Source organism: Thunnus albacares, chromosome 11, assembly GCF_914725855.1.
Source record: "Thunnus albacares chromosome 11, fThuAlb1.1, whole genome shotgun sequence".
In the NCBI taxonomy this organism is placed as follows: Eukaryota; Metazoa; Chordata; class Actinopteri; order Scombriformes; family Scombridae; genus Thunnus; species Thunnus albacares.
Window position 1 is genome coordinate 3229413 of NC_058116.1, and position 144179 is coordinate 3373591.

General features: G+C 40.2%; 6 protein-coding genes across 8 annotated transcripts in view; 3 read left to right on the top strand and 3 right to left on the bottom strand.

Moving 5' to 3' along the window:
- Positions 1-6367, bottom strand: part of serpine3 (serpin peptidase inhibitor, clade E (nexin, plasminogen activator inhibitor type 1), member 3) — an 8302-nt gene extending 1935 nt beyond the window's left edge. Inside the window, exons 1-8 of one of the 2 annotated variants that reach the window (XM_044365440.1) lie at positions 5884-6367; positions 4807-5107; positions 2876-3103; positions 2100-2342; positions 828-1026; positions 610-710; positions 309-395; positions 101-184 (exon numbers count right to left, since the gene is read on the bottom strand). In XM_044365440.1, the coding sequence (XP_044221375.1) occupies positions 101-184; positions 309-395; positions 610-710; positions 828-1026; positions 2100-2342; positions 2876-3103; positions 4807-5071 (1207 nt within the window). In that variant the 5' untranslated portion in view covers positions 5072-5107; positions 5884-6367. Of the gene's footprint in view, positions 1-100; positions 185-308; positions 396-609; positions 711-827; positions 1027-2099; positions 2343-2875; positions 3104-4806; positions 5116-5883 lie in introns of both variants that reach the window. The other variant, XM_044365439.1, reaches the window with a different exon arrangement.
- An 11690-nt stretch (positions 6368-18057) lies between these two features.
- LOC122992727 (protein FAM124A) lies at positions 18058-51624 on the bottom strand. Its single transcript, XM_044366619.1, has 4 exons — positions 51360-51624; positions 46519-46550; positions 27414-28180; positions 18058-19176 (listed from the first exon to the last, which is right to left on the bottom strand). The coding sequence occupies exons 1-4, from the start codon at positions 51413-51415 to the stop codon at positions 18349-18351; spliced, it is 1683 nt and encodes a 560-aa protein (XP_044222554.1). The 5' UTR covers positions 51416-51624; the 3' UTR covers positions 18058-18348.
- A 1281-nt stretch (positions 51625-52905) lies between these two features.
- tsn (translin) lies at positions 52906-56187 on the top strand. Of its 2 annotated transcripts, XM_044365601.1 has the most exons (6): positions 52906-53107; positions 53481-53574; positions 53674-53770; positions 54177-54292; positions 54374-54453; positions 54690-55009. In XM_044365601.1, the coding sequence occupies exons 1-6, from the start codon at positions 53042-53044 to the stop codon at positions 54918-54920; spliced, it is 684 nt and encodes a 227-aa protein (XP_044221536.1). In that variant the 5' UTR covers positions 52906-53041; the 3' UTR covers positions 54921-55009. The 2 variants fall into 2 exon arrangements, with proteins under 2 accessions (XP_044221536.1, XP_044221537.1); XM_044365602.1 differs by lacking the exon at positions 54374-54453 and having other exon boundaries at positions 54690-56187.
- si:dkey-91i10.2 (uncharacterized protein LOC555224 homolog) lies at positions 55919-81964 on the bottom strand. Its single transcript, XM_044365600.1, has 7 exons — positions 81853-81964; positions 73435-75170; positions 66434-66635; positions 64799-65009; positions 61665-62254; positions 59709-59854; positions 55919-59383 (listed from the first exon to the last, which is right to left on the bottom strand). Exons 2-7 carry the CDS (start codon positions 75108-75110, stop codon positions 58549-58551), a joined length of 3660 nt encoding a protein of 1219 aa, XP_044221535.1. The 5' UTR covers positions 75111-75170; positions 81853-81964; the 3' UTR covers positions 55919-58548.
- A 44817-nt stretch (positions 81965-126781) lies between these two features.
- eaf2 (ELL associated factor 2) lies at positions 126782-134036 on the top strand. Its single transcript, XM_044366484.1, has 6 exons — positions 126782-126952; positions 127407-127501; positions 128123-128259; positions 128570-128742; positions 129846-130076; positions 132060-134036. The coding sequence occupies exons 1-6, from the start codon at positions 126850-126852 to the stop codon at positions 132101-132103; spliced, it is 783 nt and encodes a 260-aa protein (XP_044222419.1). The 5' UTR covers positions 126782-126849; the 3' UTR covers positions 132104-134036.
- A 2116-nt stretch (positions 134037-136152) lies between these two features.
- The window catches only part of si:dkey-91i10.3 (cytochrome P450), a 17832-nt gene continuing 9805 nt past the window's right edge, over positions 136153-144179 (top strand). The window contains exons 1-5 of the mRNA XM_044366584.1: positions 136153-136794; positions 139292-139482; positions 141524-141723; positions 143122-143319; positions 143582-143589. Of these exons, the coding sequence (XP_044222519.1) occupies positions 136537-136794; positions 139292-139482; positions 141524-141723; positions 143122-143319; positions 143582-143589 (855 nt within the window). The 5' untranslated portion in view covers positions 136153-136536. The remainder of the gene's footprint in view (positions 136795-139291; positions 139483-141523; positions 141724-143121; positions 143320-143581; positions 143590-144179) is intronic.

Sequence of the window (144179 nt, forward strand, 5' to 3'; positions counted from 1 at the left end):
TAAATGAGTTAAAAACTACTGGTATGGTTGTTTAAGCAGCAACTCCCCTTCAGACTGGAGTGTGAAACAGTTTGAGGTATCTGCAGTGTAAAATAAATACCTGTGTTACTCTGTCGCAGAAGAAATAAGAACGGCCGGTCCGCCTTGAAAACAGGAGCACGAGATCGTTTGAGTAGCACCATAGCTGCAAGATTAACAAATTATTATTTTAGCAACTTCATCACATAGTTTTTTTATTCTATTAAAAAAGAAATTGCTGCAGACAAGTAGAATCATGTTAAAATGACATATCTATATACAATCCCCACCTGTAGCAGCAGCTGCTTTTGTCCCGTCTTCTGTGACTTCTATTCTCACTTCATGGAAGGCGTCAGACACATAAAGACCCTCCTCCACTGCAGGAAGAAACAAACTATCAGCTGCCAGCAGAGCTACAGTAATTGTTGTTTGGCCTGCAGCTTATGCTGTTTGTAATCTGGGGAACGTTTAAAGCCAAAATGCACTCTAAAGTGCTTTAACTGGAGCTTCGGTGTACTCTGTGTCTGATTTACAGAACTGTAGTAAAAATCAATACTTTGAATGGAGTTTTAAATGAATTGAAGTACTGACCTGATATTCCCGTGAAGTCAGCTGCTGTTGGGTTAAAGGCGTCACTGATGCCCATAGCAGGGAGAACTGATCTTAGGTTGAATTTATTCTGCATTCTGAACCTGTAAACACCAAACAAAATCTGTTTGAACATCATCTCCATCTTTACAGAACAAAACCTGACAAAGATGTCTGACTCTTGAAATCATCTGTAACCCAGTGCTTGATATGATCTTAACCTGGGCAGGAAAATGTCCATCTTGGTTCTGCGCAGGCCGGTGTCCCAGGAGGCCAGCTGGCGAGCAGTGAGTTGGGACTCGAGGGAGGACAGCGGCGTCTTCCTCTCACTGGGGAGGACCACCTGCAAGCTCAGAGAGCGGCCCAAGTACGGCAGCTCCAGCACTGTGTAACGCTGGTCTGAGGCAGTCCTGAACTGACCTGTCAAGGAGAGCAACAAGTTTGCAAATTACAACTTGTACCATGAAGTTATCTATCATTTTTTATTTGATTAGTTGATGAATCATTGCTTTGCAAAATGTCAAAAATAGTGTTATGAGTGCACAAAGTGAAGCCTTGAAATGACTTATTTTGCCTGACCAAACCTGAACATATTCAATGATGATGTAAAATTGAGGAAAACAGCAAATTCTCACATTTGAGAAGCTGAAACAAGAGAATATTACTTTGGTCCAGACTGAAATAACTCAACAACTAACTATTGGATGGATTGCCATAAGATTTTGTATAGACATTCATGGTCTCCAGAAGATGTGTTGTTTGTCTTTTTTGTGCAGTCATTGTTATTTCATAGGAATGTTCATTGTACAATCTTATTGATCATTACTGGGGTTTTTTGTTTTTTGTGTTGTTACCCCTTCCTTTCTTATTTTGTTGTTTGTAAGTTGTTTTTATCCTTATTGTTGAAAAATGTTAAATACAGGAGAAGCACTTTTGTTTCAATACATACTCTGTCCAATTGTGCTTTGCCCATCAATAAAAATATCAAAAAAGTTAAATTTGTCTTGTTTTATGACAAAAAAAAACAAACGCAAAAAATGACATACATGATAACACACTAAAGCAAAATGGTGGACATGCTAAACATTACATGAGCATGTTAGCATGCTGACATTAGCATTTAGCCTTACAGAGCCGCTAGCAAGATTGTAGCCTCTAAGTCTTTTTACTATAAAAACGACTCAAATAATTGTTTCAGCACATGCAGTTTAAATCACTCAGGGATTCTACGTGTTCATAGGACTGTGGTTTTTCTAAGTCATGGTCATTTTGACTTTTAATTTTTTAACTTTTCTGATGTAAATTTCAGCAAAAACAAAAAGCTACATTGTAGCTGTGACATTAGCGTGTTAAGGTTCAAATTCCCCTTTATTTTCATGTATTTCCACTATGATGGGTTTAACTCGACAGTTGTGTTAATGTTGCATCACTGGCAGAAAATAAAGATGAATTTGTTTTCTGTCTACAGTAGATGGATGGATGGCATCTCTTACCAAAGCTGACCTCTGTGGCCTGATACATCATGGGCACCTTGATGGCAGTCCCATCAGAGAGGAGGAAGGGCAGGTTCTGTGTGTTGGTGAAGAGGAACTGTTTCTGCCAGACACCCCTGAAGGCCACCGTGTTGACCAGGGCCATCTGCAGCCGATGGCCCCACCACAGGGCCTCTCCCTGGGCCTCGCCTGAGCCGGAGAGCTCCCCGCTGCTGCTTCCTGCCTGGAGGGGCCACGTCTCATCTGGGAGGTAATGAGGTAAGGTCAAAGTTTAATGTAAACAGCATATGGTCTGAAATTCATCTCTCACAAAGTCTCCATAATGATTCATGTGGTCTTATGCAATGAAAGCATTTGTAAATACACCAGACTACACTTAGTTTAAAGCATCTGCAGAGACAACTAAACCATCATTACAGTTATACAATAGCATTTTAGTTGTGGGAATAGATTCAAAATATTATTACGCAGAAAAAACATATTTTTAGTGCACAAAATTGCTTATTTTTTCAGACTTTCCTCTACTCTTTGCCTTTTCCTGTGAATATTGACTCTTAAAAATGTCATCTGAGAAGTAAAAAACACTCTTGAATGTGCAGTAAAACCAAAGCAATGAGTTACAAGAGGCTAAACGGCTCAGTAGCTCTGTAGCATTTATAATAATTCTCTGTGGGTTTGTCGCTTTGACTGAAACCTCTCATATTTGATTCATTGTTAATTAAAAAAAAAAAAAGATTAGTGAGGCTTCAAACATTTTATAAAGCCCTCTTGCTTACCGTGGTTGTGTCCAGCTCGCGCCAGCTGGCTGCGAGTGTGGTTGGGTTGACTGAAGTTGGCTCGAACCACGCTGGTGTTGGACCAGGCAGCTGCATGTTGCGTGAACTCAGTCAGGAGTTGGACACCGCTCTGGATGAATAATGTGCAGGTCTGCTGCAGCCACATCCCCTGGCTGGTGTTGCCCATGTCACTCTGTGAGTGCAACAGGAAGTCTTGTACCTGTGCATCTGCAGGACAGGGAGACACAGAGGACAGGTCAGACGTGAATTTTCCTCGCTGTATGGTGAGAAAGGCTGTAAGCAGAGGAAGGGTTTTCACTCTAAACTGCTAGGAAATAAAATCAAATCCCCATGACAAAAGATGCATTCCTCAGATGGATTCAACTCAACAGCTTCTAGCTTGTTTCAGCAGTAACTTAACTGAATTCACACATTTCCCTGCAGGACTGTGCACAAGCAAATGCTCATTTGACTCAATTAGAGCATTGCTTAACACAGTCTGGCAAATGCTAAATACCACAGGGATCTTCTCATCTGATGAAATTCAAGCATTTGTAGATGAAAGGATCCAAATTGGAATCCAACACATTCTCTCATGACTGCAACATTTAATGAGCGCACAGCTGTCATTATGAGTAGGTAGTACTGTGCTAGTCAGCTGTAGGCTGGGCCCCTGTCAGGCTTAAGTTTTCTTTTCTTTTTCTTGTTGCTGATAATGGGTTTTGATTGATTTTGAGTAGGTGGTAGTTGTCTGTTTTCATTATCCTGACTTCCCACTAAATTCTTTTTATCTATAGCTATAACAAAAAAACGTAGGAATGTGCTGTTTTTTTGGGCTTAAATTCACATTTCTCATATTTCTGTTTTGTTTTCTTTCTTTCACTTTTTTGTAAACCGCTTACAACATCCTCTTCAGTTATTTTTTTCTTTGTATGTAAGTACTTGTTCTAATATAGCTAATAAAAGCAGTAATTATGAGCTTTCTACCAAAAGGTGACATCTTTCCTTTGCAGCAGTGTTGAACTCTGTGACATGTCACACAATAAGCTGATCCCTCGGTCTGTTTTGCTAACCTGCAAATACATGACTCTACAGCTGAAACAATTAGTCGATGAATAGATTAGACGATCAAAAAGACATAAATCAGCAACTATTTTGATAACTGATTAATGGTTTTAAGTTATTTATCAAGCAACACTGCCACACATTTGCTGGTTCCAGCTTCTCAAATGTGAGAATGTGTTGCTTTTCTCTGTTTTATATGACTGTAAATCAAATGTCTTTGTGTTTTGGACTGTTGGTCAGACAAAACAAGCGTTTACTAGATGTTAACTTGAGCTCAGAGAAATTGTAATTGGCATTTTTCACTATTCCCCAACATTTTAAAGACTAAATAATTAATCAGGAAAAAAAACATATATGAATCAAAAATAAGATGATTAGTTAGATTAATAGTTATATGCAGTTGCAGCCCTGTATGACTTGTGATGTTCTAGCTTAGGTTAGAGTGAAATTAATGTAACACTTTCTTTTCAAGAGGCTGAAAATGCAAAGTAGAGCCATCTGCCATCAATTTCCATCCCTGCCTGAAATGTGAGATCACATACATGGAAGTGAATGCAAAAACAGCTCCAACTCTCCTTTTGTTTGTAATTAAACACACTGACCTCTCGACCCCGAGGCCAAGCTGCAGGAGTGGTTAATGAGATTAGAGTTGGTGTGGAGGCAGGTATTATGGCTCCAGACACCACTGTGCTCTGCAGGGCCAACAGCAGCAGCAGCACCGCTCCACACCACCTGGTACCAACAGCACTGAAGGCCACCAACAACTCTGCAACCTCACTCTCACAGCGTGAGGGGCAGCTAATGCCACCTGAATACAAGCTTTGCTTTTTCATCCTTACATGTAAAAAAAAAGAGGTGAATCCTACCGTTCACATTGTATCCAAGTGTTCCCTCCAGCTGAGCCAGCGTGTTGCCCCGGGCCCCGAGCTGCAGCAGCCCCAGGGACAAGGACACGCTCACGGGTGACACTATCAGGTTTGAGTTGTTCTCCGTCTCGGTGAGCGTCTGGTAGAGGCTGACGGCGAACCTGGTGTGCAGCTCTCCCATGCTGTCCTGAAGGCTGCCGTTGCAGTGGCTTCTCTCCACCAACCAGAAGCAAACGAAGAGGGAAGCCACTGGCAGGCGACACATGTCCTCAGTGCTGCAGGTGGTCCAAAATTCAATCTCCTGTGAGACCGGAAAAAAAAAACCTACTGAGGTCAGTGAGGTCAACCAACAGGCAACTACAGATTATCAGCTGAATCCATAGTGGTATCGTGATGATATGATCATATTGTGGTATTATTTTACACAGTTTAGAGAAAAAATTCATTAGTGAAGTTCTTGATCTGCACATGTGATTTACAACAGTTTTGTCTGATCTAATGCAAAACATTGAAATAGCTCCTTGCATATATCAATATTAGCAAAAATATTATAATTATGATACTGGTTTCAACTATATCACCCAGGACAGGTGTACAGAGCATCATCATCACTCCCAATATTCACATACAGAGACCTGCCACTTGTGTATGTTCATATTCTGTTATTAAAACTAGCAAGAAACCAGCAGGACAAAATCTGGAAAGACATAGTATCAGACTGAACATACAGTAGATACAGTGCATATGTTTGCAGTAATATGCAAATGTGCATATCTGGCAAGATTAGCACAAAATGAGTGAGACGACAAATTTTAAGTATTATGAGATCACAGGTGAGAGAATATCGTCAACTCAGCCAGTCTTGTTATTACCTAATAAAACAGCATTAAAACAAAGCACTGGCAGTCAGGTTAGCCAATATATGAGATGGGAAAGTAGCTTTATAAAATTACTGAAAGGTCACTGCCACAGACACTTAAAAGTATCTTTAGCAGCACTGTATGATGACCTAATGATACATTAAACTATTATGATCACTTCTGACTGAAATGATGACAGGCCAGCTGCCAGTCCTACCTGCGGACAGGTGAGGTAGTATCCGTTTAAGTGAAGAGCAGCTGCTCTCTCAGACTGGCAGCAACCATTCAGCCTCTGCAGAGGAGCTGTGTCCTGTCTGTCACTGAGTCAGTGCTCTGCTGTCCCGGCTGTCAGTCTCTGTGTCGGTCCGCCGGTCGTCTCTCACTGAAGCAGCCTGCAGTCATAAGACCGTGTTTAAAGGGGAACGCTCCGCTCCGTGTTTGCGGTCTCAGTCGGCGATGTCCGTACCACTCGTCCGGGATTCCTGCCTCCCCGGGGCTATAAGGAGCCAGGCGGAGGGAGGCATGTCACCGACCAGCAAATCCCAAACCGGGCAGAGGAGGAAAAAACACCCCCCACACACGCGCGCCCGCGCGCGCACAGCACGACACGACAAGGCACGCACGCGCGCACGTTCTTTGACTTTTTCCACAAGTTATCTTCCTCTGTGGGACCCAACAGGCTAATGTGGTAACACATTCCCACCAGGAGGAAAAGAATGAGTAATTTTAGAATTAATATGATCATGAATATATAATAATTATATTTATACAGTGGTGGGAGAGGTATTTAGATCTTATACTTAAGTAAAAGTACCAATACAGCAATGTAACAATAGTCCATTACAAGTAAAAGTCCTGCATTAAAAATCCTACTTAAGAAAAAGTACATAAGTATTAGCAGCAAAATGTAGCCAATTTAAAGTATTAAAGTAAAAGTACTCAGTTAGCCGTTAGCTACTTTAGTCCAGTAGTTCCCAACCTAGGGGTCGGGCCCCTCCAGAGGGTCAGCAGATAAATCTGAGGGGTCGTGAGATGATTAATGGGAGAGGAAAGAAGAAAAAACAAAGTTCTGATACACAACTGTTTAACATTTTTAGACTTTTTGTCTAATCTTTGATTTTGGTGAAATATTGGATCATTCGAACATTTATTGAAATTAAACCATGTGAGGAGTTTAGAGAGAAAAATCACTATTTGGTGGAGTTGTTAACAACTCACAGACATGTGAAATGTGACACTGACTACACACTGCTTTTTGTAAGACATCAAAAGCTAAAAAGGTTGGAAACCACTGGTTTCATCTATAACAATGTGTTGTATTTTAAAAGCTTATTATATTATCCATTGTGTCAAATCTTCATCTGAAAAGTAACCAAAGCTGTCAAATAAATGTAGTGGAGTAGAAAGTACAATATTTTCCTCTGAAATGTAGTGGAGTGGAAGTATAAAGTAGCATCAAATGGAAATACTCAAGTATAGCACAAGTATTCTCATATTGTACTTAAGTACAGTACTTGAGTAAATATACTTAGTTACTTTACACCACTGTATTTATATAGACTATTACTCACCTGATGGGCTATCTCATAATTATAGAAAGTACAAGTATAGAAAGTACAAGTAGAAATTGCAACTCATAACTCAAGCATTCACATCTATGTTTTATATACATTAGTTGTCACTCTAGCAGTCAATAGATTAGATTATTATTTTATCTCATGCTTTAAAGCCATATACACTGGATTACCAACTGGGCAAAATGGGCAACTGCCCAGACCTGCAGGGGCCCCAAAGGCTCCATATTGATTGCAGGTTAGTTGGAGTCACTCGCACCGGAAGTGTTTTTTCTTATTCCATATTCCCATTTCAAAAGTTTCTTGAAACAATATCCTCGGTGTTACTCAACACAGAAATGTGGGCCTCAAACTGATTATACTTGCTTTTTATCAATAGTTTTATTTTTTTATTGTCACAGATATAGCTACAGATTTTGTAAACATTAACTTAGCTTTTATAATTTCTTGTACTTATATTGTGCACTGCCTGGGAGTTTGATGCAACAACATCTCACTACATGTACTGGTGCGGTCATGTGACAAGTCTTGAATCTAATAATGAATCTAATCCAATAATCCTAAAGGTTTATGTCATAGACACCTGTTTTAATTATTTCATTTCTGAGAAATCATGTCAGTTTGGCATGGCTGAAGGCTACAAGACTAAATAATAATAAATATTAATAAAAATGATTTTGCCCCAGAGCCCCCTAGTGGGTTAATCCAGCCCTAGACACAGTCCATTTCCTGTCCCGTCTATCTATATGTGTTGTATTGTGTGCTGTGTTGTGTACATTTGCGCTTGGTTACAATATTTTGTGTTCCAATTGCAGTACATTTGTGTTCACTAGCAACACACATCCTGGCTGTTGATCAACATATTGCTTTTTCCTTGGACTTTAACCTGGACTTGTTCACAACATACTAAATGTACAGCAAAGGAACACAAAAGTATATCAGATTGTCTTGTTTCTTATGACATCAATATCATATACTAGAAGGTAATTGTACATTGATTTTTTTTCTTTTTGATGTGATATTTTTTAGGTCTATGGTAGACTTTTAAGATGTAGTAGATAATTGCAATAGTGATTTTTAAAGGTTATACACACACACACACACACACACACACACACACACACACACCAAGACAGCAGGTCTGTTATACAAGTCATTTGGCCTTTTGTTGTGATGATCAAAAGACATTTCTGCTCTGAGCGTCACGCTGCTGCGTCAGCATTTCTAATTGGTATCACTCTGTGGAATGTGGACTCACTCATCATGGACGTGTTGCTGCACCAACGTGTGATGAATGGCAGTACCTCAGCCATCAGTAAGCATTTGATCAATGCTGTGCACAGTCATCGGCTGCAGCAGAATAAGGATGTTTTGACACTGTTTTGTTTTTTATCTTAACCAGGTAGCCACTGAAAACAAAAAAAAAGAAAAAAAAAAGTTAATAGGTTAATTATAATTTATAATTACATTGTATCGTAGATTAATAATAGGTTGATGATGACCCTGTACTAGAGTGTATAATACAATGAGGACATCATCTCTCTCTCTAACCAGAACCATATTATTTTAGCTGTAAAAGAAGTGGCAAACAACCCTGTGATAGCAGCAGCACTGATCCTTGCTGCTTGCCAAAGTGAAGCAGCTGAAGAGGACTGCTTTGTTTGTTGTTTGGTGGGTTAGCCTGTTAGCTAGCATGTAGTTAGCTTTTTTTCAGAGAGCTGTAGGCCCAACTCAATGAAACATCAGATATTGAGAGGGTACCCACGCTGTAAACTTGTCTGCACTCTTACACTCATACACAACTTCATATTAAAACAATTTTCTTTAGTAAGACAGGTTAAGGATATGATTCATGAAAAGTTTTTCACACTGGTGAGACGGCCAATTAAGAGCTGGTGAAACTAGATAAACAGTGATGTCAGTGGGATAACTGAGTGGGCCATGGATTCAGGTGAAAGTGCCTATGAGGCCAATTTGGCCAGCCACAGTATGTTAGCCTAAGCAGATACAGTGTATATAAAGCCTGGTCAAACTGCCAAGTATCTGCTCTTTGCTTGGGTTTCAAGACTCAAAGCTTAAAGGTACATTGGGTAAGGGGTTAGATGGTGTCAACTGTCAACAACACAGCCTTATACTTGCTGCAGGGCCTAATCATAGGTCAAGGCATCATTTAGCAGGAATGGTAATACTTGACCATGTTTATCTGTAACTTATCTGATCATAAGTGTCTACACAGTCAGGCCTGTCTGAAATGTAAAAAAGGTGCCCACATCTTACACAAATCCTAAACTTTCCTTTTTACTATATAAGTAAAAACTGCAAGCCATCTCTTAACCCACTGATTAGAATTGGGTATTTGAATATCATCATATGTTAAGGCAATTACACTAATAGAGCTTTATTGAATTTTATTGAAATCATAATTGGTTGTAATCCTTTCATATTCTTACATGTACTGATCCTGCAACACAGTGTATGTACATGCCTATGCATCATAGGGACCTTTACCATGAGAGTGTTATAGCACAAAATATGCATTCATCTAAATGCACATGAAGACAAAAACCATGAAGAATTGTCTATAGTTAACGATAGTATGCCCTGTAATTCACCTTGGATCAATCTGCTGTGGAGGGATCTCCCCTAAACTGTCCCTCTTAATTGGGGACATGACAGTCAGCAAAATAAATTGTGGGCATTTTTTCCCATGAAGGACAGAACATGATTGGTAGCCATCAGGTATTTGGTTGCTTTGTCTAACAGGGGATTCCGGTCATTACTGGACTTGACTAATTAGTGGAGCCAGCTTGGCTTCATTAAACGGAGTCGCCACATTCTTTAAAACCCAACGCCCCGACTCCGAGCGCTGGAATTTGGAATTTTAAGGACTGGGATGGAGGAGATGAGACGTCACGGTAACTGATCAAAGACAATTGTTGGAAAAGATGCCATGATAAACAACAGCTTTTATCTCTGCGGTTGTGAGGCCTTTAGAGGAACACAATGTTAGAGGTTCACATTTGTGAAGTAGAAATAATGATTTGTGCTCTCTGTTTCTGATCCCTGGACCAACTGCAAAGTAAGCAGCCGCTGCACTGAGGGGTCAGGATGGAGGGCAACTTACTCAACAGTGTCAGTCAGCAGTGTGGAGGATAGTGCTCACAGGATGCCTCAGTCTGACAGAACCTGCATACTAAAGATAATCATTCTGCACTCATCTATGCAGGTAATTATGTGTATTTAGCACTGTTTTATTAAGACATGCTAATATTAATAACATAGTCACACTTGCTGCTCTTTGAGCTGCCAGTTCACTCTGCAGTTTGATCCACTGCCACTCGGTTAAAGCCATGCCAACCAGTTCGTACCAGGCTATATACTGCTCTACTACGGCCCTGTTCAGTTCCTGTTAAAATCTCAAGTCTTTATAAGCAAATTGAAAATCAAGATGAAAGTCTTTCATTTCCTTCATGACAAAGCTGGGTTTATAAAGCTGAGACCATTCAATGAAAAGGCCTAATAAGTAAATATTTTAAATTGAGCAGCTATGCTACACCTGCGTGCTGCGGTCTTTGGCATGTTAGTAACATAGCTCTAGGGATGGCAATGTTATCCTGTCATTGGGACAGTCCACACCTTTGATCCAGACTGAAATATCTCGACAACTATTGGATGGATTGACATTCATGGTTCCCAGAGGATGAATCCTGATGACTTTACTGATTCTCTAACTTTTCTCTAGCACCAGCAGGTCAAAGTTTTCAATAATGCTGTGAAAAACAGTATGTCAGTGAAATTTCAACGTCTGCTAGTTGGATTGGCACAAAATTCATGGTTCCCAGACAATAAATCCTAATGATTTTGGTGATCCCCTGGCTTTTCATCAGATGCCACCGTGAAGGTGACATTTGTGGTTTTGAGCAAAACATCTTGATAACTATTGGATGGATTGCCAGATATCAAGAAGCTCATTCACTTTTAACCGGGGTAGATCACCATGGTACCAGCTGAATGGCTAACCTGCTCCTCAGTAGTTTAACTTCAGAGGATCAGATTAAAACCTGCAAACAGCCTGCCCACTGACCAGTCAGATCCCTGGAAACATTGAGTCATCATTTCTACAGGATCCTGGCATGGACAAAAGTCCTGAGTTTACAATAAAGTGACAAGTGATAAAGAGCAATATATATTTTTAAAGGTCAGTAGAATCATTGTGCTGTTCCAAACTTTCCTGTGTCCACTCTGAGTTTAAACAGAGCTTCTAACAAACAGAGAGATGGTTAATGACACTAAATACAGTACATAACAGTCACTGAAGCTGCATTTAAATTGTGCAAAGTTAATTTAATTCCTAAACGGATAGCTGACAGTGTCAATGCTTTTACACTCTTATTCCATCACTGCAGCTCAGAATAACAAGAAGTGACTTTGTGATAATAATTAAAAATAAAACTAAACCCTGTCTTTTATTTAAAAAGTATCCTATCCAGGATCACCAAAGAGGGCCAGACTGAGTTAAACTTACTTTGTGGTACATGCAAAGCTCAAAATTTGTCCAATACTTTGGTTTATGACCAAATACCTGCAAACTAATGACATTCCCATCAGTCATGCCATGCTAGCGTTAGCATTAAGCTCAGAGTACCCCTGTGCCTGCCTAAGTACACCCTCACAGAGCTGCTGGTGTGGCTGTAGACTCTTAATTCTGTTTATTGATTTTTTTTTTTTTTTACCAGGACAAAATTTGATACTTTGAATGTTTCTGCTGTCAAGTCTCAAGTAAGTCAAGTCTATGGTTCTGCTACAAGAAGAAATTGACAGTGATGCTCTTACTCTCTGTTCCACTGGCAACATAACATTGCAGATATAGATCGAATCCTCAACATATTCAGAGTGTTATAATCAAAATGTAACACCTTTGTAATTATGTGCAATATTTTATATTACAAGAGCGTTCTTTGAAATGACAAGCATCTTCAAAACTTTGTATGAACACTGCAAATCAAATGGGAGGTACGCATGTCAGTAAAATGTCCTTAATGCTACTATAAACGTACTCATCAACAGACAAGTCTATGTGTTGTTTATGACATGACACAGACCAGAAATGAATGAAGTTTAATAAAGTTGAATAAAACTAAAGTATCATCAGGCCTAAACAATACTAGGTCAAAACCTAGTATATGGCTTGACTGTGTATGAAACGCTACAGGGCTTTTAATTTGTATGTCGCCTGGTTCCCATCAGACATGGACATTGCGGCATTTTGTTTGTTTTTACGTAAGTTTAAGTTTATTTGTTTATTTATTTGTATAGCACTTTTCATACAGTAGTTGTGACTCAAGGTGCTGTACATATGAGAAAAACATTTAATTATACTTAAAATAAATTGCACCAGGTTTTGGGTGTAGATTATATGGTGCTGTTGTAAGGATTGAGTTCAGATTTAGGCTATTTTTTTAATATGTTTTATATATTATTTCACTTATCCACAACCCAAAAATAGTTTTAATGTAGTAACTATCAAGTTAATCATTAATGCTGAGTACAAATGACCCCAGTACAGTGTGTTTCATCACTCAGCCAGTGAGTGAGTGAGTGACTCAGTGACAGACAGACACAGTTATAGGGTTGGCTCCCTCTGTTGCGATCCAGTCAAAAATGTGGCTATGAAAAGATCGGTTCCCACCGGGGCACCAGTAAATGTCTGGCCCAGGGCACAAAATGACCAGAAATGACCCTACTGTCAGGACATTTTTTTATTGTATTATATTTAAACTCTAAATCCAATTCCCTCAGAATATTGTGTTCCATCATTGTAAGAGGACTATCAAGGGAAGTTTTCATATTTAGACACATTTAATTGTACTAGTAGTTACTGTCATTGCTCACGTATCTGTTCTTATGTTGAAACAAAAGTGTTTCAGTGTCTCCTGAAGCCTAAATTCAACAAATAACTGCCCTTATTTACCACTGACAGCGTATTTGGGGCTATATATGTTTTGTGCAAAAGCAATTCAACTGTTAACATAGGCCACATATTTTGCATAGAGCCAATGCATTAAAGAATACCTTTAAACTCATACCTTGTTAAAATGTTGAATGCTGCAAAATGAAAGCAAAATATGAGTAAGATCTGGGTTGAATAACACTTTTTCTTTTTCTCACTCTTATGGGTATTCGGAGTTACAAATGTTGGTTATGTATTGATATAATTTCATATCAGTATATGTACAGTTTTAGTATTGCCTGGAAATAGGGATCTGAATCTGTGTGTTTATTTGTTTTTCCAAATACGCCCCTCTTCTTTGAGTGAGTGCTCCACTCTGGCCCCCTATTCAAAATGAATAAAACAGACCCACCCCTGCTAATACCTAACAGGTGCACGTGCCTGTCAGTCTGTGTTCCCAGCAGCTTATTATTATTCCATGAGAGTTTTTCCTTCCATAACCAAATATGTTAATTGATGGGTGTCTGTGTGACTCTGCGACACCTCCACCTTTCCCCACACGGCAGCAACTTAATCCCTTACTAGCGGAGACTTTCCCCAGCCTCTCCATTCAGACCCCTCAGCCCAGTCCCCTCTCCACCCTGTGACCTTTGACCTTGCAGGGAAAATGATGATGAACGGAGGAGGAGGAAGAGGAGGAGGAGGGGTTTACAATGTAGAATAACAACGAACCACAGGAACTCTGTGGTTTTCTCATGTTTTCAGCTTCATCCAACCAAAAAAAAAAACAGCTGGTGAAAGTTTTGTCAAGAAAAAGAGGAAGAAGAACCACCAGAAGATCGAGAATAACAACAGTACGAAAAGAAGAAACAACAGAAGAAGGAGAATAATAACAGCAGAAAGACAAGACAACCAGAAGAAAACAAGAGGGAGAAGTCAAGAAGAATAAAAAGAAGAGCAACAAAAGAATATGATAAAGATGAACAAGCCCAACAGAAGAGGATAAAGATCAAGGGCAAATAGTACAAAAGAAGAAGAACAGTAAAGGAAGAAGACAAGTTACAACAGTATAGGTGCAAGGAAAAGCTCACTATACATGCAAAACTGAAAATATGCAGTCCACATAGTTTTAAAGCAGCCTCTATGAAAGGAAATTGCATGAATGAATAGTGGTTTAGTAATAAAGTTCAGTACTGAGCAGAGATGCACTGAGCACGCTCGGCTGTGATTGACTTTTTCTGTTTCACCTCCAGTGCCCTACTTCCCTTCGGACTCCTGGGCCTTTGGGCAGGCAGGCGGGGAGGGATTAGAGGGGATGCTGGTGTGTGGGGCTGGGCCAGGCTGCAACAACGCCAGCAGCGCTGTGAGCCGGTGTCGCCAGAGCGATCTGCCAGGTACGCCATGGAGGATTAGAGTCACTAGTGCTGGCACTGGGAGAGGGGCGACGTGAGGGGACGTGTCCCACGTAGGCTGCACCTCGCAGGAACATGGCTCTGGAGAACCATGGGAAAAATGTTGGTGGCTGTTATTTTGAGCACAAGAAGGTGGAGGGGACGATATGTAGGAATTTGAGAACATGCAGAGAAACATCTGAATGTTAGAGATAAACCTTACTGCAGTGAAAAACAACCATTACAAGGTCTGACATCATGATGATTCTAACAGTGTATCAGTTTAACTGTGGAGGTTTTGGTTTATGAAGCTTTTTAGAATCAGGTTCAATCATTAAGTAGTTGTTGTAGCCTTTTCAAATAGTTTCTGTTGCACTTTAGCACCATCTGCTGCCATTTACTACTGAACTGACAAGCATTCTGCATTCAAGGCACAGTATAAAAGCAGGGGACTAAATTAGAGAAAAATCTGAATTAATGAATGAAGAGACATAATGAATGCAGATGCTTCCACACAGGGCATGAGGGCTCATGAGTATGAAAATGATGTGACTCGTGCTGCAGCTTTCATAAACAGATCTCAACCCGACTGAACACCAGTGGAAGATTTTGGATCGACATGTCAGACAGCGCTCTCCATGACCCTCATCAAAACACCAAATGAAGGAAAATGTTTTGGAAGAATGAGTGGCAATGCCAAGGAGAGGTGAAACTGTAGGTGAGGTGTGTAGTGGATCAACACCTTACTAGGACACGTGTGATGGTTTTGCCTGTCATTTGGCACCTTCTTTTCACCTTAACTGTTAAGAATATCAGTGATTTGATTATAGGACTGCAATTGTGCCCCTATAAACTTTCCAAAAACTCATTTCATTGCCAACAACCATGTGTTAAGTCTATTTTGCATTAATGAGTCCAATTTATTAACTTGTTCACATTAGCCAAGACAACAAGAAGATGGTGATAAAACAGGGGTGTGTGTCTCTCAGCTTGCTGTGGACTTCTTGTGCCCCCTAGTGGTCAATATATTCAGTTGCTGCAGCTTTAAGATGTTATTTTTATTTCCCAGGCACAACATATATGCTTTATCTTTCTGAACTGATCAATTGAAGACGTGTTTCATCTTTGTGAAGAATTAAGAGAAAAAAAAATTCTATATGACCCATTGACCCAATTATAAACCTACTGCTCTTCTGCTAATGCAATGCCGGTGACCCCTGCAGGAGGTAAGATATTATGCCTGAACTTTTGATAACTCTTTTAGCCATGCTGGCAGTGTGGCTCTAGGGAGGGGGATGTTGGTCTGTCAGTCAGTCCACCACTTTGGTCCAGATTGAAAGAGGCTGACATTTGTGAGTGTAATAAAATCTACAACAGATATTCAAGTCCACTTGAGGATACATTCTAATGACTTTAGTGAGCCCCTGACCTTTCCTCCAGTGGCACCAGCAGAGAAAAGTTTTTACTTATGCTGTAATATATCTAAACATGTACATGATTGTATTCTGATGACTTTCCTCTAGTGCCACCATGAAGTTGACTTTATAGTTCCTTATTGAAATATCTCAACAACTATTGGATGGATAGCTATGAAATTTGGTTCAGCAATTGATGGTCCCCAGAGGATGAATTGTACTTTCATCTAGTGCTACCATGACATTCCAAACCTGCTGACATTCCCATCAGCCTCATCTGTACTTTTTGTTTTGTGCTGCTAATTAGCAAATGTTTACAACACGCTAAACCAACATGGTGACCATTAGACCTACAACACATGCTAGCGTTGTCATTATAAGCTTGTTAGCATGCTGATGTTAACATTTAGCTCTGGTGCAGCCTCACAGAGCTGCTAGCATGGCTGTTGACACTTCACTATCAGATAGGTAGTGTTTGCACTTCCACTGGCAACATTATGTAACAGACATCTTTAGAAAATGGTGGTTTAATATTGGGTGTCGCAGCTGCATAAATGCCTCAGAGAAACTATTGGTTATGATTATACTGTATCTGTACAAGTTTATCTGTCATTCTCAGCAACTCACAACACACTTTGTGTCTGTATCAGTATGTTGCTTTTGAAGAATGCTTCTCTGAAAGATCTAGCACAGCTTTCATGCACAAATGTTCATTAAGGACCTAAATATAATTTAGACTGTTGTACAGAATATGTTAAACTGTCTCAAGGATCTTAACTTGCAGATTGATCTGTTTTCCAGACTTCTTCATGTGTAACCTCTGCACTGGAGAAGCAATACGTTGTACCACTCTCTGTGTTGATTGGTCGATGATGACATCACCTCTGCAGGCCTCAAGGAGACTTCGCCATGACAACCAGTGTGCACCATTATTGGATTTCCCTCTTCAGACTATGAAGACCACACAAGCAGACTCACACCTGTTAAAGTGCTCACACTGTGGAGAGAGGCAGGTTTCACAGGCTGAGCTGAAACAAGACGTTGTTAAAAATGTCCCTCCAGAGAGGAGCATTACAGGCCTCAGTGAAACAGTACTGTCACACAATACTGCACCAATAAGTCCTGACACCGTTAAGGATGGATTGTCTGTATTTATGCATTTAGAGATTAGTTTTAAACCAAGACACAGCTCTTTAAAAACCACTGTAACAAAGAGTAGTGTCAAAATCTTGTATGAAAATTCAATTTTCAGCCTCAAACTTCAACTCAAGAGGGCAGCATTGCATTAAACTACTGTACAGTTTGGTAGACTATTCCAAGATGAAATCTTTCCACATTAGGGAATAGCTCATGTTTGAGCTCCTTTGACATAAAAGTCAGATACTCTTTGGAGTCTTGTTAAGTCTTTAGTCAGTATTTGTTGCTCCCAGGTTAAGGATCCATGTATTTGCCAGTAATAATTTGTTTTAATTTCTTCTTATTAATTTTTTAATGTGATTGTATTTTAAACTTCTCTGTATGTGACCTGACTTCACGTTTTTTAAATGTTGTGTACATGCCTCACTATCCACCAAACTATATACTTTAAAAGATGGAACAGGTAATTTTAAAAGGTAAAATAACTTAATAATCATTTGAAGACCAAAGTGAGCCCTTAAATGTCGCTTATATATAATTCAGCAGCCTGTCTCTTAAATTTGCCAAGTAAAGAAACCTTGAGGCATAAATATGAATAAGCACATTTGCAGTCTCCTGTGCTCAAACTGAATAAGTGGAGTGTGTATGTGTTAGATATTTAAGATTTCAAGGTTATGGTATTGATTGATAAGCAGTTTTATGGGATGGGTCTATTGGACTGCATTTACAACCTTAACCAGAGTTTCAGTAGCTTCTTCCATCTTCTGCTGCTGACATGTCGTTTTTATATCAAAATGTAATGTGTTTTAGCCTCTTTTATAGGTATAAATAGGTAAAAGTAAGTAAATATTGGACTTACATTTGTCATGTGGACAATTTTGAGAATCAAGGTTGGAAAGTTCCCTTAAAGTGGTGTAGCACACATGAAAGGGAAATAATTTTATTGAATACTGTGTCTGTACAGTTAAGTGATTAGTCCTTTAAATATGATGTCATTTACTTATATAACCTGACATTTACAAGGTGTCTCTAGCTTACATCTACAAGCAAAAAAAAAGCAACATTGACAAATACATGAGAACATTAAATACAGTTTGTGCTGTGCTCCAGTTCATACTGTCAGTTTCAAATACCAGGGGGAAGAATAGAGTTGTGTTAACTCTGGAGTCAGTCATTACTGGCCTCAGTGATTTACTTCAGCTTATATTAAATTGATCAAATGTAGAATTCTTGGTCTTCTTCTTCTATCTTGTCTGCCTCTTCTACTGGTGCACTAATAATGCTGCACGTGTCTGAGTGGTTTACGGAAACGTTGCTCAGAGATGGAGCAGCACTGGTGTTCATGCAGGTGCTCTGAGGATGTGACCCCAGCAAGGTAGAGGGTGTGAAGCTTTTTGTTCTGACAGGAACAGTAGTCCGGCCAAGTGTGGCTGCCTTGTAGGTGCTCTCCAGGGTACCAGGAAAGAGGAAGGAGCCGATGTCTTCAGGTGGCGCAGATAACGGTCGAGAAATCTGCGGCAGGCTGGGTTTGATGTATGCAGACACCACTGTCAAGTCCACACTGCTGCCTGGATTTACTTTATTCCCTGTGTCCACATCTGTCTCCTCTGCCCCGATCAGAGCATCCACATTGAGCCGGAAGGGCGGGATGAGGGAGGAGCACCTGTTGAGGGAGTGACTCCTGTGGTGGGGGCTGGGAGGAGGAGGCCCAGGAGAGGAGCAGGTGGAGTGGGAGCTGGCCGAGCCCAGGTTGGGTAGAGAGAAAAGGGAGCTGGACCGGTGGCCTCTCCACTGGGCCCTCCAGCTGTCTGGGTGGCACCGGTCAGTCCATTGCTCCTGCTCGTCCAGATCCTCACAGGCCAGAGGGAGGGAGCTGCGGGAGGGGTGGTGCTGGACTCGGGGACGGGATGTCAGCCGATGATGATAGTGGTGGTTTCTGCAGGAGCTAGCGCTGCGGGTGAAAGTGGTTGGAGCTGAGGCTGATTCAGGGACAATGGATGTGAGGGAGGGATGTTGTCTGTGTTTGAAGTGAGGGCTTTGGACCTGAGCAGGAGGGAAAAGAAAACCAATGAGATTTAGGGACTTCGTAGACTGCAAAAATGGGCAACTTGAGAAACAAAGTCATATCTTATTCTATGATGACTAAATCATTTCTCATCATAAAAGCACCCCTTGCATTAAATTATTAAAGCTATTTCAAGGAGACTGGTGATTCAATCAATTTTTCACCTGGGGTTGACAAGAAGCAAGTCTGAATGTTGTCACACTCATGTAAGAGAAAACCAGATGGCTTTGTTGATTTCAAGAATCTACCATGGCAAGACAAAAAAAAAGATTTACAATGTTTTTTTCATTTTCACACACACACACACACACACACACACACACACACACACACACACACACACACACAAATATGTATATATCTATCCAAGTAAGAAGATTAATCTTATACTTGGATTTGCTGATTTGTTAAAGGTTCTGTTTGTGAGAATCAGAAATTCAGCAAAGTATCTCTCAATCCCAGTCAGTCAGCCCCCCTCACCCACCCCCGTATGTGATAATCGACCACCTGAACCTGACCCGACCTGCAAACCGCCAACTTTTTTTTTTACCAACTGTGTTTACTAAACACCAGTAGAACACTAGAGACACAGACTGCGGTTTTGTTGTGAAATGTGTAGTGGTTGATGGAGGCAGCTAGCTGTCTCATTACCGGAGAGCTAATGTCTGCAGGGTGTTACTCAGATAACACCGTTTTTGTTGTGTTGTGTTGTCATGCTGGTTGTTTGTTGAGGTTAGCAGGAGAGAGGCAAGGCACTCGGGAGCATGCATTTTCACGGAAAATCCAGTCCAGGTCCTTCACAGAGAAATCAGTCCACAGGCTGTTACAGACAACTGAGAAAGTCAGGGAAGGTCTCATTTTTTTATGTTATGTTACTACCCGTTCACTCATTGGCAATAAAAAAAATCATTAATACATGTAAATTGCTTCACAATTATTACATATAGAACCTTTAAACAGCAATCTCTGTGGCCAAAACAAGATATGTGATATGAGATACAAAGGCTAACGTTAGCCATCGTAAGCTACTAGTCATACCAGACCAGCTATGGTTGCATCAGCAAGACCACTGAGTGTATTGGATGGAGGAAAGGTGCATTCTTATTATTTCCACCAGGTGTAAGCCTGGAGGGGACCATGCCTTTGGTTGTGTGTGCATGTGTGCGTGTATCCTATGTATCTATCCACAGCTAATCTCACATACTACTAATATTATTTGTGCACCTTTATGACCGTATGCTTAAGGAAATCTCATAGTTGTGATGATTCACAATTTTTGAAAAACTTATGTTATAATGTGATTCCTTATGAGCCTATTGTAAAGTTTACACTTTCGTCCTTTCAGCAGTCCTCACCATTTTACAATATGCGTTACAACATAACATTTCCAACAATTGGTTAGCTAAAAACAAAGCTCACCTAATCTGTTGAAGGCCACAATTTGGCCTTTGTTGTGGCTCAAAAACTGACATCAATAGAAAAGCTTGGTTTCATCCATGCCTGATACGTTATGATCCACTAAAGTTAGGTATGATACATAATGAATAAATCCTGAAAAAAATTTCTGTTATCTTCGCTGCCATCTTGACTGTACACACCTTGCAGAGATCTGCACTCTGCTGAGTGTATCATTTCAACTTTTCACATGTTAGAGGAACTTCTTTTCTCAGAAGTTATAGTCTTACTTTAATTTGTAGTTGACTTCAGCAGATGAGGGCACAAGTATTTTTAAAAATTGCACTTTCTATAATTTTGATTCTAGACAACTCTTGAAACACATTGAGTGAGCCTTGTTGTATAGGGATGAAGCTTGGGTGTGTGTGGTGTGAATATTTATTACATGTATTTTCTCATATCAAGTATTTTTAAGTAGTTTTGTGGTACGTCAATGTTTTGAAATGGCCAGATTTTTATGTTAATTTCAAGAAATCTGCTACCTCTGGCTGATTCTTTTTTTTGGATGCTAGCAAATTTCTCTTGATTAGCTTGTTTGCATAGAGGGATTTTTGCAGTGTGAGACAGCACAGGATGTCTCCCGTCTTCTTTTTTGTTGTATAAATGTAGTGAAATATGAGGGGACACGAAAGTAAAGCGATGCATATTCAAGACTATTAACCTCCCTCAGTAGGTCTCTCATGCAACCAAGCTCCTCACGCAACATACAGGCTGCAGAGTGAGGGAGGAAGGTGTACAAGGGAACCCCAGGGTTCACTAAAGCCTCCACAGGCCCCCTGTTTTCAGCCCTGGCCACTTTATGAATCACACCAGCAGCTGGAGAAGTCATCAGAGTCCAGATGAGTCCTGTGTGTATCACACCTCCATTTATAGACCCAAAGTATCTCAAAACACAGAGAGACTGCTGTTCAGAAAATCTGTGCTATGCCACAAATCTACAGCCTGATCATCGTCTACAAAGTTAAGGTCTGGAAACATATGCAGCAACATGGTGGCAGATACTTTTCTCCTGACACAAATGTGGAAATGTTCTTGTTTTTAACATGCAGCAGGATTCATTTCATTGCTCTGTCAGTTTAGTTTCCTGTCTAGGTTTCCCCTCTCTGTAAGTATTAAAATGCACACCTCCCTCCTCCTCTCGAAGCAGATAGTTTCTCCATGTTGCTGTTCTGATGTCTGCTCTGTCATCCAGCTTTCCAACCAAACAGGCAGAAGCAGTAACTTTCCACACAGCAGCCTCAGGACAATTATTTCCAACAAGGGCGGAGGGGAGTTTGCACATTTCCATATGTTCAGGTTCACCAACAATAAATATCAAGGAAGCAAATCTTTAGGTTTCCTGAGAAAGTTAAACTGTGATTTACCACATCCTCATGACAGACAAGTCAGTGCAAGAAACAAACGATGTCTGTATTTCTAACATGAATAAGTATTCTTGCTCATGATTGCTCATATCCAAATATACAGTGCATATAACTTTAAAACTATTATCCTGAATAGTGCTGAAATTATTAATCAACTAAGAGAAAATTAGAACCAGTTAATCATTTAAGTCATCATTTAGTCATTTTTCAGTCAAAATATAAAACACTGAGGATTTGAGGATGTGAAGATTTTCTCCTTTTGTCTGTTGGAATGTAAAAACGAAAGAGGCTCAACGCTCCTTTGTCTGCTGTATGAGCTTTTTATATTTGGCTGAAAGTCTGTTTCTCTCTGTCTCTGGCTTTGGACTGCTGGTGAGACTGAACATTTTTGAATCATCATTTTTGAATTTTTCCAATAAATTTAGGTCAAAATTAACCCAAAAAACTATGTATGAAAACGTGTACCAGCTGCACCAAAACAAAACAGAACAAAACAAAAAACAAAACAAAACAGTAGAAATGTTTCCATTTTTGTATATTCTGGATCACTTTCTGAAAAGTCATAAAATTTCAGGCTGCTCTCAAATGTAAATTGACCTGAACAGTCTGAACGGTGTGTAAGGTTTCATATATTACGGTAGAACACAGGCATGCACCAATCACAACAAAGAACAACATATTGCAGGAAACATAAAATCAACATATAATTTGAATAATAAAAAAATGTCAGAGGCTACCATCTTGGCATGAAAAGCACAAAAATGTGAGTCCACTGACCAGAATATTTCTATTTACAGTGACAGCATGCACCTTGTTACGCTAATTGCTCATTAAGAGGACACCTGTTTATGTGAGTGTCTCCTTGAGGCTGAAAATCAGAGCAGCTCTAATTATCTGCTGCTTCTGCCAAATAATGGCTGTGAGAGAATATTGCTGTCTTTCATAATGTGTGTGTTTGTGTGACAGATGAGGTTGTTGTGGAGTATGACTGTGAGAGATTGCATGTCCCGCTAAAAACATCTTTTTGTCTATCTCTTTTATTTCCCTTGTGCCTTTTCCCTTCTGCAAAGCACTTTGTATGTTGTAGTGTCTTTTTCTGAAATGTGTTAAATTAAGTTTTACTTACTACCCACTTAGATATTTTTTGTCTTTAACTGAGTCCTAAAGTCTGTTTTCTTAAAACAAAAAATCTGCCAGTGCAGTAAAGTTCAACCTGTCTCAAGCACAAACTACTTGTTTCAACCTGAGCATGGAGACTCATTCATCAACACATGCTTAGCAACACATATCTGTGATGAAATACATAAACCCACTGTTTACTCACTAGTTTTTACCAGAGCTTTTGATCTATTCCATGGCCTTCTCCAGTGAATGGAACTTGCTCAGGTGTGACCTGAGTATAATGACCACCTGTTGTCATATGTCAAAGCTCCATACTTCGATCACATGATGACAATGAGCAAGTTCCATTCCTTAAAGAAGGCCATGTAACACAGCCGGGAAAGGCTTGAAGGTGAACCTTGAGTTAAAAAAAACAAAGTGTTACCAAGTCAACAAGGCTATTAGTTCACTGCACTGGCAGATTTGATTGTCTTGTTTTAAGAAAATAAGACTTTTAGGACTCAGATACAGACATAATTGACCTGAAAGCAGAAGGTGGCGGCCATGACACACAGCCAAAAGCATTGGGAAAAATCTAGTGAGTGAATCTTGAGTTTCAAATATTTTATCAAAGAACTTGTTTCAAAAAGTTTGCAGAAATGAGTGTACCTTGAAATGAGCCAAACTGCTGCAGTAAAATCAAGAAAAATTACACTTGATTCTTGAAAAATCTTGAAATAAGTTGAAATAAGCTTTTTTCACTTGTTTTATGAAGATTAGAGTTCATGTTAGAATTAGTTTTACATTAAAAGGTCAGTTTACCCAAATTACAAAAAAAGTTTTCATTTCAAAGTTTTCATTGGAACTATTCTCTACCAAAGAAATTGCTTCTGAAAAATATTTAAAGCCTCCCTCCTCTCAAAAATATGTTTTTCTTCTTGTTCCTTCAGTTGAATGTTTGAGTGTCACTTTGCAGAATGATTTATGTGCAGAGATTGTTTTCACATTCATCTGCTGAAAGTGGAAAGTTTCTTTGAGCTCCCTGAAAATCTGATTTTAAGGGGTGGGCCTACGAGCATGAGTTGTGACATCACAACTGAATTGGAGCTAATCCTGGTCCAATATTCAACTTATACAAGTGTGATATGGAAACTCAAAGCCTCCAGTGCACAAACACTGAGAAGTGATTTTACAGTGAAGTAGGAGACACCTTGTGCCCATCAGTTGAACTTCTGATATATATCTGCTTATTCATAGATTCTGACATTTTTAATGAGGGAGAAAGATTAGGTGTCATTTTTAGGATTTTAAAGTGGTAGTGATGCTTTTTTGTGGAAAAATCATATCAGACATGCATTATTGTTCCAAGCAGAGTATTTGTATGTGTCTTAATACATGTCTGGAGGGGATCTATCAACTAATTCAAGATATGCTGGAGTCGTAATGCTAGCAGCATGTTGGTCTCCTGATTGTTCCCCTCAGGAAGAAGTGATCCCCTGACTTCAGGTCAAACGTTTTATTCATCCAATACTTTGGTTTATGACCAAATACCTGCAAACGAATGGCATTCCCATCAGCCTCAGTTGTAGTTTGTGGTTAGTGCTAATTAGCAAATGTTAACATGCTAAACTAAAATGCATTAGCATTTAGCTCCCTGCACCACTGTACCTAAGTACAAACACAACAGTAGACCACAAACAAAAGTCACCTCCACTGTTTTGGAGGAGATGCAGAAATCTCAGAGACAGATGTTTCAAAGCCTGGACAAATGAACTAACAACTATCAGCATGGCTAGATTCCAGTAGAGATAAGTGAGAAAATGTGTTTTGTAATTGGGGTGAACTGCTCCTTTAATGTTAAGGAAAGGGTTAGGGGTTAGTCATGTAGTTATGATGGTTAGAGTTAGATCAAGGGTCTTGGGAATCACGTCAAATGAGGGTCCTCACATGTATGAAAGTACAAGTGTGTGTGTGGAGAAAAAAGTGAGAGTGTAACAATGCCCCAGTGTTTCCCCCTCCTTCCCTCCCTGCTCAGCGTCTCTCCTTTCTTTTATAAACTACCTCTCCCCTCTGTTTCTGTTCCTCCCTCTCCTCAACAGTCCACTTCCTTCTGTTTATCTTTCTCTTGCTCTCTTCTTCACTTTGTCTTGTCTCTTTCTGGCTCTGTAGCTTTCCTTCATTCTGGTTGTCTGGCTGCACACTTACCTCCCCCACACAACAAAGTAAGAGGCACTGAGCGATGTCGTCTACTGTTGAGGCTGTGATTTACAGCGTAATGACACTCGAGGGAGGTTAAAGAAGGACACATATGTGTGTGCTGCTATCCCAGAGATGCTGCAGGTCAACTGCACTCATTTGTTATTTACTAAAACTATGTCTGTGCATGTTTGTGTGACATGATACGACATGACAGGATCTGTCCAGTTTTCCGTGAGGACAACAAGCTACAATGCTGGTGAGGAGCCGCAGCGGGGGGTGCTGGGTAATGAGGTTGTTGACATGGCGATGATCAGACCCTTACTCTTGTAAGCTTCAGTTATCTTGGGATAAGCCAGGTCAGCCGGAGATCTGACCTCAGCGAGCCAAAAACAGTACAATGAGGCAGAGAAATGTGTGATTGAAGTTAATAAACAGAATTCTTCATCTACTTCACCAGCTTGGTTGTGGTGTTTGGTTGATGTTTCCAAAGCTTTGATTCCATTAAAAGGTGAAATGATTAGGCAGTGAATTAAATGACAGAAATTAATCAGCAACTAGTTTGATGATCAAGTAACTGTTTCAGTCATTTTTCAAACAAAAATACCCTGGTTCCAGTTACTAAAATGTGAGGATCTGCGGCTGTTCCTGTGTCATATGATTAGTTAAATGAATATCTGTGTAGGTTGGAAAAAAACAAGGAGAGCCGGGGAGACCAGCAGTTGAGCCAACTGTCAATCACAGCTATCAATCAAGGCCCACACAGCAGACATCAAAGCTACTAAGTCTTCAAATCTTATTAACAGAGCGATAATTTCCAAAATTACCACCATTAGAGGGCCTGAATTTAGAGATTGAGATCATAATGACTCATTGAGAGAAAAGATTGACTTAGTATTTCTAGAGAGAAGTTGATGCTTTTTGAATGGGAGTCAGCATCTAATGGCCATCAATTAGGACACTTCCACATTGGCTTTAAGCCATGGGAGTTGTGGCTTGGTTATGACACAGTGTAATGCAGTGTGTTTCAGTGTGGAGGACCACATGACTTTAGGCCAGGTGGCAGTTAAGCATCATGCATATGGTCCTTTGTCATGATAGATTAACTTATTGTTTCCCTCAGTGCTGTTCCAATCCCAGTAATGGACTGCTGCTTAATCGCCTTGAACTTTCAAAACTACTTATCTCCCACAGCCTGGACAGATATCCCCTCTGAAACTGATACCTTCCAAACAAGGACCATTGTGTGGGGGTGTGTCTTTCTGTGAGTGTGTGTGTTCATTCACGCGTGCTTTCTAACAGCATGCATTTTTATGTAATTTGAGTGAAGGAGGTACAGCAGATACGTTCATTCAAACTTTTTACAGTGTGGGTGATAGGATGGATGGATAAATTAACGGGTGAATGGATGGAATGTAAAAAGTGGAAGAGGCTCAATGCTCCTTTGTCTGCTGTATGAGCTTTTTATATTTGGCTGAAAGTCTATTTTACGTCCTGTTCTGAACTTTTTTTCTGTCTTTCTCTCTCTTTTTCTTTCACCTAAGGCTCTGCCTTTTTTCTCCATTTGTCTTGTACACAATCATAAATACAGGTTGTAGACAGGACAATCAAACCATCCTCCTCTGTGGCTATTCTGCTCTGCATGACGGCTGCAGTGCTCTGAAAGAGAATAGAGCTTTATGGATAAAACTTGTGATTTTAATAATGGAAAATGACAAGTACTGACAGATTTGACTTGATCTAGGGAATCTGGGGAAACAAGCATTTTACTTTTAAACCTCATGTTTCAGGGGTCACTAAAAGAAGTATTTTGTTCGATGGTGGTGCTATCTGTGCCAAAAATGAATCAACTGTTCCTTGGAGTATAGATTAACATTCAATCACATACCTGAGATCAATTCAGTGGTTTTTGAGATATCCTGCTAACTAACTAACTAACTAACCGGTTTTGGGAAATGTCCTGGGTGTTGCAGGTCATCACTGTAACCTGGGTACAAGAGTGTACATCCTGTTTGATGACACTCATGACACTACTTATTAAAAAACACCAGATACATTTGGCACAAGTAAAACATGGCACCAACCCAAAGCACTCTCACCTGCAGGAGGATCTTATTTCCATCGTAGTCCTCTGTCTGCCAGCGCACCTCACTGATTGGGCTGCAGGGATTTGGCAGCAGGGGCACCAGTGCCCCCACGTCTCGTACCCTCACCTCCATCACTGCTGAGTCCAGCGTCACTGGACTCTGACCTCGCGGGAGCCTCTTAAATGACATCTGGATCTCCATATCCAGATTGGAGTACACCACAAAGAAGCAAAAGTCCTCTTTCTTCTGCGCTACTCTGCGCTGAAGCAGCAGCTTGTACAGCCGCACCATGTCGACGTAATTTTCATGGCGGCAATAAATAGTAAATCGCACTATTTCTTTCCCATAGTGGACCTGCCGCACGGCCCAGAGCGGCGTGCCAGGAGCCAGAGTGAAAAAGTCCTGACTGCATGGTGTCAGTGGTAGCATCCGCCGGCCATTGCTCACTTCCTCAGTGTGGTGGTAGCGCCATGGCGGCTGCTGCAGAGCGCGGTGCAGCATCAATATCTGCTCCTCGCCGCCGCATGCCTCCTGGAGGAACAAGATGACCGCCAGTGCCGGTTGGCAGGCTGCAGTCTGGCTGCTGTTTTGATGGCGCTTGGGCCAGGGTGGCTGGTAGACTGAGGCACGCTCCGAGACTCTGAAGAGATGCAGCTCGGGGTGAACCCATGCCAAGACAGCATCTGCAGCGCGTTGCAGGAACTTGCCCTGGCCGGGGTCAGCGATGAGGTGGACGCTGACGAGGAAAGGATCCTGGAGCTCGCCCATGGATAACTCACCTCCACATACAACAGCATCAAGATAAGACAAGAGAGGGAGGGAAGGAAGCAAAGAGAAGAGGAAAAAGGAGAAGAGAAAGACATGGTGAAGGAGAGATTAAATTATGATCTGCATGTTGAAGCTTGTTGAATTTGAGAACATTTGTAGAGGGATAAAAAGAAGGAAGCTAGATGATTGTGAATGTTCAGATGATATAAAATAACTTCCTGATCCTTTTGTCTATCCCTGCAGCCAGACAGAACACTCTTGGCTGACAATTCTAGAAATTTCCAGATTACGTTAAACACTCATCCACCACCACGACCTTTCTTTTCCTGCTCGCTAAAAATAAAGGACAGGGTACTTCCTGTGATGACACTGAACATTGTCTCTTTTGTGTTGCAGCTTCATCCGATATGAAGATAACTCTTTGGGATTCCAGGCTGTTTTTTCTATCTTATACCTTTCTTTTTCTTTCCATTGTTTACCTCTTCCTTCAGGTTTTCTCCATCTCTCCCCTCTCCTCTTCCCTCTACCCACCAGATCTTTCACTCCCGTCCTTCATTGCACTCATCTACATCAACTCAATCTTGCTTCCAATTTCAGTGTTTACCTTTCTACCCCTGTCCCCCTCCCTCCTCTCCACCAGATCCATGTGGAGCAGGGCTCCTCTGTGGGGGCTCATTAGTGCCATTAGGAGGTCATTACTGAAGCCCAGAGGAATGTTCCAGATCACAGCAGGAGCGATGCATTCAGGTGTAGCCTCTCCCTGAACCCCTGACCTGGAAAAGCTCAGCCCTTGGCATAGGTACTGCAAAACTACAACAGAAATGCTCCCAAAGCTGTCATTTTTAGCCAACCTGTTCATATTTGCATGAACACAATCTCACTGTATCTCCCTATCTCCATGTTCTCTCATTCTTTCTCTTCCACTTTTCCTACGGTCCTTATCTGACTTCTCGTGGGACTTGTCCCATTTCGTTTGTGCTTTGAGGCCGTGGGCAGTTTGGAAAAGGACACACAGTCTTCTTGTCCCTGGCACCGCAGACTTTGGCTGTTGCCAGAAACCCTCCATGTAACAGAGGGGCAGAACAGGGACAAGTTCTGTCTCATGAGTCTCACTGGCCTTTGCAAAAGGACAGTTTCTACTTGACCAAAGAGGTGACATTTCCTAAATGTTAGGATCAAGTTACAAGGAAACATTAGAGGTGTAGTGACACAGTCAGTTCGGGGTAAAGTATGATACACTTGACAATATTCTCAATTATCCATTCACTCACAATATTTCTTGATATTTGAATGGAGGCAACATTTATAGAGCAGGTATAAAATGTGCTAAAGTTTTTCAAGTTTAACCATTTTTTAATTTTGTATATGTGTCGTCTGTTCTCTTCCCAGGTCTCCATGGTGATGGAGGTTGCATGGCTCAGGTCCTATTCTGTTTTTGGTGGTACTTGATAGTTGCTCAGCATCCTCTTGATCACATTCTTCATATATATTATAAATCCATTATAATTTTGTCATCCTGTTTGTCCTTGCTGTAATTTGTCTTTCTTGTTCTATTCTTTGCACATCTATTGCACGTCTGTCCATCCTGGGAGAGGGATCCCTCCTCTGTTGCTCTTCCTGAGGTTTCCTCCATTTTTTCCCCATTTAAGTTTTTTTTTAGGGCATTTTTCCTTGTTTTGAATTGAGGGTCTAAGGACAGAGAAATTTGTATTGCTGTGCAGATTGTAAAGCCCCCTGTGGCAAATTTGTGATTTGTGATATTGGTCTATACAAATAAAATTGACTTGACTTGATCTTGTATCACATTTATCATCTTGATGATTGTTCATATGTCTTTTTTAATTTAGTGACACAAAAAAAATGAGATTGAAACAATATCACCTTTATGTGAAGTAAACTACTCAATAGGAAACAAACAGATATTGATATTTTGTTACTCCCATCATTTCTGCATCATTCTCTTTTCACCTTCATGACACTATAAGTGAAAATAAACAGAGGAAGAAACACCAAGTAGGTTTGGGTTAGTAAAGTACCTCGCTTTGTTATACTCAATGTCTAAAGCTTTGTGCAGACTGAACATGAAGCAAATTTTGCATGTTAAATCAATGAAAAGACGGGATAAAATGTATCACAGATGCAGAATCACTCAAACTGAGTCAAAGACTCGCCTGTGAGGTTAAAATTTGCTTTGCATCCAAACAGAATACACCACAGCAACCACTAGCAAAGAGCAATGTACAACAGTATGTTTATTAGATAAATTCGTTATTTAGCTTAATAGCAAATATGTCCTGTATATTCAGGTATTTGCATGTCATTCTCTGAGTTTTACCTTTGAATATTAAGTCATTTATTTAATTTTGACATAAAATTGTTAAAAGCTAAAACTAAATTGAGGATAAAGGACTTGAAAGGATTTGGACTCAATGTAAACATTCGTCATTCGTCCTAGCGTGGCTCGGATTGTCTAAAGAGATAAAGAGAGCGGGATCAAGAAAGTTCCACTGCAGGTTTAATCTGGATCCCAGGGCAAAGACGTCCTGACACACACACACACACACACACACACACACACACACACACACACACTGCCTGATCGCATTAGAATCAATGTTTCCCTGACATGTAGTTGGCATCAAGACACCAAACACAGGAATGATAGGGATCTTAAAGGGTATTTACTGTACAGCACATTGCACTGTCACACACACAGCTTGATTTGTTTACAATGACTCGACATATGCTGAAGCTGTCACTGTACAACCTGAAATCTGTCCAACAGGAATACAGATCTTGGCCCAAACTGTCCAACTTGTGCCTCATTAGATTTTATGATCAACAATCAAGTGAACAAAGCAGCAAACAGGACATGGCATCAATCCTTCATCTGATTCTTTACTCTTCCTCCCTATTCAAATGTCTCTGTATCTGCCTCTTTAGTCCTTATCTTTTGTCTTTCCCTGCCTTTCTCCCTGCGATCCTTCTTCACCTCATGTCTCTTCATCTATCCAAAGTTCTTGGGAGTCGGTAACCAAAATGACTCCGGGATTAAAGAAGAATCTAAGTTTGGGTCAAGATCACAGAGTCACAGACAAGCTCCCACACACCTGTTTCTGTCTTCCTGATCGCATTACAATCAACATGACATCTATATCTGAAACACTGTTTGAAACATGTGGATGATTGGGATCCCATTGGATATTTAAAATTCTGGCTTCGTCTGATTCTACGGCTGTCAGATCAGATAAAGCACTGCCTCAAAAATGCAACCTCTTAATTCATTTTTGACACTGCAAAGGGCTCCAGGCAAAAAAACACAGGCTGCGATCATGTGCTGCAATGTCATCCGGCAACACACTGTGTTGGTCAATCAAGTATGCAAACACACATAGAAGACAGAATACTTTGTAGCATGTAGCTAGTAACAATGTGGTAATTCTACTGATAACAAACATCAAGATGGAGGAGGAAATTATAGCTGCCGTGTCGTTTTTCAGGGCTGTAAAATCCTGCCTCACAGGAGTTTCTTTGTGTTTGATAATCCTTCAAACCCACCTTCCTGGTGTGTGTTTCATATTCTAGCCTGTGCCTGAAGCAAAATGCCCACACCAGTGCAGACACTACTGTCACCTGAATGCAAACTCAAGGTCAGATTTAATAAAGCTTTTGCACCTGATTTTCCAGCGCCCAAAACACAAGCATCGTTTAGCAGGGGGCATCAGGCTGGAGTCGCAGTTCGTGTGTCATTTGTGCAAGTGTTTACAAGGTGCGTCTCTCTCCTCATTGTAAATAATAGGAGAAGGAGGTAACAGAGGGTTGATTACGTATTCCACTGGATTGACTCATGTCAGTGGTGGGTTTTGCAGGGAAACCTCTCTGCCTCTGGCGACCAGACGTAAACATAGTGCAAATGGGATTTACACCAGCCATATGGAAGGCTGTGGTGGGGGAACTACTTTACAGAAATCTCAATGGCAGCACACAAAGAATAGTTGCATTACAAAAATATCCAGAGATCTGCACCACATCAGTTGTCTAAAAATAAATATACCATATACCCATCAAATCAGACACCAAAGTTGTTACAATTCATGCTGAGAGTTAGGGTTAGGGTTAGGGTTACACTGAATGTCTGTACTGAATTTCATAGCAATCCATGGTGGTCGACTGATATTGTCTTCCCTAGAGCTACACCGCTAACAAGGCTAAAAATACATCTCAATACCTTGATGCTAGTTGGGGCTTTCCTAGCAATGGGGATCTGGCACAGAGAAGAATAAATTAGAGATTAAGTCACCCCGAATCCTGTGAAGGGACTGGAGGGGGTTTTTGTGTAAAGCTCTGGAGGAGTGTGTCTCTAAGCTCTTAATCCACTCGTATCTTCAAGCCGAAGCTGACGTTCTGACTCGACCGACCGCATACACACTCATGCATGTGCACAGCCACCCACAATACTCACATCAGTTGGCACATTTATAGACAATAACGGTCTTTTCTACTTGTTAGAGACTTTCAGTGTTTTAGTGTTAACCGGCAGCACATGCACACAGCCATACGCACAGATGATGACGTGAGATAAAACAACACGCCTTCCACTGGCCCCTGCACATATGAGAGTGATTAGCAGCGAAAACTCAACTAAGGCCTTGCAGTATGTTTATGTGTGTGTGTGTGAGTGTAAGTGCTGCAGTCTCAGCTTTAGCTAGCTCGGCCCTCAGTGTAAGTCAAAACAACTGAGGGAGGAAATTCAAGATGGGGGCCCCTTTTGTCGTCTGGTGAAAAGAAAGAAGAAAAAAGATGCAAGTTCCAACACTCATACGTCAGTTTGACTGGTGCCAGGTGAATTAAGTCCCTTCTATAACATTAAGTTCTGGAAGTGCAGTAAAAACCTGTTTAAATGTTTACTCAGTTTTTTCAAACACATTTTATTCTGATTGGTGATGCCAAATTATCTTTTGTAGGTTTCCTACATAAACAATCTGCATGTGAAACATGTTGCATACTTACAGGATAAGTCTGGTGATATTCTATATATTTCTCATAGTAAGCAAATCCCATGAAAACACCAAAACCAACAACTAATCTATCCTACCAACAAGTATTGTCTGTGTATCCCAACATTGATGTAGCTTATTCCTCTGTGCCATAGACCTGCATTGTTGTTCAAAAAACATTTTAGAAATGAGACTTTCTCTTTGTAACCTGTTTTTAAAGATTAATGTATTTAGTAGGAACCAATAGGCTCCAGGCTTAGACAGGGAAGTCTAGAGAAAGACAGACTAACACATTGTTGCTTTTTATCTCAATGGGATTTGTTGACAATAAGAGTATAGAATAACACTAGACATATCAAGGTTTTCTCATATGACAAACACTGAGACATTAAAGCGACAACTGATACACTGCTCTCTTCTGAGATGAGAGCTATTACTCAAAACTACTGCTGGAGCCTTTGCTTGTCAGCTAAATCTCACACTCCAGTCCAATGACAAGAGCAAAAACTGCAACTTGGCATTTCTACACATAATTAAACTCTTGTAAATTATACAGCTTATGTTGACACAATGAAAATGAATGAGCTTGTTTACTCTGTCGTCTAGAAGACACAAAAGGACATGGCTTGCAATTTTTTACGTGATATGACTCTTGAAAAGCAACATAAGCAGAACCTGAATTGGCGACTTCCTTTCCCAGAGCAAACTATACAAAGGGTTCTGTATGTGGACGCCGCCAACCCTAAAGTTTCACAGAAGATAAAAGCAATCCGACCACAATGTGGAGCCACTATTTTCTGGCTTAAAACTGCTGCTAGTCTCAAACTTAAGAATTAGATAGATTAGATCAGGCTGTTGTTTAGATTAGAAGGAGAGGCTTAGTGAGGAGACCAGAGCCAGTCAGCAGTGTTAGTCCAAGTTCATGCATGTCATGTGACCTTCACTGTCCCAGCAGACCTGGAGGAAGGCAGCTTGGCTTAGTGGAGGCACAAAAAGCTGAAGGTGATGACACTGTGACCTCATTTCACTCACACATAAATATACAGTGCGCTCTGTTACTTTTTGGACAGTTACATGTTTTATTTTGGTGTTTTGGCTCTGTACTGCAGCACAACAGTGCTGACTTTCAGCTTCAAGGGTGTCCCATCCATATTCATTGAAGAGTGTAGGACTCCTGTAGTGTATATATGTGTATATACAGTCTGACAATTTTAGGACAATATAGCAGGACAATCCTAAACATATAAACAAGGCACCTAAAAGATTTTTATGGCCAAACAGTGTCATATTGTTGAGAAGGCCAGATTGAAAACCTCAAAATAACTAAGAAGTGGAAATGGCTGCAGTACAGGCCTGATAGAAGATAAAAAGTACTTTCAGTCCACTAAAATTGGCTATGTATAAAAATGGACAACTGGACTGATGTGTGTGTTAACACCCTCAAATTAAATCTCAAAGTCCAATTTTGGACCCTAAACCCAACCTTCATACTTTTTTAAGGAGACCCAATCTGAAAGGGACTCAAGGACAGTCCCAGTTTGAAAAGATCCAATCTGATATGTGGTCCACCCTGAGAGAGAACATCAATACTGGCAGCAGAGCAACATGCTGCTCCACCAATCAACAGGCAGTCACAGTTGAAAAGCACCAATACATGTCATTTTTTTCTGTTCACACATTTTCTCTCCTGTAATGATAAGGATGATGATGCACCACATAATCAGAGCTGAAGACTCCATTGCGATGCGATTAGACGAATACCCTATTTATACCTGGCATTAACTTGTGATCTGTATCTGGATGCTTTTTCTGGATAAGGAAAAAATGCATGTTAATGCAGGTGTAAATGCACTCAGAACACACTTTGACCAGAATGTGATTGCATTGGCCAGACCACATCTGGAGGTGGTCAGGCTCACATTGTAATTGGATCTCAATCAGGTGTAAATCTGTACAGCGGGACCACATTCATAAGAAAGAAATTGTCCCAGTAAGTTGAAAGGTCACCTAGCTCCACTTCTTCCTGCCAGCTTATGCAAGCCCCACAAAAATCCCCACAAAAACTACAGACTACAGTAGCTTGAAGTCTAACTTCACAAAAAGTGAATGACGCCCATTCGTGGCAGCAGTTTCCTTGACCTGGGATGTGACATGTTTGTTGACCAAGTCCACCTAGCTAATTAACATATTGAAATCCAGTGTAATCACAGTTGAGAAAACGAGAATGCATTTGAATGCCTGGTATGAATTCAAAGATCCATTGATGGGATGTCATTGTCCAGATACAGATCACATGTTAATACCAAGTGTAAATGGGGCCATATTGACACACAGACCTAAGACCTGCAGCAATACAACAGGACCCAACTCAACCCAACAATATAATAGAAATATATCAATTGAACATGGCCTGACTCAGGTTCAGGTTGGTCCCTGGTCAGCTCTTGGTTATTAGGAACCAAATGAACCCATGAAGACCTCCAACTACAAACTCATAGTCATTATTTAATTAAAAACCCCACACTCACTAATTCAAACCTTCAGAGAGGCCCACAACAAGCCTGACAGACAGCATTGCTCCAATTAAATCATTAACAAACAGCCGACTACAGCATATTTAGCTGCGATCACTGCCTCATGGTTCGAACCTCATTTGGAAGACGCACATTTGGTAACACTTAATCCAAGCTGCCTTATGGCAGAGCCTGGATCTCATATGCCACATTGAACTAGGGAAAAGGCACTGTGTGTGTGTGTGTGTGCACGTGCACATGTGTGTGTGTGTGTATTGAGCTGTTATGGGTGGTCCTTGATCCATCAGGTGCTATTCAAACTGACTGTGCTGAAAGTGCCTTGGCTGACATAACTGTGTGTGGTTTGGCTTGTAAGAGGATACTCAGCGCTGTCCTTCCAACACAGACAAGTCCGTCATCTTCAAAAGTGTCTGAGTGTGAATACAGGTCTGAGCTGAAGAAAGGCAAAGAGGTAGTGAACACTCAGGTCTCTCTTTAAGCAGTAAAGGTGAAATAGATTCCGCACACTCGGTTACACACAAGAATACAGTGTGGTAGAGTTCAGCTGGTGCCTGTTGTTTAAAGCTGAAACTGATATAAAAAATGTGGGGTAAAAAACCTAATAACACAATTTTTAAACACAAAAACCTTCTAACAAAATAATGTAGTTTTTAAACAGTTGTGACAAAGATATACAGCATAGCCTGGGTGCTAAATTCTAAACTAATACATGAATAAATATTTGACGTGTTTGGGTGTTTCAGGCTGAGTGTTCATTAAGAGGGATAATGACAAAAAAAAATCATGAAATGCAACCAATTGTACATTTATGTACTTACAGGATAGGTGTCCATATGAGCACTGAAAGAGGTTTTCCTCACTGTAATCATTCCTCCTGTTAATACTGGCTATCAAAAGATCCCCTTCAAATGTACTTTCAATGTAAGTGATGGAGGCCAAAATCCACAGTGTGTCCACACAGTCATTTAGTGCAAAAATGCTTTTCAAAGTTTATCCCTCTTTGTGTTTCTTCGAACAGTGTTTCCCTATTGAGCTGCGGTGGAAGTACAATAACAACAAGACTAGGTCAAAACCTAGTATATGGCTGTGTGATTGTGGCCAGTGTGTTACAGGGACAGTCAGTGGTAGTGTCAATAATGTGAATTCCTGGATATTAAATGTTCATCTGTAATTTTCTGTTGTGGTCTCAGTAATATTTATTGTTAAAGTGTACTGAAGTAACATATCACATGACATGGTTAAGCTACATTTGAGTCAAAAAGAGGTTATAAATGCAGTTGCAAGAACAACACTTTCCACTCATATCTTGGGATGTTTGATTTGAAAGAGAACTGATTTTACCTCTAATTATAACTATTCTAATTATTATTAACTCCCCCTGCTCTGTCATCTGTTTCACTCTGCGGATGTCTCTTGTTTTTCACTCTGCATTGAGTGTTTTGTTAGAGTGATTGTTATTTGGAGTGCTTTAACTCTGTGCTCTCTCTCATGCCCTAATACGCCTTTTTTCTGCCTCTTTCCTGGACGATGATCACGGAGGCTGTAGTAGAAACTATAAATGAAAGTTTTGACAGCATTTTGGGTGCAAATTCAGGGGTCTTATCTCCGCCCAGTTACTGCAGTTAGTCAAATAAAGCGCACCTGCAGAGCAGCCGCCCCTCACCAAACTGATATAACAGCTACATGAGTTGCATGTTTTACCCGCAAGACTCATGTGTTACTGCTGTTCTTCATTGTTTGTGATGTGAAAATGTCAGAAATAAAAAGCTTAAGTCCTGGTGTTAGTTCAGTTATAAAATCCAAACACACCACAGAGCGTGTCTCCTGCTGGCTGCTGATAGTGCTGCCAGCTGAGGAGTCGATCACACCAGGTGGTAGAGGAGGAGGCGCAGAGACGCTGGTATGCCTCTGTTTAAACAGCCGTTTAACTGACTTCTCTGCATTTAACACTGGAGCTGAGAGCGTCAGAGTGTTCGTTTCCATCATCTCACGCCAATTCATTTTGAAAGAGCAACGGCCAATAGGGCAACTCCAACACTCAGCCAGCCGACCAATGGTGTAACTTCATCCCTCAGTCACTCACTCACTTACAGACAATCGTGGTCATAGGGCTGGTCTGTGGCCAGTCCAGCCAAAAAGAGGGACTTTGGCACTAAAAAGACTCTACTTGATTTACTCATTTGGACACTGAAGCTTCATATTAGCTTCAGATAAACTTTTAAATACATTTTTGCACAGAAGGCTTACAGATTTTGTCACCCATCACTTATATTTTAAGTGCATTATGAAGGGATCTTCTAATGGTCAGTATGAACAGGAGGAATGATTACAGCAAGAAAAAACTATTTCAATGTTCATTTGGGCTCCTGACTCTTGTTTTAAGACGGACTTGGAAAACTGTGAACACACAATTTCATTTCTGTGTGTATATATGTCTGCCAGTAATATCAACCTGCTGATAAGTGTCTGTGAGATGTTCAGGGACACTCTATGTGACACTTTAAACCACAGCAGATGATTTTGGAGAAGGGAGTAAAACCTTGCAGGCTCCTGGACTTTCACCAGTCAATATTTAATCCAACGCCTGATATACAACAGTAAAGGTCATGTAAGAATTTTGGAGAGTGTAGCTTGAGTTGCTTGCATCCACATATGTTCCTGGTTCTGCTAATCTGCTGCCTGTCTGAGCCAAAATAACAAGAGCAGGGCCTCAGGCATTACCGGACGCACAGGTAGAATAGAAGAAGAAAGTGTTTCACTTTGTGGTTAAGACTCATCATTTTGCAGCTGATGAGATGAACAGTCAAAGATACGTTACCAAGACTTTGTGTAATATGAACCTTTTTTTTTGATGGTGGTGGTGCTGTAATGCATCACTGTATGACCAATAATTGGATTTTTTATCATGTGATTTTGAATATTTCACTGAGTATTTTCACATCAATAGAGGTAATACTATAATAATTATTGCAGTACTAATAAAGCAATGATTTTAATCAGCTTGATCAAAGAATAAGAAAACAAGCCTACTGAGAAGATTCTCAGTAGGCTGCACTAAAGCACATACGCAGAGATACATTTACGCACACTTAGTAATACACACAAATATATGCGTTTGTCTCTGTGAGCAAACATCTGCTGGCGACAGACTGATCCCTGAAAATATAGACCCCCCCTGACGTCAACCTGTGACTCCCAGGCTTTTGTTAGACCACTATCAATCCTGTGTAGACCTCTGTGGTATAAAAGACTCAGCGAACTGTTCGATATGCCAATGCACATTTATTTTATTTACTTGTTTAAATCTTCCTTTCATTCCTGATTTCTTGCTAAGGATGAAATGTTTTCACAAACTCTGGTTTGATTTCCAGTATCAGTCTCTCTGCATTTGTCTCATGTTTTCTTTTTTATCTTTCATCCCAGTTTTTCTCTTTTTGCTGGCTGTGCTGTAAATTCAATTCAAATTTCTGCGAACATGTATAACAAATACATCTGCAGTATATTTTTTAGTTATTCAAGTGTGAAAAATCATGTATGTCTTTCACAAGTCTATTTATGCCTGTATTAGTGTATGTGCGTATCTGCTTGGCATTGTCTTGTTGTTACAGTCTGACCTCTGTGCGGCTTAAGGCTCCCCCCATTTGGCCCAAAAACATTCATTACTCTGACAGCCGACCCCCTCTGTCTTACATATATGTACACACACACACGCAGAAAACCATTTTAGGGTGAGGTCACAGGTCACTCAGGCTGAATGGACACACATCTGCTGCGACCAATAGAAAGTGAGGTTGTGTGATTAAGTGTTTGGGGTGGGACTCTGTTGGAGCCTCTTGAATCGGAAGCTAAATTACCCTCTTTCAGACAGCATGAAAGACATTAGTTTTCCACCAACATCATGTCACTGCTGTTGCATGAAATTCTTGCAACAATTTTCGCTTCCTAACTCTAACTCTACAAGCTATTGCACATGTGAAACTTTTTCTACATAGATAAATCCAAAACTTCATAGCACTTCAGTTTGCACATTTTCCATTTGAGCCATTTGAGAGCAAAGTGCAGAAGTGGCAGCAATACAATAATGTTAGAAACAGAGTTCCCAAACTGACTTCAATCTTAAACACTACAAAAACTACATTTGTAATGAGGTGAGGTAATCAATTATAATATTTTGTTGGACTTGTCTTGAGTATAAAAAAGACTTGCTGACTGTCAAATCCTAGTTATTAGATAAAAGTTTTTGTTAAAAAGTATCCAAACACTAGATATATCTTCCTCTAAGAACTATAAAAACACATCAATGAGTCACACTGCTGTACTGGGTGACATATTCCATGAACACACATACACGCTGTCATTTATTATGACTCAATCCCACACACACCGTCCTGCTGGGGCCGATTTGTCAAAGAGATTATAAACTGTTTTTTGGTGTTAGGCCAGAATTAATTTTGCTCTTAGATTACTAAGAGTCTACTGCAAATCAAACAGCTTGAAAAAAAATTAAAACTGACTTATTTTAAGCATAAAAAGTTAGCCACTCAGAACTAAGAGCCACACTTCCATGGTAACAATGAGTGACACCTGCTGAAAGGTGGTACTACGGTGGTACCACTGTAGTACTACTGTAGACAGTAGACAGTGGTACCAAATGACAAAAAAAAAGAAAAAAAGGAAAAACATGACTCATAATGTGTGGTTTGCTAAGAACATTGTGGAGCAAGTCATGTCAGGGAAAGAGTGCTTAGAGACCATAGTGACCCCTTGGAAACATACAGCAGTGAGGACACATCAGTCATTTTTGTTTGCCCAAGTATAATATCCTGAGTCTGAATTACTGAGCCCTGCCACATTAAGAAGCCGGAGCATCTCTGCTCTGCTACAGGTCTGCACGTCGCTGTGACTTTATGCTACTGTACATTTCATTTGTATTGTTACAATATGAGTTGAATTTTCCCATCCTTGTAACTGTCACCTTTTTCTAGAGGGCAAAGCTTTTCTGCTGGAGTGAGGGTCAGCCATGTTTTTTAGTTTGAAAAAAGTCTCTATTTACCTAACTAAGATGGTCAGGAATTACACAGCTTTGTGCAACAAATTTAGAAGTTTATCTGAAGTCTGACTAATAGTTAGATCCAAGCCAAAGCAGCCTACTGTAAATACTCACTTAGAGCAACAAATGTGGATTAATCTGCAGCTGAAAATAGTCCCCAACAAATGCACTATTTCATCCTGTTTGAACAACATTTGCTAAAAACTGGCTGTTCTAGGAAAGTACTGAGCCTTTTCCAGAAATGAAACTATATGTTGGTGAGAAATGTTTAAAAATATACATCTTCAGAAGGAACTAGAAAGCATTGACTAAAGCTTTATTGGTTTTGGTTTTCAAGGGATTTGTTAAAAATAAGAAAAATAAAGAATAACAGCCAGCCTTATCCTTTAAATCTCATGTAGTATTTTTGGTGGCTACGTCTGTATGATGGTTTCTCAAAATACAAGCAAGCTTCACTCAATTCCTGTGACAATAAATTGCTTGTTAGCAGTACAAATGAGCATATAAAAGCTAAAGGTTAATGGAAAAATGTGTTGTTAGTCAGTAACAACTGTCAGATGCTCATTCTGACCGACATTACTCTCCACTGTCCTATGTAACAGAAACTCTAGGAATTCAGATGGCTCATCCTCAGTCTTGAAATGGAAGCTAAATTTAACAAGCATTGAAATGCCAGTTGTTCAGCACACTGAGTCTCCTACTGACTGATGCAGTTGAGAGTTGAGGGACGCTGGATTTTTAGCATGATATAAGATATAAAGCCATCTCCAGGGGGCTAATGGCTGGTCAGAGCTGAGATCAAAGGTCAGGGGTTAAGACCACCTGTACAAACATGAGTACGCTCACTGCCAAAACCTAAATATACCTCTGTGGAGGGAGGACAAGGGAGACTGATGCTGCATGCACCTTTGCAAATGAACACATTGCACAGGAACATGCATGAATACACACACACTGAGAACAAAGACAGGCAGCCACACACAGCGCTGAGACAGATGAGCTCTCTATATTCTCTTTTTCACATCTTTGGAAAATCTGTCACCACAGCAGTTTGTGTCCATCTGTCCCGTCCTTTCTGTTGACATCATCAGTGTGAAGCTCAGTTTGATGAATGAACTGAGGCTGACTCTTTCACTTAGGATGTGTGTGTGTTTTTATAGACTGATACTGAATCTCAGAACTATTAGACATAGAACTAGTATTACTTTGAAACCTCTTGTGATTTTCAATAGCTTCAGAGATCATCACTGCTCTTATCCTCAAGAAAATCAGCCATGTCCTTTGAACTTAAACTTGTCTATATATGTGTCAGGTTTTCAAGGCTCATTATGCACAACTAATTCCCTGAGGGGCAATAAAGGTTTCTCAACATCTCAGTAATTTGTAAGTTGTATCTTTTTCTTTCTCTCCTGAGTGAAAATAATGGATGCCTCTGTAAAACATTTGAAATAAATTAGAGCTTTCAAGGCATTTTGGAGGCAGATTTAAGAGACTCATTTGGCTACTCTGCATGGAGACCTGCCTGGAGAAGAAGCCAAGTCCGCCAAAATCCAAAAAAAAGAGTGAAATTGTTAGTTTTATCTTTCAACAGACCCAATAAAAACTTTGTGGAGACAGGTTACCACTCAGCAAGTGTTGCTGCTATGGTTACCAGCTGTTTTCGGTACACCTTGTGCATTCACATAGACCAGTGGGTAAACTTTTGACCAGAGCTACGGTTGAGGTGTGTTGTAATACAAATGGACACCTGCCAGCCAATCAGAAACATGTATTTTTTATGGACATGTGGTATAAATTATACTGCATTTTAATCACATCCAGAGATGAATCTTCAGTTGTGTTACAGTCAGTAAATCTGAGTGAAACACTGATAGGATGGGTAAATAATACACAGTACTTCTCATCCAGCGTCGATGGGGTTTATGTTTGTATCTTTCAGAGTGTGGTTGAACTTTTCTATGTGTTTAAAGTTTAGGTCTTTGCTCTTTTTCTGACAATCATTCTGTATAAATTTTGTTCCCCGCCTGACCTCCTGTAGTGAGAGAAGCAAAGACAATAGCAGGCAGAAGCTCATCTGATACAGCAATGACACAGGAAACACAAGGGGAAAGACTAAAACAGACACACTGACAGTGTGTGTGTGTGTGTGTGTGTGTATGGTCCTATTCTTCCTGACTTGCGGGGTGGTGCGGGTGGGATAATGCAGCTTCCTGTGGACCAGATTAATGGGCTAATATTGGATATAATCCTCCCATTGTGAAAAGTCTGGAGACCTGGCAACCAGACTGGGGAGAGGTCACGACCTCTGCAAACACGCTCGCGACGAACACACACATTCACACTAAACTATATGCACACTCAGACACCGTATATGCAGTACACAAACATGAGGTGAGTAATACAGCAGAGAGCAGTAACTTCATACTTCAAACACCATTAGCACTTATGACCACAGACAATGAAGTAGATGATCTGTAACTCATAATGGGTATTAAGTAAAAGGATTTGCAATGTCTTACAATGAGAATATGTGAGTAGTTGCCATCCAGCCTTACTTTCATCTAATTTAATGAAACTTTATCATATTTAATATCATATTTTATTACTATCATATGTCATCAGCATCACAAAAGATGAACAAAAACTCATATCAAAGTTGTGATACATTTTAAAACACACTCACCACAGGTCATTTTTAACCAGAGTAAGACTTTTGATTATTACTTTAAGCAATACTTAAAGAATGTGTAACACATCTGACATTGTGTTTATTTGTATGGGGCCCCCAGTCAATCAGTAATGGTGTATCTGTTTCAGTGTCATCACTTTCAGTTGACACAGAAGTGGTTAGCAGTAACTGTCAACTAAGTGTTCATGTTGATTAAAGAAAATGACAATTAATCAGTTCTTTCTGTAAGTCGACTTACAACAACCTGTACAGGTGCGTTACCAGGAAGATGTTGTCACCATTCCTAATCCTGCCTGCAAAGCTCTGATTAGCTTGGTTATTTTTCAAACTGGGGAAACAGCCGTAAATCATCACAACACCAGACCTGTTTCACTTGCTGAGAAACACAGAGATGCGTGGTGATTCAGAGGTCTGGAACCAGGCCAAAATTCATTTGCTTGAGGTGGCCATATTTTTCACTGTCTCATAGCATCTCTCAAGAAAAAGATGATGATGCATTAACCTGGCTCCTATAAGCTGTAATCAATGCCAAAACTAAGAAAAATGTTAACTGTGCACTTAGCCTTGAACTAACCTCTCTGTTATATTCCAACATAGTCTGACTCCTGCTCAAGTCTCATCGCCTCTAACTCTCTGTCAATCACAGGTGCAAGCTGGCAACATGTTTACTGACATCATGGAAATCACAGTAGCTGTGCTAAAACAATCCTTTTCATGCTTAACTTCTCAAATTGAACTAATATCCCTTAACAGTGACAACTCTTAACTCTACTGGCGATTTTAGACTCTTTTTAGGGGTGCTCAAGCACACCTAAATTTCATCTCAACACCCCTAAAATGAAATATAATAATAATAATAATAATAATAATAATAACTTGTCTAAGGGCTTAAACGCTTGTAAATTGAAAATAAGCAGCGCCCCACCCCTAGTTTCAACCTGAGTGTGCAAGATATAGTTAGGAAGTGAATTTAGGATTTCATGACGCAGAACTACTACTACAGCTACTTCCGGTTTAGCCCTTCAGCTAACATGAGCTGCAGCTAACTTCTAGGCTTTTGAAATGTGATCGAACCAAATGGATCAAATTCTGATAATAAGACAAGTCATTTCAGGGGGGTTGTGACGCTCAAAAAAATGTATCCGCTGATTTATCTGTATTGTATGATGCTTCTTTCATTGCTTGATGATATGGTGGACTGTCCCCATGAGGTTCAGAGACTACAACAATGTTTTGTACATTTCTCCTCATATCTGCTTTGCTATAACTTGATCTTTTATTTACATTGGAAAGTTCTGGTCATCATGATTGAGTCTTTGCCTCAGGTTTCATTAAAGGACCACTTCACTGATTTTCAACCTTATCTCTAGCTATCTGAATTAGGGATGTAGTATAAAAACAACAACAGTTGCTGGTAATGTTCTATGTGTCTCTGGTGCGCAGCTGCAAAATCTGTTGTTCAGGAGGAAGCGACCACCAGAGCTACGTTACAGTGGCAGCTGAAAGTGAGGCACCGCAGCCAGAGAAGCTTTGCAGCATTGACCGGTGAGGATGGTCAAAAAGAATGGAGACAGAACAGAAGACTCCACGCTGCAACAAAATTTGCAGTGCTTTGGTAAACCTGACTTTGTTTTCTCACAGCATGTTATATTGGACTTTAACACTGAATAGAGAACAGATCTACAGCGACTGTGTGTTATAACTTATGCAGTTGCATTCAAATGGAGCACAATCCTGTCCCGGCTTCTCGTCGTCCAAAATAGGGAAAAGAAACAGTGTTTGCTTGCAGTTTTTCACCCCGTTGGTCCACATGTGTTTCATAACTGACTCCTGCGCGCCATTTATTTTATGACGCTTGCACACCGGTATGATATATCCAGACTGATGAGGAAAAATGTTTTGTAAATGAAAATAAGCCTCAGTAAAGTGATATAATACTTTGTCTCTGCTAACAGGCTGCCCTGCTGAGAAACATACTCACCCCCTCTGTTCTGTAAAAACACCATCAGTAGCTGATTGGATGAGACCATGCGCAATGCATTCTGGTTGTTGCAGGATTCCCCCTTAAAAGCGATATGGGGAATCTACAGCCTTTTGTCCCTTTAACTGACAGAGGGTCCTCTCCAAAACAGGTTTATAAGATTGAAATCTGTGATTGTTCATTCTGAGCCATTATTATTATACACTACAATAGACCACCAAACTAATTAGGTTGCTTATAAAGGTAACATTGTACCGACCTGAATTGAGGTTTGTAAAATTGAAAGTGGTTGAATACTTCTGCAAACAGCATATTGCATTTTTCATTTTCTTAAAAAATATTTTGTGGTGTAAAACTCATGTTACTTACTAGTAATTCATTAAAGGTATTATTGTTGTAATTTGAAATATCATATGCAGAAAAAAATTAATGTATTAAAGGTTATCCAGTAAAAAGAGTGATATAGCAGGGGAGTTCAACACTTTTGCAAGGCACTTATGCATGTCACATTCTCATTAGTAGCTGAGCCCCCCTAAAAGTCTGATCCTAGAATCGCCCCTGCTTAACTCCCTGTCTGTTACAATATTTTACTGGAAAATGGTTACATAGTGTATCTCAAGGGTCTCTGTATATATCCAAGATGAGTTTTTGATACATGGAAATTGCAAAAACTTATTTTTAACTTATGCAAATCAGGGAATAATATGTTGTTTTTCATTTTTAGAACACACAAAGGAGAGATTTTGTTTGAAATGGTCCAGTTGTGTACAAGTTACATCATTGCTGCAGCTTTAGATTTTTTTAGCCTTTACTTTGTACCTTCAATTACCTAGTCAGGGCAAATATCTAGAAAGTATACACTAAAAAGGGAGAAAATAAGAATAAACCAGGCAGATATTTATTACTACTCAAAAAATCTTCAATATTTGCTGCAGGCCTTGGGGTCCACTAAACACACACACAAGGAAAATCCTCATGCCTGAGTGGATTTATTTTGTCACTGTGTATTAGAGAGATAACGTCCTGGGCCTGAGTTGTGTGTGCATGTGTATGTGTGTTAAAGTTGCTATTAGAAAATGTTGTTGTTGGTTTACTTACTGCTCGTTGAGGACAAGGGACTGTAATCAGACCTGCAGTGGACGACAGAAAGAGAAAACAGGAGCGAAAGATGTGGAAACACAGCGAGGGAAAGACAAAGAGACAAGAAACAGAGAGAGGAGACAGGAGTTTATATTATGAAGTGCAATCGATATGATTTACAGGATGACACACTCCTCTTTCAAATAAAGTGCTGACATCTGGCTAAACAGTAGGAGAGGGCCAACTGGAAAGGACACCAAAAATACACACACACAATTTCATTGTGGTTTCTATCTGGCGGGATAAACAAGGACTTTACTCACGTACTGGTTGTAATACTACTACTGCCACTATGCTGTAGAAAGTACAATTTGGAAGTACTTACACTTAACTTGAGTATTTCTATTTTATGCTGCTTTATACATCTACATCTACTACATTACACTGTTTTTCAGAGGGAAATTTACTTTTTATTTATTTATTTTTTGGACAATTGTAGTTACTGGTCACTTTGCAGATTAAGTTTTTCCATCTTATATAATATTATGCATCATTCAGTAATAATAATCCAACATTACAATATATAGCCTATAATGATATGACATGGTGAAAAGAGCCACTCTGCATAATGACTGCTTTTAGTTTTGAACCATGGGTTAATGTACATATTATCTAGGCTATATATTATCCAAAAACCAAAAAACAAAAACCAAAAAAAAAAAAGAAATACATTTCTAAATTACTGGTGATGGAGTACTTTTACATTGGTGTTGCTTCTTTTAGTTAAAAGAACAGTTCAACATTTTGAGAAACAAGCTTAGTCACTTTCTTTCTGAAACTGAGATGAGAAGATCTGTATCAATTCCATGAAACATACTTATGAATATTATATTCCATTTCTGCCAAGTCTGTTCTGCTTTGCCACTAAATTATACACACTGCACTTTTAAGTAAAGGATCTGAATACTTTTTTTTTTTACTACTGAGAACACACTCGACCCTACACACTCATACATTTTCATTCTCACATAAAGCTCCCATCTTTGAGTTGAAAGAGAAGCAGAATTAGACTTCTGCTAATCTGATCTCACTGGATTAGAGAAACATTTCTGACAATTTGTAGTGTAATTACACTAATATCTGTATGTGAAACATACAAGACACATGCATGCACAGACATAGAACAAGACTGATTAGAGAACCAGCAAACAACCTACAGATGTTATAATTCCCTAAACCGCCTGTGAAACCTCAGCTCACATACATATACAACCTGAGAATATTAGTCCCACAGGAGTCAGCTGACAACCAGAGAACACTGTTCCTCCACGCACACCCTCCCTGTGACTCCGTCTCTAAACTAATAAGGCCTCTGGAGCTGTAGGACAGCAGGAAACAGAGGAACGAGTCTGTTTCCTGCGGCAGGAGGTTATCAATCTAACTAAAGGGCAATAGAAGTGTATAGGAGGGAATGGATGGGAGTGTGGGAAGAAGAAGAGGTGAGTGCAGAGAGGTAAGATAAAGAGAAGATGGGGTACTGCAGAAGGGGAAATATTGGCGAAAGAAAAGACAAATATGTAGAGCAGATTACAAATGACTGTAAGGTTCCAGTGAAAGGACACAGACTGAAACTCATCGCCTTGTCCCTGCACAGAGAGAAATGACACTGTGGAAAAAAAGAGAGGCTAACCAACTTTTTAAGGTTTATAACTCTTTGGCGTTGAGTTGGAGGCAGTAATGTGTATGTGCCAGAGGCTGCAGTTACAGGTCTGTTTTGATGACTCCCTTGGGTGTGTGTGTATGTGTGTGTATTTGGCAGGAGTCCCCCAGCAGTGCCGGTTAGCGTCTCGCCTGACGTTCCCAGTCTACCCGCACTGCCTTGCTTCATCTCCGTCCAACGACAATAAACACAAAGTGAAGCGAAGACAGACAGCAGCCCGGTCATGCACACGAGGTTTGACTGTAGAGTGACCTGGCGGGCTCTGAACCGACTCTAAAGGGCCTATTTGACATGTGGAGAGCTGAACAGACTCAGGTGTCTTTTATTTGATTAAGGAGGAGATGCAGGGAGGGAGGGGTGGAAAGAAAACAGGAGGATGAGGAGCACAGATAGAGATAGAAAGAAACAAAAGTCTTCATACCACTGAAGGTTCCAAAAATGGCTCGTATGAGCATTTCTGGCCTGAAACATCTACAGTTACAGTTAGTTTGGGGAAGATTGTGGTCAAGGTTAAAAGAAACCAAAGTGGACTCTTGGTTGGCAGTGGTGGAAAAAGTACTCAGATCCTTTACTAAGTAAAATAAAAGCACCAATACAACAATGTAAAAATACTCCATTACAAGTAAAAGTCCCGTATTGAAAATCCTACTTAAGTAAAAGTACATAATTAGCAGTAAAATGAAGGTAAAATTATTCATTTTGTCTCTCTGATTGTTATATTATTATATATCGCAACATTCGATTGTTAATACTGACAGACTTTTTCTCTAATCTTTGATTTTTGGTGAAATATTGGATCATTTGAACATTTATTGAAATGAAAGCATGTGAGAAGTTTAGAGGGAAAAATCAATATTTGGTGGAGCTGTTAACAACTCATAGACATGTGAAATGTGACACTGGTTTCATCTTTAACAATGTGTTGTATTTTAAAAGCTTGTTATATTATCCATTGAGTCAAATCTTCATCGGAAAAGTAACTAAAGCTGTCAAATAAATGTAGTGGAGTAGAAAGTACAATATTTCCCTCTGAAATGTAGTGAAGTGGAAGTATAAAGTAGCATCACATGGAAATACTCAAGTAAAGTACAAGTACCTCAGTACAGAACTTGAGTAAATGTACTTAGTTGTACATTTCAGTAATTCTGTTGTTATTCTGGTCTCATCTAAAGGTTTGTGTGTTTGAGGGCAGGCTGATTCTGACAAAAACAACATATATTTGACCAAATTATGGATGCAATTAATGGTTATTGTCATTGTTGATTATTCTAATATTATCTTATTATTATTATTATAAATAACAATGGTTTTGATAAATTGATTAATCCTTTAGTCTATAAAATGTCAAACAAAAGCAGTCCAAAACCTAAAGGTGTTTAATTTACAATTATACAAAATTGAAATGATTTCTCATATAGCAAAATGGTTGCTGGTTAATTTTCCGTCAATCAATTATTGTTTCAGTGTTTCCAGATATCTGCAGCTAACTTGGTGAGTATAAAATCATTATTACTGATAGAAAGGATGGACAAAACCATATGAAACCAGAATTATCTTTTAAAAACACCACACACCAACACACTGGAGTACTCCTACACTTCCATATGAGATAAATATATTCACTCCACAGACACTAGAAATACCTGTGAGAATATTATATATATATATCTATATATATTATGATTGAAGGAGAGATGATGGCAGCAGTCTGAGGTGAGGAGACCGACTAAAGGCAGTGGATATGGGGGGTGAACAGGAGGTGGAGAGAGGCAGTAGAGGTGGAGGATGTGACCTGATGGAGGGAGCGGCTCTCTGGTTATCAGCGGGACGTCCCCGCTTTTCCTTTCACATCAGCGCTTTCCACAGGGTCTCTGCGGCTGTTTTTACAAAGTTTTCCCATGAAGAACATGCTTTCACACACATGTTATGTTGTTTAGTTCCACTTCACAGCTAATGAAATAGCATGGTCCCAGGTGACTGTGATACTGATGTCAGATAACTCTGCCCTGCTCGCTAACTTTCATCATGAAAGAGAACAAAGCTGGTCTGAGGACTCCCTTGTGTTGTCTCTGGTACTGTTAAGTCTCATTTGCTGTTGTAAAGTAATGACTACATGTGCATTTTATACAACTTTTTACTTTAAAGAACAAAAGAAAACTCTGATACACAAACAGTATGTGCTTTTATGTCTTTTGTCTGCCTTTTTTTAAAATCTTTTTTTTTGTGTTTTTTAACTTGTAACATCTATCTGCCCACAGACGACAGATGAAAAATAGATTTTTGATTCAATGAGTATTGTCCTTGATTAATAAATAAATCAAATTTAATATCAAAATTAAAGAGCATTAAACTACACAGACTACTATTTTTATTCATGATAATTATCAGAGCATTATCTTGATACTGATACATTACAAATGAAGTAAGTTTGTAAGTTTGTACCATTGAAACAAGACACATAGTATAAATATGTTCTGTATTTAAGATTTTAGACTTTTCAGATTTATCTTTATTCCACAATATTTACAGGAGGTATAAAAAAACAAAAAGAAACAAACTGCTCCATTAAGTACGAGATCATATGAACTTTGAATAAACGTAAGTCCTTAGTTTTGATGATGTCATAAAGGGGGTTAAAAGGGTCACAAAGGGTCTCTCCCTAAAACACAAACACAAGCTTACACTACAACATCCAGCAGTGACATACCAGAGGAGAAACTGAGGCACATCCTTGTCTAATGGCTGAAAACAGAGTGAAGAGTAAATTCATTTAACTGTCTTAGTTGTCAGCTCATTCATCTATTAAGCTCCATCTACAGTAGCATGTGGCTGCACTCTCATTAACAAATGTGATGGTGATTAAGATGGAACTTTCCACTAAAGATTTAGGATTACACCTTCCACACCATATGTTCACATCAGACAATGACTGGCACTGGGATGAAATCCAAGAATTTCAGCATTGTGTTGAAATCATACTTCATGTTTTTGTCAGGTGACATTAAATATTGAGTAGTTTTATGTAATCCTGCAAACTTTTACACAATAGCTTTATGATGACAGTTAGGCTACATTTGGAAAAGTAACAACAGAGAATAACAGAGATGTTCGCTGTCAGTAAGAGCTCTGCTTCACTCACCCTCCAGTCTCGGCTCCTGAATCCACGCAGTCATCTTCTGCTGAGGTTTTCTCCATCTCACTGTGTCGTAGTTTGCTGCATTGTGTTGAAATCGCGAAGTAGCGAATAAACACGCTGTGATTTAAGACAGGACAGCTGTGAACGCACCGGGATCTGACCCCTGGCTTGCAATGAACTGTTTGATAGACTGGTTGGAGCAACAGGCGACAACAGACTGACTGCAAACTGTTTCTCTGCGTCAGCTGCTCTCACATGATGCCTTCTAGAGCTGTAGGAAATGTAAGATCTACGAGCGCAGCGCTCAGAAGCAGGTTAACAGAGTGGTAAATCAACATGTGGCAGTTTGGATTTTAGGACACGTGTTTCTGAGACATACGGGAGTCCATTTCCGAGGATAAGACATAAGGATTTAAAGAAATAAAATGAAACTCTAGAAATGACATAAATAAAAAATAGGCTACTCATAGCCATCTAAAGAAAATGGCTTGGAAAAGAAGGCAATGGATTTTAGGATGTTGTGTGTTTTCTCTCCATTATAAAAACACAAAGTACAGGTTTTATCAATGATTTATGATCTTTTCTGCAGAAATGAAGGTCTGAAAAAAAACATTGTGAAAAGTATTTTTGTATTTTCTCTAATTTTTTGACTCTTTGTAGTATGTTTAAAAACGTGTGTAGTATGGATCTGTCTTATTTTATTAGTCAGTAACTAACAACTTGGTGAAGATGTTGCACTTGAAAACTTGGATTGGGCTATTTGAACAAGCCACATTAAGTTGAGACTGATGTATGTGTTTTATATAATTGCAAAATGCAATATTTTGTAGTCTTCTTAATACACAAAGATCGCTCTGTAGGGATGTGTATGGCTAATGTCTCTCTGTTAAACTTATGTTAAACTGTTCTGTTAAAGTCTAATAAAGAGCAGGACGAAACCGCTACCCTACTCTGCCATTACTGAAAAGAGTGGTGCGGCTTTGTTCGAGCAGCACGTGAACGTCACATCAGAATGTGCGCTGCTGTGGCTCCATCAGCAGGGTTAATGAGGTGCTGCAGCGTGTCTGTCCGCCAGAGCACAACACACACACACACACACACACACACGCACACGCACACGCACACACACACGCACACACACAACAAAACAAGAGTTATCACAGTTCTGACCTGCAACAATCCTGTTTGTGTTCATGAATGAAACCACTGCCTAGTAAAAAGAACTATTGTTTCCCGATCACTAGCCACATTTGAGAAGTAACCATAATTTGAAAAGCAGAAAAAAAATAGGGGAGAACGGGGTAAATAGAGCCAGTGGTTAAAATGAGCCACCCCCTTTATCTAGGTAACCATAAGCAATGTACAGATGTACATGTCATGGATGTATTATCAGATTATTATTATATTAATGATTATTCATAATATATATTAAAATCATATTAATTAATTCTTATACATCATGGTACATGTTCATGATGAATGCAAAAAAAAGCTTTTTTCTACAGTCTATGGAAAAAAGATAGCAGCATGACGTTGGGCAACACGATGACATCATCTCGACGCGCCTCTGGAAGCCAGGAGGCGGCAGGACGGTTCTCCCACTACATCTGTGGTTTTGTTTTTGAATTAGCTGCACACGGCTCATCGTTATCACTACCAACCGGATATCTGAGCTCACATCAGACATGTCTGTCACCGAGATGTTCAGTTACATTCAGGGCTTCCTGAGCGCCGACCAGGACATCAGAGAGGTGAGAGCGAGCAGCTGCAGGGCTGCTAGCAGCATTAGCTCACACAGACAGCGAGCTAGCCGTTTGAGCATGAACCGTTCCCACCTCAGAGGCTGCTCTGTAATGACTGTAAAGTCCTGTTTATGTAAGCAGCAGCGCCTCTAAGGGTTGACTAGGATGTTCGTTTAACACCACTGTATCCAAGTCGATAAGAAGTCGTAAAGGACGTGTCACTTTTCTTTCAATATAAACCACATTACGCTCTGCGCGCATAGCAGAGAGGCCACACCGAACTTCATTCATTAATTGTGGATTAAATGCTGCCAGGGTGTAGGTCCTGCAGCTGATTTCAATTCATTTCAATAGAAAAGAGGTTTTGTGCACTTTGTTGTAGGATATCCGGAAGGTGGTCCAGGTTTTGGAGCAGACTGCCAGAGAAATACTGACTGTACTCCAAAGTGTCCACCAACCATCTGGATTCAAAGAAAGTGAGTGTTTGACACATGAAGATCTGTTTTGACTTGTGCTGAGTATTTTTTTTTTTTGCCTTTCCATATATAAATGAATCTTTTCCTTTGCTCTTTTAGTTCCCAGTAAATGTGCAAAGGCACGGGAGTTGTTCTGCACAGTCAGGACACATATTGCAGACCTCAAAACAAAATTTCCTGTGGAGCAGTATTACAGGTAGGCCACCACACAAAAAGACAATTCTCACTGACATAGAAGTTTGCAAATGGTCTGTTTGGAGGGGTTGTCATACAAAGGTTCATTCATAAAAAAGAAATCTGGAGAAATAATAATGCATTTTGTGTGCTCTCAAAGCAAGCTCTGTATCTGTGCCATCTGCTTTGGCAATTACTTCCTTGGGTTACAATGTTGTCTCTTAGACTAGATTAGACTGTTTCAGTCTTTCCAAGACGTCATTGTCTGGTTGTGTCTTAGCTTTAACCTCTGATCATTCCAGTCAGTCTTTGGTGGGATTTCCCCTGTCAGAATTTCATTTTATTCGGGAAGAATTACACAGAAGAGGGAACCCCTCTGATGTTATTGTTTTCCCTCCTTTTCTCTGATCTCTTTGATCCCAATTTAGGTTTCATGAACACTGGCGGTTTGTCCTGCAGCGCTTGGCTTTCTTGGCAGCCTTTGTTGTCTATCTGGAGACTGAAACTCTTGTGACTCGAGAGGAGGTGGCCCAGATACTGGACAGTAGGTACCAGTCTATGTGATGATGTGTAACTGTTACTGAGGCTAAGCTGCTTGACTTCTTCTGCCCTCTCAACCCTACAGTCCAGGTGGTGCGAGAGAAAGGTTTTCACCTAGATGTGGAGGACTACCTGGCAGGTGTGCTGATCATGGCCAGTGAACTGGTGAGTTTGTTGTACATTGCGATGGTCTTACAACAACACTACACTCAGAATAGAATGATTGTGTCTTATTTGCATATACGTACATTATAAATACAGCTCTATACATCAAGGTTTCCACTTCTCTGCCATTGATCTGTATGTTCAATTCTCTGTATGTATGTATAATACACATGTATAATACATCTGGTGGAGCTCTGAAGTATTCCTTATATTCGTGCTGTCGTGTCCCCTCTCAGTCACGGCTGGCGGTAAACAGCGTGACAGCAGGAGACTACAACCGACCGCTCCGCATCTCCAACTTCATCAACGAGCTGGACTCGGGTTTCCGACTGCTCAACCTGAAGAACGACCCGCTGCGGAAGCGCTACGATGGCCTCAAGTACGACGTGAAGAAGATCGAGGAGGTGGTGTACGACCTGTCCATCCGCGGCTTGGCCAAGGATACGGAGACCGGCGGGGACAAGTAGAGCTCGGAGGAGGTGACTGGCCATGGGAGACGGAGGATGGGGGCGGTGGCTTCCCCGGGCTGGGACCTCTGCACGGCTGCTGCAGATCGGAGACCTTACACCACCTGGAAGGCAAGACCCAGGGATCTGCCTGAGGCCCCAGCAGCCTAGGACAGACTGTGTGAGAGTGTGTGTGTGTGTATGAGTGTGTGTGTTTTGTGTGAATGAAGTGTTTTAGATGAATGGCAGTCTGTCAGAAGAGTGGTAGAGGTTGACACCCTCGTTCTGAGGCGTAAGATTGAAGGTTCATTTTTGGAAATCTGTGTTCTCCATTTTGTTGGATTCATGTGTTATTGTTTCACTGAGTTTGCAACAGACATCTTATTATTTAGAACAGTATATTGATGTTTAATTCATTCAAGAAGAGAGCCGGAGATTGCTCTGAGTGGAGGGTTCCAGCCGTGCAGAGCTTATTTCTGTGGTTGTTTGTGTTTATTTGCAAAAAAAAAGGAAAATGAGACATGTGTTTTTTGTTGTTGACCGCTTGAGTTGACCTCCCCCAGTGATATTTTTTAAGACTCTGAATTATTGTCAGAAAACGGATACAGGAGCCTCATTTATGAACAAAATATTTGATGCAACGATCAGATGATGGAATCTAGAATAAAAAAAAAAGAAAGTAACAAGAAATCAGAAATAATTATTGCATTCTTATCAGATTTTGATCATTTTTGACTTTCATTAAAAAAAAAAGCCTTAATTTGGATGTTGGTCATTAGCATGTACCTGTGCTAACACCAAATTTTATAAATGAGACTTCAGGAGAGGTAGAGCCAAAGAAACAACAAGGGTGCACTTCACAGGATAGAAAGCTACTCTGTGATTAGTTTGGCTCCTTGTTTGTCATTTTTTTCCAACAGTGCCATGAATATGTCTGTTGAGCCATTTCAATATTTTTGTTGTTAGACGATGAAGCTTTCTCTAGAAATCCATGAGCAAACTAGTCAGAATGTTATGTACTGCATGGAATATATATGTATGGTTTTCCTTTCTTTCTTTTTTTTTTTTCACTTACGGAAATGTCTTGAATGTGTGTTTCTATTGTCTGCATCCGTGTTTCAGTTTTCTTCAGTACTGTAGTGCAGCTGGATTGTATTTTCTAGAAAGAATTCACCTTCGCTCTCTGTCATCTTGTGCTTTTGTTTCCCACGGTGATAAGTGCATTCCACTTGTATGTATATCCTGTCTGTTCTGAAGATGCTTACTGTAAATATATTTCTATACTCTACATTTCATGGTTCATCAGACTTTCAAACCACCAGCATCACACAAATAGAAAAACAACAGGGTGTGTTTAAAATCTTTTAATATAATTCACAATATATTACATCAGGGAAATAATACACCAGGTCTTTCAAATGCAAATGAGGAAAAGAAAAAAAAAAAACTGTACGCAACTCAGCAGGTTTTGTTTTTTTTCATATTTTGAAAGGGTTCATCTGAAACAGCATCCTGCGACAGCACAGAAGTGTTGGTGTAGAGATGAGCAGCCCCGCCCTCCAAAACACAGTGATTCGCTACCTCTTTTAGCAGTGCTACTTCATAACATAAAACAGCATCAGTATTAAATAGTGATTTTGGTTTGATGACTGGATCGACTGTATTGTCTCCACCCGCTGACATCAGCTTTGGTCGATTCCTTCTAACAATGGAGAAAGATGAATAAAGAAGACAGCGTAACATGCTGTATGTTCCACCAGCAGTTATACTGGAGAGGTTTTTTTTTCTTTTTTTATCTCTGAATCATAATAAAGTGCATTAAACAAAATAAAGCCTTCATAAATTAAAACACACTACAGATAAGGTTATCACATCATGTCAGCAACCAGGGACTGTCAGTAATATTGCCTGTAAATGTAGCTCAATCAAGTGCCAACAGAGGGCAGTCTAGTCCCAGTCTCGGATAAATGCTACTGTGATAAGTTGCAAATATTTCAGTTTTCAGCATAACAGTAAACAAGTACCAAGGCACAACAGCTCAGTGCTAGGTCACATAATTCCACACAGTTAAAACTGTGTCATGACAAGATGGTTGAGATGTTTTTTTGAGTCCATCATCTGGTAATGAGAGTTTCTCAACCTTTACTGGCACAATACCCCACAATGAAAGCATGTTGAGAGCAAATATGTTTAAAAATGTTGGGTTTATACAGAAACTTTGACATATTTGACCCCTATTTGATTTTGATTAGTACAAATATATAGTACTGAAATGACTGATAGAAAGCCAGTCAACAACAATTTGTAATAATAATCGATTTATAATTTATCAAGCAAAATTGCTAAATATTCTGTGGTTTCTGCTTCTTTAAATGGAAGAACTGTTTGTTTTATATCAGTGTAAATTGAATATGCTTTGATTTTGGGTTGTTGGTCAGATAAACGATTGATTTGAGGACATCAACTTCTTGGTTCTATCTGCAGTTTTTCAGACATTTGTGTATCTACCAAAAAATGAATCAAAAGATAAACACATCATTGATAAATAATGAAAATAATAGTAGCTATAAAAATATATGAAACAAATTTAAATATACTAACTGGCATCAAAATTTCTTGTTGCTGCAAAATAAGCGAGGTCCCGACCCCAAGGTTGAAAAACTCTGCACTTAACACACGGCGAGGAAAACTGTATTTGACTTTACGTATTTGACATGACTTTAATACAAAGGAGACTGACTGGACTTCTCACAAACTGCTTTCATGTCACTAAAATCATCTTAATCCCAATGACTGACTGGAACTTAGTGTTAGAAAGCTTTATGCCAACAAACATGAAGTCATTTGAGACTTCAGTTGAATCTGCCTCATGTAACACAGCACGCATTGAAGCAGGAAAAACGCCACAACGCCAAAGGAAACCTTGGGAAATTAAATGCATATACAGTAGCTACTTCTTTTGAAACTGACAGATTATTGCTGTTACGTGAGTTCTCATTTAAACACAGTGATACAGGAGGTCTGTTCAGCCTATAGGAGAGGCTCTACTCAACTGCATCTCTGGCAGTGAAAGTTGCTGTACCGCCGTGGAGGGCGGCACACGGACAGGAGAGGGCAGTGACGACAAACAGAAACCACTGAACACAGCTCTTGACCACATCTCCGCCTGTAAAATCCAAACACAAATGTTTTTTTTCCCCCAATGTCTTGTCCATCTTGTATAAAAATGACATTACAATTTTTCTTTTTGCAGTCAGTCATGTTCAGTCATGCTTTTCAACAGACACACCTTATTTACTGAAAACACAACTCTCTTTCTCCAAGAGCAAACAGTCTTTACAATCAAGGCTGACAAACACAGCCCAGTTTTTTTGGTTGTCCAAGAATCTGATCATTTTCTTGATGTAACGACTTAAAATTAAATCTTCATACATAATAATGACAGTATGTCGCACTTATAGCTTTGTAAAAAAAAGTGCTATATCTTTCTCTTACCCATACGAGACTTTGAGAAAGATTTTTTTTCACCGAAATCTGACAAGCTGTAACAGTGGTGTTGCTCAGAAATGCTTCTTGTTGTCAGTTTATTTTTGCAGTAGAAGTATTCAGGTTATTTACAGTGTAACAAAGGTGGTGGGGATGGTTAGTCTCAGGAGCGGGTCTGGTTTGTGTTGATCATGATGTTGGGCAAAGCGTTGCGTCTTTTCCTCCAGGTGCCCAAGTCCCGAGTGTATCTCTTTATCTGATGGAACCACTGCTGGGTGCGAGATTTGTCCGAGGCGCGAAAAACAAAGGACTCCCGCCGAATATCGAGCACCTCGAATGTGTCCTCACATTCTGGGTCCGTTGACACCACACAGTTCCCCAAGCGGATGGGCTCTCTCAGTACTGTGAACTTCCCACTGCTCTTGTCCTTGATTAGAACCAGCACTCCATCTCGGATGCTTTCTCCACAGCCCTCCACCACATCCCCCCGAGCCCCTAGGTCGGTGCCCTGTCCCGGGCCTTCACCGGCCCGCTGTGTCCTCACCATCAGAAGACTCTGGACATTTTGGAACTTGAGGGCCTTGCTGCCCTTCTTCACCCATTGGCCATCTGCTGGCTGGGACAACTGGAGCGGTCCTTCCATGACAAAGCGCGTGTGCTCTCTCGCCCAGCCAACAGTCTTCATCGATACCTCTCGCATCTCGATGTTGATGACCTCCCGGTTCTTACGGCTGTCGCGGCGGAAAGAGCGGAGGGACCAGGTGACGCCGTTGCCCTCCTGCTTGGTCTTCATGTTGATGTGCTCCAGGTGGGATTCCACACGACTCTTGGCCTCACGGAGACGTGCATAGTCAGGGTGACATTCAGGAGTGACCTTGATGATTCGGCTCAACAAAAGTGGGTATTTAGTCACACGCTGGAGGGGCGCCATGAGGAAGGAGCGCAAGTTCATACGACGCAGTGCTGTGTTGTCATTTTGGGAAACATCCAGGAAGATTCTGAGAAGAGAAACAAGAGAAAATGAAGACAGAAACTCAGAGAATGTTACAATGTGCCTGTCCTGGGAAAACTCTTTAAAAAGTTGATTAATGGAAATCACAGGACAGCTGAACTCATGGGTGAGCTTTGGTTCTGTCTAAAAATACAAGTCATTGCAGCTGCTCGACTCTCAAAATAGACCATCCTCTGAATTAGTGATAACCCCCTGTCTTTTCCATTAAGAATTACACAGAGCAGCTGTGGCAGAAACAAGAGAAAGCTCCCAGAGTAACTTTTCCATCACACAGGCCAACAGGAAGAAGAATCCTTGTACTGTGTGTGTACCTGAGCAGTTCTTTCTCCTTCTCCAGTGTGTTGAGCATGTTGACCGAGGTGGACTGCTGCAGGCAGTAGGTCTGGAAGGCGGGCAGCATGTTGACGAACTCCAGAAAGATCTCTCCTATGTACACGGTCAGCAGATCTTCATCTCCCTGAGGTCACACCACATGAGGGCAAATGCTTGTTAATGTACAGCTGAAAAAACTGATCTCCATCTTAAGTCATTTTTGTCCATCATTGTGTCCCAACAAGAGTAAGAATCTACAGCCACACCAGTGGCTCTGTGTTGTTGCTGTATGATAACTCTGACTAGTGCTGGTGGTGCTAGAGGATAATTTAGGGGATCACTAAGGTCTTTAGGATTCAACTTGGGTACCATGAATGTCTGTACAAAATGCCACAGCAAATCATCCAGTAGTTGTTGAGATATTTCAGTCTGAACCAAGTCAGTGGACTGACCGGCAGACCGTCTTTACTGTTTGTAGAGCTTTGCTGCTAGCATAGCTGAAATAGCTGAATCTGCCTACACATGAAATGTGTTAAATCAGCCAACTCACACGAAATTAATTGTCATGTGAATGCAGAAAATGCAGAGAGTTTATTTTTGACATCTAGGCTTTGACACTGTCATCCCCCACAAGGATACACCAAGCTCAGCACAGCAGTGACTGGGGAGTGACAATATGATGATAATAACTAGAGCTTAGCTTCAGAGACTACAGGTTAATACTGGGGAGGAGATGGGACTCATAAAATGCTATATGAACAGCAGCAGTGGCAGTTACAGCACGCAATAACTTCAAGATGAACGGTGCACCAACAGGCATGGCAAAGCAAAAGAATGTTGGGAAAAGGTGCATCTGTGTGCTGGAGTGAGAAGAATATGTCCTGTCATGTAGGAGTAGCGGTGGACTTGAGTTGTCTGCCTGAACTAGTTTGCAGGCTTTGCTTCATTTTAACCTGCTTCTAATACTTATCAATTTGTTTCAACAATTTTCCAGAAATGAGACAGGATGGAAACTGTCAGATCGTGGGACTTGAATCAAGATAAAAAAGCCAATTTGTTCCATTCCTCCCTCTCTGCCTGCTACTTGTGTGGTTGGTTCTGCTTCCTGGATCATAAACCAATAGGCAGAGTAAGGAAGGACATCAGGAAAGAGTGGGGCTCAGCCTATTTAATGGCTTCATTTTTAACCCCCCTCTTTTCTCTTCTTCTTTAGCCTCCACCAGCCAGTTTCGGTTTAGGTTTTGTTTGTACACATCACACACTTCATTCATTACCAGTCCTAATGTTGCACTGGCTACCACTACAAGCCGGAGCCGCTTTCAAAATCCTCTGTCAGATTTACAAGTTTAAACAGTTTGGCTCCATCTGTCAAATGTAATATTATCACTCCATGCAGTATTATGTCCCTCTCAGTCTCTGGATGCTGTTTTTTTTTAACTCCTCCATTTAACACAAGTACCCATCTTTTGTAATAAGCTCCCACTGCAATTTCAGGAGGAAGACTCTGTCAGAATATTCACATCTGTGCTTAAAACTCATCTTTGTTATGGTGCCTCCTTGTTGGTAAATGTCCAACTGACTTCTGCTTGTCAACTAGTAACCTCAATTCTGTTATTCTGTTCTGTTTATATTTGGTAATGACTGTGATTCTGCCTGTGTGTGTGTGTGTGTGTGTGTGTGTGTGTGTGTGTGTGTGCGCCTTTTTGGACTCAATAACAGTCTAAAATGTTTAAGATGGAGATTTTAGCAGTGCCAATGTATTGTAGGCAACTGCACTCAAAAGGAAGCATGACATTTAAGGTTTTTCTAAATGTTAATCTGAAGGTGACTTATGTAATACCAGCAAGCGCTCTAAGCATAGAGCATTAAAAATCAGCAAAAGAGGACCACTGTATTTAAGCCCCGATGTGTGGGTGTGTGTATATGTACAGTATGTGTATGAGAGAGTTGGTCACCTGGTCAAAGGCCTGGTCGATGCTGTCCTGCAGGTGTTCAGTGAAGCGGTCGTTGACGTCTATCAGCTCCTGAACGTTACCAAACACCACAGTGAGCTGCTCAGCTGTCAGCAGCCCGGCGCTCTGCATGGGGCAGTAAAACTCCTCCTTGATGATCCGCAGGTCTTCCCCGTAGCTCGACTCTGTGTTCAGAAACTCCAGGATGGCTTCCTTGCGCTCGGTGCGCAGCTTGGAGCAACGTTCACACATGCTCTCTCCTCGCTCTTTGGAGGCCCCATCTCTCTGGCCACAGTCCGGACAGGGTCTCTGCGCCTCCCAGGCTCGGAGGGAGGCAGACGGTCTCTTCCAGGTGCGGGACAGGCCCGGGCCGATGCCGCTGTCCACCCTTTCCACCTCAGCTCCTCGGCTGCGGCGGTAACGGCGAGGCTCGCTGTCCTCCTCCTCCCGCTCATCACTGAGGCCCACCACCCCGCTGTCAGCGCTCAGGCTGCTGATGGTGCTCCAGCGATGCTGCCCAGTGCGAGTCACACCCAGACCCGCCTGCCGCTCCTCACCTGGGGGCTCTGAGCGACCACGAATTGCTGCTGGAGCTGAAGAGAGGGAGGTCGACACAGTCAGATTAGTACTGATGCTGTTTATGGATTCATTTTCAACACTCAACAACAGCCTCCTTAATGAATGCCCATTTAATCTGGACTAGTCATTACTGGTCATGTCAAAACGAAGAAACTATTATAGATATCATCTTTCTCCAATAATTAGATTCCAAACCCTCCAGTCAAGGACTTAACCTTTGTCCACATGCATGTCAATACAATGTGTGTGTGCTCAAAGCCTATGTGTGTGCTAAACTAGTAAAACAAGGTTTTAGATGTTTCAGTCAAACATGTGGTTTATTATACAGATTCTATGTTAGCTATATATTAATAAGAGACCACAGGATGATGATAATTTTGTGGTACTGAGGATCAAAGTATTTCCAGTTAAGATCTTTTTGTATCTGCTAGAGAGAGCAACTAGGTCATCATTAGCATATGCCATATTGACTGACATTCTGTGGCCCGCGTCCGGTGTCAAAGAGCTTCTGTTGACAAGGAAGAGCACAGTATTATCAGGGGAAATGTGTGTGTGTGTGTGTGTGTGTGTGTGTGTGTGTGGTGTAAGCTGAGTGCAAAGGCTAAAATATTCAGAGACAAGCGTAACACCAAGTTGCATAAGAGATGTTAAACAAAACAAATGCAGCTCTTAATCTTTTAAAACGCGATGGAGTGTAAAATGCCAGGCTTAGATGGAGCTTCATTCACAATTTAGGGTGATTCACCTCCCCGATGAGGTGAGGGAGATGTAATGAGGACATGGAGGTCTGTGAAAGGCCACAGTTTTATAAATAGAGAGGGCTGGATATTATTTACCAGAGGGAAGTGTGAAGACATAACTCCTGACACAAAGCCTGTTTTTGCACAAATAAGTTTATATATTACTCTGAAGGGGTCCATAACATCAGTAGGAGTGTATGTATGTGTTTTTAAGTGTTGTAAGTGTGCTCTATGCCTTACTCAAGCATGTTTGTTTTTCTGTCCAGTAACAGGATATCTTCAAAACTACTTGAAGGGCAGGGGGAGTTTTTTAAAGTGTGAAAAAATAATCCTAGTAATGTCATAGTAACGTCATCAGGGTTATCTCAATTTTGACTTTGAGACTACAAGTTTATCACAGAAGGCCTCTATTACAAACTGGGGATTTGTACAAACAAGGGATGATAAAAAAAAAAGCCAGAGAAGTGTATTCCAAGAGCCGGGTTCTGCTTGAGGTTTCTACCTGTTAAAGGTCGCTCATGGGGGAATTGTTGGGTCTGTAAATTAAAGAGTATGGTCTAAACCTGTGAAAAGTGCCCTGAGATGACTTTTTGTTGTGATTTGGTGCTATATAAATAAAAATTGACTGATAAATTGATTGATATACAGACGGGTGACAGATTAAAGGAAAAACTGGTACAGGTCTGAATGCTTGACCCCTGTTCATCCCTCCAGTGGAGTTCCAGAGACTTGTAGATTCAATGCCGAGGCTGAGGAACACCGTTCTTCTAAAAGATATTCCCTCATTTGGTGTTTTGATGATGGTGGTGGAGAGCGCTGTCTAACACGTCAGTCCAAAGTCTCCCATTGGTGTTCAATTGGGTTGAGATCTGTTGACTGTCAAGGCCATAGCATATGATTCACATCATTTTCATACTCATCAAACCATTCAGTGGCCCCTTGTGCCCTGTGAATTGGGGGATTGTCATCTTGGAAGAGATCACTCCCATCAGGATAGAAATGTTTCATCATAGGATAAAGATGATCACTCACAACAACTTTGTATTGATTTGCAGTGACTCTTCCCTCTAATGGGACAAGTGGACCCAAACCATGCCAGCAAAATGCTCCCCACAGCATAACAGAACCACCAGATCCCCTTACTGTAGGGGTCAACATTCAGACCTGGACCAGTTTTTCCTTTAATTTGTCACCTGTCTGTATTTCTTTTAATACCATACTCTTTTCTTAAAGTTGGTTTCCTCTTTCTGTTTGGGAGCCCATTTAACACATATGATATGGATTATTTATGGATTACAGACATAACAGAAATCCAAGGGAGGACATTCAAAGTGATAACACTTATTCCCAACCTGGTACTAGAATGTTAAAAGAAAACACAAGACATACAACATACAAACATTTACTACCAAAATTCCTAAGTGCCTTGTGCAACTGCAACCAAATTATGATACACTGTGATGCAGAGATCCTGAAATGAATGCCATTTCATCGATATGTAGTGCTTCAGTTGAATTTAATCTGGCTCATTTAAAACTAAATATTCCTGGACAACATTTACATATTTGACACCAACAGCCAATCAGCACGACTGTCTCACTGTGGGTGTTGATGCAGATTTGTAAACATTCTCTATTATTAAAATTTGGAGGATTATGCGCCTTCTTTCTAGTTTTATAATAAAATATATCGCTTCAGTTTTTATCATCATTCACTTTTTGTGCCAAAGTTGCTTGAATCCAAAATACAGGGGATTACTTCCAGAAAACAGGTCAAACACAGTTAGAACAAGTTGTCACACATGAGTCAAGTGCTCACCACTGTCTCGGTCTCTGTCTCTATCTCGGCGATGGCCGTGGAGTCGGGCGGCGGCAGCAATCTTCATCTCCAGCTGTTTGCGCTTGGAGGCGTCGGCTGGCATGGGGTCGCTGTAGTGGGGCCGGAGGCGACACTCACGCTGCGCCCTCACAGTCTCAGCCAGCTCATAGGCTGCGTCCGAGCTGGAGCGCCTGCAGCCCAGACCGGTGTGCTGCAGATCGGAAGGACACGTGTGTCAATCAAACGGTCATGTTGCCATAGCAACAGATGAAAAAGGGGAAAACTCTCTGAGGAGATAAGGTGAAAATGATGATAAGAGTGAATCGCGGCTTGTGTATATGTGTGTGCGCGTGTGTGTGTGTGTGAGGAGTTTTCATGTACAATGTCATCATGTTCACTGTCATGACATCATTACATAACAAGTTTTGCTTATCTCTCTGATCCCAGCTTGGAGAACTGACAAGAATCCAAATTTCATACTGAGATGCAGCACTAATCGTCTGCCAAGTCTTGTAACAGACTCTAAACACAACAAGGCCACACATCCAAAAATCTGCTCTTATCACAACTTGAAACCACCCAGCCGCGGAGATTAGAGACGTCCCCCAAGTGATAAATCAAAGCATCTCCTGGCATTTTTTTGAGGTAAAGCGAGGACTTCCCCGACACACTGCAGCATTCCGCAGGGACAAACACTCCTCACGTGGTTTTTAAAATCCTTTTAGGGTCTTCAAGCCCCTGGGAGTTGACCCACAGTAGAAAGTTCAAAGGTCATCGCCGTGACACATGACCCCTAACCCCAGAGGCATCACCCACATCCATTCCATGATATTCATGATATTGGGTTTGGATCAATAATTACCTCAAATGCTGACAGTTCTCTGACAACTAACAGCTGCACATGACTGAAGGGTGCAGGAAGGTTTTCATCGCTTTATAACAGAAAACAACATGATGTACAGCTTGCAGCGATCAGGCAACACAAAGAGAATAATTCATGTTGCGACTGCTCATTCCGCTGGATTATCAAATTGCAGCCTTTACTCCTCTTTACGCAGAGGAGGCTCCATTGTGGATTCAAAGCCAAAAATTTTGGAATGCCAGAAGCGAACGCACCTCGACATCTGCTCTCTAAACTACCTAAAGCCTTGTAGTATGCAGGCGAAAAGCGACTCCATGTCAGTCCTTCTGTTCTGTTCTGTTCTGCAGATGCACAGAGCAGCATAATGCTAGCTGCATCTGAGGCTGGTGTCAGGCTGCAGCCAGCCAGCGGAGAGGAGCCATGCAGAGAGCAGGAATGAAGAGCTGAGTTACCAGCAGCCAGCTGCTGAAGGGGGTCTTAATCCTCTTTTTTCTGCATCCTCAGACGTCGAGCTGTTGCTGGAAGACAGAGTGCTGCATGCTCGTTCTTGTCTCAACAAATACCTCTGCATCAGTGTGTGTGAGTGATGTGCATATGTCTGTGTGTGTGTGTGTCGCAGTCCCCTTGCTTGTCCCAGCCATCCTTGAATACCAATAGATCTATGTTATTCTGTGCACTACGAAGCGACAAAGAAAAGCGGCAGGCAAAGACGTGCGCAGACAACACATTTCAGACGTAAAAAAATGAGAAGGAAAATGAAAAAGAATCCTTACGCATTCTCCTGCTTCCTCTCTTCCTCCTTCTCCTCCTCCTGCAGGCGTCTCGTCGCCAGCCTCAGCTCCGCAGGCCGTTGCCGACGTTGCCATGGCAACGGCGGAGGGCTGACAGTCGGTCGAGGGGGCGGTGATGTCACAGCCTCCGTCCCGGTCACCTGACAGCCTGACGGGGGCCTCGGCGGAGATCTCTGCACTGCAGCTGGTGGAGAGAGGAGGAGATGGGGAGAGATGGATGGGGAGCAGGAGGGGGAGAGAAAGGGAAGGACATGGGAAAGAAGAGATGCGAAGGGGAGGAGAGGGAGAGAGAAGGGATGGGAGGTAGAGAGGGAGGAGAAGCGAAAGGGGAGGAGGAGGAGGAGGAGGAGGAGGATGGAAGCAGGATGTGGGAGAGAGGAAGTAAATGAAAGAGGGGAAGTCAAAAGGAGGAAGAGAGAAAAAGAAAATGCAGTGAACGGGAGGGAGAGGAGGGTTGAAATTATAATTCTGGCTGAGCTCTCTTCTGCTTACAGCATCCCTGTCATTCATTCCACCTCATTTCCCCTCTCCACTCACACTTCTACTCTCTACTCCCTGCTGTGTCTTCTTCTATCCCCGCCACCCACCCTCCTCCTCCTCCTCCTCCTCTTCTTTCCCTGTTCACCGACCCCCTAAACACCCAAATCAATGCCTCTCCTCTCTTCTAACTCCTCCACGCTCAACCCCTCCTCAGGAGGAGAGTAATTAGACACATCAGTGGACATTAACACCTGAACCCATGGACCACAGGGACGCTGCCTGCACACACCCTCACACTACAAACGCATCGAGGCATCATACTTTCCCTTCATTCCTTTGTGTGATTACTGAGGGTCCATTGTTGCACCACACAGTCAGCATGTAATCTGAGACAACCCACAAAAGCACACATACATGGACTCAAACCACAAATGCACTTACGCATGCATGGCTATGACAGACACACACAGCAAAACAAAAAACAAAAAAGTATAAGCAAGCGGGGGCGTCCTTGGTGTTGAAGACACCAAGGCTACCGTGAACCACAAAGTCCGGCTGGGGACCTTTGTTACATTTTATTCCCCAACTCTCTTTTATCTCTCTGTCTAACACAAGCACAAAAATGGGAAAAAAAGTTCATAGTAGATCAGTCTCACCATTTTACTTAAAGCTGCACTGATTCATTTTTTGGCCACTTGGAGGCACCCAAACACCACAACCAGCTAAAAAACACACACCTCTGACATATTATCCTCTTAAAAAGTTGCCATGGCGAATATGTTCACAAGCAGTTGCCTATTTACACATCGAGCAGACACAGAGCAACATTATGATTCATTTGGAGTTGTGCTTGTGTCCACCCGATCAATGTCAGCCCCATATTAACTTTTCTTCTAGTTCTGTTTTCTCCTGAGAAAAATATCTGACTCTCAGTAGCTAGTCTCTATCTTTGTCTGTCTGCTGTTTGGTGTGGGGCAGGTCGTGTACAGTGGGTTGATCAGAGCTTGTTTGTTGAGCAAATGTAAACAGTAAATGTGCCATAAATCCAAAAGAATGAGCTAAAAGAAGCTAAAAGCTAATAATTGCCTGTGCATTAATCACTGCAAGAGACCCCTTTAACATTACATGTAGTCATTTAAATTCAGTGTTAATATATGAAATATTGATTAGTGGAGCTTTAAAATAATGCACACGTCTTAAAATCTATTGTATTATATATATCATAACTACCACTTATATGCAGTGTATTGATTTAGTTTTCCAAACATTGGTGAGCTCTATGGTCCAGCAGGCACGAGTGTATAATATAATATCACTGCCATCAAAAAGACCCTGTAACAGCAATTTTAGAGATTATTATATTTTTACTGAAATTAAAGGCACTTGTAGTTCTTTATCAGCTCAGCGTTTTACAGGCCCAAGGGTCAAAGCCCATAATAGTCTCAACTATGTCTGGCTTTCAGTTTGAAAGAAAGGCTGTAAATTCCTGGAATATTGACTTTCTTTTTCAAAGTGGTGCTTGTAACAAGAGAGGGGGATGGCTAGTCCGCAGAGCAAGTCAGGTTAGTGTTGATTACAGCAAGGCCTCTTGTTCTTTATCCAACAGCAGCTATTCATGAAGTTGAGATTTGGTGATATAGACTGTTGAGGTTGAATATAATGTTGCAATATATTGTTCTCTTCATCTTTCTGGTCATGTCCACAATGCACTACCTTGTTTTCATCGGGTTGGGTGCTGTGACATCTTCAAATTGTTTATTTATCTAAAACCCAAAGACATTTATTATAATATAAACAGAGAAAAGCAGCAAATCCTCACATTTGAGAAGCTGCAACCCTTGAATGTTTGCATTTTTGGTAGATAAAAAGATTAAACGATTATTTATGATTATGTTTATAATATAATTTATTATCTACCAATTGAATAATTCTAATAGTTTTAACCTCTGCTATGATATGCAGTTCTCTTTGGCCTGTTATGTATCCTCACATTCCCCTGTGGCTACTCTCATTATTTTAATGGTTTTTATGTAACTGTCTTTTCTAAGCTCTGTCCCTCCTAAACCACTTTCTGGACACGTCATCGAAAATAATTTCTCAACATCCTTCTGACGCTGTGTGGCACTTGTATGCACTTAAGCACACACACATTTTCATACCAAACTACAGCGAACCCTTACAAGCTGCCAGTTTTGCATCCATATTACAGTAATCAACAATGCCAACACTGCAGATAAAAGGTGCCCAAATCATATTGGCGTCAGAGGGGGTGAGGAGGCAGATGTAATTAATACAGTTTTAAGGATGCGGCTCTAAATCGGTTTTCACTTGGACAAGCTGTCATTAAAGGCCTTTCCTTCACAGTATTAGCTGTCACACCTCGGATGATGCATGGGAAGTAATAACCTGCAGCTTAATTTATCAGGAAAGCACTGTATGTGATAGATCACTGCTCAATGCAGCACGATGTGACACTGAAATTAGCCCGTCTGTCATTTTCACTGATACATATATCACTCAATGATTCAATATATTTCTCTATGGGTGTGTGCATCTAATAGAGACCAATAAATAGAAAGTGTTACATACAGTGGACACACGCCTCCCTTTTACACACCATACACCACTGGTGCAGTATAAACTCAATAGCACTGCCTTAGTGCTTCATTCCGTTTCTAGTCTATAAAAATCCTCCCAGGTGTAATAATATGAATATTACTGTAATAATGCAGCCAGAGCTACATTATGCTCTGTATGCAAGTTCGGCTGCATGATACACTTAAACAAAGTGCTTATAGTGAAAGCTTATTGGTGGGAGCCAAATACCTCAGGGTGCAGAGATCACACAGAATATTGTCATGTTAAATTAATAAATCTCCAAGTATTAAGACATCCATAGAGCCTCAGGTCAAATTTAAATCACAGGGGAGCACACAGTGTGTTGGGTGCTTTTTGAACATGAGATGAATCCACTTGGGGAAAACAATTTTGAATGTGAGCTGCTTGAGCAATCAATGCGCTCTATGAGAGGACTGCCGTAGTGCTGAAATGGTCACTGCAAATAGAATATTCTGAGGTTTCTTGGTCAGAGAAAAAACAAGCAATTTGAGGATGTCACCTTGAGCATTTTGCACTATTATATTATGTAGATTAATCATATAATTAACCTTTAGTTGCAGCACTAGACTGCAGCTCTGCACTTTCACACATTGGAGATAGTGTATACTGTATGTACACAAACAGTACTGCCTTCATGCAGCTGAGCTTCAGACATCTATCTCGCAGTGCAGACAAAGGAGCGACAGTCAGCGGAGAGTCCTGACAGGCAGGGAAGGATACCGTCTATCTCCCATCTATCACAGCCTGTAGGGGAGGTGTTTCTATTCTTCAACAGGCCTTATCTAGTAGCTCCTTTGTGTTCAGGGTCTAATATTTACATTGCATGGAAGCCTGGAGCCAAATGGCACCACAGTGCTGTAAAACACACTCTCTTCTTGTTTGTCCTTGATCAGAATGAACCACAGCCTGCATTTATTTAGCCAACAGCTGACAATGAGAGAGAGAAAGAGAGGAGATACATGGAAATAGCAAGTCTGTCAGTCTGTCATACTTCATGCCAGCCTCCCACCCACAGTCTGGTCTGCAGAGCCAACCCTGTTAGCTCCGACAGCTGTTATCACAATAACTGAGATAAATCGATAACACAACAACAACACACACGGGCTTAAACAGATGGACTCGCACACACACCGCACACGACGCTCCGGTACTGCAAAGCACACTCATGAAAGTGTGCTCGCATTCACTTCCCTGATAAATACACACACCTCTGCTGCTGTAAGTTCTTACAGGGCTCAGATGATGAGTGCAAGGTCTAATTTCACCAATAAAGAGATTAACTGGATTTAAAAGGAATATGGTTATTGGTAAAATACTCACGTCTCAATGTAAGTACAATGCAGCATAAGAGCCTTTGTTCTCATTTGTCTACCTGGAGCTGGTTTGTACTCACTGATGGAGTCCAACACAAATGGACTTTCACTACTACACTTGGCAGTGGCGGGAGAAGTATTCAGATTTTTTACATAAGTAATAGCATTGCTATAATATAAAAGTCCCAAATTAAAAGTAAAATCCTGCATAAAAAAAAGAAGTTAAAGCTTGAGCGCAGGACTTTTACATATAAATGAATGTCTGTTAAAGCCCTTGCCAAATGAGTTCACACAATTCTGATTGAGATCACTGCCAGATAAACCTCTCTGTATTTCACAATATACAGAGTTTTTTAAGCTGGTGTCTGGTATGACATTCCCGCCCTGGTGCAAAGGCAGTGATACATTTTACGTCAACCAGCAATGATTGGTTTCCCCTTAGATTTGCCAGGGATATTATGTCATGTTTGGCACTCCGACCCATCCTGACAGGTAGGCGGCCCTCGGGTATTTTCGTCAGATCTCAAGGGATACTGAGTATGCATGGCTGAAAACTGTTATAATTTTCACTGTGGGACTGTTAATATATATCTACACAAAATTTTTATATTTTTTCAGGCAAGAAAGTAACCATTTCAATTTCCTATATTTCGTCACTTTATCCAAATAACGGCTATTTGGATGTTTGTTGGGAGGAACCGCTGGCTGGGTGAGACCAGCCGGTCAGCATACGTCATAATGGCACATGTGGACAGTGTTTTTGTAATTACTCTCACTGCCAGAAGGGGAGACAAAGGTTCCGCACTGCAGGTTTAACTTTAAACTTGCAATAACTGATTTTTATTTTGCCACATGGGAGCAGCGGGAACAAGTTGTGAACATTCATTTACAAACAAGCGGGTAGCTCCTGGCCTCCCGTCCCCTCCAGAAGGTGAGTACATTTTATTTTAATGGTTTTAGGCCTGTTTTTCGCCAGCGGAAATTAGCATTAGTATTATCATTGTTAACCATAGATTGTAAATGCACTGTGCGAACCAAGCTAGCAGCTAGCGCTAGGGTCAGCTCCACGCTCTCATCCAAATATGGTCACTTCTGCTTCTGGCTCCAAAAGTCTAACATGTCGACCGTAAAATCCAAGATGGTGATGGTCAAATCGCTAAACTTGAGGCTTCAAAACGGCAGTTTCACGAACCACTGAATGACGTCATGGTGACTACATCTATATTTTTCACATATCACCTTTTAAGTTGATATGTTGAGCTTGTTAGCAAACAGTTGCTTATTTCCACATCCAGCAGTTACAGAGCAACATTATCAATCATTTGGAGTCGTGTTTCTGTCCACCTGGTGAATGTAAGTCCAATATTCACTCTCTTTTAGCTCTGTTTTTACTCTCTGCCAACTCCTGAGGGAAATATCTGGCTCTTTAGCTGCTAAATGCTCCACTATGTTTAGCTAGTATCTGGGCAGCTGCACTCCAGGCCAGCAGGAGGCAACAAATTGGGTATAATGGTGGCCTTCACTATCAGCAATTTAATGCATTTGTACACTGAGTTTGTGTTTTTGGATGGCAGGAGACACAACATTTCTTACAACTCAAACATGAGTCAAACTTCAGGTTCACAGCGCTTCAAGCTCACCACAAATAGTCTTCTGTGTCAGGTTGGTGCTTCATATGTAAACAAGCTAAAGCTATCCATTTTACAGTGCCAAGTGACTAGCTTAGTCGTTAAGCTTTTGTTTGTACTTGTTGCTAAATAGACCCTACAGGATTACCGATGCATTAATATGGCATCATTTTAATGTTGTAGCAGGTGGAGATGGAGCTAATTTTTACAACTCGATATAGTTGGATAAAATGCATTGTTTTTTTATAAGATCATCCTATTTTGTGTGTAAAATCCTGATTTTAAGTAGAATAGAATAATAAAAAGTACAATATCTTGGTCTGAAATGTGGTGGAGTAGAAGTATAAAATAGCATCTACTGTACAGTAATGGAAATACTCTGGAAACATAGCTCACAATTGTACTGTACAGCTTGATTTGTGTGGGTGTTGACATTTGCACTTGTGTGTAAAAATGAGTGTGCATGGTTTCCAAGTCTTGTGGGTCAAGTCTCAAGTCTACAGCTCTGGTGTGGATGCTACACAACAAATCGATGACAAATGATCCCCACTGAATTAAACTAGAGCTGCTTTCACAATAGCAGCTGATTTTCTGTTAACGGAGCACTTTTAAACGTATTCAGCCAACCAGAGTAGGGAACTGAAATTGCATCTGTAGTTGTATATATTTGGCAAATTGAATAATAAACACACACACACACACACACTCACACACACACAATAATCAATGGTGGAAAGTACCCGCGTGCACATATTTAAGTATAGTATTAGAATACAATTTGAGGCACTTTATTTTAGCTTTTCCAAGGAATGGTACTTCTACTCCCATGATAAAAATATGATATAATGAGTGCTTTTACTTTTCATTCTCAAGTAAAAGTGAAATTTACAATAGTAAACACATATACCCCACTCCTCAATGACCTCCTGCCTCCCAGACTAACCTCTTCTTGATGAGGTCAAGTGCAGAGCCAATGAGGCCATCCTTCATCTTATAAATCTTGGCTCCGTAGCTGGACAAGTCCGTCCCCTCCAGAAGGAGAGCTGGGCAGCAGCTGGAGGGACGTTCCCAGTTCTCCCTGCTGGGCGGGAAGGGAACTGACCCAGCTGGTTCCAGACTGCTCCTCCTGCGCCTGCTGCTACCTTCTTCTACCCCTGCAGCGGGGGCTTTCTCCTGGGTTGAGCTGGCCAGGGGCTGCAGTGGGGGACGTGGAGAGGGGCCTGTGCGGATTGGAGAGTATGTGCTGGTAACGGAGGTGGTGGAGGAGGAGGAGGCGGTGGCTGCAGTGCTGTTACTGCTCACAGTGTTACAGGGGGGTTTGGTCGGCAGGCCTTCGTCACTGCTGCCTGTCCTTTCATCTGTGCTCTTGTCTCCCTCCGCCTCCTCCGAGTCTCCTCTCTGCTCTTTGTCTCCTCCACTAGAGACCAGCTGAGGGCCAGTCCAATCAGAAGGTAACTTGTCTGATGCTCCTGTGTCTTGTGGCAGGTGTGTCTGAGGTTTTCCAGATACCACAGAACCTGCTGTGGACTCCTGGTTCTGTTCCTCCCCCTTCTGCCTCATCCTCTTAAACTCTTCGAAGGTGGGGATATATAGGCGTCCTACAGGAGGTCTGTGGCATTCGGATGAAGAATCTGGTCCACTCCTGTTACCAGCAATGTTGTCTGTTGTGTAGGATGTTTTAACCACTTTCGGGCTGGATGGGGAGCTGTGGAGAGCCAGGTTGGGGCTGCTGTTCTGCCGCCTTAGCTGCAGGCGCCTCAAGACCTCCTGCTTAATCTCCTCAGGGCAGCTGATGCGCATTGTGCACAGTGGCCTGGTTCCAGCACCTGTTGAATTCACATGAGGCACCCCTTCCCGTTCGATAGGTGCAGTACCAGGGGTCACCTGAGGCCTCAATGGGAGGGTCTTCACAGGTTCTACTGCTGACCTTGCACTCTGAAGGCGGAGTTTGTCCCTCAAGCCCTTCCTTGCATCCCATTCATCGACACCACCAGGGAATAGCAACTGAGGGAAGAGTGGTAGATCCTTCCTGGGGAGCCCATGTCGAGGGTAGAATGCCAGGCTCTCTGTGTTAGGCACCAGTCCATGGGCCCCCACCAAAGATCCATCTGGAGGTCCATCATACCAGTGGCTAGTGGAGGTGTAGCGCAAAATAAACTCACTGTCCACACGCCTGTAAGGGGCAGCACTGAATGTGTACAGGCCTGAATCAGACACAGTGTTCCAGTTCAGGTTCTCCATACTCCTGTAAGGCCGGCTGCTGTTGCTTCCTGTTTGGATGCAAGAGCCCGGAGCGAGCCCCTGTCCTGGCACCATCCCTGGAGGGCCCTGCCTGCCAGAGCAGTGCCTTAGCCCCAGGTTAGTGAGCAGAGTGCTGCTGTTACACCTGGCCATGACTGGGAATGGAGGCCCCTGAAGGCCAGGGTGGTGGGGGGCGCTGGGTCTGTGGCGGGGGAAGGATGACAAGGGGTCGGGGGACAGGGGGAGGTTGGTGATGCAGGGCTCCATGTCTATGATGAGGTCGAGGGAGGAGGTACAGCCAGCAGGTGAGCCGGCAGAGGCTGCGGCGGAGGAGGTGGAGGGGTAGTCACATGGCGGTGGAGGCTTTACGTCTGGCATGGTTGCGGGCTCAGCGAACCGCCCTCAGACACACAGTCAGCAGGTACGCAGATCTGCAGCCTGCAGGGATGAAGATAAGATCAGAGATAAAGAATCAACACACACATCCTCATACACAACAGCTGAGTCTGTCTTATACTCTGTCAGACCTGCTGTTAGTATCAGTATGTGCAGAGAAAACTGTTGAAGTTGTGACTATGTCTGCAACAACATCACTATAAACTATTCAAACTATTGATATGAATCTTGCAAGTTTCTGCAAATTTACTACAAATCACATATACTTTATTATTACAGATAAGCATCTTGCAAACCATACTGTTTTTGTGACATATTGGATATTTATGTGTATCTGCCCACTCAATTGTGACATTATTTTATGCATATGATATTGATTTTCTATCTTTACAGATACCATACAGATGTTGTTGATTTTGTTAAAATATGTTGAATTGTAATTTTATGATGACGATTGAGCTAAGCTAACTAACGCTAACGTCAGCTGTCACTTGTTGCCATAGTAACAGTAAACAATCACATGGGATGTGGGAGTGGAGAATCAAGCGTCATTGTAAATATAGTTAAGATACATTGTATTTAGCACAGGGAGTGGGATTTTAGTAGTTAGTAAACTGTTAGAAAAGAGCTTAATTTGTTATACCATTTAATTTATTGTAATCTCTGGGTTCATATATTGTTTTCTATAAAATATACTGGTCATAAGAATTGTAGATCAATGAATGAGTTTTATTTTTATACAATACTGTGATTGTTACCCTATTTTGTACATTGTTCAAAGCCAGATCAGTTGGCAGTTACACCTAGTAAAGAGTAAAGCTACTGAAGACCAGCAAAATCACTGTTTGTTTTCATTTATTCTTTCAGAATAAGACCATCCATCTTTTTAAAAAAAAAAAAAAAAAAAAATCATGCTGAGTCCAGTGTGATTCGTGGGTGCAACATTTTATTTAGTACTTTTATTTAGTACTACTTCACCATCAGGCAGCCATTAGTTCACATTAATTTCCGCACAGCATATTAATGATGTGAATGTGGGCTGTGAAATATGTCAGAGCAAACACTAAGTCTGCACTCATTTTTGTGGTATGATTTATTTATGAACTGCATTCCTTCACAACAATAATGTAATCTTGACAAAATGAATGCAGACTTGATGTTCACTGTGATTGATTAAACAACTCTGTGTGCATTTTCATACAGTATACAACTGAATGGAAACCAATGTCTGCCTAGAATGGTAGAAGAAATACATAATAAACTCTTAAACTGCAAAAATGTGAAGCGTACCAATGTTGAGGAGCTAAAACTTGCAAAAACACTGGTATGGTCCCCTTTAAATTACTTTAAAATAGATCACATTTAGAAAAACATCTTCCACACTGTATGATTACATTGCATGTATTGCAAGATGCAATATTTCTATGCCTGAATCAGTGGACCAAGTGGAAACATTCTGGATTTGTTCACCCATCATTTCATGCGCATTTTCCCTAAATTATATGTAGATATATTTGGTATCTTGGGAAACTTAACTTTCTAGAATATGAAATATGATCTGTGGATTTGACTGGCTGCACAACTTGGGTTTATACCTACTAGTGGGTCCAGAATAGTTAATAATAGATGTTAAAAGTGAATTAAAGTGCATCTGATCCTGATTCCCGAAAGTCAGAGACTATAAAGCTGAGGGTACTAATGTCTTGTAAGGCAGTTATTTAATATTATCATTTACTGACTTTCTGCAAAATCATCATATCAAGACAAACAAAACAATATGGGTTTTTTTGTCAGATGAAATGCAAATATTTGGCACAAAGTTCACTGCACTGATACACATCAATATAAAAAATATTCTTATTCATATTGTGATACTGATTTCAACTACATCACTAAGACAAACAGACTAGACTCCTCACTAGTCCATGTTAAACTTAGCCTATATTCAGTGAACCTCTACTAATGTTACTGAATCCACAGTTGAGACTTCACACTATCATTTTTGTCCATGTGACAGATATTTGTCAGAGGTCTTCAGAGACGTGGACGACAACACAGTCCACACACATATTGGAATATTGTATAACCGCAGCTCTGGACATGGAGACACTGCCTCTGAAGCGTGGTCCCTTCACAAGAATAATCACATTCTTTTTATATAAATGGCTCCCCGTCTACTCCCTCCGGCTTTTTCTTTTTTTCCTTCTCTGCAGCTCGAATAATAATAGAGGGATTATTGCCCTGCTTGTCAGGCTATTAAAACATGAGATTGAGAGACAGATACAGAGAGACAGACAGGACAGGAGGGAGGAAAAACCAGAGGGAGCTGGTAAAAGAGACAAAGATGAGACGGGGAGAAAGGAAATGAGTGTGACGCTAAGAGAAAGCGCTAAGCTGAGGGGACAGTAATGAAGATAACTGCTTGGCTGGCTGCTGGCAGCCCGCTCTGCTCTTCCCTTCTGACTAATCAGACAGCAGTTGTAGATTAGCTAGCAGAGCAGGGAAGACAGTACTGGGTGTACTGCAGCTCTTTCTTTCTCCATGTAATGAGTACAAATAGCATGTCGAGCGCCCAACCCAAACGCCCATCATCCATGTCTCATATTCTGTCTACATCACAGTCAGCAGTGCGGGCTTACGGCTGTGATTATGACTGATTATGAAACAGGGTCTCAGAGGGGGTCATCCCTGATGCATTAGGTGAATAATAAAACCCAAATCATCTTTAGTCTCAAACACTCCCTGATGCCACAGCACGAACAGGCCGACACGCATCTCTGCAGCCTTGCAGTAATGGATAAATCTCCATTCCTCACATGCTAGAGGTAAGCAAGGCCACAACCAGAGTTAATCAGTAACCTCCAACATAACAAGTACAGGCGCTTTTCTTTCAAATCTCATTTGTTAGCTGTTTATTGAATGAATGGTGCTCCAAAACAAGAACCAAGGACATTAATCTTTCCGTCTAAAGTGAATCTTTTCAACACAGAGAACTCAGTGGAAGTAAATGGAAGTCATTCACAAGAACACTGGCGGCTTTTCCTCTGTTTTATAAGCAACATTCTTAAAGGATAAGAATGATAATATTTTATATTTTTCTGATTGTCAACAAAGACACAAAGCAACAACCACTAAGTACGGTTTGTGTATCCATCTATATATCTTATTCCTCTGTGCCGTGGACCTCTGTTGTTGTCAGAAAACTATTAAAAACACGTCAATGAGTCACACTGTTGCACTGGGTGACATGTTCTTTCATCACCATGAACACACACACACACACTTGTTTATTTTGACTCAATCTCACACTGTCCTGCGGGCAGAAATGTGTCACTAAATGTGTGTTCATCCACAGCTGAAAATAGTCCCCAACAAATGCACTATTTTTTTTCCTGTTTACAGTAAGTAACGTTCACTAAAAACTACAGTTGTAACTGTTTCAGGGAATTACTGAGCCTTTTTTTTTTTTTTTAGAAAAATGAAACTATATATTTGTGATTGGTGTTTACAGATTTACATCTTAAGAAGAAAGTGCCACAAACAGTGTAGAGAAGAGACACAAGAGAGAATGATTTGTATGGCTCATATTTTTTTCCTCCTGATCTATAATATTTTGATATCATGGACTATATCTCTTTGCCTTGTATCTGTTGTATGATTTCATTAATATGATTTCAATGTATGATGGTACATATGATTATGTTACATCACAAAGTCCACACATATTTTTGATGCAGTCAGTTTTTGGGAAAATCCAAGAAGAAACTGTTTATGGGGTCAGTGTTTGGTTAAATGGTAGTGAATGAAATATCTTCAAGGTAATTCAAGACATTTATGCAACAATCATATAAAAATCCAATATTACTAAAAAAAAAACCCATTTCTACTCATTGATTTACAACACTGCCCATGATGGTCTAATACAACCAGAGATAATAAAGGCACAGCCAGCACAGTATACATGGTAAGGTTGTTCTGGCTGATAGTGGTTGTATAATGCTTCTCTTTTTTCATCTCTAGGAGCATCTTCAGGTTACTGCATGTGAAGGTGAGCGCTCGGCCTTTGCATTCCTGTAAAGCTTATTCCGTTTGGCAGACACAAATATGCATGGTGCACAGCTTTGATTGGAGAAAAAGTGCTGATATTTGGGATTTTGGTTTTAATTAGCATAAGCATGTGTGTCTGAATAGCAGGCAGCATGCTGCTCAGCATGTCTGTGCCTCTCTCTCTCTCTCTGCCTTTCTCTGGTTGAATTACTGCCAGTATAAAGGCTCTCTGGAGGTCCACACTCTCTGTGCTCCCTCTGTCACCAGAGCTAACAGGAATAACTCATCCCTACCAGCAGGACAGTAAATCAGCCACCATGTCCCAGCATGCACGGGGGCTGGTTTCTCTAGATATGATGGCAGAGTGTATGAAGAGGACAGCATCAAAATGAGGAAATAAATCATTTATGTGATCGGACTCGCTGTCAGAGTGTCTACATTATTTAACACACTGAAAAAAAATCTCTGTCTCAACAAGTCAGGTTGTATTGTTGAGTCTTAAAATCTTAAATTATATGGCCAGAAGTGTGTGGACACTTCTGCTTTGTGTACTTCTGGTCTGAGGCTGTTTTTCATGGTTTGGGCCTCTTACTTCCAATGAAAGAGAATGTTGATGCTGCAGCATTCAATGATATTTTAGACAATAGTGTTCTTCCAACTTTGTGGCAACAGTTTGTGTTTGACCATTTCCTGTTTCAACATAGCAATACTTCCATGCAAAAAAAAAAAAAAAACAGCTCCATAAAGAAATGTTTTTTTTCCCAGTTTAGTGTTGAAGAACTTGCCCGGCCTGCACAGAGCCCTGACCTCAACTCAAACATCTTTGGAATGAAATATAGTGCTGACTGTGAGCCAGGCCTTACCGCCCAACATCTGTGTTAGACCTCACTAATGCGCTTGTGGCTGAATGGGAGCAAATCCGTGTAACCAGATTCCAAAATCTGGTGTAAAGCCTGAAACCAGAAAAGTGGAGGCTGTTATAGCAGCAGATTAATGTCCAGGCTGAGATTATTTAACCTCCTCCTAGTACAAATCCATTCCAAGAAGTTTCTATCATTTTTCTTGATTAGAGCACAGCAATTTACCTCTTGTATCAAGACAGTGACGCTTTAAAAAAAACTGCACTTGGAGCTTTTTGGAAAGATGATAATGTTAGAATACTTAGAATACTTGTTAGAATAATTGTTGTTGCATTGTACAAGTTCTTTTGATACAACTCACATAAAAATGTTAACATGTGGGGGGTTTTTTTCCAAAGAAGTTCCATCGGCTCACAAAAAACATGAAGCATTTAAATTGCATACCCGTGGCAGCACAAACATGTTAAAACATTTCTTTTGCTTTTCTTATGACAACAAAATGATCTTGTTAAAAGCAGTTTTGGCACCAGATGAGCCTGATTTAATCAGTTCTATGTGATTATTTTTAGTAGTAAGTAATATAGACTTTAATGAGTATAAAAGAATAAAAAGTCCCCCATTGAAACACAACTAGTGGTCAAAATGTTGTCCATGTAGAGAATAAAGAATAAAAAAGAAAGGATGTGCCAGCTGATGAATGCCTTATAGGACAGTCGTTTCCAACCTTGGGGTCAGTACCCCAAAAAGGGGCCCCAAGATGAATCTGAGGGGTCACAAGTTGATTAAAGGAATAAGGAAGAAAAACAAATCCGTTTAAGGAGATAATGTTTATTTTTGTCTGACTTTTTGTGTTTCTTTTGAAATACTGGATACTTCCACCTCTCGAGGCTTCTAAAAACCAGAGAAGAAAAAACATCACTCTCTGGCTGAACTACTTACAACTCAGAGCCTCCACACCAAGGCCATAAACTGCAAGAAGACCTCGCTTCATTTTTAGGGGCCACAAGCCAAAAATGTCAATAATCTCTTGTATAGTGGAACAAAATTCATGCTCTCCAGATCCAAAGATATAGACTACAATAATATACATATTTCCACTCTGACTGTGTGGAATAGTGAGACATATGATGAGAAATTTACATTTAATCATCACATGAATACCTTGTTGGTAAACTGCGACAGAAGCACGATGCCCGCGATTGCTTTCATGAACATTTTCTCTTTTATTTATCGACTCTGTCGTTATTTTGTTTCTATTATTCCACAGAACTGTTAACAAATGATCAGGCTTTTTGTCCACTTTACGGCTCTATGAGAGGAGAGAAGTAGAACCAAAGTGGCGTTAATGATGCTGCATTGATCCTAATGAAGCAGTTTGATCTGTCATCTTTTGTTCTTTTATCTAAATGTCAGCTTTTCTGTGTAATTTCAAAGATCCTATTCCCTGAGCACTTTGAATCACATGATAAAAGCATCTCATTGTAACAAGAGAATGATTTAGGTCAAATATATCTGATTTAGCAGAAACAGTTTGTGGCATAGAACATCAGAAGCTCCTGCTGTACATAGAGGATCACTTTATGTATATATGCATACTATTAACGTGTAGTTCTGGCTCTGTGTGTGCACATCAGCGTGTCACCAGTGAATCAGTGTGTGTTTATTTTGCTATCGGCTCATCTCTCCTTTCTGACTGAGCAGAGGTTATCTAACAACAGCATCATGTTCCAGGGATCAGGTTTGGAATCAAATCCTCCTGTTGTAGCCAGCAGTTCCTGCAGCTGCTGGCAGCGCGCTGTCTGATCTTCTAAACTTACCCCATTTTAATTTAGCCTCTACGCTGCTTCTCTCCTCCTACAGGTCATTGGCTCAGATCCCAAAGTGCCCCGGCTTCCTCTTCTTCAGTCTCCCCTTCAGTGCAGCGATCTGTCTGGAGCCTCCGCCGAGCCAGACAGACGTGGCCCCGAGCTACAAGTAAAGAGAGAGGAAAAAGAAGAAGAAGAAGAAGAAAAAAAAGCAAATCAATCAATGACCTGCGTTTTCTAAACACAATAACAAACTGAGAGGATTGAGAGGATCGCTGTGCCAAGTGCTGCTGCTTTTAACTCAGCTAGACATGAAGAGAGACAGAGCAACAGAGACTGGAGGCTTGAATAGCAGATGTATCCTGATACTGTAAAACAAAACCGTGTCCTCATTTTGCAAATTGAATTAGATGTTGAGTCAATTACATAATTAGTGTTTCTCTGTCAGGAGAGAGTAGCAGATTACACACATCAAGCCAAAAGCTTGCATATGTTTGTGTTTTCAATCAGTCACAAGTTTCTGAGGTTCCTGGGAAACAGCCTGAGGATGACTATGCTGAATGTTATATTTCCGAGCAACAGTAAAGATTTCCATCAACAATAGTTTAATTATTATGTTTCGTCAACAGCTCTAGGTACGAGAAGAAACAAATACTCAGCAACCACAACTGCAATCACCCCTTTAAAATGAAATGAAATGAATTAGAATATTAATAAAAGGTAAATACATAACTGATTGTCAAATAAAGTAAAATATTACATTAAATTTAATTATTTTTGCACCTGTATGTTGTTCCTCTAAAATAAAATTAAAAATATTGTAAACAAATAGATTTATTTACAATAAAAAAATCTAATAAAATATGTAAACAGCCCTCATCATAAATTTCTCATATTCTAAATAAGACAAACTAAGAAAGAAAAATAAGAAACTCGTGGATTAACTGACATCAACATATTAAAACTCAAGTTGCATTTCAGATATTAAAGCAAAGAACAAACACATAATGAGATAAACAATGCAAATTCCAGGCATAACTACACAGCAGACATGAATGTAATGTAGGACAACAGGCTGAAAACAAAAGAGACTGAACTGTGCATCACTGCAGCAGCAGCTCACATCAAAGACACAACGCTGCTCTGCTGTTGTTGTTGTTGATCAGTTCACAAAAAAAAAAAAAAAAAAAAAAAAAAGAAATCAGAACCGGTGCCCACCTCGTCTTACACCCCCGGCTGCTCCACTAAACCCTGCATCCACCACTCCAACATCTTCAGCCATACCATGAGAGACGCAACCGAATGCTGTCATTCAAAGCCCGGGTCACATGTTCTCTGACGTTAACAACCCCCCTCCCCTCCCCTCCCCCCAGTGGGATGCTGGGATGGAGAGTGCTGTGCCTGCATCATCCAAAGCTTTGACAAGTGGCTGTCACCCGCTTCTACATCCCAGGAGTGCTGGGTGATTGACAGGACTTCCTGTGGATCCTCCCTCTATTCCCATGCAGGCTTCTGCTCCTCCTCTGCAAAAAAAGATCCAACTCACTTCATTCACATTTTGTTTTTTCACCGGATCTGCTGATTTAAAATAAATTCTAAGACTCTACTCGGTTGCACTGTGACACACTGGGAGACTTTTCCTCTTTTCCTTCTTGCTTACTGAATAACCTCGCGCTGTCAATCCCACTGAAACTGACAGGCTTTTCAGAGAGGGAATGGGAAATTGCTTATCAGCACTGACTGAAGTAGCCCGTTTATTTATTTTATTTTTTTCTCTTTTTATCTGGCGAGTGTTTCAATCACTGAGCCAATTCCCTGCCGTTCCAGCCCGTTTCATTCATCCTCTCCTCATGGACGCTTCAGAACCTCCTAAACTATGCAGGAGTGTTTCTGAACAGACTGTGTAGGCTGTCATATTATTGCTCCTTGTGTGTGTGTGTGTGTGTGTGTGTGTGTGTGTGTGTGTGTGTGTGTGTGTGTGTGTGTGCGCTGCAGACTGAATGCCTTTCAGATCCTATGCAGTGGTAGAAGAGGTGATAATAATGTGCTCCTTGGTTTTTGACACCTCCAGCGTTCCCTACGGACATGCAGACTCACGCCTCCGTCTGTCTGGTCCAGCTGTGCTGTGTGTGTGTGTGTGTGTGTTTGTGTGTGCTTGTGTTTGTGTGTGTGTGTGTCTGTCTCGCAGTCTCAGTCTCACACGCCGCACACCTCTGTTATCTACTGAGCATGTCATCACTACATCTTCATAAGTGTGTATTATTTCAGACTGGGGTTCCATAAAAAAGATACATAATTAAAAATGAATATATTAAAAGAAGTGAACAAATTCTTCTCTCTGTCACAAGAATCATTCCTGCAGCTACAATTCCACCAGACAAAACAGAGTTGTTGCAGCTGCTACAGTAAAAACAACAGGATTCAGCAGAACATACAGAATAAACACTGAAACAGCATATCAAGAAGAATATACGTTATATTAACACTGTACCTGTCCCACTTATAAAATGTATGATCCAAATACACGTCACTTCACCATAAATGATGTCTTTGTATGCAGTTGAAAGTGCAGATTCACTGTAATAACCCCTGACGTGCATAAAAGTCACCTGTCATGTGTATAAATCATAAAAATGACTTTTGACATAAACATACTCAACCAACATGTATGTTAAGCGTATGACGAATGAAAATTTTACTTGAGCACTGAAGAAATCAATGCAGAATATGAACAACATTAAAATATACCAAAAATGTAAACATTACTCTAAAACTAAACTGCAGCTTTTTAGGTACACACGTACGATCTGATGCAACCCAATAAAACAGCACTACAACAAATCCTAACTGTATTAAGCTGCTTTTGTTGACACTGTGTCAGAGAAGTATTGATTTAACCTTTTGGTCAATTTTGAGGCTTAAGGTGCTTTCATACAGCGAGCGGGAACCAACAGGTCAGCTGCCCACAGATTTCACTGTTCAGTTTTATGAATGAGTGGCGGGAGGTCACAACTCTGCCACCTTCTAACAACCTGCACCGTTGTGCTACAGGTTGCTGCGATCCATCTGTTCTAATGTCAGCATGTAGCCAAATAGGACAAGTTGTGGCTCATAATTGAAGACAGAATGCCAACAAAAACTGAACAATACCAGCTTCACAGGGGTACTGTAGGATTTACTGCAAGGCTGTAGAAGTGACCTCACCTTGTAACTTAGGGCAAATGAAAACATCCTGACATACAGACCCTGCAGAAAGTAACCACATTTAATTTAAAAACTTGGTGCCTGTGATCTGTAAAAGGCCTCAGCGGCGAGTCAGAGCTCTGTCAGGTATCCCGGTGGTTAACGATATTTAAAGACCCTTAAAACCGACATGTTCTCCTCCCACCACAAGTGTGCTGTGGCTCAGCAGGTGTCTGAAGCTCTGAGCTGTGTGTGAGCGAGAGGCAGGCTAACGTTAGCATAGCTGGTAGGCACAGCTGGACTGTGACAGACTTGGCGGAGCTCACTGTGAGGGTGAGGGTAACGGAGAGTATGTCCACACACTAAGCCAAATGAATTTAAAAACTTTCTTTCTATCTAAGTTTTGACCTTTTATCCGCACTAGCCAGTGGTTTCACACCCGAAAACTGAGCTTTTCAAAAAGTGGGTAGATCTGAAAAAGCCAGCTTTGTCTTTTAGTGTGGATGAAGATAACTAAGATTTTGGAAAAACAATGAGGGAAGAGGGCTGTGTTTGTTGTTCCTCTTCTCCTTTTCTAAACTGTATGTTTGTGTATGATGTGTGCCGCTGAGTCGGATGCTGCAGAGCTGTTGCAGCATGAAAGCAAGATGTAAACTGCAAAAAAAAAACAAAGAAAGCTTTACGTTTAGCTTTCAAGTCCCCTTACAGTCAAAAATATGTTTCTCTTCTTGTTCTTACAGTTGGTTTGATCTTCACTGTGCAGGGTTTGACACTAGAAGGCTGTTTTCACAATCATCTGCTGAGAGTGGAAAGTTTCTGGCGTCTACCTATGTATGAGTATGATTTGTGACATCACAACAATTTTGGAGCCAGTTGTTGTCCAGTGTCCAACTTTGTGATGTGGAAACTTGAAGCCCCCAGTACAAATATACATAGAATGGACTTTTCATTGCAGTAGGAGACGTCTTGTGTTTCCACTAGTTAAACTTCTGAAATGAAATATATTTGCATATTCATAGATTCTGGGATTTTTAATGAGGGAGAAGGAGCAGATGTTACTCTAAGGATTTTAAAATGGTAATTATACTTTTTTTTTGAGGAAAAACCATATCAGACACACATTATTGTTTCAAGCAGAGTATTTTTATATCTCTTAATACATGTCTTTAAGTAGTTGATTCAACTTTTCTGGGGGAAAAAACATCAGACACAATTTATTAGTCAAAGCAGAGTATTTTTTTATGTCTTCAAACATGTCTGGAGAGGATCTTAAAGTATTATAGGTCAAGTCAAAGGAAAGCCTTGTTCATAATACTACAAATGTGTGGGTGTGTGTGCATGTGCTTGAGTGCACAGGCATGCTGTGTTTGCCACTCAGCATGTGGCAGAAAATGGCAGACTTGCCGTGCACACACTGTGTCCTGGCATGCAGTCTGGACTCAAACGCTGCGCTCCAACACCGCCGGCTGCTGTGATATTTCACTCTGCGCAACAGCGAGCCTGAAGACACAGGCCACCAGCAGACACTGAAATACTGGATTCTCTTATATGAGACCCTGAAGCAACAGTGACAACAGCCTCCAACAACAAATGACCTATACTGTGACCAAGGGAGCAGAATTATAAGAGTAAAGCAGTCAGGTGAGGTGAGCAGACTTGACAGGTGACAGACCGGCCCACAGGTCATAAAAGTCATCATCAAATGCAAAATGTACGCTATCAGTGTCTGTATTTAAATGTCACTGCCTCTTGTGTGTGTCATCTAGCAAATGCCGTGACATGTACAGAACTAAGTCAACAGTTCACTCGTTGGTTTAAAGGAATATTCCACACTAAATATTTAGGGTATCAAACATTCTCCTCATGCAGGCTACAAAGATGACTGTAAAAAGTTTGTAGTTGGCTCCTTCACTCAGAAAAGCTCAACAACAACAATTCAGAAACCTCTCAAAACACTCCTGTAGCATAATCCATGTTCTCACTGCCCATATGCACTATTTTTTGGTATAAATGGCTAATTAATACAATTAGAGCTTTGAAAGGGGCAAGAGCATGACACAGAAGTCTGAGCATTAGCACTGCTCTCCTGTGGACAGTCCATGCAGCAGAACCGGACGTATCGTCTTTTTTCATTCCACACATTGTTCTCCCTTGTCAACATCTGGCACCTACATTACCCACAATGCAAAGTGACTGATGACAGATTTTTTTTTTCTTTTTCACACTTGTAGTCTTCAGCCCTGACTGCTACTTGAGCTCCCTTTTTCACAAACACACTTTGATTCCCCTCAGAACCAACATCATTACATCACTTACACTGCAGATTAAGATAAAACCAAACACACCTTATACATGCATGTACTGTATCTTGCAGTTTTGCATGAGTAATCTACCTGTCTGCCGGTTCATCAGTTCGCTCACCCGGTTAGGATGTTGATCCAACACTTTGCATCTTTATCCCTGTGAAAGTCTATCAACATAAAGCCCCAATCCTACCAGCTCTGGGCTCAGCGTTGTTCTATTGATCGAGATCCTTATCCGCAGTGTCTTACATAAGAAGACCTGACCGCCATTATCATTATAGATTCCTGCATACAGGCAGGATTTGTGTTGGGAATGAATTTCTCCAAGAAAGTAACAGTATTGTCCCTCTGCAACTAACAGCTCCTAGGAAGGATGACTGGCATTAATATAAATAATGTTGTTTTCAGCTTGCTGTAATTATTGCTTAAACAATTAATAGTCGATTTGTTGATCCACAGAAAATGTATGAAGGACGAGGAGGTGAAGCAGGTGAGGAGGAATGAGGGGGAAATCAGACAGGGCTACGCAGGGAAAGAGGGATAACGATGAGAGGAAGAAACTGATACAAGGGAGTAGTAAGGCAAAGGGGTGGGGCAGATGTGTGATCTGAGGGGATCACTTCATTCTGCCTCAGAGTGAAGCTCCTCACTCACTCAGAATGTACTGAGAAGACCAAAGGTTTTGGATATCAGGAGCTTCTACATCAAGGAAAACTGATGGTGACATTGAAGAAGAGGGAACTAGGAAGTTTTGTGGGGTGGATAAAATGTGTGGTTGTCTCTTATTAAACAAAATTCAAAATAAAGCAACGACTTCAGGTCAAATGTAGTCAACAATAAACAAATATTACTTTAACAAAACTTCTCCTGAGTGAATGCACCGCTCAGATCCACAGAGGTCAGGAATGATGCGTTTTCCAGTTTCAACCACCAATTTCCAACCATCAACAAATGCAACATTTCCAACAAAGTTTGTGATACATGAGGGGCGGCTGAGGCTCAGGAGGTAGAGCGGGTCGGCCACTAATCTGAAGATTGGTGGTTCGATTCCGGCTCCTCCAGTCTGCATGTTGAAGTGTCCTTGGGCAAGATACTGAACCCCAAATTGCTCCCGATGGCTGCGCCAGCGGTGTGTGAATGTGTGTGAATGACTGGCGCCTTACATGGCAGCCTCTGCCATCAGCGTATCAATGTTTGTGTGAATGGGTGAATGTGGCTTGTAGTGTAAAAGTGCTTTGAGTGGTCAGAAGACTAGAAAGGTGCTATATAAGTGCAGTCCATTTACATGAGGAACTGGCCAGTCTGAATTGGAAGAAAAGGTTTTGAAAATCCAAAATAGAGAAAAATACATTATTGTTAGCTGGTTCAAAATGTTACAGGTGTTTGAGCAGCCTGACATGTTAATGTAAGGCAATGTGGATGTTTTTTTCTAATTTGGGAGCTTTGAATGCACAAGGTCAGAAAATGATGCCTTTACCATTTTTAAGCACCAACTTCCAGCCATAAATGAGTTTAGCATTAGCATTAACAAGCACTGTAATGCTGGGGGGAGGTGGTCGATCAAAATTAGGAGAAAAGGTTGTAAAATGCAAAAAAAAAGAAAAAAAGAAAAAAATCTATACTTGCATACAAATGCAAAAGAGTTTCTTCAAAGGCAACATTCAACATTTCCATTTTTTCCCCTCTCAGACATATTCCCACATGCACATGCAGAGACACAAACCCCCTTATCCACCCCTCACTGTTTCCCATCAGCCAGCAAAATGTGGGTTAATGAGGCACCACCCGGGGGCACTGTCAGCAACACCTCCACTACCCCTCTCATCAGAGGGAGGGGAGACGAGAGAGTGGGTGGTGGGCGACTTCAAAGGTGGAAGTGTGGGAGAGTGCAGTTAATTAGGCAGAATGACTGTGGTATGTGTATGAACTACAAGTCTCTGGGGAGATGAATAGAGTTGTACAGTAGAGACGGTTTACTACAGCGGTGGCTGAGGGCTCGGATCTGCAGGAATGTGAAACTGGTTATTTTGAGCCGCGGAGTTAAAAATAAAATGGATTCATTGTTACTATAGACATAAGCTGACTTGGAATGATAGCTCAAAAAATGGCTGTGTTTTGAGATCAACATTAGCACTGTGTGACAAAACACAGCCCTCATTCATTGGTATTGGCACAGCGGGGGTGCCAACACAGAGACCTCCACCAAAACAAGGCAGGATCGTCTGGCAAAAACTAAACCTTTGTCATAATGCAACACAATGTCATTCAGCAATGCACAAATACATGCAAGCACACATTCCTGGTACATACCTGCTGTGATCCTACAGTTTCTATAGAGGGATTGTTGCCCTGATAACTATGAGTTGGTCGACAACATTCTACAGGCTTCTGAGTTCTTGGTAAGCAGAAATGATCTATAGTTATTGAAAGATGTGTTTTGCACACTGATGGCCTGAAACTTTCAAATATTTTTTGTTACATTGGTATCTAAATCTCATAATCACTAATTAAATCTTCAGTTTTATTCTTTGTCCTTGTCTCGTGTCTTCTTTCATGCACGGTGCATGAGGTTGCCAACAAGCGAAAGCAGGACTAAGGTTTTGATTGTTGTTGGTCTGCATCAGATTTCACCCGTTGATAGCATCACCACATCATTAGAAGGATGGATTGTGCGCGATCAGACTGTATTATGATTTCATTATAATGTGGTAACATTCTGTCACTGATTTGGTGATACAGAGTGACTTACAGACAAGTTCCATCCAGGAAACTTGTGCTTCATCTTGTCTCGTTACTGAATGGGAGGCTATTCCCATGCGATCGCCATGTTTACATCCTGTTATTCACTGTCAGAGACAGAGAGCGGTGATCAGGTTGAGCAGAGGGTCTGCGTTGGAGAATGCTTTGTTGTGCTGATGTGTGTTACTAAAAAGGATCAGATTACTGAGCCTTTCTTCAACTTAAACTCTGTCCTCACTATCGACCATCTTCACCAGCATCAGAAACTCGTAGGAGAAAACACAAGCGACTTAGAGAAGTATAGATAAATGCCAGCTGTGTTAAGTATTAAAGCACTCTTTTATAAAGTTCAGCGCATTACAAGAGGTTCAAAACAACCTACAAATCAAACTGCACTGTTATGTCCTTTTTCTGAGCTTCCAGGTCATCTCGGTTTCATTCATATTTCATGTGTTGAGAGGTGGAAATGTTGAAGATAAATTATACAGGCAGCAGATGACCTCAGAGCAAACACCTTGCTTCTTTTGCATGAGGTTTTCCATGAGCGGCACAGCAGATCTGCACATATTCAAAGAGGACAAAAGAGAGAGTCTTTTCCACTGAGGAGAGACGGTTCAAAGGAGCCAATTCATGCAAATGATGACCAAAGCTATCATGTGATATGAGGCCTTGTAATAAAGATAAAGTGCTCTGGAAAGACTGACGCTTTGAAGTGATACAAGGAGGGTCTGATATTCCTCTGAGAAATATAGGTTATTATGCTTGATCTGGTAGTTATTTTAAATTCAGGTTTATTGTATTATTCATTTATCTCATTGTCTTTCTTGTTTGTGGTTTGATCCATAATTCCTCTTTCCTAATAGAAGTATTTTGTCTTTTTGCCAGGGTGCTATTGTAATTGCAAATGTGTTTTTATTTCAACCTGCTTTACTAAAAAAATGTGAAATACTAATAACAATTATTTTTATAATAATAATAATAATTTTTCAGTCAACCTTGGAAATCCTTCTGGGTACATTTGAAAATGCACACTTTGCCTTTAAGCACCAAGTATTTCATTAATATGTCTTATTTTCAATCATACATTTTGCTCATTTTATACAGTATTTTATCAATGCACCACTGCACATGTATTACAGAGCTTTGCTAGCTTGCTATGCTACATATCACAACCTCTTGACTTTGTATTGAAGTTGAATTTACAATGTAGCACAAATATTGCCAGCCTAATGCTTTTAGAGAAGGAAAAAACACACACACACACACACACACGCTCACACTTATACACAATGTCCGCGGTCAATATTAGTCTGCATGTCAGTGGCTCATGATTAATTGATGAAGCAGTAAGCTATGTAATTACCCAGTGATCACAGAGGAAAACAAGCCTTGTTAAAAATAGGCATAATCTCAATTACAGTGTGTTAATGTGTGTGTGTGTGTGTGTGTGTGTGTGTGCGTGACCCAATCAGCAGAGGGGTTTTCTGTCACACCACAGCCAGCCTCTCCTATCAACTGATGGAGGGTTATGGATCTCACTCAACTTATGGTGGCTGCATCTGTAACAGCTGCACAGAGCTAACCTTTAGAGCGACAGTTACACACACACACACACACACACACACACACACACACACTGACACCCTACAGATACACGATCAAACTGCAGTACATCTCTTTTAACTGGCAACATCCATGCTGCGCCACAGTGATTACCATCCTATGTGGCGGTTAAAAGTTGCGATCTTCAAATAGATTGATGAACGAGTTTATGAAGCTGTGTGATGGATCTTTTCCTCAGAGGAGCAGAAATGAAGCGCTCCCGCCATCCCTGCTGCGTGATGAATGGATGACTAAACGACTCATCCCACAAGAAAGAGAGGCAGGAGGAGAGAGATAGAGACAAACAGACAGAGACAGGATGTGATATGATGAGTAATCTCTACATTTAGCTTTAAGTAATGCTGCCATCAATGGAGGAGAGCGGCACAAAAACATTGCTGGCATTTAACTGACAGAGAAATAACAAGTTTTCATGATGAGGCCACTCGCCTGAGGCTGAGTGCTCTGAAACACCGTTTCAAATCAAAAGAGCATCCTCCACGTACTTTGTCTCCTGAAGCTTTCAAAAGACTCTGAGATCTAAAAGACCACAAACAGAAGAAACAAACAGAGTTATGCTCTAAACTGTCATTCTAAGTGTTTCTCCTTCCACTTTTTACATTTACCATTCATTCATCATCTTCTTGAACAGCGCATTCATTTTCAGGGTCACATGCTGAGAGCTGGAGACTATCTCAACATGCACTGGGCAGAAGCCAAGGATATACTGTGCATTTCACCGTGGACAGACAGCGTGTACGATCTGGATTTTTATTCAACATCATTTATTCAAACCTCAAGGTGGTGGATGAATTCTGACCTCCAACAATCCACTGAAGGAAAACAACCACATACACTCACTGGCCACTTCATTAGGTACACCTGTGCAATCTAATGCAATCCAATGAAAAGTGTTCCTAATGTTTTGTCCACTCCGTTAACATACAAGAGGAGGGCAAAATATTAGGAGAACCAATCAATATAATGCACGCCAGTACACCATCACCATCCACTACGACCTCAATAACAAACATAAAGTAGAATCATCACCTTTCTGACAATGTCAACAAAAACTGAAAATGTAGAAGCTTCATAAGAATAGTAGTAGTAATTTATGGCAGAAATGTTGTGTTGTATTGTATTAGATAGCACAGGTGTACCTAATAAAGTGGCCGGTGAGTGTAAAATCATTATAATTGTTCTTAACATTTTCATTCATACTGTCTTTTCCCCCCGTAATAATAAAGAATTAGCCACTGATTTTGGATATATTTTTAAAATTCCCATTTCAAAGTTTTCTCAATGTTCATTAACATGGAAACACATAATACAATAAATGTATGTTATGGCCATCAATCTTCATTATTTCATCCTTTGGTCCTAAGACGTCATTGGTTTTTCATCAGTTTACTATAGTGAATGGCTCTAAATACTACAATACCCATGAGCCCCAGGTGCTGTCTCTATGTAGCAAAATCAGATTGCATTGTTGTTCCAAATGGGAACAAAATGCAAAAACACAGGTGATGAATTCATTTCAAACTGACCCAGAAACTGGCAGTGAACTGATTTAAACTGCTGAATGTTTTATCAGCAGGTAACACAGGTTGGGTGTTTCTAATGGAAATGCATGTTTCTCCTTATGTTTTTATTCAGACTTGTATCTTTGACTTCACAGTAAAGAACCAGATATTTTCTAACACAGTTGTTCATCTTTTAAACTAATGATGGAACCAGGAGAGTTTCATGTCAATCCCAGCAATGGAAGTTCTCCAGCTGTTCATCACCCAAGCAGAAAATGACCAGGACTTTTATGTACACCAACCAGTTACACTCAAAATAACTTCTGCCACTCTGCAACTCTATTTTGGTGCCTTGAAGGATGCACCCTTCCAGTGCTTCTTAGCTGAAATAAACATCATTTCCACAGTGAAATGGTCTGTTTAGTCTTATTTGGTTTTATATAAGCTTCATGTAGAATAAAAAACTACTCCTACTTGTTTGAGCTTTTGTACATAAACACATGAAACCTAAAATAACGTAGCTGTGTATATAATGTTATGAATGATGTCTTTCTTTTGGGTTTGTATGTGTTACAATATTGTCTTGCTGTATTTTTGATGTTTCTGAATACATGTTTTTGAACTAACTAGACTATAATAAATATATAATATTGGAAAGTATTTATTTTATTGGACTAGAAAGATGGACAAACTCTGAAATCCATGCCCATATTTAAGCCTGAATTCAAGTTTCTTCTCCTCACATACTGAAAACAATATGACCCTGAAATGTGAAATGTCTGAGCTCCAGGATAAAAGAGTAGAAGCCGACCCGTCCTCCCATGAAAAAAAACGGCCCTATAGGTTGTAAATTCTGTCGCCAAAAACGACTATAGTTACATTGGAGCGGCTGTACTACTTATGACCCGGATGACGTTTATATGAGGTGACAAATTTCCATATTGGGAGGAAGCAGGTTGGGTGGATGGCTAGATAGTTAGATGGCAAAAACTGGACTTTGCTGCAGGAGATTGTTGTTCATTTCCTGCTTCCAACCGCGAGTTGGGACAGTTTTTTAAAAACCGTAACTACAATTGTCATGGTGTTTACTGTTGCCATGATGACAAAGGTTGCCAAACTTTAAGGAAGTAGTAACTTTAACCCATAGCACTTTTTGTGCCTAAACCTGCAGGTACAATCGACCTATGGGGTTGTTTCATTATGAGGATGTATTGGTAGAAGCTGTACGTGCTGTACCTGGTCTTAATTACTTTGCAGGGCTAGTGTCTGCGCTATAATCACAGCGTAAAGCAGAATAGTTGCCATAGAGATATAATATGACGGTAGTCAGGTTCAACGAAAGGTCTGTGTCTCTTTCAGTCTGTGTGTAAACAACACACACACACACACACACATGTACACACACACACACACACACACACCACACACACACACACACACACACACACACACACACACATACACATACACACACAAACACCTGCCCCCCAGGGTGTTTTCCTGTGTCTGTTGTTTCTACAGGGGATCGTAATGACATCAGCATCAGCAACATCTACATCAACAAAACATCAACAGTCTGCTCACATTCATATCCATATGCTCTCTCACACACACACACACACACATGCATACACACACACACACACACACTCTGACCTCATTCTACAATCTGTCTCCTGGGAGAAAAAAGGTAGACGAGGAGTGGAGAGGGAAAAAATTATATCAGGTGAAATGAAGGGAAACAACCCATGCAGAGGTGAATTGAGCCGAGGAGGGGAAAGGGAGTGTTAGAGTAATAAATGATACAAGCCTGAATGGACAGAAGAGGAGAGTTTTAGGTGATAGCAGAGAGAGATAAGCAGAGGAAGAGATGGTTAGAGGAGATAGAGGTATCATTATCATCCCAGGAGTGGCGTTAATAAACAAAAGGAGGGTCATAAGGCAGGAGAGGATTTGCTGGGCAGCAGATGGCTATGTGAGTCACTCTCATCACCAGGAATGAAGGGAGACAGCGAGATAAGAGAGGGTGAGGGTGGACAGAGAAAAGAGATAGCAAGATTGATGATAGAGCCCGAGAGGAAAAAAAGAGTAGAAATACCACCTTGCAGTTATATGCCTCCGCCAACCAGTCAAGTTGCAGTTTACATCCATGTCTGTCCAGACTCATAATATTTGTAGTGAAGACTTTGAAGGAATTTAATAAAAGGTATTAAGCGTCATCAATTCTGTATCCTGCCAAATTTGAAATATGGTCAGAATCTCCCCTTCTGTTCCTGAGTTACGGCGTTGAATAGCGGCCAGAAAAGTGTTTTTGCAGAACATTATGATGTCACAGTGAAGTTGACCTTTGACCTTTTGGATATAAAATCGCATCACTTCATCATTTTATCCTATTAAACATTTGTGCCAAAATTTGTGTGAATTCTTGAGTTATGGCCAAAAATGTGTTTTGTGAGGTCACAGTGACTTTGACCTTTGACCTTTGACCACCAAATTCTAATCAGTTCATCCTTGATGTTTGTGCCAAATTTGAAGAAATTCCCTCAAGGCGTTCTTGAGATATGGTGTTCACGAGAGAATGGGACGTACGGACATACAGATGTTCAGACAACCTGATAACATAATGCCTCCAGCCACCACTGTTGCTGGCGCAGAGGCATAAAAATCATTTATGTATCCCATCAAAGCACTTCTGCCTCTCTTTAACCATCCTGCCACTTCAGAAAAGAATAAACAGATTCTGCTGTGTTTTATTTACCCGCTGGGTCACAAGCAGCTGGCTAGGATAAATCCTCCCAGTCATGAATAAAAGAAGAAAATATTTCAATTATGCCTTCTGCTTGCAAGCCTTTTTTCAACATAAAAGACGCTACAAGCTTTTGTGTCTCTGAAGCAAAAGTGAAAGTATGTTGTTGAAAGATGCCACAAAACCTCTTCAGGAGGATGCTGGGGGTCAACAAACTGGTGACTGTGACACAGGAAACTGTTTTCATAACCAGTGAACACTGGTTTCTTTTAACCATGACCACGATTTTCCCCAAACTTATCTAGTTTTTGTGGCAGCACCTGAACAAAACTTAAAGAAAAATCTATATAAGAGTCAAGTTAAAGGATTTGGCTGGTGATCTTCTATATTTTTCTTATTGACAACAAATCTCTACTGATTTGATTCTAAAAAGCCTACAGCCTGATATATTCCTATGTGTATTCCTCTGTTTTTGTCCAAAAACTATTAAAACTAGGTCAATGAGCCACACCGCTGCACTGGGTAACATGTTCCCTCGCCCTGAAGGCAATGGCTACCGTAGTTTATCTAGAAACAGCTCCAAAGACTAATCACAGTGATCACATTTTCAGTCTCTGGACAGTAGTAATTGTACGGCAGATGCCACTGAGCATGTGTGGTACTGTGGTTCCCGCTAGTGTGTTGTGCTAAATATCACAACCTCTTGACTTTGTACTGAAGTTCTTTGAGAAGAAGCTCCTATAGGCACCTGCCAAACCGTGCTTCATTTTAATGAGTCACAAGCCAAAAGGGTCAGGAACTACTAGCATATATGATCTTACTTGGTTTGATTTATTACGTTTATTAAGTGAATAAAATTATAAAATGTTTGACTGATGTCTTGCTGCTTGCAACTGAAGAGCCTCTTTACAATAGAGGAGATCCTACTCTTACAGAATTAGAGTTGAAATAATCTACGACTCTATAAAATAAAAATAAGATATAATAGGTTTTATACTATTACTACAAAACCAACAACTGTCAGACTCAGCCATGTGCTCTCATAGTCGTCTCATTCCTCTGGATCAATGCTGCCCCTTGACCTTGCTGAGGGGGAGTCAGTGTTTTCCAAAAGCCTTTCTTGTCAGCTCATTGTCAGCTTTATCAAGGATCCATCAGAAATACATGATGGCCTGGTTATCGACCCACCGGCTCCTACAGATGCCTATTAGGATCTGCTGAAGGCAATCTAGATGTCACAGCGTGACTCACACTTTCTTTGAAGAGACGGAGGGAAAGAGTAGTAGAAGTCGTCGTAGTAATTTATTTCTGTCATTATTAACAACAACAAATTTTTTTGCACATAGAAATATATAAATAACAATAAGGCATTAGATTAAAAGGAAAATGAAAAGGTGTAGACTGAAGCTACACTTTTTACATTCTAATAGGCAACCCGCTCACTACAAGGTTTAAGCTATACAAAAACAAAACAAAAAAGAAACAAAAACAAAAGTTCCTATCATATCATACACAATGATGATCATATCTCAGTTTTATATTTGTTTATCACCTTATTTTAAACATTTTTTTAAATTTGCAAAGTGAACTACACATTCTTAATTCCTTGTCAGAACTATTCCACAATTTAACAGCTTTGACAGATTATACATCTGTTCTTTATATTTGTCCTTCTCCTTATTTTTTTAAACATATCTAATCCCTAAAATTCATACTGGCTCTCTCTAATTTCACACAACCTCCGAATACAGTGAGGAAGTTAATTATTTTGTGCTTTGTATATTATCTGTTTTAAGATCAACTAGATCATAACATTTTAAATAAATAAAAAGAGGAAAGGAAAGCAGGAAAAGCCCCATTTCTTTCTCCTCTAGAAGCCAAGGACATGCTGGTAAATGACTTGTGCTGGGAGGAGAGGAGAGGAGAGGAGAGGAGAGGAGAGGAGAGGAGAGGAGAGGGGAGGAGAGGGGAGGAGAGGAGAGGAGAGGAGAGGAGAGGAGAGGAGAGGAGAGGAGAGGGGAGGAGAGGAGAGGAGAGGAGAGGAGAGGAGAGGAGAGGAGAGGAGAGGGGAGGAGAGGAGAGGAGAGGAGAGGAGAGGAGAGGAGAGGGGAGGAGAGGAGAGGAGAGGAGAGGAGAGGAGAGAGGTTTTCAGATGACAGCAAAGACAGGGAAGCGTCAAGGGAAAAGGAGATGGGGAGAGCAGGGGATGGGAGAAGAAGGGATGAGAGTGATGAAAGGATAGAGCTGGAGGGATGTGATGATTAGGAGCATGGTGGAAGAGGGAGAAGGGGTGACTGGGAATGTGGAGGGATAGAGACCCATTGATCATTTGTCACCTCAGTTTACAAGGACCTGACTAACAAGCAGCAACACTTGGCTGTTTGAACTGTGTCTACTGTATGTGTGTGTTTGTATTTACAATATACTACAGCCTGCTGGGGCTGGGTGTCCTTTGAATTTTTCATTTTAGTGTTAATACGCAATACGAGTTTTGATACAGATATCAAAATGACCAATAGATAGACAAAATTATACTTTTTTCAATGCCTCACTCACATTCTCAGCAGTAAGGACACATTTGGGTGAGAACAAAGAAAGTATTGAGGTTTGACACCCTAAATGTTCTTGAGCAGCATGTCTCCATATCTGCAACTGTGGCAAGTTTAAAGCCGCAAGGAGAAACCTGCCTGTCTCTAAACTCTCTGAAATCTAGCTACTACCAAGGAGGAAGGAAAAGACGAAGATGTCAGTGAAAAAGAAGAGGAATGCTTAAGAGAGACTTTCCCTCATATCTGTGAAGTGCTACATTACTCACACACTGTCTGTCTGGCTGCTCGGAGCCATCAAAACACTCTGCAACAATCAAACTTGACATCCCACACTGGATGCCACTTTATATTCTGTCCAACACCAAACACAAGACATTCCCACAAGATGCTCCAACAACAGCTAAAATGCTTCTGCAGACCGATTCGAAACAGTTGTTGGAAGAAGAGTTAGGTTTCCTGTTCATCTTTTTGACTGAAATATTCAAAAGGACAAACTGAAGTGCCATTTAATTAGACACAAAGGCTGCTAACAGAGGCTTCTGAAGCGCCAGCCACACTGGACTGTATCTTTTTATCAATGGCAGATGGAAATTCCTAATTACTAACCCCAGGAAGCCTTTTGGTCATCCTAACCGGTGGGTACAGAGATGATTAGCCTCGCGTGAACCTTCTAAGCCCCGAATCCAAACCTCTTCCCTTCCACTCCACAGCATCAATATAGCTATGCAAACCTGCCTGTGTCAACTCAATTTATTTTCCAATTTCCCGCAGGGTGAAAGAGTGTCTCTCACTTTCTCTCCTTGTCTGCCATCTATCACTCTCCAACTCTATATTTTCTTTTCCTCCTTTCTTTTCTCTCTATCCTTCCACGTGTCTTCTCGTCTCATTTGTCTGCCTCCTGCCTCGGCACCACACAGCAGACAGACAGACAGAGTAAGATACTAGCTGGTTAAGAAAATGGAACATTTAGCAGCTAAAGAGACAGATATTTTTCTCAGAAGTTGGTGGAGACCAAACTAGAGCTAAAAGGAGAGTAAATATAGGACTTACATTTGTCAGGTGGACACACACACAGCTCCAGATGAATGATAATGCTCCGTGTCTGCTGGATGTGTGAACAGACTGTTTGCTAAGACGTTAGCCACACTTTATAAGGAGATATTGTCTCAGAGTTTGTGTTTTACAGGTTGTTGTGGAGTTCTTCTCCCTCCAAGTGGCCAATTAAGTCAATTAATGCAACGTGAAGTCATTCATGCAGCAAAAACATCCAATATTTTCTGGTTCTGAAAGGAATATAAATGTTAATTTGAATTAGTTTGACTTTTTGAGTATTGGTATTGATTCTCACACATGACATTTTAGTTTTATTTTTCATTTATAGACCAAACAATATATTGATTGATTAAAAAAATGAATCAGCAGGTTGATCAAATATGAAAATAACAATTAGTTGCATGGCAGAATGATTGTTTATGGCTTTTCAGTGGAATCGTATTACCAGTATTATCATGACAAGATGCATGTTGTCTTATGGTTTCACAAAATTTAGGTGTTTACATAGATACATAGATTTTAGTTATAAAATAGCAAAATCTGTTATTGAAGTCTTGTCCTAGTACTAAGGAGTTTTGTCCAAACAGTATAAGATAATTTTGATTACTTTATAGGTGATTTTGCATGCATTTGTCATATAGTGATACACATTGATATTGACAAACATTTTCATTAATATCATCATATTGATTCCAACCTCATCTCCCAGCCCTAGCTGCACCTCTAGTTTACATATGAGGCCACAGACGTGACCGCTTGATGCTCATGCTGCTTTGTGATCAGCCCCAAAAAAAAAAAATCACACACAAGCACAAACACAAGGGGCTGGCCGGCTGCAGAGGTATACACTATCGACCCACTAGGAATTCATCAGCCACAACAATTAATCTTGCAGGAGGCGGATAGTGACTGTGCGTGTGAATCTCTAAGTGTGCCTCTGAGAGAGAAATGGGGCGAGACTACAGGATAATATTGAAGATATCTTTTGTGCCGACCGCCCCTGATACACTCAGACAGGCAGACAGACTGCATACAGACACACAAGATTTCAGAGGGTTAGCCAGGCATGAGGGGAAGCTCCTCACATTCCCTCCACCTGCAGATCAGATCACATTTTCAGAGATGGTTGAACATCTAGTTCAGTCTGGATCCACTTATCCTCATTTTCTTAAAGAGACTTTCATCTTTTGAGTTATAACTGAGGGTCGGGTGAATCGAATCCACGTACAATGAACAGGCTTTAAAATGCTTGATATGCTGCATGAGGATCTGAATAAACAAAAAAGGTTGTAAAACTGAGCTGGTGTGTCAAAAGAGGCTAAAAGAGCTATCTATATCCATGCAAAGCATCACATTACACCTGCTGTCATCCCCTGACTTTCCTGCATTCAAGGCTACATGAATTATTGAGCAATTCCTGCTTTGTCAACTACTACACCTCCGATTGAGCAGAATAAATATTCAACCTGTTTTCAGCATGCATTAAAATGACAAGATCCATGTTTGGGAAAGGTTTAACACAATCTGGCAGAGGAGGAATAAGAGTATAATAATGCTGTTATACAAAAAAAGATCATTCATGCAGTCCTGTCAATCACAAAGCAGAGCACATGCTTCTTCTTTATTTCTAGTTTTTCCCACCTGCAACAACTCTTTCCTTTTCTAGCTCTTTCATTCAAAGAGGCAAAGCTAACTGATGCTACAAACTCTTCACCAGAGGAAAAATAAAAACCAAGAAATTCTGCGGTTTGTGTACTCACCGTTGTTATGAGTGAGCGTGTGTTTGCTGGTCTGTGTGTGTGTGTGTGTTATGAGCTCCGCAGCGCAGCAGGCAGCCTCTCCTCTCTGTCTCGCTCCCACTGCGAGCTGGAGTAGAGTGTGTGTGAGAGCGTGTGTGTGAGTGTGAGCCCTCTAACTGGCTATTGTTACAGGGAAGGGAGCCAAACTGAGCATGCTCCAACAAGAACAGCCCTTGTGGTTGGCATGGAAACCAGGAAGCGGCTGTCGTGCTGGAGTTGTGAGGTGCTTTCTATTGCAGCGCTCTCTCTCACACACACACACACACACACACATACGCACACACACAGACTAAAGTGCAGGCAGGTGCTGCTGCTGTGTCATCATATTGGACACGTTTTGACATTTGATTAATCCTTAATTCTCTGTAGTTTGATTCTCTTCAGTCAGAATGAAGTGACAGCTGCTCTGTCAGCAGATGACCTGGATCACATACAGAAGTTCACATCATGGATAAAATGAATCGGTCCAGAGCTCTCAGTAAACACCTGACATTTAACCTGGGAAGACCCTAAATATGACAAATAACAAGAGACATGGGAGCTTCCTTTCCATAATCACATTATGCATCATCTCTCCAGAAACGTCTCGTGACAAACCTCTCATATGGGGATATTTGTCTAAATTAAGTTACATTTTATCAAAATCTGTCACAGCGTAAGACCTTACAGCTCTTTCCTGAGAGGGAGTTTTTAATGTAATTTGGGGGCATTAGTCAATAGTTAAAAGACGGTGGGCGCTTTAACCCCTGGGCCACCAGGACGCCCCAATGAGAAGTTTTTAATGGGAAAATATTCACTTTTAATTTATACAAGTGTTGTAGTTGAGTCCTGCCTGATGTGACAAAGCATTTTATCTTAACTTAAGAACTTTCACTATGGTCTCTCAATATCAATAGTGGGTACTACACTGGTGTGAAAGTGTAAATATAAAGTCAATATTTTGCACAAGTTATGTATATGCTGATATAATTGATGGTAGGGCTCATGTGGAGACCCCACACCTGTGTTGAATCAGAAGAAGTCTAGATATTATATGCTCAGTAAACCTGATAGAGACATCATTTTGTATTGGGTAAGTATTATATATGCATACACCATGCTGTAGTTGTAGCAATATCAGAAATGATTCTAAAAAAACACATGCTGCAACATTAAATGTGTCCACACTGCACCACTGGCCTGTATCTATAGGGAAGGGGTGAGTGTTATTGACTGTGAAGGGCAACATTATGCATCATGGCAGTGCAGAATCTCATTAGAAGAAAATGATTGACATCAATCAATAAGACTTCTACAACGTCATGAATTATGAAAATGAATGCATTTGCAGATATTTCTGTATCACCATACAGTACTTGTCTTCACATCACACCAGGGTGATTTTAATATGAAGTCTGTATCTCAATAATATCAGCAGGATGCTAACAATCTAATCAGATCATCTGCTCTGTCGGAGAACATGTCGTAAGCATGACCAGTTTTACCAGCCAATGCATCAGCTCTGAGCAAGTGCCCCACAGAGTGATGCTGAGGCTATTTGTCCTCTGCTGCAGTGTGTAGTAGTAGTGTGCTGGTGTGTGTGTGTTTGGTGTTAGCTATGCATATGGAAGGAGATTCCAGGGGCCATCCAACTCCAACTTCCTGTGGGAATAACAGTCACGAAAGGAACCTCACAGGCCAGCCAGCCAGACGGCTCTCAGTGTGTTTGTTTGTGTGTTTTTTGTCACTGTTACAGAGTAGAAACTGAACTAAAGAGGACTGTCAAACAGAGACAAAGCAGCATACTGAGATGAAAATGGTATTTCATCAGCCATATGCGCGTCACTTCCCAGACCATCTTATTACACCAAATCACGCCAAAGCCGATCCCTTCTTCCATTTCTTCCATGAACACACAGCACACAGAAAAAAAGTTCAATTACCTCGTTAAAATCCTGAGAGAAATTTTCCTCCTTCAACAGACAAATGAAAACAGCCTTCGAGTGTCAAACTCTGCACATACATCATTCTGCACAGTCAAGCTCAAACATTCAAGTGAAATAACATTAAACAAAACACATTTTTGAGTGGAGCAGCACTTTATAAAACAAAAAAACCCCAAAAAACTCTTTCTTACTAGCTTATTTTGGTCCAACTCCACTATCCAACGTGAGAGAGAGAGAGAGCAGAAAGGTTAGAAAGGGTGTTGGTGAACCTATTGTGAGCAGTCAATGTAGCCTGCTCGCTGCAGGGGCTATGTTCGCTAAGCACCTGCTGCTCTGCATCTCAAGGCTACCTACCATCTACAGAAACACACTAAACACGTTCAAGACTGTTAAAACGTTTCTCCAATATTTAGCAGCTCCATCACACATGAAGCAATCAATACAGCAGCCGCAGGAGGGCAATAATCAGGCGATGGGGCTGTTTATGGTGAACGACATGAATATACAGTATGTAATCCTCACATTCATTAATGACCAGTCTGAATCTGCAATGAGTATGGATGGTAGCAAAATGACTGCAAGGGGTTATAAACAGGCAGGTGCTATATGCTGTTGAGGAGTGCAGAGAACATATTAATAATGAGAATAATAAGTAATGAGTGCCAAAGGTGGAGTTGATTTCACAGGAAGGAAAAGTGGTCACGGTTGACTGTGACGCCGTCAGATAGGGCTGATAACCATTATCCAAAGACCCAAACACCGCATTGGAAAGGCCATTGTTTCTGAGTGAGACCTTTGTCAATAGCTTGATTTTCCACCAGATTTACCACCCAAAGTTCAACTAAAGTGAACTTTGACTATCAAATATGCTCCTTAAGAAAGCATGTTTAATGGCAATCTGGCAAACAGGAAGTGGAATTTTATTGGTGCAAATTTTGACTGTGAAAAAGAGTGATTGGTTTAAGTGCATTAACAATCAGGAGGACATAGATACTAGGTTAGAAAACGTATAATATTGTGCACATTATGATTCAAATGAACCTCAGATAACAGTTTGATATGAACATATTTATCTATTTAGCATGATGTTAAAGCTACATTCATTGATTTTTTTGGCTATTTGGGGTCAAAGGGACTCTCTATCTTATTATCTAACATCTAAACACAGCAGCAAAGACACATTATCATCCAAATGGAGCCTTGTTTCTCACCACCTGATGAATCTAAGCCCTATATATTCACTCTGCTTGTAGCTCTGGTTTGGTCTCCACCAACTCCTGAGGAAAATATCTGGCTCTTTAGCTGCTAGATATTACACTTTCTTCACCTGCTAGTCACTAACTTTGTCTACTGTTTGGGACTGGGCAGGTAATGTACAGAAGGTTAATCAGCAGTTGTTTGCTGAAAACATCTGTCGGAAAAAAGGTGCTGCTGGAAACAAAGTTGATGAAAGTGACGTGACTGAATCATGAAGTAAATGTGCCGTAAAACCAAAACAAAGAGAGTTTTGTGGCATGAAAGCCTAGTCATGTGTTTCCTTAGAAGCATCCACTGGGTGTCCAATGTATGAGTGTGTGTATCTATTAGTGTCTAGGTTGGCCCTGTTCTGTTATCAGCCCTATACAAAGGTCTAGATGGTACTGACACTGAGGGTCAAGATGAGATGGATCCACTGAGCTGCCCTGCTCCGCCCGGCGACACACAGTTAGATAATTTATGAGGGCTCCACCATTGGCTCAATAATTCATAGGACCCTCGCTCTGCTATGAGTGAGTCACAGACAAGCCTTTTACTGTGAACGGAGGGAGAGAGAGCAAGACACAACCAGAGAGAGTGAGAGAGATAAAGAGAGAGAGAGAGAGAGAGAGAGAGAGAGAGAGAGAGAGAGAGAGATATTTGTGGGGTGCAAACTCAACAAGAACTTGCCACACCATTACTTTTTGAGGCCTGCTAAATTTAGCACAGCTTCTATGACTCAGGGGAAGAGCCGCACAAGAAGATGAAGGAGAGTAAGCCGGCTTTTAGATTCGAGTAAGTAACCCATGGAGCCCGAAAGCATCCTACTGAAGCAGAGGGTTTCCCTGTACCAACAAACACAACAAGAAGTACAGAGAAAACAGGCTTCAGTCATGTCATTTGTCCATATCATTAACCACAGACACACACAGGAAGCCTAATAGAGTGTGTTCACATAATGCAGACCTTCCTTTTGTTAGTATCGCTGCTACATAATGGCTGTTACTGTTAGCTCTCCTGGGGAGAAACAATGCATTGTTGTTGACCCCCTTGGCTAGATGGAAATGTTGACATATTAAAGGGGGAGGAGTGCTTTAATACAGGATGTTGTAAAAAATGTCCTTTGCCATATCTATCTGGAGCTTGATTACTTGGCAACCATAGGGGCATTGTAGGGCACACATCCTTTTGATGCCTGACAATCAATATCATGGGTGGAGGTTGATGGGAGGCACAATGGACAAAGGGACACAGTGACACACATGCAAGAAAGTAGCTACAGGCTTGACACACTGTACTATATTTATACCACTAACTGGGTGTTTGTCCTCTGACAAAGGTCGGCTTGGGTGAACCTGGCAAATGAGAGTAATAACTATGTTCTGCACTATTTAGTTATTGTTCTACACATCACCTACTATATAGAAAACAGCATTTTTCATACTTCAAAAGAGCGACATAACAAATATTAACAGAGATTTTGGCATTAGCACTTTGTGACCGTCATGACTATAACATTTCCCAAATAATGTAAAAAGCACCAAATTAATTACAACCAAAAAGTATCTAAAACATGTCAAACATGAGAAAGAAAGAGTATAATTTGAAAGAGATGTGAATGGTTAAAAAAGTGAAAAAATGTAGTGCAATTCTGATAAAAATGTGGTTTTCTAGTCTGTACTATGTTAATTTATTTTTTAGGTTAATATTTTTTTTTTAGGTTAAATAAATTTAGTCTATTAAATGTTATAAAATAGTGAAAAATACCCATCACAATATCCCAGTGCCCAGTCTTCAACCATCCGTTCAAATCCAAACATATTCAGTTTACAACCATATAAACACTAAGAAAAGCAACAAATCACCACATCTGAGAAGCTGGAACCAGTAAATGTTTGTCCCTGTTTAATATGGAATGGAAGCATGAGTAGGTGTGATAAGCTATAACGTCTATCTCTTCAGTTATTTGTACAGCTGGTTTGACTTGCAGATTTAATGTTTTGTGGTTGTGTGAGCACTTGTGCATTTCATTTTTATTTTGGTTGTTTTATTATATGGAAACTAAAAACAGACACAAAAATCAATTCTATCAACTGAAGGATTGGGGGATGATACCAATCTATTATTCTATTCTGTGTTTGTTTTGTGATACAAGTTACTTTTTCCCACTAGAGGTATAAAACACTTTTTACAGTAGGATACATGTGTGAACACTAACATACTTAGACCCAAAGTGCTGAAGAGACGGGGAGATGGCAGGGGAAGTGGCCCACATTCCTCCACAAAAAACTGCTGCTTTATTTTCTCATGAGTCACGTGTATGTATGTGTGTGTGTGTGTGTGTGTGTGTGTGTGTGTGTGTGTGTGTGTGTCTGCACGACCCACATTCCAGAGCATGCTTGAACACCTAGGGCTGCTACTAATGGTTTTTATAATCAATTAATTTAGCTTTTCTTTTGATTTATCACTTTGTCTATAACATGTAAGGAATGCTGTTTATAATTTCCCAAACAATCCAAACGCCAAAGATTTACAATCTGAGAGGCTTATAATAATAATAATAATAATAATAATAATAATAATAATAATAATAATAATAATAATAATAATAATAATAGGTTCCAGCAACCCCCACAACCCTGAACAGGAAAAGCAGGTATCGAAAATGAAAGAATGAATGAATGAACATACAAATAACCAACATCACCATCTATGTTGCTCCTTGAGCCTAATAAAGCTGGAAACAGCACTGGCCTGCAAAATTGAATCTGCTCAGCAAATGGTCTTTTCACTCCCCATTGCAATTCTTGGTCAGATCCTTTTCAAAACTTAGTTGAAACAGGTGAGCTTTGCGCAGATGAAGCATACTCCTGTGATCGCTGAAGGCAGCACTGGTGGCATGGAGAGCAAGGACGCTGATGTGCTGGATGAGATTATATTTTTTGAAAACCAATTCCTGATACATACTGCAAACTTATCTGTGAAGTGGCTACACTGTTAGCTAATTCCACCCGCCAATTTAATTTAAGACTCAAGTCAAGTGATATGAGTCACAGCGTCGCATCACTTGAGCATCACAGCCTGTGACAGGTCAAAAATGACATCAATCACAAATAGGTTCAAATGTGCTGGCACAACCTGGTCTGGCCTGCCCCCAACGTTGGCCCTGCACCCATACTGACAGCGCCAACACAGTGCAACATTAGCTAACGTTAGCTTAGAAATGGAGTCCACTAACATCCGACCCTGAGCTGGCTTTCTCTCTATTGGACAGGTAAGCTATTGCTGCAAAGTGTGTGAAATATATTGTGATATTGTGGTTTTAGCTGGCTGATGTTAGTGCTGTCGCTTGCTTGCACTGACAGAGTGGAAGCACGCGCACAAGCAACAGGATGCTGACTGCAGTTCACTTAACAGCCACTGGTGTCATTAATGAGAAGGAATTTCTAATTCTTACATATTGTACCTTTAAATGACTGATCGATTACTAAAATTGTTGTTAGTTAATCTTGATTGTTGTTGATCAACAATTCAATTAATTGACTGATCGTTTCAGCACTTCTAACTGTATCTATACCAATGTCAGGATTCTGCTTCCTGCTTCCTGACAATTTCAAGGCTAAATTGTAACTATGATTCATATTGTGGGTGTGTGCAGCCTCATATTGTGATGATCTGCTCTGCTCAGCAACAACCAGTATGCTGGTGGTGCATGTCTGTTTTTATTGACCAGGCAGTGCACTGGAACAGGTGACCTGCCTGTAAAAGGGGAAATAAGTGGAAAAACAGGGCCACACGTAACCATTGTGCCCCATTAGCCTCATTCATTATTTAATTTTCCATCCACTCTTAATAGGCCCGATAGGAAAAGGGAAGCAACCACAGGACTCCATTAAACTGATATTTACATGTCAATTGTTACGTAAAGGAAATTCTATGACCTATATTCTCAGATGTGTTTGTGAATAAGTATGTGTGTGTACTGTATGTGTGTACACATGCTCCCTGTATTGGCTGACTGAAAGCAGAGGGGAGTGTGCTATCATAATCAGCACGCCTGCAGCCGCACAGTACACTGAATGAACCCAGCCCTCCTGATGGGAAACCATGAAATCCAATTTTCCTGTCAATCTATCTGTCTCCACAGTACACCGTACAGTCCCTCTCAAAGCTGCATCTCATGCTCACCATCTACATGCCTCTCTAATCAGCCTGCTTTGATTAGTCTCCTCCAGATGATACCGCAGATCTGGTTAGTGTGACTGATGCACTGCAGGATTATGCAGCCAGTGGCTAATATCGCTTTCATCATCATTTGCACCACAACTACAAGCTAAACTGCTTCCTCGGCTGGTATATCACCACAGGGAAATATAAAAAGTGTATTTTTGTGTCTGTGTTGAATGGCTCTGTTTCATCTGATAGTGCCAAATAGCAGAACAAAGTGTCAAGAGGTTCCAGCATGCATCTGAATAAGTATTGGCCAAACAGGAAATTGCCAGGGTAAACCTGGCGCAGCACAAACATGACTGACTTTCATTCATCTGCGAAATGGATGCGTCTCTTAATATTCAACCCCAATTAATCGCCTCAGTAGATACAGTAAACACAGGGCTGTTGACACATCGATGCCTCTGCAGATGGTGCACTAGACTGAACACTCTGAATCTCCAAAACTGAAGAGAAACCAGGAGAAATGTTGGCTGGATCACTTTCAATGGAAGATTAGCCTCTGAAACACAGAGAAGATCAATGTTTTTCCTCTTTTCCAGAATGGCGCCTGCTCGTAAAGACTCTGCTGCGTGGGAGGCAGAAATAAAAACATCAGCCATCAAAATTCAACCGCGGCAATCTTCACAGTGATAGTAGGATGCTTGGGTGTACTTCAGAAACATCAGCATTTACACATCAATAGAGGGGGCTGGCTCAGGCGTATTATAATGGAGAATATTCACACAGTGGATGAGGCTTTTTGAATCTCAGTGACAGTGTTCTTGGGCAGAATGAAGGCAACAGGCGAGAGCTGTGAACTGTTGGAGGCAGTTATTCTGCACAAAGGTCCATGTCTGTATCAAACAACATTATGCAATGACAGTGACATAACTGAGGGACCAAGGAAAGAGCGGGGAGCCAACAAGGTCAGTACACTTTGAATAACGGCATGTGGAAAAGCCATTAGAGGAGACCTTGGGCTATGTCTGGAACAAAAGGTACAGCCACCAGTGAAGCTGTTGCCATAAAAAAAGATGTTTCTAATGTTAAATATGAGCAGAAAGACACAAAGACACTGCATGAAAAGCAATGTTATATTCTTACAGTAAATAAAAAGTGCCATATATGAAAAGAGACATTTATTTTGTTAAGCAAATGGGTGCAACGTTGGAACAAGACTTTTGTATTTGAGAGCATAAAGGAGAGAGCATTTTCAAGGATGTCACAGCTTTGTCTGGCAAATTCTTTTAAACTGGGCTCCACCTTAGCCGGAAAGCAACACTACGTCATCCGATAACACATTGTTGGTCAATCAAATACATGAAAGCTCACATTCCTGGTACATTACTTTGTAAACAGGAACAGGGTATTACTTAATATTTTGATAACTAACATGAATTACCCACAGTGCAGTGTTCAGGTCTGATAAGCCTTCACACTCATGGATCTATTACTTAAACTGAACTTCATGGATTGTATATTATCTTCTCAACTGGTACCTGGGACAACACGTCCTTCACACCAACTCAGACCATAGTTTTTTTTAAAAACTTTTTTAATGTATTGTGACATTTTTGGTCAGAACACCCTGTAAGGCAAACCCTAAAATATACAGCTTATAACCTTTAGTGGAGATAGCAAGATTAGAACTTGATATTTGGCCGAACCAGTTTATGATTTTTAAAACGAGCACGTAGGTTAAAACTAATCTTCACCTTTATTTTATGTCCCTGCACACCCAAAAAAGAAACAACCCAAAAAATAAACAATCCTTTATCTGAATACGGAAAACTCCACATTCACACCCTGACTCATGTGGCTGGAACGTGATCCATTACAACCAGGTAAGCTAAGGACCCACATGACCACAACGACTCCCAAGGTGTAAATGACTCTACAGAGGTTAAATCCTTGGAACGCCCCACCAGTCAGTCAGAAGTGAAATGTCTTCAAGAATCTAAAACAAGTCCAGTTGTCCTTGACTTAAGAAATTTTCAAACTTGCCTTGTTTAGTCCAATTTAATCGTACTGTAGTTCGTTTTCCCCCTTGGTACGATTCGCTTGGGCAAGTCTTTTCACAGCCATCGTACTCGGGTTTTGGACTAAAACAACAATTCTGAGACCCTTTAAGGAAGTGGTTCGGTCCCAAACAAATTCTGGAGCGGTTTGTTTGTGGTGGGAGCGTGATCTGAACTTGATCTGACCCAGCTACTAGGAGTACTCTGCAAGTTTGAGCTAAGCAGCTCCTGTAGCCAAGTGCACTTTGCATACTGAGATGCAGATGAGGGAAATCAACAATTGTTAGCAGATAGCCAGAGAGCGAATCAAGATCCAACCTGGATTACTGCAACAAAGTACACTGCATTTGGCCAGAGGACCTTCTTCTGGACCTTCTTCTTGTGTTTACATTCTTGCTCCTACCCCAGACACAACTAACCAACGAGCAGAGAGGCTTTTAGTGATGCATTTTGGATCACTTGATTTTTTTGTGTGTGAAAGAAACCGAACCAACAAGAAAATGTAACAAGTTCACCGTGTCATCCGCTGATTCAGACCGGCGCAAACAAACTATAGGTTTGAAAAGACCCTTAGTCCTCCTGAATACTCAAAGCACTTAACAGGAAAAAAGGAAGACCTTTCTATTACCAGAACATTCTTATATTAGAGCAGCACTATATCCATTTCTACACCATGGGGGAGAGAGACAGTGGTGGAAAAAAATTTTACCAACCAAATTGCTAAAGGCAAAACACATACGGTACACTGAGAGTCAGAGCAGGGTCTTCAGCCTCATGAACCAGACGGTGTCCCTAAGGATACTGCTGATCAACTAACCAACCTCTTTACTGAACACAGGCATGCCGATTCAGCTGCTTTCAGGATAATCCTTCCTACTGTTAAAAATGTGCTCTGACCTGAATCCTAATAGTCCAGTGGAAGGTTGTTGACATAAATGTACACACAAACACACAAGGAAAAGCTGTCTTCAGGCTGTCAGGTAGAGCAGCACAAAGGTTTTTCAGTCTCATTAATATTCTGCAACTGGCTTCCTCTCACATCACACACACACACATACACACACACAGCAATCTCCTCTGAGAGAAATATATTTTGTGGATAAAATGCTGCTGCCTCTACTATATAGATGGAAAATCTGAGAGAACAATATCTCACTGTGTGGGTGATCTGAAAGAGCTGTTTTTTTATTTTATTTTGTGCAACAGACTCTAATGGTTAAATACTTTAGGCCGAGTCATTGGGAGGGATTCAGTGAGTGATTTCTGTTGTCACAAGAGACTTTTTTTAAAATGCTGCAGTCTGAATCTGTCGTGTCCATCAGCTAAATTGCTATTTTGCAGTTCCACAGCTGAGAGCAGTCGGGTAGAGATAAGGCTTTCAGGTGATAAATAGTTATATTAGTGGTAGCGGTGGGTGAGAATTTCACCAGATGTATCACAGTGTAACTGCTTTAAGATATATTCTTTGAATATAATGAAACACTTGTAAAGTGATTTTCAATATTTGAGTAAATGTCACAAACATACAGCACTTGATACTGAGATGGTAATGCTACATGTATGGGAATGTCAGTTTTGTGGGTATTTGGTCATAAAGTATCGGACCTGATGATGGCTCTAAAGAAAAGGTCAGAGAATCACCAAAGCTATTACAATTAATCCTTTTGGGAAGATGAACAGCTGTACCAAATTTCATGGCAATCAATCCAACAGTTGTTGACTCATTTCACTTAAAATCACAAATGTCGACCTCATGGTGTGGCAGGTATCACTGAGGTGATGTGATATTTCACTATGAACGAAAGTGGTGGACCAACAAATCAACCAACTGGCAAACCCATCCCTTACATGATTAAAAATTGTTATTTTATGTAGTGTGGTTAGTGTGGTTATGTGATGTCTTGAGGTCTCTGTTTTGTCTTTGTTTGATTTTTTTGCTCTTTTAATTGAATAAATTCCATCGACTATGTTGAAATGGTATGACTTGTTAATATTTTTGCCATAAAATATCCCCCAAAACTCTAATAACAGCCTCAGAAAATACTCATGATACATGTATGACAAGCCTTTGTTACCAAAAGGTGTAAATCTGTAACAAATACGAAGACAAGGCACCAAACACTTACGACACTTACTTCAGCAGGGAATGACAGAATTTTTTTATCTTCAATTCGAAATGCCCAGTTTCTCTATATTGTAGTCATTTAGCCACATCTAAAACATATGGAATTAGGGGAGAGTGATACAAAAAAATATACATTACAGTATTTTGCCCAACCCTGTTCAAGCAGTGGTTCACGCTAACTCCTAAAGTTCCGCTTCTGACTCTGAGCATACCTGAACAACCAGTAGTAGTCAATAATGCAGTAACAATGACATGATCCTTCACTGGCTTCCCACTCATTTGTTCATTGGAACATATGATCAAACCTGAGGCACGCTTTGAACCCTAACACTTTGTTCTGGCACCACATGTAATGGGAAAGAAAAAATATGTGAAGGTTAGCACTGTTGTTAATGGGGCGTCTGCTCACCTTATCTTCAGTTGTTCCTAGTTTCTTCTCTTTAATAGTGTAAGAGCGAGTGAATGGAGGTGATAGAAATGGAAGGTTGGAAGGAGGGACAATAGACAGGAACATCAGAGCATGTAGTGTAGAGAAAGAAGAGGAGAAAGAGGTGCTGAAATTGAGAGCAGGGTTATAAATGGTTGTTAGTGAGGAGAGAGGAAAGAAGTGGGATGTGGACCGAGCGCGAACACAGCTGGAGTCCTGTATATAGCTTTACTCATGGTTACACCAGATGATGGGTGGAGAGGTCATGCATTGAGGGAGCTTTTACCCTGCCACAGGCTGTCAGCAAGGTTCTGCTTTTGAAAAATGACTGCGCTGACAGAAAGCTGCTGCTTGCTGAGGTATGGTTAAGAGACCACCTACTCCATCTTTTGTCTGACTTACTAGAAAACCCACCTCACAGTCTCTTAACTTGCAAAGCTACAAAGCATGGTTTCCCAGCAGTACTAGAGTTAACAGGGATAGACTGACATAAAGATTTTTGGTGTACAGGATCAATATCAAACGATCTAAGTTATGAAACACTGGCGGTCACACTGTACTTTAAACCTGCCTTTGTATTTGCCAGCACACTGATTATGAACCACAATAGCAGGTTTTGTAGTCCTGTATGCTAATGTTATCAGACTAATAAACCTGAATGGATTATGCAGGCTAATCCGGATAATACTATGGGATGAAGGCCACATTAGAGGAGGTTACACCTCTCATGGAACACACAGACATTAGAAATGAATGTTGTAAAAAAATGTTGGAAAACACTGCAAATGACATATCTCTCATGTTAACTGTTGAAATATTGGGTTTTAGGCAATCAAATGCTGTCCAGAACACAACAAACAACTTAAACAGCAGAGCAGAGATGATCAGTGTGTGCAGTACAAGAGTTTCAGTCAGGTTTCTGGCCTAATTTTATTTATTTACTGTATTTATTTATCATATGAGCATATGAAATTCATTCATTCGTATGTGAAATCAGATATTTTACACGTGAAATATCTGAAAACCACATGTGCCTGTATGCGCCTTAATCTCATGTGAAATGCTGTTTGACATGTGATGAAGTCACATGTGTCAATATGTGAGTGCAACACATGTGAAATGGTGTTCCACGTGTGACACATTTGCATGTGGTTCTCCCATTCCACTGTGAGCCAACAACAATAATGGATGAATATTCAGACAGGGCTCTGACTGAGCCTCATCTCTAATTGACACTTATGATAATAAGAGCAATCCTGTAGGTACAAATATTGTGATGGGAAGATTCAACCAGAGTGGTCTTGTTTCACACCAATTAAACAATGCCCACAATGAAAATGGAAATTCAGTCTGATTATCAGACTATAACAGAGAGGTTAAACATTTATTTTCACTTCAGTGAAATCCTTATTTGTTTATATTTAGTTTAGTCTTGTAAGAATTGTGAAGCACTGTAGGTAAAGGTATATTTTACCATAGGCATAATATTTTATATATGCATCAATATGTCCCTTGTTTTGTAAATTAAATCTATAAAGCTCGAGACAGAAAGGAAATCACTTTTGGAATCTTCTTAGACTTATCTAAAGCTTTTTAATACAGGAAGTCTTCCCTGGTTTTCAAATTACCTTAGAGAAAGGAAACAATTTGTCATATTCAGAAACTGTGCCTTAAAATGAGCCAATTGGACTACTGTAAGGTTGTGATGTCACAACTATAGGCTCAGAGTTTGCCTTGGAGCGGTGGCCCTATCTTGTAATTAGTCTAATAATTAGTCATTTTAACTAATATTTTAAGTACTTTGTGTACTTGTATATATGCATGTCTGCTATTGTGCGCAATCTTAGCTTTTGTTTTCTCTCTTTTTTTCATTCTTTTAATGTTTTTTCTCCTTTTGTCATTGAGTGAGGTATGCATTGGAGAGTGCCCCAGTCAAGCCCCTTTGAGGGGTTTTTTGCACCTCTACATCACATTTTTCTGTTGTTTCTGTGTATATAAATTTGTATCTTTTGCAAATGTGTTAACAAATTAACATCAAAAAATCAAAGGTAAAGGACCAGCATGCACCTGGGAGGGTCTATGCTTTTTTTTTTTTTTTTACCAGAGCAAGCAGGAGGCAGGGTTTCTTTGTTCTTTCCTTTCTTGCTTGCCATAGCTAAATAAACCAAAAGAAAACACAAAAACTTGCGCACCTGCATACATGTCATCCATATGATGCATCGATGGCCTTTTGATATCAAGTTTGAATTATTTGAAATTTGTGCTACTGTTTCAACAATTAGATCAGTCACTTTTTCTAAGTTGTGTAGATGTTGTATATTCACTTCCCTATTTTGTGTTGAGAATTAGATACTTTTATATTCACAGGAACATGGTGAGATACATTTCACTGATTATATCAACTAAATATCATCATTCTGAAATTCCTGTTGACCCAATCTGTATGTCAAGCTGTCACATGAGGTATATCAACCCCAAGGTTGAGAGACTCTGGATTAGAGTCTGTATTTGTTTGTGGAGAAGATGTCCTTCACAGAACTGCATGTGTGTGTGGATGCATGCGTCTGTGCGTGTGTGTGTTTGTGTGTGTGATCTCTCACAGCCAACACGCCCAGCCAGCCTTGTCAGACTGACAGAGCATGGATGCTAAGCGCTCGTATTAGCATTTTATCAAGTGACCTTCCAGCTCTCCAGCCTGCCTCTTTAAAACTGTTTTCTTTTCCTCAGTAAAGACAGAATAAATCGCTCTGTATGACCCAAACTGCACTGCTAGGATATATCACTCTCACTCTGAACAATATTAACTGTGGCCATGAGAGTATGTGTACATATTTTTTGGGTGAAGAGTAAAAAGGCATAATTAACCGTTTCCCTTCCAGCAGCAGCAGCAGCATTCCTAGACAGTCTCTAAGAAGCAGTTTATTGTTGCCACAGCTGCCTGATTCTTAATTACTCCGCTGGTAATTAGTGGTTGTCCATAATTGGGATAGGGACTCCAGACTGTCATCCACCCGCAATGCCCTTTGTTGATTGTCCTCTTTGGGAAAAGGGGGAGGTAACACACACACACACATACACACACACACACACACATACACACACACACCGTCAGTCATGCTGCCTTCATGTAGCTGTGCATGCAGCTGTGACTGATGTTCTAACAGGACACAAGGGGATGTGTTACAGTTTATCCTGCAGGCAGGACAGAGGAACAAAGGAGGTTCTCAGGGGATAAAGGGGTTCGAAGTATGAGGCTTGATGCTGACTGGATTCTTAGAACACATTCTCATCACCTTCGTTACCATGCTCATTTCATTGTTTTTCCCTCGAATTCCAAACTGTTAATCAGCAAATGAGTTGCCTTCTACAACCTTGAGATCTGAGACATCTTTTCAAGTGAGTCATTTGGGGCAGATATTTGAAATTTTCTTCCATTTTTTTTATGAAGGTATAATCATTGTGCTCTTGAATCAAGGTGGCATTCCTCTCATCAGGGCTGAGGAGGCTGAGTGCCTGCTGACTGACGTCAACTGCAAAGTAGAGGGTTTTATTCGTCTGGACTTTATCACACTTTGTACTCGTGTAAAATTGTTAATTTCCCTGCATGTAAAATAAATGCAGATTGAGATGTGGAACACATTTCTGAGAAGTCTAATTATATAGTCTGTGAAGATTCTCAGCCTCCCAGGTCATTGTATACCCAGAAGAGCTAAGTCAAGGGCAAGTGGACTGGCTTTAGATTCTTGAAGATGTTTCACCTCTCATCTAAAAAGCTTCTTCAGAACTGAATCTAAAAATAATCGAAAGCAAGTCCAGTTGCCCTTGACTTAGCTCTTCTGGATATAGATGATGTATATTGATTCAATTATTTGATCCAAGACGAGGTTTGCACCCTCAAAAGACTCAGAGTCGTGTAATTCCATGCAACTTGCCTGAATGAATAACAGTTGCTGGAACTGGTTGTACACAGTACAGGACTGTGCAACATGGTAAGTGGTACACCCGCTTGTCCTGTGCAGTGTCATGGAGATCTGGAGCCTAACACAGCTCGCACACTGAGTGACAGACATCTGGACAGGTTGCCAGTCTATCACAGGGCTGAAACATACAGTAGAGACTCAAGAAATTAGTCTCCAGTTCTCAATCTCCATGTATTTGACTGTGGGAGGAAAACTCACGTAGGCTAACTAGCCGGCAGGGTTCAAACACAGGACCTTCTTACAGTGATGCAGCAGGGCTAACCACCTGGTTTAAATCAGCATCAAAATACTTATAAAAAAATTGAGTCTGAAAGCTCATTCTTGACCATGGAAACTGTTCGACAAGAAAATCTTAACTCAAGGTCCACTAACTAGCTTTTCTTGGAGCTTTCAAACACATCTTACAGTCTTCCTCAGTGAATGGAGTATGCTCCATTCTCATGTTATTATGTAAACAAAGTTCCATACTTATTGCTGTTCATGAGATGACAAATGAGCAAACTCTACCCATTGAGGAAGATGGTGAAATGTGGATGAAAGCTCCAGAAAAAGCAAATAAGTGGACCTTAGGTTAAAACTGATTTTGTTAGGTTATAATTACATTTTGTATGGAATAACTACTGATCATCATGATATGATACTATCACTATTTGAGAATTTTGTCTGCCCAATATATAAAATGCAAATTGACATCACTAGTTTGCTTTTGAGAACATTTTCAGTTTTTGGTCCTACAACACAACAATAGATTATTATGTGTGTGCTTTTTAATCTGTTTGTTGGACAGCGTCAAGCAAAGATATAAATCTTTATGTGTAATTAGATGATCAAAGGCTTAGTGAGAGCAGTCGAAGAAATCCATACAACAGCAGTCATATTTACGCCTACACTGTAGTCATATAATGTGTGGTAATTTTATAGTACTTTCTATTCTGTGCAAAAACCTGCTCATAATATATGACCTTAATCCTTTAATGACTACAATAATGACTATTACTTAGACTCTGAGTAATTGGAAGTCAATGGAATAAAAAAAAAAACCCTGATCTCAGCCAGTAAGTTAATGGAAGGTAATTATACTCTGTCCAGTCAAGCTGATCTTGCTCCAAAACAAAAGCAGTACATTATGATGCCTGTTGCATGTAGGCACATTAGCATTATAGTGCCCCGGGGCCCTTAATGTGCCTGCCACGCATATCTGCTGGCTTAGCCCGACAGATCGACCTGTCTCATTAAATCTAGTGCTATTGACTCCTCTATGGCTTGTTGTGCTGTGTGTCTCTGTAGCTAACAGGAAGCTGTACAAGTCCGCAGTTTCACTGCTTGACCTTTTCTCACATCACCTCAATGATTAAATCCATGCAGAGCTCAGATACGCAGCAACAAGACAACCCTGAGGAGGAAAATCTATGAGATTCTACAGTATGCTGACTCTCTCTCTGAGTTCAGCATCAATCTGTGTCATGTTCAGTTACAAAGTGAAAGAAAAAGGGGCTGAGAGCAAGTTAACTGTGAATCTGCTGGTACATTGGTAGGAACCTCAGACATGCATCATTTCTCTGGATTGTGCAAGATCATCAATCGGCCGATGTTCCATCACAACCCCACCCTCCTAAGTAGTTTTTGCCACTAAAAAGTTAATGACATTTTCTGATTTTTATTTTTCTATTCATTCAACTGCATTCATTCATCTTTTTGCCTGTAATTTTCTCCCTAGGTGACTGTTTAAAGGCTATTTCAAAGCCCTGTCCACATTGCCAGGAATATACAGTAATTCTACATAATTCTGGTGGAGAAATACCAAACCTTAGCCTTATCTTTATTAAATAACAATTAAATTTAATTAAGTTATTTCTTTGGATAAAAATATCTAAAAATTTTTGATATTGAGTCTAAAAAAATATGAAAACCAGCCTTTGAAAATCCACCATGTGTAATTTGTGTGTATTTGTTGAGTGTAAATAGTAGCTGGGTGCATCATCTGTTCATAAGATCAAACTTAACTAGTTATAAGTGTTTAGTAAGTGGAGATTTCTGCATCAATAAATTAAAAGGGGTTGCACCGCACAAACTAGTTCTTACACTAGTAGGAACTAATTTGTGCTAGTTTTTACTTGACCTTAACACCTACTAAGTCTTATCTAACTGAACCAACTGACAAAGCTAATGTTAGCTTGCTAATGCATGACCCATTTAGAGTGAAACTATAAAAGACTTGATGTAAAAGTCAATATATCTATCTATATCTGATAGAGTCCTTTAATAACAATGTAAACTGGGTAGATTTTAAATTGCATTTCACAAAATTACACAACCATAAACAAAAAGACAAAAAGACACAAAAATGCCAATAAGGTTAAACTGAACTTCTAAATAACAGCAGTTAGGTTAGCTTAATCAGATTCCACCAAAAGAGATTTCTCACTCATTTGTTTGCATGTGTAAATAAAACAAAGTCTTACCTATGTTTACAAAGGATTGGCAGTTAAGTTCATATTTCTTTTTGCCTCCTATAACATTTAATTTTGGAGGTTATGCTACACCTGCTAATGCTAGTGACTTCCTGTTAGTTGTAGTAGATGTTTAGACATACGTGTTAAGACATCTCTTGAGTTTTAATGGTGCAACAGGATTGATTTAGTATTTCACAAATTTGAAACTATCTTACAAAGAACATAGAACAGACCTCACACACAAACTTAGTGAAGGATTTAGCCGATTCCCAGAAACAATCCAGAGGAACATGACCTCAATATCCTCAATGGTTAGCTACAGGCCTGTTACCAACGCCCAAATGTCCCTGGAAATAAAATGACATTGTTTGTTATGTTCATTTAAAATAACAGAGACCCAAGAAAAGGCCTTGATGAAATTCCTCCACTCATGATGAAGGAAAAAAAGGAACAGTCACAATCAGTGTTTGCTAGCAAAACAAATCCATAAGTCACGGATTTGATTCCTCTTAATGAGCCAATCATTTCTGCTGAAAACCACTCACACAAAATATTATGCAAGCTAAACAACAACCCATTCCTCAAGATGCATTAATATATGAATTGTGGCAGTGCCTTTCTGAGAGCACCCATGACAATTCAAATGGTCTTCCAGTCATGTGACCCTCATCTTGGAAAAAGACTCCAACTAAGTCAGTTTTCATCAACTATTTATGTGCAGCAAGCCCACACTCCATTATACAGTATTTACCATTCCTGGAAAACAAAGAAACTGCTGCTAGTGCAAATAACACAATTTTACCGTATTCATTAACATTATCTGATTGCAGTCTGGGCGTCAGCCAGTTTTCCCATCAGCCCTAGAGGCATTTCCAGTCATGACTTGGTTGCACCTGTTTACTGTAGCCCAGTCATCCCCAAAATGTTACACTAAAGGACTCCCAGGAGTACCTGAAAGACTCCAGGGATTTCCCAAGGGAAATAAGGAATGACTATACTGCTATTTCATTTCCTAAGTGGCATGACGCAGAGAGAACAGAAAGTACAGACAAACAGTTTTCTATTGCAGCATGGCTTTACACTCTCCCATCTTGGGTAAAAATCATATGTACCAATGGAAATCTCCTCAGCTGGGTTTGATTCGAACAAATCTGTTTGTGGTTTCTTGACATTAAAACACACTAGAGACAGGACAGTTCTAACCCTCCATGTGAGTCTATAGGACTGTTTGACACTGAGGACAGTGTGCAGGCTGTCAGACAATTCCTGAGGGTAACGGGAGTTCAACCTGGCAGCTGTTTCCCTCCTTTGATTCAGATAATGGCGTTAAGTTATTTAGTGGGGACGTCAAGTCTCAATATAGCCTCAGTTTTAGAGTAGAGAAACTAAACAATTAAGACTAGTTCTGATTAGCATTAGTCAATTATTTGATTAGTTGTTTATAGAAATGTAATCAAGGGCAATTTGGATAATCAAATAATAAGTCTTTGAAGAGGGAAAATATGACAAATATTTGCAAGTCAAATTTCACAAATTTGCTATCTTCGAAGTTCACAAAATAATCCTAACAGAAGATGCATTTAGTAGCTGCTCTGAAGCTTTCAATCATATCACTGATCTTCCTCAGCAGATGGAGTTTGGCTTGTTGTCATGCCATTGTGTTCAAATTTACATTCTTTTACTTTAAGTACAAATTTACATTCTTTTACTTTAAATACAAATTTACATTCTTTTACTTTAAATACAAATGTACATTCTTTTACTTTACGTATATCTCCATGATGGCTTAAAGATTGGCTTGAAAGACTGAACACTCATTCTTCACCTCGGAAACAGTTGTTGACAAAATCATCTCACCATAACGTCCATTCAGTGGTAAGAGGCTATATATCACTAGACTATATACTGTATACCTTCAATATATCTAATAACCTAAATATATTTGTTATCTGATTGTTTATCAGACAGTACAAGCCCTTTGAAGACGCCCCTCTGGGCTCCTTTATGTTGTAATGGGCATTTTCTTTACTTTTGTCTTTAACTGATTAAATGATTTGAGGTAATCATCAATAAATGACTCTATGATTAAAAAAAAACATATTAAGACCACAAGCATTTCCAGCTTGTTTTCCATTATTTAAACATCAGCAGCAAAAACATGAACTGTGACAGATTGCAGTGGGATGTAAGAGGAGAGTCATAGAAATGCCTACTGGGCTATTATGTATAGCAGTATGAATACTGCTACTGTAATTGGGATACATGAGGGGAAAAACATAAATTCATTGTTGAGGACCACAAACACGCAAAAAATCCTTCAGGGATACAACCGGTGAATAGAAACATTGATTGGTGAAGCAAAATACTGGCTACATCAACCATCATCTGTTTTTTTGTTTATAGAAGAAAATATCATTTGTGTTCATGTGTGGGCTACTTACTCAGAGTTACTTTCAGAGCGCTGTCACCTCCATCACATCAGAGAGGAGAAGTCCCGTTTCTGCCAGGAATCAGATTCAGACAGCAGGTTGAACACTCGCTGCTCCTCAGACTGAAGGATGTAATCTGAGTCACACAGCGGGATCCGCGCAGGCTGGACGGTTACTGCTCTCACATTAAATCACACACTGGTCGGCCATTCATTTATTTTCCATCCTTCCCTCGTGCTCTTATGAGTGATTTTTACCGGAGGATCCCGGATTCACGACCTCTTTCCTTTGCGGTTTTCTCCTTGGGAACTGTGCTGCCTTCAGGAACCGCTCGTAAAAACAACAATCCGAATTTGAAATTTGGGTCGACGAAATAGGCTATGACTTCTTTCTTCACCTTATTCTGCTTTTCTTGATTTTGTTTGTTTGTTTTTTTTGTTGTTAAATCTATTTAATGTTTAATTACTGTTTTTGTGAAATGCACATTGCCCTGAAACCACGATATGAGGTGTCTTATAATAGCTATAATTTTGGTGGAAATCAAACAGTTTAGAGACACTTTGGGCTGCATCCTCTGGCCTATGAAGAAAATAAATTGCCGGCATAGGCTTGTAAGTCTATTTGAGGTTAGAAAAGCAAAAGTGCAAAACTATAATAAACCTACAAATCATAGCACTGACACAGCCTCCATGTTTATCGTCATCCTACACCTCACATTGGATTACCCACAGATTACTCAGAACCCAAGATCAATAAGGAGCCTTAACCATTTTTGCATTTACATACAGTTTCAGCATGGTTTCATATTATCTTACTACTTATAAAGGCATCAACATTAAAAAAAAAAAAAAAAGAAGGATTCTATGCCCAGAATGATTGGAAATATGAATAGGAAATATTGCAGTAAAAATGTCTAAATATGAAAACAATGACTTCTTATCATTACAATCGGGTTGGTGTATAGGATAGACATACTATTTGGACACTGCTATTGTCTTGTGGTGACAGGTAAAGTTTTTGTTGTCTTGTTGCGAGGACGTTCATATTCAGACTTTGATATTTCCAACAGCACTTGAAGGCAGCGCTAGCCATAGGACAATCGCTCTCACTCTGCTCCTGATTGGCCCAGATGAAAAAAGCTAGCTGTGGCCACACTCAGCCCATATGTCCCCCTCCTCACCCCCTCAAGACTGAAAAGGCAAGGAGCCCAGATCATGGTAGCATTCTCTCTCCATCATTCAGTATGAGTCAAGTCTGAAATATAATATCCATCTTATATGCAAAAGTAAGAACATTGAACAGCCCAATTTGATAAGAGCCTTTGATAATAAGGATCGGGTAAGTAAAAAGCAAGTATTGAGGTTCTGTGTCAAGCTGGACAAAATCAGGTTAAGATTAGCAACAATTTCACCCCAATAATCCTCAATGTGAATACATATCCACATTAAGTACAGTGCATATAACTTCTCACTGCCTCTTCACATTTTGAGCACATTTCTGTCAAACTTGGATTCATCCTGTGTCAAAACTAGGTGGTAATCTGGAAATGATACAGTATCTTAAACTGAGTCTCTTTCATTTGGTTGTATGTGGAAATTTCCTGTGCAAATTACCATATTCCTACCCATGTTGTTTCACTTATTGTCAGATTGAAGAAACTATTCAACAGATATTCTGAACACATGTTACTAACAAGGCTGGTGTGTGTTGTTGCATTAGAATTATTTATATATGGTGTTTCTACTATGTTTGCTCTTTTTATGTCTAAATGTGGTGGGCAAAAGATTAGAAATACTTTTTTTATATTTATACATAATATTTTATATTCACTTAACCTTTATTTAACCAGAGATCTCTTGAGATATACTGTATATCTTTTATTCAGATAAAGAATATACAACATTCACATACATGCAAAATAACATAAGAGCTGAGGGGGATGAAGGAGAGTTACTTTTTAAAACTGTTGTCTTGGACTCAAGTCAGATTTAAGTCACAAAGCTGCAGGACTTGAGACTTAAATATTGATTTGAATCCTTTGACTTGAGACTTGAGAGTAAATTAATTTAATTCCCAGGTTTTGACCTACAGGGAACTACAGGGGACTGTCTGCATTCAGTATTAAGTATGAAGACTTGTGACTCAGACTTGCCCTTCAGCACTTGAGACGTGACTTGAGACTGGGAGAGCAGCTTTGCCTACTTTGGCTGAATATAGACTTTCCACTCTTCAGATCGGGGCCATCATCTCTTTCACCTCTACTACTGGCTCACAACCTTGGAACTCTTTACTGTGGCTCGACCACAGCATTGTAAACTTGTGGATAGTTGCTTAGAAACAGTAAGCTTTACCTCCCACGGTCCAAAGGCAACCCCCAACTGATATCACCAGAGGATGGCCACTGTTTACCTCCGTCCATGGAAACAGACCCCTGCTGTTTTCTTTTCACATGGGATACAGATACAGTGAAATAGGATTCCAGTCCTTCTGCAATCCATCACAGTAGTTTTTTCAAACACAGTACTGTCACCTTTAGAAGAGGATACTTATCACAAAAAAATGGAAAAACAAGCCAAAGAAAATGTATTTTTAAAATGGATCTCCTTTTGAAACCATCCCTGCAAGAACTTTCTTGCAGCTGATGAATTTTACTCTGATTCTTACTCTATAATCTAGAGGTCAAAGATCGACATTGCCCCCCGACTGCCACACTGTCTGTTCAATAACACACATTTTGTTCTTTCATGTTTTAAATGATTCCTCACATCTCCCAAAGCACTTGTTTTGGTCTCCTCCATCATTCACAGTGCCTCTTCCTTTTCCCAATCACTATATACTTATAATACTTGACCTAGCTGTTGCAGTGGGCTCCATACCTGACCTCTTACACATCCCCCTGCACACACACACACACACACACACACACACACACACACACACACACACGTGCAAAAAGACCAAGTTGTGACAAAGTGGTGATAATACGCTTGCGTAATCTTGACAGTCCACTTGTCTTAGATGTTGATCCTTTAATGTTTGAAGGCAGTAGAGCATATGGCCTCAGTAAAGTGCAGACAGGGCAGGAATTTAAGGCTTAGGAATCATTAACAGTTTAAAGAAAGGAAAAGAGATTATTTTCACTGCCACAAGGCGTATGGAGCTCAGAGACCCTGCAGCCTATAGAGCTTGAAACTGCAGCCAGTTAACAGTTACTGCAGCAGTTCATTAGTCTCTCATTGCCAGACCTTCAGGATCTCCACACTGTGTTTGAGCTGTTCTATCAGTAATTACGTTTCCAGCTCAGCCCAGTGATGCTGCTAATTTAGTGTATAAGGCAGTTTGTCAGTGAGTTGAGCTTCTAATATATTTGCTATGGATATATTTGTGTATTCAGTATAATATCATGCACAAGACAAAGCAATGGTACACACACGGCAATAGAAAATGCCACAGTCAAATTCCCATCTTTACAAGTGTTGTCTTTACAAGTGTTGGTCACAGGCCAGAAAATGTTGAGAAATCATGCAACTCTATGATGTATTTTTATTTTCAGACCCCACACACAGTTGGACAATAACATTTTTTGATATGAGTGTTTCATGAGGTCTAAAACATGTATATAAAATTTGATTCTTTGACCGCTCTTCTCTTCTATAAACCTAACACAACACAATGTCTATGAAGTGATTTGTCAGAATTGCAACATAATATAATGTAATAAGTAGTAATTGAGAAGTTTGACTGTACTGTATGTCACCATAGCCTGATGATGGCATAATAATAAAGGCAGAGGGAGGCCAAATTCAAAAAGACTATATTTGTCCAATGAGACAAGCTTGTTTGCAAACATAAAAACACATAATCAGTTAATTAATCAATTAACAAAAACAAAAGATTTAAAAATAGAAAACATTTTAGTGTAAAGATTTAAAGGAAATTTGAAAGACACAAGAGTTAATGGGTTTAATGGCAGTGGCCATGTCTGACCATAGTTAAACAACTATGTCGAACACCACGAAGGCACATTATGTCAAAAGGTGCAAAATGTGTATTTATCAATTTATCTTTTTTCCTTGACTGGTCACAAGTGTTATGGATTCTAGAACAAAACCAAACAATGACCCTGCACAGTGAATATGGTCTTTTCAGTAAATAATATTAGGCACTGTGAGTAAATCTGTAATTATTTCCATGAATTCTATTAAACATGAATATTCCATACTTTTAATGTAAAGTTGATTTCTTTTTTTATTCTTATTTGTGATATTTATGAAAAAACTATGAAAAAATGAGTTTGGATTCATTTTCATCAAACAGCGCCAATAAACAGAACATACAGATAGATAAAAGGTTGCATGTATCAAAAGTCAAAGAAATTAAATTAAAATAAATGATAAGTCAATGTATGAATATAAATATCAAGACAAGCATACAAACAAAAAACAAACTAAACAAACCACAATAGTAGTAGTGAGAAGATGGAAAAAAGGGGAAACAGAGATTTCTCATTTTTACGAAATAAGAATCACCAATTAACCATGTGACAGCCCTAAAGATGCCCTGTCATTACGAAATCTTGATTGACAGACGCTGAATCAACCAGACCAGGGATCAGTCTGTTTGACCAATCACAACGAAGAAGAGGCGGAACTTTGCTATCGGATAAAACAGAACAGCAGAAAGTTCACAGCTCGTCAAACTCTCAGAATGAATGGTACAGCGTATTCCAACTTTGACAACCAAGAACATGTCTTGAAATTAGGAGAGACGTTTGAGAAACACCCCAAAAGCGGCTACCACACAGTGCGATGTAAGTGGTCCTTTAAATCAGTACGTTATGTTTGACTTTTACAGTTGCTAACACTTTCATGCTAGTAGCAGCAGGCAGCTGTTAGCCGTGTAGCGTCAGTTAGCGTCAGCGTTAGCCGCCTCGTCAAGTCCATTTGTATCCGCCTGCTGTTGACACGTTTAAGTAAGATTACAATTTTCTGTTTGCCATGTCGTCTTCATAAGTTATTTTACTCTCGTCTATTAAAAACCACTAATGGTCAAGCTGTCAAAACGTTAGCTAGTTGTGGCTAATCAGCAACGTGGACACCACCGCCATCTGCTGGTGCCGGTGGACAACTGCAGCAGTGAGGGAGTGAAAATCTACAAACACAGTCATGTCACTGATTTTAATATTGAGCATGAAATACATAGACATTTTTTATGATATATATATATATATATACCACATTTGCTTGCTTTTTCCCCCCCGACAGATGACTTCAAACCAGCCTCCATTGATACAACGTGTGAAGGGGAGCTTGAAGTGGGCAAAGGAGAGCAAGTCACTATTACTTTACCCAATTTAGAGGTTCGTGTTTTATACTCCCATCAAAGCAAAGCAAAGGCCATCGATATTTTTAAATCTTAAAAGTAACTGAATACCTAGTTGTGAAATTTAACCATTACTGAATACTATCTGAAAATGAAATTTAAATACAATTGAATATGTTACTGATTATGATTTATTACTATATATTAATATTTTACTATGAACACCCTCTGTATGTTTGTCATTCTCAGATATGAAACTTTAAGTCAAGTTGATAAAAATCAGTTTGCTCACATTGGATTGGTAAGAGTCAGGCCCTAAAACTCATGATAAATAATTCAAACTTGACAATGGGGCTACTGAGGATAAACAGAAGTGCCTGAATGGAATGGATCTGATTTGACGTTTGTCCAATACATGCTGACAGCCATGTGATCCAAGAAAAGAAACAATGAGCAAACCCAGCGCGTGATAATTTTCTGTCTGAATTTGTCAGACCCCACAAAATCATATGTCCAAATTTTTTCCAGTTTTCAGAGCAAAATATTTTAACATTAAGTATGCAGCAGTGGTTAGATTTCACAATTATGCATTCAGAAATATATAGAGATTCTGGGGGTTTCACAAGTTATTGATGAAGTTTATTAAACTGTGTTTCAGGGTTCAAGTGCTCCAGTAACAGTTTTCAAGGGATCCAAGAGGCCGTACATGAAAGAGTGCATCCTTATTGTGAACCATGACACAGGAGAGTACAGACTAGAGAAACTCAACAGCAACATAGCTGTGAAGAAGACCAGGTGGGTAGAAAAAAGTAGCGCAGATGTCGGAGGGTATACATAACTGAAACAACCCTGGTTTCAGTCCAGATGCGAGCCCTTGTTGCATCTCACCCCCCCCCCCACCATAGCAGCACATAAACACACCATGTTTATTCAATGAGTGGGAACACTCATTGAATAAACAAATACAAAGCCATGTTAGGTGGAAAGCAGCAAAAAATAAATACTGTTTTTTAACCAAAATGATAGAAATTCACTAAAAAACTTGTGCAACATTTTAGTAGAAATATACTACATGTCTGCTTGTCCTGTACATGTGCATTTCCAGGGCTGAGGGCAGCAGTAAGATCCATTCTCGCCTGGAGCAGCAGACCAGTCGCCTGGGCCAGCAGATGAAGAGTAACAACAACAGCAGCAGCAGTAACAGAACCTCAACCAGCTCCAAAAGTTCTCCCCCCAAAGAAAAGCATCCAGCATCACCCATGGATGACATCGAGAGAGGTAACATGCTGTGAGGCACAATGTCCTCAACTGTGTAGACCTTCATGAGCATTCATGTCTCATTTTTTTATTGAGGTTTGAAGCAAATTTGCAAGTGGATGAAATTGTCCAGCAGCTTAGATCAGTGATTGTGTGTCCATGTGGTTTTATTTATGGTCAACACTTTTTTTTTTCAGCAAAACTCAGAAGGCCATGTCCACTGTTGCATTCTAGCCAGTTTGCCAGTATCCACTGGACGCATGAAGTCTTAAAAAAGCCTATACTTACTGACAATGAACTTCAAATGAATATTTAATAGTGGTGTAATGGTGCACAAAATTCATGGTTCAGTTGGTGCCTTGGTTTTGGGGTCATGGTTCATTATGTCGGTACTAAACAAAAAAAAAAAAACATCAAAAAAGTTAGAAAATAACATTTCGGTCTCTTATTTTGAAAAATGTAAACATCCAACAACAGCTCATTGGCCAAAACTAATACTGAAACAGTTTAGTTGCTGCAGTGGAAAAGGAAAACAACCTTTCCGTTTCCTTCAAGGAGTCATGACACCCACTGACAGCTGTTTATGATGGTTTATGGTTACTCAGAACTGGTTCTCATGAAGTGCTGTCTGACCACATTGGAAATCAAATGCATTTATAGTCATTTTGAAACAGCTTCACTCAAAGCCAACCTTCACGGGGGGGTGGGGGCGTTTTATGTGTCTGAACACATATGAAGCAAATTTTTTTTCGTTTGTAAGTAGCAAGAGGGAGAGAGAAGGGAAAAGTTCTCCTCCTGCTAATATACTTTCTTCCGGAAATGCAGATACAAGATGGTACATAATTTATAATGAGTTCAGTACGGCCACAAAGCATCTGTCAATCTAAATGAGCTGCGTAGGTGTATTTATGCTTGTAAAAGACAAAAGATACGTAAAACCATAATGGAAATGTAGCTGCTGAAGCTCTTCCATTGAACTGCAACACAGAAGTGACAGAGCCAGGGTTATCTGACCTTTAGTGCTACCAACACCTGGCATCAGGTGTTTGACTTAATACATTATAATCTGTGTTATTATTAACTATCACATATTCCTTGTTGCTTGTGTGCTTCTCTCTGTACAGAGTTGATGGCAGAGGCGCGGGTCATGGACCAGATGAGCAGCGACAGCTCCTCAGACTCCAACAGCTCCTCGTCCTCCAGCAGCGAGGACAGCTCCAGCAGCAGCGACTCTGAAGATGAACGCACTTCTGCGCCGCATCTGGCCCCGGCAAACCACAGCATGCCTATCCTCAACACCAGCAGCACACACAGCCGCCCCCAGGAGAGCGGAGGAGGACTCATGAACACACTCAGTGAGTAGTCCTCTCAGATCCATTTGAATTTCTAAGGAAGCTTATCCTTTTCTTGTGCTTGTCATTACTCAGAAGTTGATACCAGCTGGTTGCTCTCAAGTCTTGGATGAGTTAGGCTGCGTTCAGATGAAAAGCGTCACTACCACGCAGGGTTCTGCAGAGGTGTGCGCATGTTACTGCATGACCCATCTGTGTGACGTATCTGATTGTAGCACAAGTAGAAATACCGAACCAGAAATTTCAACTTACAGCCCGATACAACGCCATGTGAGTGCACGGTGATAGAAGTCTTTGTACTCCCTCATGGCAGGCTTGTACAGCTCTGGAAAGGTCATCACTGCGGCGATGAGTCTCTTCCATCTTCACAGTTCCTCAGTAAACAGTGGAATGCGGTCTGATCGCAGGCTTATGTCATGTCATCTGATAAGGCACTATGTTGACCAATCACATGTTTTTTTTATTTTTTTTTTTATTTTGCTGAGCCCTATGCTGTCCCCTCCCTCGCAGCGTAAACACACTGTCCCCATTCTAATGGATAGGAGGGCTGCCATGTTTCACACATTGCAGGATTTGGTGTGAATGCAGCCTTAGACAGTCCTCTAATCTTTAACATACCAAATATTTTACTAACAGGTCAGTTTTCAATCAGATACGGACTCTAACTTATGGAAGAAATGACATCTTCTCCAGTCCATGTTTTAAAAAGTGACTTTTAAAAATTCTAAGGTTAATGTGACATCACATTTAAAGTTTGTTTCTACATCAACAAAGTTCAAACATATTGTCACTTTATTGCTTCATGATTGTCTTTTTGCGCAAATAAATGATGTTTAAAGGCCCTCTTTACACCTGGCATTAACATGCGTCTCTACATGTGTCCTGAGTGACCACATGTGATCAGATCTCACTTCCCCGCTCTATATGCAAATAAACACGGACATCATTTCCATTTTCAAAGACCAAATTCCTTCGTTATTTGTCCAAAGCTGTGTTCAACTTGTTTGATAACAGGATAAATATTCAGGATATAAATAAATATTCCGCGTCGGGAGAGATAGAGAGAGAGAGATGCAGTGATCTCCCCGCAGCTGCATCTCTCCATTCAGAGACACCGTGCGCATTTAAGCATAAGATACAACAGCATAACTTCATTGATTATTTAATTATCTGACACGCCGACGGGGTCGGTCAGGATCTAATGTTGATTAATGTTCTGTATTCTTCTACACATCCAGTAGGTCAGCTGTTACACACACAGTCCAGGTTCATACAGTGAAACTGTTTGGAGTAAAGCAGTCGTCCTCTTGATAAATCCTGAGCTCATTATGTTAAGCAGCACAGCAAAACTAAAAACTGTCGTTATCAATTTGACAGGACAGAGGAAACTATCCAGCTACGTTTAGCTTCTGAAATATTTTTTTAGACAGACAAGCGAAAAATTAATGGTTAAATTTCTATTCTGTCGATTTGAAGAGGGAAACCGGTTAGGGGAACGAGAAAAACAGGAAAAAACGGGAGGTGGATTACGTTTTTAATGCACATGTTTATCCTGTTATCAAACACGTTGAACAGCAGCAGACGGATGTTCATGCCAAAGTGATGCCTTTTGTTCAGATGGATCATGATTTGAGTCCTATAACACACAAACCACTGGAATAAACTGATGACAATAAATGGCAACAATTTATAGTCAAAAGTGTTAAAAGCAACATAAAAAAATTCATTATTATTATTTTTATGTCCTTGATTTTATCCAAATAAATGAAACTCCAAATAAAATAGTCTAAATAAAGCAGGGTTGCACTGCAGGATTCAGGAATAGTCTGTGAAGAAATATGACACTCCCTCACTCAGTATGATGACGTCAAACTGTAGAGTAAAATAAAACACAAAAATGATTATAGAATCCAGTAAAATGAAACAAAGGTAAAACACTGATGAAATGATGTAATCAGCTTGCTTTCCCATCTACTTGTGTTGCAGAGAATGACCTCCAGCTGAGTGAATCAGGCAGTGAAAGTGACTGATCAACATGAGGACATCTGCCCACCTGTGGACATCAGGGAGGTTTTCAGTGTGGAGTAAAGGAGCCCGGGGCAGACCTGTCAGTGTCTTGCTTCCTTTTTTTTTATGTGGAACTGTCTTCTCTACATATCCACAATTCTGCTAGCAAACATAATTTGTTTCTTCTATGCCAAAAAAAACCTTCAAATTTAATATCACCTTTGCTGCTTCTTGATTAGTTCTATTGTTTTTGTGCAAAGAGTATGTATTTATATAAGTATGTGAAAGTGATGCCTTAGTTCAGAGAGACGCTGTGTGGTCGGTATGAGAGAAGCAGTACATTTTCAGAAACTTACTGTAATGTTTCATCTCACTGGATGCAGATGTGTGGTTAAACTGACCAAGCATATCAGAGGCAGGATGACGGTGGTGTTCATATAGTGTAGATGGATGTTTCTGCCCATTGATCTCAAGTCTTAAACCACCACTGGAGTTTCTGCATTTCAGCTCGGCAACATTTGGAACTTATGTCGTGTCTTAGGTCAGATGTCGGCTGATAGCTTCAGTTCATTTTCAGCTGAATTAATTTTTGCAATTTGTGCCTGGAGACATCAATTTATTGTAACTGAAATGATTTAAAGGAAAAAAAAAAAAAAAAAAAAAAGTTGGATGAGCCAGACTGAAATGACAGTCTTCTGCTTTTGTCTTATAGAGTTATTGTTATGTTAGCTGTATAGCGTTCTGCTTTGGATTACTGAGACGCAGCCGCCGGACAACAAAATCTTTTGATTGAAAGCTGCATTCATTCATTTAATAATATCGACATTATCACCTTTTATGGCTGCAAAACAAGTCGCCTTTTCACACCTGCAAACACACAAGTGTGTAGGAGATCACATAAACTTGTTAGGAAACAATCGGCTATCTACACATCCAGCTGTCATGGAGCAACATCAGCATCCTAATGAATGTAAGTGACTCTCCTTTTAGCTCTGGTTTGGTCTCCACTAACTGAGAAAAATATCTGGTTCTTTAGTCGTTAAAGTCTGGACTGTGTAGGTAATCGTTAACTTTGCCCGTCTGCCACTTGGAGCAGGACATGGAGTGTACAGTGGGTTTATGCCTGCTGCAGCTGGAGATGAAACTGGTGAGAGCGCACCAGTGAACCAAACAGTAAAGTTTCAGGCTGGAAAACCAAAAACAACAAGCTAAAAAAGTATCCTAAAACGCTCCGTTGAGCCGATGGGAATTGCAGACTCCGATGATAACGCTCTGTGGGTTTGTCACTATGAGCGACACTTTCATATCACACTTAATTATTTGATCCATGGTTAACATAGAAATATTGAATATTACAGTTTTAAGAATGGAGACGTCTCTTTAACCTTTTGTTTATCGTGATATTTCGTTATGTGAGTGGGTGTGATTTCTGGCAAAGTAGTGCACTAGTACTCAGTTGACTCAGCAAGGGTCCTGCTTTGTAGCTTTGAACCTGCAATACTTGAATCAAATTAATTATTTATATTTCAAAATATACTCGACCAACGGTGAACTGCTTAATATATTTTATATATTTTAATAGTCAAGCAATTGGAAGTGCAAGTTAGTATGAACTGTATTGCATAACAAGCCAGATGCTTTGATACTGCACCTCAATGTGAGTCTTATAGAACTTCATGTGCCTTGAGTTATTTGGCCAGTCATAACACGGGGCCTTCTTGTTTTGTTACAAGCTCCATAGCTGAGCGGTCTCAGCGTACAGGAAGCTGCTGTTTATGTTTCAGCATGTCTTTGGCGTCCCTGCTGACTGAGAGAGAGAGAGAGAGAGACTGAGATAGAGATCAGTTTAAGAATTCTATCATATGTTTAGCCTTAAAGAGAATGGTGATTTCAGTGCATCATTTGTAAACTATGCAAGAGTCATTTCTTTGTAGAAAAATAAAGATTTTAATTGTTTTTTCTTGCTTCTGCATTATTTTTATGTAACTCTTAGGAAACATTCATTAAAACCGGTAGCTGCCCCCTGCTGGCAGCATTCTTAACAAAAATACATATCAGAGAGGAGGGAAGAAGCAAAATACAGATAAGTAGAAGAAAAGCGTAAAGGTAAATGTATAGGAGATGCATAATGAATATGCTTTGATAATATACATATGACACAATATTAATTAGTGTGGAATATTAATGTCTTATATAAAATAACTGATTTAATAGCATTGTATAAGGATGTTAGGGATAACTTATGATATACAGTATTATTTCATAGGAAAAGAGCATTTCTGTGATATGATATTCATCTAACGATAACAGTATAGGGTTGTGATGTCACTTGGCTTTAATTTACTCATTCTTAATGTCTTTAAAAATGAACTGCCTCTATGCATTATCATATTTTAATTCTAATATATTACATTTCATAATATATATAAATTAATAATAATTGTATGAATTTATAACATTTTTTAAAGATTGCTCAATGTAAATTTTCAGTAGACTCACTAAAAATCTAATTTAGTAAATAGTTAAACTGTTAGACAGGCTGACATTCATTAACATACTGTAAAACAGTAACATACCATGGTGGTGTACATTTGTGAATGTTTATTCCTTGAGATACTGTTTCAACACGTTAGAACAAGCCGTCCCTGTCGACTGAGGACACACTACATGTGAGAACCTGTGTGGCTTTCTGGCAGGGAGTCTGTTCTCAAAGAGAACAGATCTGCCTCCTGACATCTGTAAGCAGCTGGATGAACAATACCAACAAATTAAAGATCCCCTCCGGACATGCATTAAGATATGTAAACGTACTCTGCTTGGAATAATAATGAGTGTCTGATATGATTTTTCCACAAAAAAGGTATAATTACCACATTAAAATCCTTAAAATGACATCTCCTCCTTCTCCCTCAGTAAAAAGTCCAGAATCTATGAAGATGTAAATATATTTTATTTCACAAGTTTAACTGCTGGACACAAGATGTCGAGGCTTCAGACTTCCTCATCACACTTGTATAAGATGAATACTGGACCATGACTGGCCAAAACTAAACTAGTTGTTTTGTCATAAATCATGCACAAACTTTGTATTTTGAAGGGTCAGTTCAAATATTTTTATTTACCTAGGTTTTAGGCTACCCACCTCTGAGATTTCTGGTGAATGGATTTCATTTGTGATACTAAAATGACGGAATAGTGTCGTTTGAAAAACTCAAAACTTTTTTAAATTCAAAACATAAATGAAAGTTCATTCTTGACCTTGTAAACAGTACCAAAAAATGAATCCAGCATCCATTTACTAGATTTTTCTGGAGCTTTCAATCACACCTCACAGTCTGTCTCAATAGATGAGCAAACTCTCTGCCAAGGAAGACCATGAAAAGTGTTTGAAAGCCCTGGAAAAAGCTAGTAAGTGGACCTTGATTTAAGAATTTTTTTGTCCAACTAATTTTTTGGTGCTTTTTGCAAAGCACAAATTATGATTTCCATTGACCTCCACTGTGGGGTGGTGGACAAACTTTCAGAGATGGCTAGATCACAAAATGTTGGTATTTAAAGGACGGGTTCACAATTTTTCAAGTGTGTCTTAAAACAACAGTCAGGAGCCTAAATGAACATTGAAACATGTTTTTCTTGCTGTAATCATTCCCCCTGTTCATACTGACCATTACAAGATCCCTTCATAATGTAATGTAAATGATGGGGGACAAAATCCACAATCCAAGGAAACACAAAGAGGGAATTTGATGCTAAAAAGACTGTAAATGTGTCAGATATCCACTTGATATGACTAACCCATATAAGCTTCACATCAACTTTTAAATGCATTTTTGCAGAAAATGACTTTGGACACACTGTGGGTTTTGGTCCCCATCACTTACATTGAAAGCACATTTCATTTGACTGTTGTTTAAAGACAGACTTGAAAAATTGAAAACCTATCCTTTAAAACCAAAACTCTCTGTTTGGATGTCTTACATTAAAGCCACTAATATTATTTAGCCTATTTTCAAAATATTCAGATTGCATACATTTTCATATACATTAAAAAGAGACAATCTTTGTTACTTTAGCAGTGTGTTACCACCCCTCGGGTGGTGCTAAAGTCAGACAACCTGCACAATTTTGTGGAATTGACCCTTTACACTCAGTGGCTCAACATTTTGGCACGTCCACAACTAAGGCGATGCTGCAGTAGAAGCTCAGAATGTTTAAAGCTTTCATTGTTTTCCTTCACTTCAATGGTTATGGTGTAGTAGGCTATATAGGTTATGTCTAGTTGCATTGTAGGTTTTCTCTCAGCACTCTTTGTGAGTAGCAAAGTCCACAGATGAGGTTGGAGATAGCCTACGTGCTGCGTAACTGCTAACAAGTAACGATTATAATCAGCCTTCACAGAGAACAGACGCAGACGGGAACTGTCGAGCTTGTGTGGGCCGCAGACACCGCCGAAAACATGCTGAGGAAATCTCTGGTAAACATCGGATTGCGAGTGAACTGTCAACAAAATAAAGGCATCCAGAGAGTGACGACGGGATGGAATCCAGTAAATTATGGAGGGATCCACCGCCGCGACGCATCCTCTTCCACCACCACCGTGATGGGAGACAACACCAAACCAAAAACTATGGATGAACTGGGCGGACCAAGTTTCATGACAACATTATACTGGCTTTTTGTAAAAGGTTACTTCAAAACGACGCAACAAATGCAAGTAAGTGGGATTATGAGGTGAGGGATTTATCTGGATGAGGGTTGAAACTGCAGTCCTGTCGTTTTGTTCATACTGCTGTTTGTGTTTCATTTGAACTATAGTGCACCCATCCATTGTTCTGCACTTATTCTTTATTTCTCCTTAAATCCTGCATTGACTGCAAAAGTGAAACTGTACAGCATAATCCAAAGGATCAATTCACTCAAAAAACATACATACTGTATCTTCTAGTGGTATTTACCCTGCAGACAGGTTTGGGTTTATGTGAGTTGGTTTTTGCTGAGCTTGACAATGTTTGCTGAGCTTGACGATGCCCCCAGATACTGCTAAACCATCAGCCCCACAGTTATAAATGATAATTAATCATTAATAAAAGGTCAGTGTTTCACATTGTCTAAGTCATCAGCCCTGCAGTTATAAATGATTATTAGTCATTAATAAAGGGTTAGTGTTTCACATTTTCTAAGTCATCAGGTCTGCAATTATATTTAAAAAGTCAATAAAATAATTAAAGTCTGCAGTTATAAATACTTATGAATCATTAATAAAAGATTCACATTAAAAATACATTAATAAACTGTTAATAAATGGATTTTTGACTGGATGCTCTGCAGCCCTTTTCAGAAGGTTAGTGGCTGAACATCACAGGTGTCTTCTAAAAGAATTAGATAAAGCAAATGTTATGATGGTATTGAAAGGAAGGATCTTTCACAATCTGGCAACCCAAAGACATGCTTATGTATGGGTTATACATGATTTATAAAGCATTAGTAGAGGATTAGTTAACCACTAACTAAGCCATTAATGAATACTTATAAACCCTTTGTGAAGGGTGGCTTATTGTAAAGTGGTACCAACATCTTAGATGTCTTTTTGTTCCATTCACCTCCATTGTTTTGGGGTAAAGGCAGAAAAACAGAGATAGATATCTCAAAAATACTGTTGAAGTAAACTCTGCATGAATAATATAAGACAGTTTAGCAACTGGATTGAATCCAGTGGTAATAGTACCCTCCTTCCTCATTCACACATACACTAAAAATAGGCCAACTGGCATTTATGGACTGCAGGACAATGTGTTTTCAGCAGCAGTTGCTGCTAAACAAGCAGACTTTTACAGCCTGTCACTGGTGATGACCTCCACTCTACCACAGTACAGCAGATTCTATCCCTAATCTTACCTTTAAACTAAAACAAACATCAAATAGCCTGCATCAGCCTACATCAGCACGTACTGCAGTACCTGAGGTTATTGTCCACATTACATGGAAAAATAAGCATCTAAAATTCTGCTTAAAACACACATGACTGTCTTCACTAGTCTACTACTCAATGCCTCCTGGAACCTTGTTGTTTGTACATTTTTTGCCTGAACACCATGGAGTAGAGTCATGACAGCAGAGGAAAGAGATCTGAATAAAGACATTGTCTGAAACTATTGCAGAAATGTGAAACATTCACCATATTATTTCCAAATTTGGGATCTGTTCAAAGATAAGAGTCTGTTCTATTCCTTTGATGATCAACAACAACAACAACAACAGAAAGGTTGTACAATGTAAACACCTCTTTAAGTATCTTCAATTAAGGAATTATGTATTAGTGACAGTGGTCACTTCTGCAAAGACTTAAATACTGACATCTCAGAGAGAGATGGGAGTTAATATTCCACAATGCACAATATAAAATGATCAATACTACGTTGAAATTGTTGCAGTATAGATTTATCATATGCTTATATATTACTCCCATTCTCTTACATTGATTTAATGAAAATAATCCAAACACGTGCAAAATGTTGCTCAGAGGAGGAGACATTGATACATTGTATGTGGAAGTGTCAGGAGTTGCAAATCTTCTGGGTAAAAACAATACAGATATTATCAGATATCGTTTCTTGATCATCTGCCCCATCTCTCTCCTGATGATATGAAACTACTCAAATCTAAGGCAGAAATGATCAGCTTTTGTGTCCTACAGGCAAAATATTGTATTGCACTTCAATGTATTTATGTTTTTATTAATCAATTTATGTGTAAAAAAGAAGAAAACCAATAAATATATTTAAGCAAAAAAACAAAACATTAATTAAACATTTGATCATTCTATTCAGTCACTTTGGTATGTGCTACCCAACATTTCATATTGGAATAATGCATAAGCCTGAATGTGTGTTTCTTTCACAGGTCAGCTACATTATCTCCAAAACATCATGAATACACATACAAGAGCAAAAATCTCAATAAAGCAAATCTTTTTAACATGCTACCACACAAAAGTTCTAGATGTGTGAGATGTGTGCCTCTGTGTGTCTCTCTCTGTATGTGTGTGTGTGTGTTTGTATCTGTACACATCAGTTTCACATCTGGAACGCTGAAGAGTTCATTATTTTCTGATTCCAGTAGGCAACTGACTAAAATCATTTTTCACCTCTTTAACACACTGAACATCTAATAACCTGATTAATAATAACTCATTAACTCAAACTGTCTGCTAGATAGAGCACAGCAAGATCTACGGTCCCCTGTGGAAGTCCACATACGGCCCTCTGGTCGTGATCAACGTGGCCAGCGCCGAGCTGATAGAGCAGGTGTTGAGGCAGGAGGGGAGACACCCGGTCCGGACAGATATGCCGCACTGGAGGAGCTACAGAGAGCTCAGGAACCAGGCCCATGGACCCCTGACAGAGTGAGTGAAACCTCCCCTACACATCACCCAACTTTATATCCACTGCTCAGACCAGAGGAAGAACTCTTAGTACTCCTTCATGGACAGACTGTCACAGCAAGGCCGGATTACCCCCAAGGTTCCAGATCCCTGTGGATCCCTGAAAACTTGAGGTTTACTGTGTCTATTGGTTGGTCTTAATCTTTTTAATTGTAATTTTTTTTTATATAAAGTGCAATACTAGCTGAAATGATAAGGTGCATTTATATATTTAATGTAGTCACCACAAGCCAATTGTCATACAGCAAACCTGGGGCCAGGAGTACTGGTTTTAAAGTAAATATTAACAAAGGATCACATAAATATTGTGAAAGGGCTCACTCGTAGTGATGAACAGCTCATTGTTTCAGTTTTCTTGCCAGCAACTTCTCCGCTTTTTTCTGCTTTTAGTCTCACTGCCAGTTTTCAGCCAGCTGTTTCACCCACTGTGCAATACCCACCCAGCACCTAACGACAGAGACACAAAGATAGTGACTAGCTGTTAATGAAAGTGCAACATTTAGCAGCTAAAATATTTTCTTCAGGACAGAAAACAGAGCTAGGGGTTCACAACACGATGCACAGAGTGGTGGGAGCAAGGAATCATGTTTTCCCCTGGGTCACTTCAGCAGCCTAAATCATCAACAGCTTCATAACAAATCTTAAGACATGCAAAGGGAACTTAACTTCCTCCCAGGTGTTGTTCTCTCACCCCAATAAGACCTGAACAGGCTCGTGGATCATAATTGTCTTTGACTGACTAATAGCAGCTTTTCTTTGCTGGCTTGCCCAGTCTTTCCTGTCAGACCTGTTGTTGCAGCACACATCATCGCTGGTAAATGTCGTAACACTGGAGCAATGCTGTCCAACTATGAGTCAAACAGCACTGGAAAACACAGATTTGGCATTGTTCTTCTTCTTGCTCTTCAGCTCAGCTATAGCTAATTAACTTTCATTCTGTAGTGGCTAAAATGAAAGGTTTGAGTTATGAGTTTCATGTACTCTCTGCAGCTGATGTCTGTATTCAGACAAAGATTGTTTGTGAGTGAGGACACATCACACTGTAACACCACTGTGTCACCATGGGTGGACTGTGTGTTTCTGTAGTTCAACAGGGTGGTGACTCTTCTCCACAGAAACGATCAGCTGATCACCTCATATCAATTTAAGAATCTCCAAAAACTTCAATCCAAATCATATCAAGATCTGATCAACTTAATAATTTTGAATAAGAATCTTCAGTATTTGGAGTAAGTAGCAGGCGGTGGTTATATGTAATGTGTCAGACACATTTAACTAACATTTCATATATTGTGCTGCTCATCTCATTTTCAGGTAGTAGATAAAATATGTGAACATGAATTAAAACTAAAAACTGTGGTGTTTCTGCCCTCTCAGGTGATTAGACATCTTTGAGCTGTAGTTATTTTAGCCCTTAGGTGTGTGCAATTGTTGAAAGGTAAACCTGAGAAGATTCAATAAAGGATTTGAAAGGTTTGCAGTTTCGATAAATGGAGTGTATACCAGATCTGAATTTTAACCCTGTTCATAACAATGCAGCTGTAAGGCACAGAGGAATAAGATATATCAGGCTTTTACACAGGCTCTTGATTAGGAACTCAACACTTTTGAGTAGGAACCATTCATCGTTGGTTTTGGTCTTTTCATGGGATTGTTGTTGATAACAAGAAAGATATAAGAAAATATCAGTATACGTTTTGGAAAATAAGTAAGTTAAGTAAGTACAGTACAAAATAAGTAAGTAAATAAGTACAGTAAACCCATAGCACCAAAAGCCAAATGTTAAAAATGTCCACTTAAAAAATATACATAATTTCAATGGTAGTTTCCAGTGAAATGGCCAAATGAAGGCCAGTCTTCCTCTATGTCTAATATTAATATTAAACCCTCTTAAGCTTAGAACAATTAAAGGGATTGTTTCACTCTTGACAGTGTAGGTATTATACAACTTTGTCTCAATCTGTCTGTGAGCTCATTTCCTTGTATTGAATCCGGTTTTTAGGATGGGGGCTAAGTGGCAGCGCATCCGTAGCATCCTGAACCCTCGGATGCTGAAGCCCAAACATGTCTCCTCCTACACCACCACCATCAATGAGGTGGTGACAGACTTCATCTACAGAGTGGCTTGGCTGAGGCAAACCAGCGGCGGGGGAGTTATGGTCAACAACCTGACTGAAGAACTCTACAAATTTGCTTTTGAAGGTCAGCAGAATACAGAGTCAAACAAATGAAATATTTTCATTGAATCAGCTGTGAAAACACAAATTTTTTCTTAGATGCGTGAAACATCTTGATTTTTCTCTCTCAACCCAACCGGTCAAGGCAGATGGCCGCCCACCTAGATCCTGGTTCTGCTTGAGGTTTCTTCCCGTTAAAGGGAATTTTTCCTTGCTGCTGTTGCCAAGTGCTGCTCATGGGGGAATGTTGGATCTCTGTAAGAGTACGGTCTAGATCTGCTCTATGTGAAAATTGCCCTGAGATAACTTCTGTTGTAATTTAACACTATATGAATAAAATTGACTTTACTCAATTAGTAAAAAGAACACGTCACCTGCAGTAGTGGGTTCTTGCGTAAGTAAATATTATATGTAATGTAATACTAAAACTACACCTTGACCTCTTTATATAGGCGTAGCAGAGCATTTGACTTTGACACGGTTTCTCAGCCGTTTGGCCTTGACAGCTGATTAGACACCGTGAGATAAGCTGTGGGTGTGATCATAGTACATTAGAGTCTATGATCACACTACTAAGTTTAAGTACATTATATGACCTTTAATCAGAGTCCCTTTCAAGGCTTTTACACATGAGGTTGGCGTTTACTTAGCATTTTAAAATTTAATAAGGCAAGGCAAGATTAACATTACAGGAGCATGTGGGTAGTCTGGGTCCTTAGTGGTTAAAAACCAATTCATCAAATTATTTATTTAATCTCTGCCTATTACACTTTTACAATAAGTGACTGGTGTCTGAAATGAAAAATCACATACATATACTAAATGGCTTTTTGTGTGCTTTTGGTCTGGTGCCGTTTTTCCTGGTTTGACCTTAGCCCCTTAGTTTCAATGAAGGGAAGTCTTTCTAAAGTATACAACAATGTTGTATTAGACCTCACTAATGCTCTTGTTACTGAATGGGAGCAAATGTCTGCAGCCAGGTTCCAACATCTGGTGTAAAGTCTGAAACCAGAAGAGTGGAGGCTGTTATAACAGCAGATTGATGCCTATAATTTTCTAATGAGGTGTTCAACTATCACATATGGGTGTGATGTTCAGACATCCACATACTTTTGGTCATAGTCTATACTGTGTATGTGAAAAACCACAAACCAGTACAGGTTATATTAAAGGCACCCCACCTCCCCTAAAAAAAATAATCAGAATTTAGATGTAACAAAGTTTTCAGTTCAGTTGTAATGTATTCATTTCCTAAGGGAAAAAAAAATAAAAAGACGAAAGACAAGACAAGTCATTTCTCTCTGCATCCTGTCAAAAGTCCTGTCCAAACACAGCAACTCAGGACCTTTGTTCCAGAAATCTTCAGTAGTATTTACTTTAAAGCAGTGTAGGATTCACCACCTATATTTATTTTTAAATGCAGGGATCTGTTCTGTGTTGTTTGAGACTCGTATGGGCTGCATGAACGAGGTGGTGCCCGAGGAAACCCAAAAGTTCATCTTCTCTGTGGGGGAAATGTTCAGGCTCTCCCCCATCATCGTCCTCTTCCCCAAGTCTGTCTGGCCCTACATGCCTTTCTGGAATCAGTTTGTGGCAGCCTGGGATCATCTCTTCAAAGTTGGTGAGCAACATTAGTTTTAACCAGTGAATCAATGTGTGTAACATGTTTTATTTGTTACAGATAGAGGGCTGATATTTAACATGAACCAAGTGGTGTTCACTTAATGCTGATAAAGAAACAAAGCTGTACAACCAATATTACTTACATTATAAAATCAACACAAAACTTCACATCTGGTCACTGTGGGATTTTCATTTTGGTAATTTTCACACCTCTGTCTTTCTCTGCCCTTATTTCCTGTCATCTCTGCAATCAACTTCAGAAATGAAGGTAATTATACCAAAAAAATAGTTTAAAAGGCCTTTGGGATAATAGTTTCAGAAAACAATTACTATCAAGGACACTACACTCCGGTGATTCCCTCAAAGGACAAAGTCCATCTCACAGGTCCTGCTGCCCTTGTTCCACATCAGTGTCTGAAACATAGACTGTATATAAAGATGGACGTAGCGAGGTGTGACATCACCCAATGTTTTGCATGGGAGCTGGTGTTGTGAAGTCTGTTCCCCCCGTTGATATGTGTTTCCCTTGCCTTTAAAGTGCACCCAGCCTTATCCCTGACCCCAACCACTTATCTCTGCTACGCATAACCATAACCATAACCATAACCATAACCATAACCATAACCATAACCTAAGTCTTAACCCCAACTGCAGAGGTGGTGCTATGGAAATGCTATGGTTTTGACAGGAGGGGAAGAGATTTCGACACAACACCAGTTTGAATTCCAGAGGTCAGAACCAAGACGGCAATATGTTAGGAGGGAGTGTGTTTTTCGTACTCTGTCAGGTTTTTTGGGGTATGTTGCTAAACTACTAATTTGCTTCAGTTACTCGTAATAAACCAAACCCAGTGATCTT

Bases quoted from the DNA above. Each gene is read 5' to 3' on its own strand.
- LOC122992727 (XM_044366619.1), bottom strand. From the start codon at position 51,415: ATGGAGAAAACCTCAGCAGAAGATGACTGCGTGGATTCAGGAGCCGAG. The intron at 46,551-51,359 runs GTGAGTGAAGCA...CGTCCACTGCAG, and splicing joins TCAGGAGCCGAGACTGGAGG to GTCTGATTACAGTCCCTTGT. The intron at 19,177-27,413 runs GTGAGAGTGCTT...CCTCCTGCTCAG, and splicing joins GAAATAAGATCCTCCTGCAG to GTCCAAAGCCCTCACTTCAA.
- tsn (XM_044365602.1), top strand. From the start codon at position 53,042: ATGTCTGTCACCGAGATGTTCAGTTACATTCAGGGCTTCCTGAGCGCC. The intron at 53,108-53,480 runs GTGAGAGCGAGC...ACTTTGTTGTAG, and splicing joins CCGACCAGGACATCAGAGAG to GATATCCGGAAGGTGGTCCA. The intron at 54,293-54,689 runs GTAGGTACCAGT...GTCCCCTCTCAG, and splicing joins GGTGGCCCAGATACTGGACA to TCACGGCTGGCGGTAAACAG.
- si:dkey-91i10.2 (XM_044365600.1), bottom strand. From the start codon at position 75,110: ATGCCAGACGTAAAGCCTCCACCGCCATGTGACTACCCCTCCACCTCC. The intron at 66,636-73,434 runs GTTAGTCTGGGA...TCTCTCCACCAG, and splicing joins CTTGACCTCATCAAGAAGAG to CTGCAGTGCAGAGATCTCCG. The intron at 59,384-59,708 runs GTACACACACAG...TTCTCTTCTCAG, and splicing joins AAGGAGAAAGAACTGCTCAG to AATCTTCCTGGATGTTTCCC.
- eaf2 (XM_044366484.1), top strand. From the start codon at position 126,850: ATGAATGGTACAGCGTATTCCAACTTTGACAACCAAGAACATGTCTTG. The intron at 128,260-128,569 runs GTGGGTAGAAAA...GTGCATTTCCAG, and splicing joins ATAGCTGTGAAGAAGACCAG to GGCTGAGGGCAGCAGTAAGA. The intron at 128,743-129,845 runs GTAACATGCTGT...CTCTCTGTACAG, and splicing joins CATGGATGACATCGAGAGAG to AGTTGATGGCAGAGGCGCGG.